Genomic DNA, 144,179 nt, shown 5'->3' on the forward strand with positions numbered 1-144,179 from the left:
GAAAAGGTCCTGAATAAGCAAGAGGATTATTTTAATGAGTATAAAACATAACTTTAAAGTAGCTGAGCTAAGTCAATAAGTATTCTTTAAAAGTTGCTAGAATTCATTCTGTGTGATGGGATCCTTAGGGAAATTTAGCTCACATGCTTGATTAAGCATCCTACATTCTAAATAGGCTTTTGAGTGGGCTCATTTGAAAATCATGAAGTATGGTGAGGTTAGAAGAGACTTGGGGCCATATTTCATGAAATGAGCCTGAAGTTTATGTAAGTGGCCAACTAATCTGAGGGAGCAATTCATCAGGTTTTTCCTTTGCCTCTTTCCTATGTCTCTATGTGAGGGGAAAAAGCTGATGTGATCCAGATGGATTGAGCACGCTAGTCAGATTATCCCTGTGGATGCCCTTCATCTGCTCACACTGCTCAGTCAAAAAAATCATCTGGCACACCATATCACATTCAGAAAATCAGGAAAATGTATACAGGTCAGCTATAATTGAATCTTTTTTCTGAACCAAAAATATGCAGGGAAGGTGACTTTTCAGGTAAACATAATGTTCAAATATTGGCTGTGATATCCAAAGAAGAAAGGTTTGTGATTTCCTGTTATTTTAAAATACCTGATATATTAAAAAATGACATTTAAAAATCATTTATGGGTAGTTTTTTTTATTTATCCTTTTCTCTCTTCATCCCTCCAATCAAAATTGTACACAAGTCTCTGAAGGCAGCTGCCTAAAGAAATTTTTGTTTACAGATTTCATATGGCCCCACATCTCAGATTTTATCTTACTCTTACCTGGAGCTAGGGTTTTTTTCCTATATAACCTCTAAGAAATGCTGATCGATAAGAGAGATGTCAAGGATTTTTCTTAGTATTTTTATACCCTGAAAGGAGAAATTATTTCTTGATCTTGGGGGCAAGAAACCATCTGTTGGCCTTTTATACATTTATACTATTTCAGCTACTAAATTTAATTTTAAAGTGCCAACAGAATAATGTCATAACCTGTACTGAATGAATTGTTTTCTCTTTCAGAAGGGCTGGCTTAGACCATTGGATCCTCAAATGATGTAAAACTAAGCACCTCTATAGCTTAGATCATTGCTATAGTATTTTACACCAGCAAAGAAGGTAGTGCAGTTTATACTATATAAAAGTAAAAATTAAAATGAAACAATTTGTGCTTGTATTTGAATATCTGTCTCACAATGGATGAGACCTTGAGAACTTGAAATTCTCCAAGATTACCTGAATGTGTGCATTTTTTCCCCACTTGATGCCAAGTAACATTGCTGGATCTGAACAGAAAGGTTTGTCTGCTCCTCTGGGAGGGCGGCCTGTCTGGCTCTTCTGGGGCAAAGACCAGTCTGACCCATCCAATCTCCTTTCCTAGAAGATCCCCCTGGAAATGACGGGGGTTGACCTAAGATTGCAGATGTCTGTTCTGCCATTTTTGGCTTGGTATTCATTGAGGACACTCTCAAGAGCAGTTGCTCCAGACTTGATAAGGACCCTTGGTAGACGTGCCTAATTGCTGTGTGTTTCCGGGGGATAGAAGACGTCTAACCAAATGCAACAGCTATTACTGAAGTTAATAGCTTTTTCCTTCTGTGCAGTTATACAGAACACGTCTATACATCAGGTTTAAGAGTTTAATTCCTCCATTAGCACTGCATGGCTTAAAGAAAAAAGGCCGAAGGAGACTTTCTGGTCCAGTGAAACTGCACGAGTGGCTTTTCATTAAAACCTAAGAGGATGTGCCAGCAAAAGGTTGGTTAACTCATGGACACAGTTTTATGATAAGGATTTGCATCCTTATCATGGCCAGTTTTATGATATGGATTTGCTAGAATTCTGTGATCTCTGGGAGAGGGATCACAACAGGTTGTAGGAGAATGAATTCATGTGAGTGCTTGAACACTGGAAAGTGTAGGTTACTCAATATCCTGTCTGAGGCCTCTGGAGACAGGAGGACACTGCAAAGCAGAGACATTTACTCCAAGGAAGTGGCCTGGACAGTAGAGTTGATTGTCATCAGTTTGCAGAGCAATGAACACTTCAGAGATCAAAAGCTGTGCCATCCTGAGCAGCATCCAGACCCTCACAGCGATAAGGTGGGGCTGTCATATCTTAAACACGTGCTTAATTTTAAGAATGTAAGCAATCCCATTGACCATATGGTTAGAGTGTACTCCAGCCCAGCTTGCTGTGTGCTGCCTGCTGAACAGGCAGACCAGAGGGGAACAGTGCATCACCATCACTGCTACTCACGGTACAGTGGCATATCTGGGTATGGCTGGGCTGGCACCGATATTGTGCACCAGTTGTGCCTCCCTGCCTCCTGTAAACAGACAGAAGTTTACAGGAGCGTTGCTGCAACAACACTGTGGTTTAGTTCAAAAAGCAAGTCTGCTGGCAGGCTGAAGAGGTAATCTCCCCTCACTCTCCCATTTGTCTTTCAGCTGGAGGGAACCGTGCCAGCCAGTATGTGAGGATTATTCTGATCCTGGCAGGAACATTCAAAATGAAAAGGCAAGTGAATAGGGGTGGAAGGGGGAGGCTTTGATTCAAACATAGTCTTTATTCTTTTTATTGGGTGCCAAGAGCTCTTGTGATCTGAGTGAAAGCTGCTATTACTCAAACCTTTACTCCAAGTCCTCCAGACCTTTCTCTACACCTGGCAATAGGACGGGTGGCAGTTCTATTACCTCACTTACATACCTAAAATTAGTCATCTAAACCCAGGTCAGTCCCCTCAAATCTCCTGGGGAGAAAATACCTCCTTCAGGTGTAATTCTTCATGCCTTAAGGCACCTGGATACCCATTTTTCTTCACTGGGTGTAGAAGAATGCTTGGGGGTATAGAGGTTTGGGTGTTTAGTGTCTCAGAGGACTGTACTTTTAAATGTCTGAATAATAAGAGATTTTCCTTACTAAAATGTGGTAGAAAAATATCAGTAGACATGCTGGATCAGACCAAATTTCACCTAAACAGATTTTTATGTGCCTATGTCCAATGGCAGTGTCTGGGAAGGACACAGAAGCAGGGTGAGAGTTCAGAATACTTCCATTCCACTGTAATTCCTCAGTACTTTATGTCAGCAGGATCCTCAACCTAATCTTTCACCAAGAAGTTAAAAATCAGTAATCCCGAAACAGAAACTGTTTGCCCCCAATTCTGCTTTCAAGTACCTGTCTAATATTAATTCATGAGTAGCTTTGCATGCACCCTGAAAGCAACTTGCAACTCTAGTGACAGTGCTAAAAGACATATTGCTTTTTGATTCATTTGGCTTTTAAGATTATTTAGGAAATTAAGATAAAAGTTGTACAGTTAAAATGAGAACAAACTGAAAAAATTGGTATTAAAAAAGGGTACAGCCAGAATGTTAAATTTACAAGGCTGCTTAAAAAGATCAGTTCAAGCCATCATGTGCACAGATGCATCCCTACTCAATAATGCTAATTTAAAGGAGACTTGCATTTAATCCTGCATGATCCTGATCCCTGCATTTCCTTTCCACATCACTAAGCAGCTCCATATTCCACTGCTTATACACCGTGAACATTTACCACCTTTGCACTCCATCTTCACTGCAGTAAGGGATTTTAATTCCCCCACTTAGACTTTGTGTTAACACTTTCAGCAGTATGTCTGCTGCTCTCCCTTACTCTCTGTGGGTGAGCCCAAGAGCTGGAGAAGGGAGGCAGCAGAGAAGGGAGGCAGCAGAGAAGGGAGGCAGCCAGCATCTCAGTGATGGTTGATCTCATGCTGCTCTGTCTAAAGGGCAACTTAGCTGCAAATTCTGTTAGTGTGACTTGTCAGCACCCAAATGGTTCAGATATAAGAATGAACATTATCTTCTTTTTATCTCCAGGAGTCCACAGAGGACTGTTTAAGGGTTTTGCTTGCCAGAACTCCCCAAGTTTCAGTACAAAGTCAGATGTGGACTTTAATTTTACTTCATTTATCAAATATACTTGGAGTTTGTCTCTTCATCTACATTTTTTTCTTACCTCTTGCCTCCTTTTTTTCCTCATTAAGGTTCTAAAATCCGCTTTATATGGCAGGCCTAGAACCCACATTTTTTGTTGGATGACATTTCTTCAAGCTAAGTGAAGAAACAGTGTTATACTTGAGAGAATCATCTAAAGGTAGTTTATCCAGTATAGCAGAGCCTGTCAGCTGACACAGGAGTGGTGTGTCAGGTTTGCACACAGAACTGCTGGAGCAACACAAGCCAGCTCTCCTTTTATCTGTTATAGCTTCCCCTTTGTAAGCTGAAGGTGTTTACGTGCAGCATAAGTGTGTATGTGCATTATAAACATTCAGACATCTGCTGGGGAAAGAAATTGTACTCAAAATTACTATAATATGTTTGGGATTCCCAGTTTTCATATTACCTAGAAAACTGGAGTCCTCAAAGCAAGGACCTCAGTGCAAAGGTCTTATCCAGCGTTCAGACTTGAGTGTCTGGAAAACAGAAGTTGGGGACACCATGAACAGATAATTCCTATGTACTAATTCATTAGCCTCTGTTGACTGAAAATCAACAGTCTCTTAATTTCACACAGACTTATTCATCTGGAGTTCTTCTCCTCATCTTGTTTAAGTCTTTTTTGCCAAGAATTATAGGGAAAAGACAGAAAATATAACAAGGTCCAAAAAATTTATCCCGAAACAAAAACAAACTTTTCATTCCCACATTCCTCATCCCCCCAGAAAATTCATCTATCCATTACACAATTAAGTAAACTATCTTCTTGTATTTTGGCTCCTCCAAAAATAAGAAGAGCAGGGTGAGGGGTAGAGGAAGGGTAGAGGGTATCTACACAAAACTGGAGGAGTGGACAAAGAAACTTAGGCTATATGTCTGGAAAGAGTTTTTCACTCTTCCAGTGAGAGATGTGTAAAACAGGCCTTTGCAAGACCAAGAGCAGCAGGGTGTTCTCATCTGTGAAGGATCTTGTCCAGTGTGATGTTAGTGCAGAGCAGGGTTCTCTGTGTGTGGGCTGGACTGCCTTCCCACACCCCAAGTCCCCCAGCAGGATGCGCAGCCAGGCCTCCCAGGCTCTCGGATGGGGCAGGGGATGGTGGCCGTAAGGGCAGTGTGACTTTTGGCACAGGCTCTACAAGTCTGCCTGAACCCCCTGTTCCTTCCTGGGGGGCCCCTCAGGCTCTGCCCCCAAGCTCATTCTGCTCTTGCGTGAGCTGGCCTAAAGTTTCCTGTCTGGGACATAGGGACACTTAGATAAGTGTATGTCCAAAGCCAACAGTCCCAGGCAAGCATGGAGCTTGGTGCTGCTGAAGTGAGGCCCTCAGTGCATTACAGTGAGGGTAGGATCCACCTCACCTAAGAGCTGAACGAGTTGGTCAGGCTGCCTTCACACAGAGAGAAATGGGCACAGCTTAACTCCTCCTAAAACAGAGATGATTTGCCCTGGGAAAATGCACTGTGGACATCTAAGGCAAGGGGAAACAAACCCAGGTCTAGAAACCCAGCTTTTCACATCTGTTTCCTAAAACTGTAGCTGGAGTTTGCACACATTGATCCATGTTACACTGGATTCAGTCCATCCATTTTTGACCAGCACAGACTCAAAGTGGAGGAAATGTGTTACAAAAAATCCAGTCCAACAAACTTTGCTCATTCTTATTCTCAACCACTTCAGATTTTTATGCTATTATTTAAAATTCTAAGTTTGGCGGAGCAGGAAACTGAGTGTCACTTCAAGTACATGAGATCACAAGAGCGACAGCAGAAACCTCTTGAAACCTTACTGGTGGCTGAAACTAGATGCATGTTTCTCTGAAATTACCAGGTTTGTTTATAAACAAGGCACCTCTGTTTACGTACAATCTCTAAAGAAATATTATAAATCTATTCAGGTTATAGTTAATTGACTCTTTGTAGCTAGGATATCTCTGTTCTTCTCAGTTAGAAGCAGTGAGTTCCTCTCTTTGAGCTGCTTATGAACTCATCTCAAAGAATTAAGTCCCCTTCACAAGGCATTTGCCTTTGCTGCACGTGTATGTACCATTTGAACAAAAACAGTAATCAGGAAATTCACTTAGAGATTGAACACTTTTCATAAAAACACACATCGTAAAAATAAACAGTAAATATTTGTAGAAGAAGTTTACATTCTTATTTTTTCAAGTGTAAATAAATTAAATTGAAAGAGGCTATTACATTAACAACGGGAAAGCTGTTCTCTTAATGCCTCATGCTTCCATAACTACAGATCCCAAAGAGCAAGAAGAGACACAGGGCACTAACAGCCTTTCCTCCCTCAGCTGACATCTCACGTGCAAATATACACGTGGGGATATAACCCTTGTGTAAAGAATATTTTATTTACAGAGCTTGCTTAGCCCCCCGAGCCAAGCCAACGTCTGTACTGGGGCATAACCTGCATGCTTTATATCACATCCCTTTTCTCAATGGTCTTGGATGGGATACCCACCCAAGTCAGGAAAAAACCTCTACTGACCTCAGCTCAGACCAAAGCTCTACATTCTGCTGGGAATGGTGATACATAACTGCTTGACCTTTCCCTCTCCAAATTTTTATTGTTTTAATTCATTTTTGCATCTTACAAATGCCATGTATCCAAACACGTTTGTGGCAGCAATGTTTTTATAAGTACTGCCCATAACATGTTAACATGGCAGAGGGCTAAACTGGCCTTTGAAGGACTTGGTCAAAGACCTCCACATTTTGTCTGCATTACATCTTCACTGGTCCATTGCAGATCTTAATTCAGGAAGCGTTTGCTCCACTTGTTCTGTTTTGAAAGATGTGGAACAAACATTCCAGTGAGAATTCAAGCCAAACAGTAGAAATACTTCTCATGGTTTTCATTTTTCAGAGCTTTCACATTCACACCCAAAGGGTGTTCCAGGGTAAACTGAGGACCTTGAGGTTGACAGCCTTCTTTGACTTAGGTCTTAAATCTTATATCTCATTGCATAGTTTAGGCAAGAAATATCTATTTCAAAATCAGACCTATAGTGCTGGTGGAGTCACATACCAGCACTAGTGATTACTTGCTCTGGAAAAGCAAGCCATGCCTAAGTTAGGCAGCTCACTTAAAAACTGTGAGCAGGGGTTTTCATAGGCATTACATGTGTCTTTATTCTCTGAGAAGTTTCCAGCATCCTCAGGCAGAAAGCACTGCAACAGCAATCCCTGAAAAACTGGCAGGAAGGAAACTGGTATTTTTGCCAATTAAAAAGGGTGATAAGTGCATGTTATAATTAACAGAAAAAAATGTTTTGCGGTTTAGTCCCCTCCAAGTCAACACCACACAGCTCTTTTAGCTGATAAGGTATATATAATTAGGCTTTGTCTTCCATCACTGAGTATAATTATCTCATAGATAGTACATGGCCGTCCTATTTTCTAGTGGGATTAGCACCATCCTGCCAGTGAACAGAAATGACCCCTCCAAGTGCTGCTCAGTCCTCACATCCATTAGCAAACACCTCCTACAGAATGCTATTCCAATGGCATTTGTTTTGGAACTGTCTGCACAGAAATACTTTTGCCTATCAAAGGGTATGGGTTTACTGCATTATTGTAGCTCTGAATTTGCACAAAAAATTGATGCTTGGTGACCAGTATTTTCTTATTTTTTAAGGTTTTCACCAACAAAGATACACAATGGGTTTATTTCGATTGTGTATCATTTGATTTTTATATAATAAATAGAAACCACATAGACATCTCCATACATACTCTAAAATTCTTTTTGGTTTGGCTTAAAACAGAGAAGTGAGTAATGTAAAAAGTTCTCAGGTCATATTAGGAGATCTGAACCACTGCCCACATATTACAGGCTGTAAGGATCCTGTGTTGTAGGGGGTTGGGCACCTTCCACCCACCACCTTCCTGCGGACCATCCCATCAGCCAAGCCACCTTGGCTCCCTCTTGGCCTGTGTCAGTGCTGGAGCTGCACACCAAGGCTCCTTCTCTCATGCTTGTCCATCTGCCTGCGTTAGCACACATCTGCAGGGAGCACCAGCTCGTGAATGCGGAAGATGGCACGAGGCTCATGCTGTCCCTCTGTCAGTCTGCCAGTCACTGGCACCCACGGCCACGGCACAACAGGAGCCAGGGTTTGTAAACACAGCCTTGCAGCACCCAAGAGCAGAGAAGGCATGCAGGGTGGAAAGAGCCCTCGCTGTTCTCTCCATCATCCCCAGTACCCTATTCCCATCTGCCAGCAGATGGCACTCATCATGTGTTTGACTCGTCCACAACCCAGGTGCACTTTGCAGACCACAGCGAACAAAGGTGGGACACTCGCTGTCCTCCCGTGTGTCATGGGCCGTTCCTTACCTTTCACTCATTTATCTCATAGTAAGGGCTACGATTTCAGCAGGGTCCATACTCCAAGGAAAACTAGAAAGGTGAGGAACTTATGGACAGGAATGTCCCTTGGTGGCTGTGGCATGGGCTGCAGGGAGGCTGGGACAACCATCTGCCCATGTATTAGGAGCTGCCGGCCATGGCACCCCACCTCCAAGCTCTATGCACCCATCACACGGCTGAAGTAGCCCAGAGAAACTATGAGGTGAGAGGCGGCCAGTGTGGCAGGTATTGGTGAAGGAAGACCACTCCTCCCAAGAAGGGTCTGTACCAGCTAACTGCTGGGCTTGGACCAGCTGCACGCACAGATGGCAAGAGATTTATCCTGAATCAAAGCATATCTTTTAGAAAAATACCCAATCTCTCCTTCAAGAGGCTGGGCAATAAAAAATCTGCACTAAGTTACCTTCCTGCTTCAAAAAGTTGGGACTTACTTATTTCAAGTATGAACTGGCCTGCTTCCAACTTCCAGTCATTGGGTTTTGTTATACCCCACCAGAAAGGCTGAATATGCTGATCTGCCATCACAAGGATCATGTCCAGCCTTCAGACTTCTGTAGCTGTCTACACTGTTCTACTTCCTTCTCTCAGGAATGCAGAGCCCAGGGTGTTGCACTGCCATGAACCACCTGCTGTCTGTCCCCATTTCTGCAGTGCCACCACACAAGCATGGCACAGTGCCCTGGCAGGGTCACCTGGATGCCCTTGTCTCCACTGGCCCTTCAATGTTGTTGTATGGAGAGGACTTCCCACTCACTCTTGGTGTCTGAAGCAGGAAACTTCTTGTTCAGTTTTCACAAGAAACATCTTGAGTGGAGGGACATTGATAAGAACATCTGACCCCCATGAAAAGAAAATTTTAAAACAGAAACCAGAAAGTTTTCTGGACCTCCTTAAGGAAAACTGAAGAAATTGCACTTTTTAAAGACAAAGTACTGAAGACCTGAATCACCTCAACTCCTTTCCTATAGCAATTGCTTTACCAGAAGGTACTTTTTGCTATATGCAGCTGTTGGTTGGCGAAGAAGCAGATCATGCAGCTACTGGGACAGGAAGCCCTGTATGATATGTGCTAATCCTTGCCAATATTTTTAGGAGCTACAGGAATCCTGGCATTTAGAAAGGTGCTGGTTAATTGTAGCTAGACGTGGAGCAACAGGAAACTTGTGTCCATCCCTATAGTTTACATTTTGCTTCCTGAGTTGTTCCCCTTTTCCATCAGTTCACACCTCTGCTCCAAGCTGTCAAGATCATGGTGAACTCTTACCCTGTCTTCCAGTATTTTGGAAAGTTTGCACCAGATTTAAATTTAATAAGGATGCTCTTTCTTTCATCTTTCTGGTCATTGAGGAAGACAGTGAATACTGCTTTCTATAGGAGAGGTCTGTTTGTGTATCCAACTTCCAATGCAGTGTTGCACCGCTGACAGCTACTCCTTGTATATGGCTTCCAAACCAGTTTTGCAACTGCTTGGTTCCTATTTGCCAAGCTGTCTTATAAGAATATCTTGCAAAACACTAGGAGAAAACCTTACAAAGCCATGATGTATTGCATCTATGATTCACCTCCTTCTCAAGACCTGTCATTCTGTCCTTGAAAGGATGAGGAGTGGTTTGAAATTATTTGTCTTTGAGATAGCTGTATTAATTGCTCATGTACCCCATATAGGAGATAGAAAAGTGCTTTCCTTCCATTTTCTTTAGCAGATCCCCTCAAAGTTCAACAAGCAGACCCAAGTCATTGTGTTAATGCTTCAGAATTCTTTTATCTGGACAACCAGCTCTCTTGGTGGTCTGTGGATTTCATGCTGTCTGTTCCCATCTGCTGATTTGTTTGTCTGTTAATCACACCCACTTCCTTGCGTGGGGCTCCCCAGCCTAGGGGCTACCAGCATGCTCCATATACTGTGTGCTGGCAGGGAGCACAAAGGAATTACAATCTTGCAAGAGCTAAAGTGGCTTTTTACTGAAAGGAAAAACTTCCACAGATGCTATGAGCAAGCTAGCACTCAGAGCAAGTACATGCCAGCTGACTTCCTATTTCCCAATAAACCAATCCCATTTTGTCCCATGCTTGGAGACTCCATAGATTCCATGCAAGCTGTTGTGTTCTAGAGTGGGGGAGTTCAGAAACCCAGGTCTGAGTGCCTTCCAGTCTAGGGTGGCCTCATATTGAGGTCCCTTGATTGGAAGCAGCTCATCTGGTATTTGACTCCTTTTCACACCATCCATCTGTGCATGGTTGAGGGAGTTTGTGCATAGGAACCAAGACAGTCCTAATAAATCATACTATTTGCTATGGAAATACTCAGTAGCTTCAGAGTTGTACAGACGGTTATGAAGGGAGGCTGTGAAGCTGACGCCTAAATAAATAGCCCTCTTAAATATTTCACTCAGTCAACTGAGCCTTGGGATGGCTCAGGTTCAGCAGTGAGTAGTTTTACAGCCACTTCATAAGAGAGGAGGGAGGAAAACAGTAATTAAACTATCTCCTTTTGGCAGCACAGCCCCTGTCGCTCAAACTAACAAGGAAGTTTGGTGCCAGACAGGAAAGCACATGGGAGCACAGGGTCTGCAACAGTCCCCTGGCATGCTCTGTCTTCAGATACCTTTAAAGGACAGGCTGTACCTGAACTGAATTCAGCCTCACATCTCTCCTGCCGAGTCTGAGGAGGAGGCAGGTGTTGGGGCTCTGAAGGAGAGAAAAGTCTCTAACATGCATACACACACACTTCCAGGTCTCTGGGAAAAAGCTCTGTGCAGATAGTTTTCGCTGGACTATCCAATCTCACAATTATTTTATATAATTTAGAAGCTTTTGAGGCTCACTAATTTGTGTTCCTCTCACAGAGCTGCTGATATACTGAGAAATCTTCATCAGGTTCCAAGAGCTGATGTTTCACTCATACTCTTCTAGCCCCCTCATAGGCTGCTTCCAAATCAGCCATACCCCTGGCCTGTTCTGGGTTACAGCAGTGTTTTGGTGGCTACACAAACCAGTAGATATGGAGATATTTGAGATGTTGGACCTGGACACCAGTGGAGGCAAACCACTTCATGGACAGCCACTGGGACTCTCTAGGGGCACAGGGCATCACTACTTGGACAGTGTTTGGCTGACGGATGTTTGTGTCTGAGCTGTATGGGGCCCATGCCCGGGACCACAATCACCACCCATCACAGTAATGCTGACAGCACTCCCACAAGAATTTCCTCTTTAACTTTCCTTAGTTTACTAGTTCTGCCTGGAAGGCTTTTGTCTTTTGTCTTCACCCAGAAGTGCACACTGAGCTCAGGTCTGCTCTTTCCACTGGCATAAGTCAACACCATTTACCAGCAGGGGCTCGGAGTGTTGTTTGCTTTCTGTTTGTGTTAGCAGCCAAGCCAGCACTGCTGGAACTTCAGCGAGGGAACTGAACCACCTTCTGCCACCTCCTCTCTTTCTTTCTCTGATATGCAGCCAAGCCCCAAGGCCCAGTAGTCCTAGGGCAGTTCAGTTTAGGAGATGATGGGAATTCAGAAATAATATATGTTTGCTTTTGTTTCCTTGCCTCAAGGCTTTTGAGTCTTCAAGACTGTACTTTTACTAGCCTGCATTGATCTGGATCACCTTTTAATGAAGATCTAGGCCAGAATTCCCTCACTGTCATGGGACAGTGTCCTGAAAAAATTACATTGGATATTGCACTAAATTAGTCACTGCTCTTTCTGCTTCCTCTATTAATTTTTTACAGTGGAGATGAGGGACACATTTGTGGATGGTTAGTCACATTCTTCTAGCCAGCTGAGACCTCTGATATTTGTCATCATTGGCATGAATAAAGTTGGCTAAAAGGAAAATCTTTGTTCTGAGATCTGAACCCAGCAAACCTGCCTAATTTACTGCAACTGGCTTTCCTGCTGAAACAAAAGACAAAGAAGACAAAGAGGTTTCCATCATTTCAGTAACAAGTTTATCCATAAAGCACTAACTACTTTTTGCTTTATGAGACATTAGCTTGTCTGTGACTAGCCCAGCACCCTCTACCATTGCAACAGCCCAGTCAACACCCATGTATCCCAAATGACTCCTGTTTAAATCCACACAGAGTGGGAATATAGGCTATATTTCTTGGCTCCAGTCACAAGCTGTGTGGTTTTAGAGACATTTGAGTACCAATATTGGTTTTGAGTTTCGCTGTTGATGCTTTCCAAAGACTGTATATACAGTTAAACTGCCATTAAATGTAATATTTTTCAAATCTGTCTTGCTCATTACACTGTAAGTTACAAGCTGAAACCATATAATCTATGAGAAGGCTGTGTGTCTTCTGGTATTGGGTAATGGAGCATGCTGAAGATACTTCCATGTTGCCAAAAACAACAGCAAAACTAAGAGACAGTGTGTCACATTTCCCTTATAGTCTGAATCCAGCTCTTCTCAAAAGCCTGGAAAATCACAAGAGTGAACAGCCACAAGAGTTAGTTTCATCAATGCTACTCATTTGACTGCCAGAACCAGCCTAAATGAACCTTTGATAGCTCTGTTTTACAGGCAGGGAACTGAGAAGTGGCCTAAACTGTCTTGAGAGTGCATGGTTTGTCTCTCACCTGACCCAGGCCTCTTGCATGAAAACAAGAGCAGGAAGGAGGGGCACCCATCCATTTGGCTCCACCTGGGGAGTGCTTTTTTCCAGTGAAGAACACTGTGTGGTGGGCTGAGAGTTCTGGTGGTGTTCTCACCTCTAATCCATAGCCCAAATGCCTTTTCTCTTTTGGGGCAGATCTCTCAAAGGCCTTCTCATTTCATGGATTGCCACGAATTTTGGCAGCATCCATGAACCGCAGAGTCTTCTGCCCTCCTACCCTAAGGCTCTTGTTGCCAGCAATGTTTTTTGGTTTACAGGGATTTTTCAGCCAACCAGCATCCTCACATCTACAGTGGATTATTTCTACAACATGACTACATGAGTTCTGTCCTTCACAACACAAAGCATCAAGAGAAATTGGAGAAATGTACCAGGAAATGTACCAGGGCAAGTAGGGTCTCCCTGGCTGGGTAACAGCTACTGCTGGCAGACCAAGTAGTGCAGCCTGCCAAGGAGCCCCAGGCAGGCTCCTATTAGAGAAAAGCTTCCATGGAAAGCACAAGGTAAGGATGTTCCTACTTAAACTGAACACCCACTTTGTGATCAGCTGTGAATTGCCTTGGTTTGGCAAACCTATGCAATATCATTAGTATTATTTGGACATGCTTCAATTTCCTGCTCTTACTTATTTCCTTCTTAAGTTTTGAGAAACTTTCACCAAGAACCTGTCAACCAGCACAGAAGGTCAAGCAGCATGCTTACCACAAAAGCAGCATTCTTACCACACCCTTGAGGAAAGACAAAGTTGAACAAACTCATGCATAGTTACCAATACATGAAGAAGAGGCATATGTGTTGGAGCTTTTTAAAAGAAAAGTGCTGCAACCCAGATTAGCCAGTTCTTCATTTAGTTTCAATTAGAGTTGGAAACCAGTTCAGACTAAACATTTTAATTGATGAATATAGTCCCTTCATGCCAGAAATTGCCCGTAAACAGACTATGACTTCTCCAGAAATACGTACTATTAGCTGAAAGTTTTCCACAAGTAAACATCTGTCTGTGGCTCACAAGTTGTTCACCACAACTATTTGTTCATGTATCTGAGATCCAATATTTTAGCTACCCAATTAGTTAGCCAAAGTCACATGGCGCTGCATGTCTCTTCAGCCACATCTGACTGCCTACAGGAGCAGCTTCAGCACAATGCTTTTTGAAAATACTGTATTTACATGATTAATCAGCACTGGCTTGCAGCAAATGCTGTCAAAAACAAAAGCTCACCCCACCAGTGACTTTGATATTAGGAAACATAATAAAATCATAATAGGTTTAGCGTTGACCAAAATCTTAGAAGGATTCTTCACTCAACTCTGGTTTCACCCTAATTTGCCACACTTTTAGCCTGTGTTCATAAAGAACTAAGGCTTCTGTAGTCAGAGCAGTATCAGTGTATACCTTTGCATAGGTATCCCTAATAACTTTTAAATCCCCTAGCCAGTTTTTTTCTCAGATTTGACAGAGAACAGATGCAGACATCAATTTCATATTTTGGGGAACGACATGACAGTACAGGAGCTACTTAATTTTTTAGTGCCACCAGAAAAGACAAGACTTCAGTATACCACTTCCCTTACTAGAAAGACTCCAGAAACTCCAAGTTTAAGCCTCAGCAATTTGAAGCAAATCAAGTTTCACTGGCACTATTACCCACCAACTCATGGATTATCTTCATTTGCAGCATACAAACTAGGTGCAAACTTGGACTTAATTTAGGAAAGGGAAATATGTTCTGTTTCAGATTTTTTGTTCTTTTTGATCATGCCCCAGCCTTTACATATTGTTTTTCTAGGCAACCTCCTTTGCCAATTTCACATGCATCCTCTATCTAGGGGCTTTCATCAGTGAACCTTGAACAACCTTGTAATAAAAGCCTTTATGAAGAATGGAGACTTGTCTCTCTTGTCCTTTCAAGTGCCACAAGCAGAAGCTGAAGGAGCAGAGGTAGGAAACCCTCGTGGTCTTGCAGTATGGAGGAGATAAAGCTATGTTTCAGAAATTGTGTTAAAGTTTGGTGTAAAATGCTGAGTAATTATCATCTGAGCATCTTTTCCCTGAAGATGTCATCTGCTTTAGTGGTAGAAGTGCAAGTCAGCCTTTATTTTCAGCCAAAATAGGCTTGTTTTCAATCAGCATGATTGAAATAAGTGATTTTACAGTCTGTAGATAAGAAAGTGTATTATTTTCCTACATGGGAGCACCAAAACTGAAGGCTGGAGAAAAGATGAAGGACTTTTCAAAATCCTAGTCTGGCTCTGACTTGTCTTGCATCAAAATGCAACGCAATACAGGAAGGAACTCTGTTAAACCCCGTTCAAGTATTTTTGAAAACCTCACCCACATTTTTATAGTGTTAGTTTATATTACTCCAGTTTGCCTACAAACTTAAAACAACTTTTTAGTAATTACACAAGTCTCAGGACATCATGACCTATGAAATGAACTGTTGAACCTCCTTCTTTGTTAAATACTGCCTTCAAAGATTTTTTAAATTTCATGTTGAAATCTGCTTTCCCAGTCTCCCAGCCGTCTCTAAACATTACCATGCTTATGGTGATAACAAGGCATACACTTATTCAGTCAGGACTCTTGGGTGGTTTGTTTGCACTACTGGAACTGCCAATATGACACAGCTGCATTTTTCTGTTCTTCAGGGTCTATGTTCTGAAAACAAGAGTTTAATTTGTTTTACAGGGGAGTGGAACTGTGCCCATTCCAACCCTTTAAAGTTAATAGGACAGGTAATGACATAAATAGAGAAGAACTTGGCCCAGAAACTGCTTATTCAGGAAACTGTTTCAAGAAGGTAGAATCACAGAATAAAGATTGGAGAAGACCTTTAAGAAGACCTTTAAGTCCAACTGTCAATCTAGCACCACCACCATGCTCACCATTAAACCATGTCCTCAAGTGCCATATTCATTCATTTTTTGAACTTCCAGGGATGGTGACTCCACCACTTCCATGTTCCAACGCTTTACAACCCTTTCTGCAAAAAATATTTTTTTAATATTCACCCCTGATGCAACTTGAGGCCATTTCCTCTTGTCCTGTCACTAGTTGCCTTGGCAAAGAGACTGACACTCACCTTTCAGGTACTTGTAGAGAGCAACAAGGTTTCCCCTGAGCCTCCTTTCCTCCTGGCCAAACAACCTCAGCTCCCTCAGCCACTCCTCCTAAGTCTTGTGCTCCAGACCCCTCCCCAGCTTTGTTGTCCTGCTCTGATCTCACTCTGGTGCCTCAGTGAGGGGCCCAGAAGTGGACACAGGAGTCGAGGTGTGGCCTCAGCAGTTGAATACAGGGGGACAGTCAGTGCCATGGTCCTGCTGGTCACACTATTTCTGTCACAGGCCAGGATACTATTGGCCTTGTGGCCACCTGGGCACAGCTGGCTCATATTTAGCCATCTATCAATCAGCACTTCCAGGTCCTTTTTCCCCAGGCAGGTTTCCAGCCTGTAGTGCTTCATGGGATTGCTGTGACCCAAGTGCAAGACTCAGCTTGCTGTGTTATTGAATCTCACATAATTGGCCCTGGCTCATGGATCCAGCCTTCCTCTGCAGAGGATCCCTCTGCAGAGATTTCCTACCTTCCAGCAGATGGACACCCCCACCAACCTTGGTGTTGTCTGTGAACTCACAGTGCGCTCAATCCCCTCATCTGGGTCCTCGATGAAGATTGTAAACAGGACTGGCCCCAGTACAGAGCCTTGGGGTGCCCCACTAATGGCTGGCCACTAGCTGGATTGAACTCCATTTGCAATCAATCTCTGGGCCCAGCCATCCAGTCAGTTTTTTACCCAGAGAAGAATGCATCCATCCATAACATGGGAAGACAATTTCTCTGGGAGAATGTTGTGGGAAATGGTGTCAAGTGCTTTACTAAAGTCCAGATAGACAACAGCCACAGCCTTTCCCTTATCCACTAGGTGCGTCACTCACCTGGTCATCAAAGGAAATGAGGTCAGTCAAGCAGGATCTCCCTTTCACAAACCCATGCAGGCTGGGCCTGATCTCCTGGTTGTCTTGTACTTGTTGCATGATGGCACTTAAGAGGATTTTACTCCATGACCTTACCTGGCACTGAGGTCAGGCTGACAGGCCTGTAGTTCTCCTTCCAATCCTTCAGATAGATGGGCATCACATTTACCGACTTCCAGTCACCTGGGACCTACCTGGTTGACCAGGACTGCTGACAAATGATTGAAGAGGCTTAGTGACCTCTTCTGCCAGCCCCCTCAGTACTCTTGGGTGAATCCTGTCCAGCCCCATGGGCTTGTGCTGGTCTAAGTTGCATAGCAGTTTACTGACCATTCCCTTCTGGATTGTTGGGCCTTCATTCTGGTCCCTGTCTCTGTCTTCCAGCTCAGGGGGCTGGGTACCTTGACAACAACTGGTCTTATTATTATATTCTGATGTTAGCACCTGAGGCCAAAGGTATTCCAACAGTTTCAGGACAATGGTTTTAAAAATCTCCAAGCATAAATTGGACCCCCAGCTTCTTCATGACCAAGTAATTACAAGTGAACCTTACTAAAATTACTGTTTGAAAGATTAGCAGTTTTATTTTGGAAGTGCTCCTCATTTTAGCATTCATCTCAGGAAGACACTGGATCAGTTGCATTTGCATCGGAGAATGTGTAAGTCAAGAAAATCTTAGAGAACTCTGCAGAGACATATCTCCAGAAGGCCCCAGTGACAGAATTTGACACCTTCCCTAGAGACATCTTTTCTGTTTTGTTTTGTTTTCTCTAGGTCCCCTTCTCATTCTCTCCACACCCTTGAGGGCATTTGCTTCTGAGTAATTTTGAAAAGTCTGTATTTCAGTTATTAAATGTTTCTGGTTTTTATCCTCTTGAGAACTTTGCCAAGGTGCTGGCAGCTTGAAAGCCAGTCATTCAACTCCACTGTTCAGCCTCAGCAAACAGCAAGTGACAGAGTATTTTCCACCTATAAGCCTTTGGGAGTCCAAACCTCTCATGGCAGGGAGCCCACTGAGCTTAAGCAGAGCACAAAAGCAGGGAAATTGTGAGGACCAAGACAGCTTTTTGTTGCATGGCATAAAAAAGGGGTTGCGGATCGCTCATGCCTGGTGCTGAGTTGAATGTGAGAGTTGAATCTGGAGTGTCCCCAAGTGGTCATGCCAACGGGCATCTATAAATATGGTATTTATTCTGCTCCCCTTGGTCTGAGAGAAGGGCACAGGCAGACTCCAGGCAGCAAGACATGCTCTCACAGCCCCATCCACATGCATTCAGTAGTTCCTGTTACAGGAGTCATCCCTGGCACCCCCCTGCCAGCTCCTCCAGGAACCCCAGTGGGATAGGAAGGGAAAGTCACCCAAGGGACAACCTGACTGCTTGGAAAGAGAGGACAGAGGCCAGTGGCCCACCCCCAGCCCTGCTGCTCCTCACATTCCTTCTTAGTGTGGGGGCCTCAAGCATGCTGAGCCTTCCCCACACATCAGGATGTACAGTGCAGTGGATTTTGTGGTGAGCTGGATAAGTGCACTCTACTGGGGTGACTCAGAGCACATGTCATCTGTGGCATGAAAAATTGTGTTTACTGAGAGACACTGCCCAAAACAGCATCCTTCTGGAGACAACTCACCAGTTTGCAAGAACACTCGCAGTAGGCTTGGGATGCCACACAAGAATGTGTTAAGATCCTCTCTGATGTTCATTTAAGTTGTGGCTTTCTGTTGAAGTAATGAACAGTCATGCTCTGGGTTTTATTAATTTTCTGGTGCAGGATACGACCACATGCATCATTCCATCCCCTCCTGCTCTTTTGGCAGGTGCTTCACCACCATCTGTTGTCTTAGGCCCAGAGGACCCAGACCCTTTCATCAAAGGACAGCAGTGGGAAGCAGACAATCATATGCATTTTTAATGACTCAGACATCAGCATGATGTCCCTCACACCATGGTTGTTAACAAAACAATTAATAACTGACACTGATCATGCCATACTCAAACCTCTCTTGATGGGAGAGAGTTTTTAAAGTCCTTGCCAGGAGTTCGAGAGACAAACGGGACTCTCAGTCTTCGCTGCTTCTTGATAGTTGTTTATTCTCTTATCAGAGAAAAAGAGTCACTAGCATGATCCAGACATACAGCACAAAGCAGAGACTACAGGAGAAAGCCCAATTATCAAGATTTACACAGCCTTTTAAAGATAAATTAACCAGTGGTTACTAAAAACGTACATTATTTTTACCTTTCTACCAATTATTCAGTAACACAGCCAGGAACTGCGGAATTCTTTGTCCAATCATTCCACACTACTTTTACTGCAGAATATGGAGTAGTAGAAGAAGAAGAAGAAAGTTTGGAGAACAACAACAATCTTCCATTTTTATGTTTTTTGCTTTTATCTATTTACTACATTAACAAACCCAAAACCTCTAAATTTTTCACCCTGTACATATTAGTCTATCACCTAATTTACACTAGTGTAGTTTCTAGCTCTTTTCTAAGAGTAGGCAGTTTTTTCCACGGACAGAGGTCAAAAGCTGTGTTGTTCAGGGGGGTGAAACCCCTCAAAACAGGCAGAGAAATATTCTCTGCAGTCTGTGTTCCCACAATAATGGTTGGAAGACAATGACGGAATATAAAAGCATCAGCATGACCTTGTCTAGAACCAACTGCGTCAGACCAATCTGGTTTCTTCCTCTGAAGGGATAAGACATCTGGAGAATAAAGGGGAAACAAGCAAAATTTTCTTGCTTTGAGTTTTTTATAACTCTCCACCCTGATTTTTTTTGTGAAAAAAAGTGGAATAGTCTCTGCTGAACCACCATGCACAACCAGTTTTATAACCATGTGCAAGGAGCAGTTGTCTGTGTGTCATGCTGTCCAATGAAATAGATACCTTCAAAAAGGAAATCCTAAGGTCTGATCTGTATCTTCTCCTATTTTCTATTTGGATCTGGGCATAGAGAGAACTCTGTGAAATTTATTCACAAGACAGACAAGACCAGGCACCAAACCTAAAATTATTTTGGTAAAAAAGAGAGACAGTACTGAAATTGCATCAGACTAGTTTTTATTTTTGATTGTGTATAGCTGTTTGACCTTTCTCTGTAACATTCTTGCCTGGCTGAATGCTTTCCCCTTTGTATCTGTGCACTTCTGTCTTGTAACACTTTCTCTTTCACAAGTTCCCTATATAGCTTAAAGCAGAGGACAAGAAGAAATCCACCTAATTTGTGGCAAAGGAGATTTTGGATCAATATGAGAGAAGATTGTAATGGAGAGATGGTTGGACTTATCTACTGGAAGCTCTGAAGAGCAGATGTGATGAACATCTGTCAGGCTTGATCTCCCAGGGCTGGATTGGTCCCACATTCCAATGGTTAACTTTAAGAGAACAGCTGTGGATCCAGCAGTTGCACCAAGGACATGTGTCTCTAGAAGTTGCAGAGCAATTGACAGTATTATAAAATCAACAGCTGGATTTTACTGAAAAAAAGCCAGTATTTCCCATCTCTCCCTGCACAGAAGCAAACAAATCATGCTACATCTGTGCCTTGGTCAAAGAGAAAAGCTTCTGCTATTAAAGTATAATTGTATTAATTTAGAAGTTCTTCACAGGTATGTTCATGTGTATACATGGCTCTAGGTATATTTCTAGTTGACATTTCAAGAGAAATAAATAAAAGCCGACATTTTGCACACCCCACTGGCCTTCTCAGGACAGCTGTAGAGATGGAGCGAAACAGCTTAGACAGCGTTTTCACTGGCTGAACTCTCCATGCCAAAGTTTGTGCTCGGCTTCCTAGCAGTGGAGGAAAATTCAAAGTGGCTGCCACACGAACGAGGGGCAGGTCTGGAGCCATGAGACCTCATCATGCCTGTTACAGGAGAGAAAAAGGGAGGGAGAAGGAATGGCAAGAAATGATCTCCACATCTGTTACATTCCCATCCCTCCTGTCACATCCCTTCAGAGGTGGCAGACCCTGAACTAAAAAAAATGCACAATTGAGCCTTGACCACTTGGCTGCAATCTTCACTTGACTGCTGCTCTCCATTACCTGTGTCCAGAGTCTGACTTGTCCCACTTTGCTTTTTCAGTGAATTATGAATTATGTCAATTAAATCCTCCTGGAACACTTGTATGAGCTGAGCCCAACTGCAGGCTACAATGCCAAGTGCTGGCTCTCTGAAAGCTCCTAATGGGACAACAAAAAAAAAAATGCTGCAAATAGCATGATTCTCTGTGTGTAATGCCTGGCTGAGTAGCTTCCAAGTGCTGTATCACACTCTGAAGGAATGGTGTTTCTGCATTGGGCTGTCAGTGTCTTCAAATAAGAAATTCTGGAACAGCAGGTTTTTGGCAACTTGTGTCCTGGAGGTTGGCAAGAGCTCTGCCAGGCAGGACAGACACCATGGCTTTAACCTCATGGTAGAAACTAAGAATTCCTTTATTTCCTGATGAGGAAAAGTTTGCTTGTCTGAATGCTTGAGGTGGCTATTTCAGAAGAGATTAATACAACTCACTCTCATTTTACTGCTCTTGATTGTAAACCATTCCCATGCTGCTAGGACTGGTGGAATATAAAACCCCACAGAACTGAATCATTACAGCCACACAAGTAAGGCTGTGAAGACCATTTTTCATCTACTTCATTAAGTTTATAGCACAAGAAAGCAGCCTTTAGAAATATAAATCCCAGTGTTCTTACAATTAACAAAAGTTTCATTTATTTTGTGGGCCTTTATGTATCTGGCTATAATACTCCTTTAATTTTAATCTTTGCCTGTTTTCCAGCAAAATATTCAAAAATCTTTTTAAAAATGAGAGCAAACTGGCTGAAGGAAAGCACATCAGGCCAATCACACCTGTTAATAAACAAGGTTTCTTTAGGACTTGAATGTCTCAAATACTATGCAATCCATTTTGGTAGGCTTGCTGAAGATGCTTGCTCATTAATTCAGAGCTAAGTTTTTCAAGTTTATAGACAACTTGGCAGCACCCTAAAATACTCTAATTTGACAGCATTTCTTTCCTGGTCTGCCAGCTTGAAATTTAAAGAGGATGGTGTCTCCATGGCTGTGCCTATGGGTGACTCGGTGTCTCAAGAGACTTGTCAGCAGATGACAGAAAATCCTCATGTCTGGAGCTCATCGCTGAAGTTGGACTCATGAAAGGACCATTCAGTAGCTGTCACTATCTGGAAGAGCACCAGAGATGTTGAAATGATGGTTTGCAGGAAATCATATGGGATTTGACCATCTTCCATTCAGTGTAAGCTAAGCCATGGGGGAGATGCTAATTACTGTTTATGCAGCCTCTTGGCAAACTTGGCAGCCTGCTCTGAACCAGTCCTGCAAGCTGGCGGCTCCTGATAGAGGCCAGATAAGCCCAGCCTCAGTCAGTCAAAGCACTGCATGTGTTCCCTCCCTTTGAGACCACAGTGGTGCCTCTCCTCCTGCCTGGCCAGGTGGTGATTGGTGTGCACTCCTTGTCATCCACTGCTTTAGGTTTTGGAGCCCACATGCTTGTCTCCCTCAGTCTGAGATTTTTCAAGCTGAGACCAGCAGGGACACTTGGAGGAAAAGCTGTACCCTAGGAGCCTTAGATAGGGGAGCAAATTGCAGAGTTTTCTTCTGAAACAACCATCATCTGCCCTTTCCTTTCACTCCATGGTCCTTTGCATGTGGACTGCAGGGGCTTATTGCCAAAAGGAAGGCATTTATCATATCCATCTTCAGCACATCTTTACACTCCACCCCAGCTGCACTCTTCTCCATTATTCTTCTGGTATCAGCAAATGGAAAGGTTTAGAGAGGGATGACTGTGGCTGGCCCAACACACAAGCCAGCTTATTTTAGAGGGCTGCTATTAACTCTGTGGTTCAACACTGGCAGCCAGAAAGGGAGACAAAAAAATGAAGAGGATTATTTCCAAGTGAATTCCCAAGAGTGCATTCAATTAGAGATGTTGTTTTTTGACCTTTCACAGGCTTCGTTAAAGCCCCTATCACTTTTCCAGAAAAAACAATTTTGGAAACAGATGGGAATAAATGAAAAATTTATCCCTGCAATGCCACACAGCCCAAAATGAGCAGTCTTGAGTGATCTCTGCTGAGTACCAGTGTTCAATTAAAAGGATGCTTATGAAGTCTTCATACTGTGAAACACAAATACTTGCCTATAACCTACTGGGAGCTGCCTCATAAGAGAAAAAACATGCACTCTATTAACTCAGCTGCTATAAAGTTTAGCATGTAGGCTATAAAGTGGCTTAGAAAAGGGAGTTTATGGGCACCGGTATTAATCACTATGTGATGACACAAAGTGAGAAAAAACAAGAAAGAATTATTCATTAGAAACAGCGTTAAAACACACAGGAAAATTCCAAGAAAAAGTGGGAAATAAGTTTGGGAAAGACCTGAAAATGTATTTCAAGGGCCTAAAATCTGAGATGTTCTGGGGGAATAAGATGGTTGTCAAGTCAATAGTGCAGGCTGGTACTCAGAAGATCTCCCATTACTTACAAAAACGAAATACTCTTTAATAGGAGCATGGGATCCTGTGTTGTTTTCTAGCCCATGTGTGACTTTGTTTAAATTCCTTTTGGATTTAGCCTCAAGGGCCTTCTGATATCCGGAAGAGTTGTTTTCCAGCTCAGAGAGCTGGAATTATTTGTTGGAAGGACTCTACATCCCACCTGTGTAATGCTGGGTGTTGTGCCTGTCATACACTGACAGCTGGGCAATGCTCCTCAGTGTATGTCACAACAAGCTGTCCCCACTGAAAGTGACTGCAGCTCTTTTCTCCATCTTCATTTTGAGATTAATATAACTAAACACTTCAGACAAGAGAATAAATTTAGATTAGGTTCCTTTAACTAATTTTATCTCTATTCCTATCATATGCTTAATATATTGTTTGTGTAATAAGCTATGGCAGAAATAATTATGGTAATTTGAACCAGCTCTCCTGACAAACCTTCTCTAAGCTATTTGAAACATGAGAGAGTGAAAATGGTTATGGTCTTTTGCATTTCAGCTAACTACTGAAGAGCTTTTGGATATCAGAGCAGGAACAAAATGTAATTCTCCTTGTGGAAATCATTGTAATCAGACTGATATAAACCCAGGCAACCTGCAGTCAGTGCTCACTGAGCAAGCTCAGAAGTTCAGCTCTCTGGAAAACATATGAACCAATTTCCTTGTAATCAGCTGCTTGCTTTATTTCTCTGCAAACATTCTGTTGAAGGCATTAGTGCTCATATGATGGAAGGCACAGCTAACATTATGCCTAAACTGAGCTTCATCTGGAATGAGAATAACTGTGGTTATTTTATTATGCCAGTCGCAGTCTGTTTCTGTTGGGTGCGATGTGTTTACTGGTTCTGCCATGAACATTACTTCACACGGTCCTAAAATTCTTGACATTTTCAGCTCTGTATATTTCTAAATGTCTGTTTTAAATAAATAAATAAGCCCAAGCCATGTCTTCCTATGGAAAAAGATACTTCTTAACACTTGCATTTTTAAGGATCTTCACTTTACTTAATGTGTGAACACTTGAAAATCATTCCCTGACCTATGACTTTGTGTACTTTACAAATATTTCTTAAGTAAATTTTAGGGGGGACAAGAGAAGAGGGTTTAGAGTTGATCCTAGAACCTTCTTTTACTTCTTATATGAGGCCAGGCACACCAGGATACACACTCAGTTCTGTGTAAAAACATTCACTTCTTACTGAAGGGCAATGACAAGAAAGAGGGAAGGAGGAATATTTGTACCTGCTTGTGGAGACTGACACTTTCAAGCAAGGCTTTTAAGCTTATAATAATTTACTGCTGCTTCTAAATATCACCCTGTAATCTATCCTTTGAAAGGAAACAAACAACAATAACAACATAAGTTTATAATTGACACCATCAGTGAAATCTGCTCCTCTGGAGATGCCACAGGCATGCACTCCCTTCCTCAGCTCTGCAAGCACTTAGAGAGTTTCTGACTCTCTTATCTGATCATGTGATGCTGACACAGGGCTGCCCAGGTGTAAGGTGTGCTACAGCTGGAGGTGCTTTGTCTTGCATCCCAAACTAAATTCATAGAATCATAGAATGGTTTGAGTTGGAAGAAACCTTAATGATCATCCAGTTTCAACCCCCGTGCCATGGACAGGGACACCTTCCACTAGACCAGGTTGCTCAGAGCCCCATCCAACTTGACCTTGAACACTTCCAGGGATGGGACATCCACAACCTCTCCGGGCAACCTGCTCCAGTGCATCAACATCCTCACAGTGAAGAATTCCCAAGATCTTCCTCAGCAACTGTGTCTCTGGTTCCATGAGTTTACCCCAAGGAGAAAAATCTGCAGCTGGGTAGAACAGACCTAGAAGAAGACCCTTGTTATCCTCAATGGCTTGACACTTCTGTTCAAAACTTTTTCCACCATGTTCCTCGTTAGGCCTTTGTGTGTCAGAAACCATCCAGCAGACAGGAAATATGAAGAGAATCATTAAAAGATGTACCCAAGGCCTTAGAGGAGAGCCAGGTCAGTACTAAAATTTGCACAGCTAAGTGACTTCCTACTCCATCCCCATTTCTTTTCAGAGCAATATGTGTTGCAGTTTAAGGAGGAACACCAGCCACTACAGAGCTGAGGAAGTTGCTTGTTGGTAGATGAAATTAGCAATTGAAATTGCAAGAAGATGGAAGGAAGCAACATGAATTGTCTCTGGTGGAATCAAATCCCCCTCAGCTGCAGTGGGTTCCCACTGAAGTAGGCAATGTAGCCTTGCCCACAGCTGAAGCTACTTGCAGTGATGTTCATTTCTGCAGGCTTTAGAAACACTAGCCCAGTCTTTTCTCCTGGAGGAAAGCATGTGTAGCCAGCAGAGATGCAAAGCTATTTAAAGAAACACTACATAAAGATGAGGAAAACATTTATTCTGCGCATCTAACCATTCAGCCTCTTCCATTTACATTAACCAAGACTTTGGGGAAGTACCTAAAAATGAGGATTTATAGCTGCATTAAGTCCAACAGTGTATCAGTGAGCAGCATAAAGTCAGTAACACTTCATACCAGTGTTCCTCTCCTTCAGATACTTCTTCCCTGTGATCCAGAAGCTTTGGGACAATCACTGCATTTCAGATTTTCAAAGAAATGACTGGTTACATGGCAATGATATTATACTTTTTATTAGATCTTTGACACTGGTACTGCTTGCTGTTGATTCACTTAGTAACTCTTGTCTTGAACTGAAACAGATGGAATTAGCACAAATATGGTGTTGTTAAGGTTCAGCATTTGGCAAACAAAGGTGCTTTGTTGCTAGGACAGCAATTTCTAACAGCACATTTTTAAAACAAAAATTAATGCTTTACCCTTCGCATGTTGCTATCCTATGTCATGTGTCTCTAGTAATCCACTTCTCTCCTCACAGCAAAATATTCCACTCCTGGACTCCAAACTTTCCTGTCTGTTTGGGAGCCATGAGAATACAGCATAGAGGAAAAAGTGATGCTCTTCCAGAAACCAGCCATTCCTCAATGTTAAGGCTGGATATCAATTGTCTTCATGCTGAAACACCTCTGCAAAAATCAGCATCCTTTTTTAGTGAGGAATCCAAGCCCCATGTCTCTGATCCAGGGGTGTCTTGCTAGTATAACTATTGGCCCATAATTGAATGTGTCCAATAAAAAGTACTTGTGAGGAGAACTGGAAGAAGTCATGTTAGTCCACTGTGGGCCATTTGGAAAACAACCATGAAAAATTAACAGATCAAATCTTATTATTCTCTCCAGAACTGAGAACAGTGGATCTGCTGAAAGGACGTGATGAGGGCAGAAAAGTGCTTAGTATGTACCAGCTAGGCTGAGAAGAAATCAGGTTAAACAGACAGACCCATGCATGGATTTATCTCAGAATCCAGAGATCTGACTCCAGTACTGCCACCGAAGGCCATGTGGTCATGCGGCACTGTGAGAGTGTGAGTTCTGCAACAGGCACCTTAAACAACAGTGCTTCGTGATAAATGACTGACACTAGCAGGCAGAGCTAGTCACTCAGATGCTTTCTGAAACAAGTCCTGCTGACAGGTTACAATATACCTGTCAGCAAATCAAAAACAGAGGGAAAAACCATCTCCCATAACGCCCATGCAATAATGCTGAAGGAGCAGTACAGCCTTCAGAGCTGAGGTGTTCCCTGGCCATGGCAGGTGGGGGTGCAGAGCATCTCACTGAACTGGGCACACCCCACAGCTCAGTCCCCACTGGCAGACTCACCGGGGCTGGCTTTTCTCCCCTGCACACCCCTGCACCAGAGCATCTCAGCTGCTGGCAAATTTAAACTGGAGGCAACCTACTGCTGTCCCTCAAAGTATGTCCCCCATCTCTGTTTTACTGGGAGTAATAACAAGGCAGCTGTTCAGATGGAGAACTGCTAAGAAACCTGCTTGTTGGAGCTGGCGAAACCAGGGCCCAGGGGTTTGCTCCAACTCTGCCTTGCATGGGGCAGCTCCAGCCTGCAGTGCCACTGCTGTACAAGCAAAGAACAAACTTAGTTTTAACACGAGGACAGAGGGTACTTTCACTACCAAAGTGGAACAGGGTAGGCATGGAAAGGGTTTGTAACCAGAAGTGTGTTCTGTTCCTGGTCTGCGGGATGGCTGGCACATTCAAACTGAGGCACCAGCCCAGGGATCCATCCTCAGAAGCCTAAAGAGCAGCAACAGGACACACCAGAAACAGCCACCCAATCAATTGCACAAGTTCTGCATGGGACAGGAGCAGAATCCTGTTTGCCTTGTACTGACAGGCTTGTGCATGATGCTGCCCATAAAATGCCTTGCCAAATGACACAGCTGGCTAAGCCTCTTTCCACACTCCCTCTTCTCCCCAACTCCTAGGTTGTCTCTGTTGAAGTCCTGGGGGCTTGAACAGCATTAACTCTGCACCTGTCAGCTCAGCCAGCACCTTTCATCTCAAAGCCTCCATTGAACCACTTGCTCTGAAACTGTGGGAGCCTATCATGCCAAAATCTTGCCTGGGCCTTGGACTCTACAGGGATATTTTCATTATACTGTTACTATACAAAAGGCCCAGAAGGAAAAATAAAAATTAGGCACCTGCACAAGCCTAATTTAGCCTGGTAGACACGTTGGAGGTCTCTGCAGACCTGTGTCAAGCAGTAACCTCTCAGTGCGTTTGCAATCATTACGCCTGAGTTCAGCATGCCTGAGCAAACTAACCATCAACAGGTCTCAGCACTGAGATTGCCAGGGCCTGATTTAACAAAGAAATTTGCAGAAGCCCTCAAAATGTTGTCTTGCCCAGCAAAATACAGCACTAGGCCATTGGGACAGGAGCAGAAACTAGCACTTCCCAGACTAAAACCAGCAACATGACCAGTAGCCCATCAGCCCACTATGAAAGCTGTGGGTGCTTTGCAGCCTCTGATGGCAGAGCAGACCCCCCTGCTCAGCTCTGCCTACTACGTTATGCCTCATCGCTGCCGCAGCTGTTTTGCACAGGGCTTCTGATGCAAGGCAACCCCAAACTTGATGCAGACCTGCTTCTCATTTTGCCAACCCAGAGTAAAGCACAGCTTGGCAGTTGACCCTGCATGTGAAATTACCTTTTCTGCTCTGATAAACTTCTTCAAGCAGAATAAATTTTTTTCTTTTCTGTGAGGAGTTATCACTTCCAAAAATCATCTCAAGGCAAGCAAACCCCATGAGGGAATGTGCTTGATGTATAAGCACATTGATATCAACAGGCAGTCATATATGCCCTCATAGCTGGCAGCTTCTCTCTGAGACTGTATCCAGCATGTCACAAGTTTTGTGAAAGAAAGTTGGCTCCATTTTGCTGAGACATCTTTCTTTTCTGTCATGAAGTGGCAGTTTGAGGCTCTGACACAGCAGAGCACTTAATCACTTCTCTAACTTGAAGTACCTTAGTAACTGGCTTCACTGAGCTGAAAGTTTTCTGCACTTGGAAAGGCTCCTGGCCTTCTCTGAGTTGTTGCTTGCTTAACAGCACAAGTCTTCTCTGCTGTGGAGCTGTGCCTGTGTTGTTCAGTCAGACTGAAAAATGAAAGCAATTTAAAAATCTACTCAGACTGACATCTCCCATGTGGCTGACCTGGCTCTGCAGACAGGGCCACTGGCCATGGTATGACCAACACCCTGCTACCACTGCATGCCCTGGGCTGGGGCTGTGCTGGGAGGGGAGTGCACCAGGCAGGGAGGGAGATGGCATCTGCTACCACTAGGAAAGGGTGTAGGGGAAATTTGGCATTACAGGGAGGCAGGGGAAGGGAAACCCATGTAGACCTCTGCAGGGGGATGAGGTGGTGCCTGAAGTCAATGAGAAGTAGAAGAAAGTCACAATTGAGATGCTGTGGGAGAGGAGAGAGTGTCTGAGAAAGGAAGGTCAGTTTGACAGGCAATATAAAGACCCCTTCTTTTCCTATCCAACTACTGGCTGCTTCTACAGTCCAAAATTAACTACTGTAGTCCATAACAATTACAGGCCTCATTAAAGCCATGGAAGAATGAGCTGTCAGACTGAAGAGCTGTCAAGCCCTTTCGTCTACGGAAAAGAATCGGAGTCCGAGGCTGGTGCAAGGCACACAGCAGGCAGCCTCAGCCAACAGGCAGGGATTTTCTCTGGCAACAGGCTTGGGGTGTGTATCAGAAAGGCAAAGCCAGAGGGATCTGTGCCCAATGTGGGTGGCAGCTTGAGTCTGACAAGCTGCTGTGCTAGCAGGTTTAGGAACAGCTGAGTTGGAAGGCACCTCTACTACCCCTGCCTCTGGGAAATGGGGCTGCCTTACTTCCCTAGGGATGCATGATGGGGTCATGTCAGATAGTCTCCAGTTGTGTAACTGGTTCTTACCCTAAGGGAAACTGTCCACAAGTGACCTCCCTCAGTGACATCTACTGGACAGTGTTGCTGGCTGGGCCATGCAAGGCAATGCCCTTCAGATGCATTCTTTCATTCATTCATTCATTCATTCATCCATTCATTTGCGTTTCAGCCTACAAGAATATAGATTTTATGTACCTTGGGGTGTGGAGGGGAAGGCAGGACTGACCACATAGGCTAAGCCAATGCTAACTGCCATGTACAAATACATGGCTCTGCATGTTGGCACGAACACTGCTGCTTCAGCCAGTCTCACATCAGCCAGAATTCAGTCCTCTGGCCTGTGCCTGCCAGATAAGAAGTTCAACAGCATGTACTCTACACAATATCACTTATCGCCCATGGTGCAAAGGTGTCCTTGCAACCAGATTGCAAGTCACCAGTTCCAACCCCTCCATATTCACAGCATTTGGCCTGTTTATATTTCCTCTTTTCTGGGAGAGGGAATGAGATTTGAAGACTATTTAATGCTTAAAAAATCCATGCAGCCGTGTTCTACTTAACAGAGAGGTTTTACATGGAAAATGTGTTGTTTTTTCCATTATGTTAACTTCTCACAGCTCTGCCTGCCAGCTGAGCTCCTTGCTTTCAAGCTACTGATGAGCCTCAGCATCTGTTCTTCTGGGCACCCTGACCATTTGCAGATTCTTTAAAAGCAAAAGCCATTACATGCTCTTTATTAAAATGACTGAATGTCTTCCAGGGTTGCAGTCAATTAGCAAAACAGGCCCTCAATATATTGCTGATATGACGTTGCAAGAAGAGTAGGTTGACAGCTTGTCCATTCACTCTAAGGCTACTCTGCCACCTTGTATTCTAACCCCACCAGCAGAATCCCCCTACCACTGGGAAGGGGTTGGAGAAGTCAGTCTTTCTAGTACATATCAAATTGGAAAAACAGTTTTGAATAGGGCCGACAGCCTAGATGCTCTTTAAACCCACATTAGAACAATGTCTTCTGACTTGGAAAACAAATCAAACTTTTAACAAGGCAAAAGGGCAAGCAAAATCTCTGGATAAAACCCTGGTGGCATTTTCCAGCGAGTAAAACTAGAACCTTACATTTTATAGCTGGAAAGGAAAGTATTCAACAGCTGTATGGGAATGGAGCCAAAGTTTTGTGACAAAGATTGTCACTCCTTCACTGTCCAGCCAAGTTTTACCCATGGAGCTTTTTGACAGTATTGTTTTTCGTCTTAAGTGAATCTCACACAGAGCACACCTTATCCATTGCTGTTAATATCCAGGCAGGCAGGAGAGTCCACAGTGAGAGATTATATTTTGCTAATCTTCTCCAAATGAAGGCTCAGAATTTCTTCTGAGCAGCAGAGTTGAAGGTTTTACTAAGCAATGCACAGAGCTTGGCACTTTCATCACTGCTGAGGTGTTTTTGGGCATGTAATTTTTTCATACTACTTCCAAGTCTGGGGAAGGGATGGTAGGATGCCTAAATGTGAGTGAGAAGCAGCTTTCAGTGACTGCAAAGTTTTCACTTCATTCCTTGCTGTAGCAGTTTTGACTGTTCATCCTGGGCTATAGTCACTTTGGGGGTACAAGAAACTGGAAACTAGTGTGACAGGAATGGAGATATAACCCCAAAGTTTATCAGAGTCTGCTTCCCATCCCTGTCCAGATCCCTCTTGAGAAACTCAAAGAAAGAGAGACGGCAATGCAACACGTCTGTGTAAACTTCCTTGTCACTGCTGGTGCAGTGTCAGTGTGCACGTGGCATAAAACTGTCAAGCCCTCCCTCCGTGTGCCTCAAAATGGGAAATGGACAGGAATAAGTCAAAGTGCTTCTCAGTGTATGTATCCCTTGGCCTGGATGCAAGTCCATTAATCAAGCTCCTTTTTGATCTTCTTTTTTTCCATTTTCATCAAGTTGGTCTTCCACAGACATTTTGTCTCTTTCCATTTCCCCCCTTTTAATCATGCAAGTGACAACAGCACTAAGATGGATGTGTTTACAGCCTAGAACTGGGCTGGTATCTCAAATTCCTCTGTGCTGCAAATAATTGCATGACTTCACCCACTGGTCACACAGCAGAAGGCCAAGGGGCTGCCAGCCAGCAATGTCCAGCAGCGTGCCGGACTGGCAGTTCCCAGCTCACTACTGGCACCTGAAGAGATGAAATGCAGCAAGGAATATAGATGCAGCATACCTCTGGCAAGAGGAAAACCATGGGGAGCAGGCTGGGGATGGACTGTGCCTGTGTGTGTCTCCACCTCGCAGTTCATCCATCTGGAGGGACCGAGCAGGCTCAGGTGCATGTGGTGAATTTGCACCATACCTGGCTAGCCACAGTCTGGCACTTGTGTGCACTCACAGTGTGTGTGTCACACCCTGCCCCGGGGCACTTTAATGTGGAGTTAAGTCTTGCTCCTGGTCCCTGCAGGACAGCCCTACCAACTATTCCTGATTTCTGAGGCAAAGAGAGGGAAACAAGCCCCCTTCTGAAGAGACCACTGTGTGGGCAGTTCAGTGAGCGTCATATCACAGCCTTGCATTCTCCAGGTTTGAAATTTAGAAGTGGCAGAAACAACTCCAGTTGTTTTACAGACAATTTTCTTGCAACTCTGGACAAAGATTAAATGCCCATCTTCATTTTAACTTCATAAATTCTCTGCTGTTATGTGGGCTGAGGACATTGACAGTACCTGATCTTGGCTTCTGCTTTCCAGAGGCATATGATAATTTTTTGGCTTCTGGCTTTAGCTGCTGAAGGTCTGAAGTTTGCTGTAAGGTGTTGGACAGTACGCTGTGGCTGCCAGCACTCGGTATTTGGGGTCTGCCACTCCTCCCAGCACACACAGCTCAGCCCTGTTCATCAGCCAGTCACAAGGACAGGACTCAGAAGCCCAGGTTTTTCCTGACCCAATATTGCTTAAGACAACAGCAGAGGTGACAAGAGGTCCAAGACAACAGCAGAGGTAGGTTTCACTGTTTCAGGGTCTTTCAGAGGCTTAGCAAGGCAAATCAAGTTGACCATTGCTATCTCAGTTTGGGAAAAAGAAGATGATTTTATAAAGAGCATTGTTTTTCTCCCACTGCTTTCTTTAGAAATGTCCTCTAAAGCAATTTCACATTTCAAGTAGTTTAGGAATGATCGGACTTCATCTCTGTTTTCAGATACTTCTGCCAGACTGAGGGAGTATGGAGAAGGTTGGTTTGCAATGAGCAAACAGCTGAGGCAGGGATTTTTGCTGCCTCCAATAGATTTCCCCATCCCAAGTTTCCCCATGGGAATTTCCCTATTTCCCCATGCTGTCCTACATATTTCTAAGAAAATCTTCTCTATGAGAGATGATCCTGAGACAACATTTTTGCTTGGCTTTTTCCTGGTGATTTTGTGATTAGATGTGTGGACTGGTTGTGTGTTTCACCACCTTCATTTAGTATGAATTGCCACCTCAGGAGCACACTACTGATAGCTGGTCCCACAACTGACTTCCTGAATCTTTGTCTCTTCCTGGAGCAGAGCTGGAACTCTTTCAGTGCCCATTTCTAGGGCAGTCCCAGGCCAAATGCATGTTTTAATGGATGTCACACAAACGCAGAAGATAAACCACATCATATTATCAAATGGGTTAACGTGTACTCTTTCCAATTTTGGTTCTAGTGCTGAGTGGAGCGTCTGAAAATATGAAATAACCACAGAGAACAGAAACCAAAAGCTCTCTGTATGCTAGTATGTATGCTAGTCAAAAGGACAAATCTGAGATGCATCTTTGAACACCCTTCTCTCTCAATTTCTGTTACAAGAATAATACTTTAAATAATAAGAGAAACACCTGTGGTTTCACCTGATAAACTACATCCTTTGTCCTAGGGATTTAAAGTGGTCACAGCTTGCATGGTAGAGGGATGTTCTAACAGGTATTATGAAAGAGATTTTTTTCCTACTCTGTTGTTTCTCCACAGGAAAGCCATTGCAAATGGGGAACGAAGAAAAACTGAAACTTTGCACAAATAGGTGAAAAAATAAATGTGGGGGAAAGAGCCTAAAGTCAAAGAGCTACAGGGCTGCATGGCTTTTCATAGATCTTTCCTCCACCACCAATGTGCAGAATCATCAGCTCCATCCCTGAGGCAGCTAAAAGTGTTTACAAGCCATTTTGGTACTAGGGAACATAAAACTCCCACACAGAAGAGGTCAAATCCCAGCACGAAAATCCTTGATAGCACACTGTGATTAAAGTAAGCATCTATATTAAAATGTACATAATTCCAAATTGTTGCACGTCAATAAATTACAGACACCCTGCTGATAATGTCTCTCCAGCGCCCCTGTAACAAAATGTAATTTCTAATACAAAAGAACACTGTCATTTCCAATCTGATCTCCTCCAATTTTTCCGTTCATATACAGAGCATAAAATGAGAAGAACTTAGATCTGGGAGAGCTGATGGTCTTTTGTTTTGTGTACTTTCTCGTCTTTGCTTTACATACCCAAATCATAATTACTTTGCAAATGGAGTTTTTGCATCATTAAAATAAGTGGGACCCATAATGTAGTGAGCTAAACAATGCTGTTTCTAGTGAGAATGCCAAAAAAAATGAGAGGTGATGATCAATATTTAAAGGTTCAGATGAGCTAGGCAAAACAACACTCCTAGCAGCAAAGAACTTGATGGCTGTGTCTTTACATCCTGTAATTAGAACCCTTCCCAGGGACCTTTGCACAGAAAGGTGTGGTGTCCACACCCTGGCCTTTGCTTTTGGGGAAGGGACTGATGGGACTGAAGCAGAGTATGTTTGCCTCACAGCTTATGGGGAAGGGGGAGACAGCCACCTTCACCTCAGCTGAGCCAGGCATCTCCAAAGCAATTGATGGCAACCTTCATCCTGCAGTGGCTGCCATACTTCTGGTATTCAGGTTACCTTGTTCAAGGCAAGCTTATGTATCTCTGAACTTACTGTGCTCTGTTATAGAATCATCATTCAATCATAGCATGCCCTGAGTTGGAAGGGACCCACAAGGATCACTTATTGAGTCCAGCTCCTGGCCCTGCATAGGACAACCCCAAGAATCACACCATGTTCCTGAGAGCATTGTCCAAACGCTTCTTGAAAATCTTCTTGAACTCCGTCAGGTTTGGTGTTATAACCATATTGCTGGAGAGCCTGTTCTGGTGCTCAACCACCCTCTGGGTGAAAAAACTTTTCCTAACCTCCCCTGACACAGTTTCATATCATTCTTTCAGCTCTTTCAGGTCTGATAGCCAGAGAGAAAAGATTGGTACTTGCCCCTCCTCTTCCCCTCTTGAGGAAGCTGTAGATTCCTATGAGTTTTCCCCTCAGTCTACTCTTCTCCAGGCTGAACAAACCCCAAGGTCTGTGTAGATGTTCCCATGAAAAACTAATTTCCTGACTTAGGAGAACAAAAATGGAAACCAGACTAAAAATTTTCTGAAATTTACTCCCTGGTTATATTTAGTTCTGCATTAGCTTTGCAAAAACTCAGCTAAATCTGCAATTACACCCCACGACCCCTCCAAGGAAAAGAAACCAAACCAGAATCTTAAACTATCCTTTGAAATTTCTGCCTCCTTCAAGGGTTTGGCAGGGCTAGGTCTTGCTTGTGAAATGTAACAGTCTCCCAGTGTAGGACCACTCATTTGTTACTACCTTCTCCTCTAGGACTGTGGAAGTCTTAAAATGATCAGGGAAGTCCATCAATATATTTTTTTTTCTCCAGCATTAATTTCCTGTTCTCTTTTCATGTGAAAAGTTACCTGGACAAAGCACAGTGAATGATTTGCCTGGTGTGCCTTTCCACATTATTGTAAAATATAATCAGATCAGAAACTATTCAGGGTGGATTAATACCAACCAAAAACTGAGGTTTTCTGTGGAGAGCATCCAATAGAAATTTCCTTTTTCTCACCACAATTTTATATGGGATTAAAGTCGTATTCATCAGCACTTTTGCAAATGCTTTTCACTGACATTGCAACTGATGTTTTCTCTTACTATTTTAAACAGCTTGATCAATTACCAAGCACAGTAAGTTCCCAGTAATTCCATCTGTGTTATAAGAAGCAAGGTGTTTTACTAAGGTTTGGAAATTTCTGTTTACCGCAGACATATGTTCAACACAGCCCTTCCAAGAGTTTTGGAGCCACAGTTGTTAATTTTCTTCTTCCTTGGACGGATGCCTGGTTATAATGGAGGTTCTTTCACTTGTTGCACTGCTGATGCATGTAAGGACTAACACTGCTTGTAGAGATCTGTGAAAAATTAAAGTTTGGGAAGGAATAAAAGGAGAGTGAGGTTTTGTCTAAGGCTGCAGTGTAGTTTGTGCCCGTGCAGCCCTCCTGCCCCAGGCAGGTGACACACAAGAAGGCTTCCCTGTCTGGTTCATCCCAAGCAGTGCTATTCTCTGCAGACCATCCTTTAGCACGGGCATTAGCACATTGCTTGTGACGAACAAGGATTTCAGAACCGATACTGTAATGTGTGCAGAGCTCAGCATGTATCTGCTTTGCAAGGCCTGGAACACAGTAGCTGACTGAATTCTGACTGGTGACTGAGTGCTATAAAATGGAGTGAACAGAAAATATATTCCCACTGTGTAACACTGGCCCTTTTGTTATTTTTCTAGTTGAGGCACCTCTTGTGCCTCAGCTCTGGCTCTCGCACATCCATCCAGCCTCCCTGAGCTCTCCTGGGCATTTGCACTTGCACTCTTATTTCTAACATCCCGTGCAGGATCTAGTCAGCCTGGACTGACAGTTTCTTAGTTTCCAAAATCCACACATGGCTGGTCACCACAGTGACCACACTTGATAGCAAAGGAAACAACTCTCAGATAAAGGGGTTTGCCTAACCCAAGTCACAAGCCACACTGCCCTCAGCATGCTTTGTCTTCTCCCAGGTAAAAAATGATGCCAAAGGGTGAATGATACTACTGGAGCCCAGAATTTCCTTCACTTACTCTGAATCTTTCTCACACAGGTGATTCTTATACCAGTGACATAACTTTAAGGATATGCTGTGTGAGGACAGATGGTGGTATTAAGTGAAGAATCAAGGTAGTCTTGATTGTCTTCTGGAAACTCTGCCAAGAGATCCCTGTCTTACTTCTGGGGCAAATACCCAAAGCTGGACGATATGAACACTCTCTCTCTCCCCTGCCCAAGAAACCCTATGTTCCCCTCCAGCAATGTTCCTATGTAATTCCTTTGCCAGGTGCTTTTGGCTGCAGCTAAGGCCAAGCTCAAATTTGTATTTAAATTAAGCTGTGACTTTAAGTCATGACCCAGTGTTTATGGCCTCACTATATACAATTCCACAGTGCTCTTTCTAGGCATTAAGTTCCCATAAGAGTAAAATCCTGGCATGAAAGGACTTCACAATGTAGAAAAGACAGCATGACCTAATAAAAGGAAGCACTGGTCCTAATGAATAGCAGCTCAAACAGATTCTAGAGTAACTCTGAGACCATATTCTGCGTATACTGAATGTGCAGAAATCCCCTTCAGTTGCCATCACACCACCTCCTACAGCCAGCCACACCCATTGCAATTCCTGTACTGGTTTTGTGCTAATAAGTAATACAGTTCCTGTATCATCTCTTTCAGACCTTGGGAAACCTTGCTCATCTTTCAGGTGTGGAGAGAATAGCAAGGAGAAGAAAATATAATGGTAACTGGGATGGGACCATCAAATCCATGAGCGGTTTATTGTTTTCTGGTTTTACATATGCAAATATGAACTCAAGCCCTTGATCAGTAGTTGTAAGCCAGAAGGAAAATGCTCAGGGATCACAGGATCACAGAATCATTTAGGCTGAAAAAGACCTCTGAGATCATCAAGTCCAACCTTTAATTGACCACCACCTTGTCAACTAGACCATGGCACTAAATGCCACATCCAGTCATTTCTTGAACTCTTCCTGGGATGGTGACTAGCACCTCCCTGGGCAGTCCATTCCAATGCCTGGCCACCCAAGGTGAAGCTTCCCTGGCACAGCTTGAGGTCATGTCCTCTTGCCCTGCCACTGGTTGCCTCAGAGAAGAGGCTGACCCCCACCTAGCTGCGTGCTCCTTCCAGGTAGTTGTGGAGTGATAAGGTCTCCCCACAGTCTCCTTTTCTTCAGGCATGGAAGCAGTCAAAGACCAATGCAAACCAGGCCTGGCTCCTGGTCTGGTCTAGGGAGCCATGCTGGATTCAGCACTTGGATCCAAAGCCTTATGTGTCTTCAAACCATGATACGGGACAGCAGTCTGCAAGCTGAGGTCAGAACAGTCTTGATACAAGCTCCTTCTAAACCACTACACATTATGTTGTGGCCCTGTGTCCCATGCTGACATCCAAAAAAAAAATGGGTTCTCCATAAAATTGAAAGGGAAAGGGATACAAGGAGATGCATCATCATTTGTATCTTTTTCATTCCCATTGCTGTCTTGATCTGAAACTGGTCCAAACTAGGCGATCTGCAGACCACTCTCATTTACCTGCTAGTAGCCCTTCAGACTATTCTGCACACTTGTGTTGGGGCACAGACACCCCACAACTCTGTATTCTCTGCCCCCCACCATGCCCCTCATTGTTTTTAACCTCTGTAGAGTTTACAAGTCTGTAGCTGTAGCTTTGGATCTGGAGTCAGGAGGAACAAGCCCTGTGTGTCTTTAGGACTGTACCACTATTCTCTTGAACCCCTGAAAGTCAGAGGCAAAGCCTGACCCTCCTCCACAGGTGCTTTGCTTTGCGTTCTCCTTTCTGCCCTATAAAGGTGAGGTACAAGATCAAGAGCAGCACAGCACAAAGGAGGATAAAACCAGACTGGAGATGGCCACCTGATTACCAGAGAGTGAGGCAGCAGGATTTATCTTCCCCCTTTGGAGGCAGACCCAGAGCTGAGGGTTTGTCCCCACCATGGGGACAGACATGAAGGCATCTCACTGGCACAGGTTCCCCCCCACCCTGGTCCCCAGCTCCTCACCCCAGGAGCACCCCCCAGGGGGTCCATCAGTTCTGTCCCCAGTGGCAGGCTACTCTGCGGCAAAATCCCAAGCCCTGTGCTTCAGGCACAGTCAGGGGTTGGTTTTTTGATTGCCTTATTTTCTTTTTAATCTAAACACTGCAGGGTTAGCAAAGTATCGGCTTACAGAGCACACAGGGGCTGCTGCTATAAAAATAGCTGGGTGATGCCAAGTCCCTGCAGGGCTGTTGTCAAAATGTTTGACACTGTGAAGCGTCCCAGCACAGCAGCCTGCCCACCTCCCTGCAGAATAAGTGATAGTCCAAAACAACTTGATTGATTAATAAGAAAGACACTTATCAATCAATTCACATACAAAAGTTCATACAGCTGCACCAGCTTCAGCACATCAGGACAGTTTACCATGGGTGAAGAAAATCAGTACCCCTGACCAGTTGATCTGGAGGCCCAAGGTGGGTCTGGCTTTCAGACTCCCCGTAGAGGTAGCATACAGTGCATATAGGGTCAGGTATCCCAGGAATGGATCCCAAACTGCCAGCAAGTCAAGGAAGGTATCCTCCAATGACAGTACTTTAAATGTTCAGTTTCCAGATCTACACAACCTCCTGCCAGTAAGTACTGTAATCACTTCCAGATATCAGATCTTTTGGTCTGTGTCAGAAGGTCTGTGGGACCTTCTGCTTTGAAAGAATGATGCTGAATCTTAAACCAAAAAAAGCCAGAACAAGTGGTTGAGCTCACATATGCATACATGAATGATTTACTGAATAAGATGAAAAGCAAGAAGAGACAGAAGCAAATGGATAAACAAAGAGTATAAAGGTTTAGTGGAATACATGGATGAAATAGGAGATCACAGCCAAATCACAAGATCAGAGAAGAAACTCAGATAATTTGTGCAAAGAGAGATAAGCACAATAAAGAATGCCTGAACAAAAGGTAAATTACAGAAATAACATTTTAAAAATCTGTAAAACATACAGAATATCCCTTGATGCATCTTAGGTCTGTGTATTTAACAACCATAAGTGGTGATCAGGAGCAGGGTATGCACTGAAAGGAAAAGAAGAAAGCGCAGCTACTCTTTTTATGCAAAAATGGGCTGGTCTTTCCCCTGTAGAGCTTGTTTCTAAGCACCTGAAGTAGTCTGTTTGGGGCAGTTGCTTCTCAGTGGTCACATGGATAAAATGTGAAAGTGTGTGACAGTATTTCCACTTACCACCAGCAGCAGCAGGCAAATGCCTGGTTTCACTTCTGCTGTCCAGATGAGCCAGGTTTACCCTCCATCTCTGCATCAGACTACCTGGTTAAGGCAGATGGTTACACTGGGCATCTGGAGGTGTCCAGCTGTCCTCCAGTCTTCTAGCCTGTGTAAGATGATACCCACAGTTGGGTCAGGCTTCAGGACAACTTCAGTGTGAGACAAATTTATGACAGCAGGTTTGAATGCATGCTATGCTTCTGGCTTCCCACCACGTTCTCCTGGACGTTGAAATTTTAGAGGGAAAACAGTCTTATTATCTGAAAGAAAGAGATAATGAGCTACAAAACTGCTGATTGCCATAAGGACTCATCCTCCTCTGGTGGACTTGAGTTTCTCCCACTTAATTGCAGAGATAGGCTTTCTGGAATGAAAATGACTGCAGTCCAGTATTTCACTTGTTTGATGAAATGGGAATAAACACCTCACAGCCAGTAGCTCTTTCCAATATTCATTCTGTCATTACTGTCCTTTCCAGCTCAGAAGGGTGAAGTCTTGTGATAATAGACTGGGTGAGATTTTCCTTAAATCTCCAATCTATACTTGCTTTCCAAGTCACAATACTTTCCAAATTTTACATGTTATCCCCTACTTTTTTCTTTTTCTCTTCTCTTCTTTTCCTTTTCTTTTCCTTTCTTTCTTTCTTTTTCTTCTTTTCACAGTGGCAGTTAAATGTTCCTTTGATTGATAGCAGAACTCAGACTCCATCAAGGTTCAATCCGCAAATTCCCTGTGGCAGCCAAAACCACTGAGTAAGGGAGCCCAGCTTGGAAGGATTTAGGGGAGAGCGGTTCTGGGAACTCAGATTTGGGATGCCTGGAAAATGCTGGGAATGAGGTACAACTCAGTTCAGGGCTTTCAAGATGTCATGTAGTGTACTTCAGAGTAGCAAGCTGGAGAATCATTGATTCTGGTAGGCAGGTGGGTAAAACCAATGAAATTGTTTTACATATCAGTCTGAGATTCAATCCTAAAGCTAAGAAATCCTGTTCTAGTATCAGTTCAGAAATTTTTTCGTATCATTAAAATCCATCAGGTGGCTACTTCTCCCTAAGAACTGAGGATGTTTCCCTGGCATCTCTACATGGTTCTGCTGGCTGCCAGACCATTCCTCACCAATATTCTTTGAAATTATACAGTGTCAGGCAGCATAAGCAGAGAGCAGAGAAGCCCCCATCCCTACACTAATATGTGGGTCATGTCTGAAAGGAACAGGATGCAACACCTGTCTTATAAGAGGAGTTGATGTGGTCAGAAGCAAACTGAAACAAAATGGGGCTGTTGAAGACTGTAAGTACCTCCAGCTGTCGCTGCTGACACAGCTGCTGGAAGGAAGACAAGTCCTTATGGCTTTAGGGCGAAACCTCACTCACACGTACCTTCTGCACGGAGTGGGAGGCCACACGGGTGGTGGGTGAGGGTCCTTTTGAAGCTGGCCTTTGTGGGAGCAGCCAGCACCAGCCTGGCCACCAGAGCCATGCCATGGGCAAACCCTGTCTCTAGCCATCCCCACATCTTGACAGGGAGCTGCCACTGCACAGAGTCCTCACACCCCTGTATGGCCCAGTGCAAAAAGAAAAGTTGGGGAATAGTTGGAACATTTTGATGCTCTGGTATTCCAAGGATTTCCTTTCTAGCATTTGAAATGGCATTCCCTTTTGAAAGATTTGTTATTTGAGAAGAAAAAACATTTGGAAACATTTTTAAAAGGTCAAAATCAAAATAAAGATTTATAAAATAGAGAATCCAGTCACTCAGTGTGAAATGTTCATTTCCTTTGGAATTGTTATGTATAATTTTTCTTTTTTTTCCAGGACTTCAACATTTCCTCTTTTCTGATCAGAAAAGAATGTCAGATCCTGACAGTCCTCATGAGGCTGGAGGATCGTCTCCTGCCCAGCCCTTGTGTGGACACATCATTCATATCAGACATTGGCCCTTGGACCATAAACCAGTTAAGCAATTTGCTTCCAAAAGGAAACCACCACCAGAGCAGAAAAAGATGCTGAGAACAAAAGTTATTGTTTAATGTCTTAAAGAAAACTAGTGTTGAAAACAGCTTCCACTCTATTCCGTTTCCTACAGCTTTGTCATTTGAAAACAAAGATTCTTTTCTCTCTCTCTTCCACAGGCTTGACCTAAAGCTTATCTTTCTCACAGTTATGTGTCACCTGAATTCTACCAATTTTACACTTCCTCTCTGACTCTGCTTGTCGGGGCCACGGAGCAGGGACACAGTTGTTAGTCACTTTCCAAAGCACAGCAGGCTACTGCTCCTTGATGCAGGCACTATACCAGTACAGATAATAAACAAAGGGGAACATGCCAAGCCAAACAAGAGTTAGAACTTTGAAGTTTTCTCTCTCTGTTTTTCTCATTGAAATTTTAATGTAGTTATTTAGAAGTTAATATATTTCACCCTTGCTGCTCACTGAATATCCTCGACTCAGCAGAGATGTAGAGCTGCTGAACACACTTAAAGCAAGGAGAAATTGATTGCCAAACAGATGCAGAACATTATTACTAATTTCTTGGTTTTCATCATTCTTCTCAAGTAAAGAAAAAAACAATCAAATCATTAAAGTCTGAAACGGGTAACAAATCTTATGGCATTTGGATTCTGCAATAAAAGAGAAAGCCTGTGTCTGCAATCAGCCAGCAATTTGTCCTTTAGCCTAAATGTGTTTGTTGTCCTTGGCATTATTTTCAAGACATCTCTATTTCAAAAGTGATCCTCTGACAAGTGGGGATTTCTAAGGTATTGGTGGTGCCCTCTCTCTGACCCTGTGGAAGCAACAGTCTGAGATATCTCATGGTTTCACTGACCAGGCTATTGGTAAACACAGGCTTAATTACCCTGCCTTTATTCTCACTGTGCACCTGATACACCAAACGTGATGAAGCCACAACAAATATTTTTGTCCTACCATAGTGCAAAGAAACCTGAGTATTAGGGGTGCTGCCAGGAAGAATTTTGGCTTTGCCGACCCCATGCATTCACCTTCACTCCCTTGCCTAAATCTAGGTGTTTAAGGATAGGCACCCTGTGGGGCTGGGGGGTAAAAAACCAGACCTACAGGTGACCCACAGCTTCCCATGATCATGTCTAGGGACCACACAAGATACACTATTGCACCTTAGGGAGAGACCTGTGTTTAGGCATCTGAGTCCTACCTCTAGGAAGCAGCAGGCACCAATACTCAGGTGTTTGCCTAGAGCTGCATCCCCTCCCCCACTTCAGGGTGAGATGAGTCTTTCCACAAAACCTATCAATTTCTTTTCTTTGACTTTACAGGAAATCCACCCAGCTGTGCTGCAGGTGCTGGAGACCCCCTGTCTAGGAGAACGCTGTGACCACCACCTCCACGCAGGCAAACATTGAGGGGTTCTTCACGTTTGCATGGCAAAATTCTTTGGAAGTATTGACTTCTTTCCAAGGAAATGTTTTATCCATTTAAGGTGGGGAGAACAGAGGGAAATGATTTTGTTTGTTCTAAAATAAATATCAGGTTGACAAATTTCTTTAACACTGACTAGTATGCATTTCTTTCCCATTTCAGTTTTGAAGTCTGCTAAAAACTTTGTGACTGCATATTCATTCCTCACAGTGATGTTAAAGGCAAGCAGCGCTGCAGGCTGAAACCTCATCCAGCCAAAAACTATGGAAAGTCTCCTATGAACAACAGTAAGGGCAAGATTTTACCCCTAATTTTTATCGTCAAAATATTTCCACAGATTCTAGTTCTCCAGCATATGATTGTTAGCTGGACTAGACCGGGCACCACAGAGGAAATTCAGACAAGTTGCTCTGAGATCCTAAAGTGGGGCAGAAATACCCTCAAATGTCACATGCTTGCACAGGGATGCTACAAGGGGATTTTAAAGCAGTAGAGCAATTAAAAGCTGCAGGAAGCTCTCAGGAGTAGAAGTGGTTCTGGAGGAGGTCGGAGGAGGGCAAGGTGAAGACATTTCTCTGTACTGTGTGAGACTGCAGCTTGAAACTCGGTGAAAGTTCGGGGCTGTGCTGCCTTTATCCAAACCAGATTTCCTACCTTCAGTCTCTGTTGCAGGATTATATTTCAGTTATTATTTCCCAGCTTTCCCATTGCTGTATGTAATCACTCCAAGGAATGCTCAGCTATTTTCAAAACTCTGTGCTTAACAACCAAGGTGGATTTTTGAGGAGGTCACAATTTTGTCTGCACCAACATGCAGTGTAGCACAGTTGGAATAGGTCTGGGAGTGGGTTGGTGCTGAGGACCTACCTCATACCACTCATCTCTCCTCCAGCCTGGTTCAGATGCCCATTAAGATGTGGCACATGCTGCAAGCACTCCCAGGAACCCCTCTCAGCCTGGTTTCACCTGCCAGTCTGAGTTCCCTGAGGCCAGCCTGCAGTACAAATCTTTGCAGGTTGTGCATGGGGAAGGCAGATACTCACTTCAAAAACACACTCCTGCTGCAACTGAATGCTGGTGTTGGTACAGCCCCAGGTGTCTGTAATGCAGGAGCAGAAGAGTAACTTCCCTCTTTTCCCCCATTACAGCAGACAGAACCACAGTGCTCCCACGTACAGCCACGCTGCTCAGAAGTGTCAGTGGCACCAGAAGGGAAATGAGCCTGCAGGGCTGGACATGGCTCCTATCAGGACATTAACTATGTGCAGCTCCAGCTATTTTTTCCATAAGCCACAGCAAACCATGCTGATCCAACCCATTCAGAACACCTGGGAGTACAGAAATTACTGTGTAGGAAGTGGTTAACAATTACTTAAACATGAAGCTGTCATTGTTAAGAAAGGGAGAGGGAGAAAGGTCCTTTCCGGTAACCTCTCCCAAATCAGTGCTAACAAACTGAGCTATAAAAAATGCAATAGTTCAGCTTGCACTCAGGTGCTGAGGGCTACCTGTTGGTGTGTGAGTAACACCTGCCAGGATGCTTGCAGTTCATCCAGTTTGTAAAAACATAAATCACCTAGTCTCTGGACTGAGCTTGAAAGGAGTCAGTAGTTCAGGCTCATTTTAATTGTAATTTATATGACTATTCCTGCCTGGAGGAGCACGCACCAAAGAGGGAACACACTGCATTGCTGTCCTCTCTGTGATCACTGACCCATCTCTAGCCCTACAGCGATGACAGATGCAGTTTGTTCAGTGGAAGATGGAGCTGTCATGCAAGAGCCCAGTGCTGCCCAGATGCAGCACTGTCAGCTCTTAGGGACAAGTTTGCCATCTTTGAGGGCAATTCTTGCAGTGCTTGATATTCTGCTTGCCCTCTAACTTCTGAAATCAAAGTAGCAGAAGTGTATCAGAGGTATTCTATTTCTTGAGCCCAGCTTTTGCAATCTCAATATTGTGAGAGCAAAATGCTCCAATTCAAGAATGCAAATGAAGAGAACTCTAAATATGTTGTTTGAAAAAATGTTTAATTTTATACAACTGTCTTTGGGGTGAGAAGTAGACTAACACTTGGTGATTTTGTGTGAGTTGCAATATTTAAATAGCACACTCTAAGGGCTATCTAAGCTCTTCTCTCTTTCCAATCTCTCTTCTAAATTAAGTCAGCACCTCCTATATGCTTGTGGTCTCCTTCTCCAGGAATGGATTCTCATCCCTGAAAAGAGTTCAGAATATTTATCTTCAATGACCCGAAACCTTTGCCAGGATCCATAATGACATAGTTCCTCCATTTAAGTTGGAAATTTCTTAAATAAAAATGTTTCATGATCAGATCCTGCAAATGCCCATAAGTAAATAAATCATAGAATCACAGGATATGCTGAGTTGGAAGGGACTCAGAAGGATCATCAAAGTTCAACTCCTGGCCCTACACAGGACACCCCAAAAATCACACCATGTGCCTGAGAGCATTGTCCAATGCTTCTTGAACTGTGTCAGGCTGGCCCTGTGACCACTTCCCTGGGGAGCCTGTTCCAGTGCCCAACCACCCTCTGAGTGAAAAACTTTTTCCTAATATCTGTACTAAACTTCCTCGGACTCAGCTTCATGCTGTTTCCTCGAGTCCTGTCACTGGTCACGAGAGTGAAGAGATCGGTACCTGCCCTTCTGCTTCCCCTCGTGAGGATGTTGAAGACCACAATGAGGTCTCCCCTCAGTTTTTTCTTCTCCAGACTGAACAAACCAAGTGACCTCAGACACTCCTCATATGGCTTCCTCCTTCTTGCCCTTCTTGAAAATCAGGACAATATTCACCAGCTTCCAGTCGGCTGGGACCTCTCCAGATTCCCAAGACCACTCAGAAATTGCCTGTGGAAATTGCTCACATGCATAAGTATTTCAGAAATGGGTCACATAAAAGGATCTTTTTAGCAATGGTCAGCAAAATGCTGGTTCTACTTACATAAACCTTGTGGATCAAAAATGCCTGGTTGCAAATACAAGCAGTAAGAAAGTAGAAAGAATTTTAACATTTGTACTATTAGTCAGACCCCTGAAGAGAAAGAGCATCATGAAGAAGAAAAAAACACTGAAATTCAATTGACCAAACTTTGCTGAAACTGCAATCTGTTGTTGCAGATGGAAAGAATATGATTACCAGAAACAGCCGACCTTTCCAGGTCCATTGCAGTCAACCCTTCAGCAGACCTGTAACTTCAATCTTCTTGTTTTCTGAAATGCAGCATGTCACTGCTCCAGGCTTCTGATCACAGTAATGCCACTGTCCTGTTGGCTGGTGGCATCAGTCCCCCCAGGCCTCCAGGATCCTGTAGGCAGCTGACCTCAAGCCCATGAAAGTGTTTCACAAGCAGCACCATGACCATAAGTGCAATGTATGTGAAGAAGGAGTCACAGATCTAAACAGTCAGCTCAGCTTGGTGAAGGAATACAGACATTTTCCTTTGGCTCTCACTAACCTCATAAAGCCAGCATTTCACCACCTCTCTGAATTTCTGCATCAGTTTCGTGTCTTGCAATGCTGGATACAGCTCCACTATAAGCAGGGACTCTGTACAGTCATGCAGCTCGGTACATGACACACTTGCAGGGGAGAATGGGGGCCTCACAAGGCAGAGCTTTCAGGGAAACCTAGGGGTGGTGCAGGTCCCTTAAGTCCCAGAAAACCCATGGCTAGTGTTTTGTGCACCAGTCACACAGATATGTAGGAAAATGGATGAGCAGTTAAAGATTCAGGCTGACAGCACTACGGACTTTGGTCTTGTGCTAGACAGGGAAGAGGTGCCTGCCCAGAAAGGTCTTGGTGTAGGGCTGGGAGGAGGACTTAGCTGTGTGAATCAGATAAACAGCAGTTTTCTCTACATTCATCCCTTGAAGTTTGAGTAATTAGCAGTTTACAGATTCACTGGGTTTTGTGGTTCAAGGCATTTTAGCTATTTTTTGGAATTGGTTTCTGCATCCCCCTGTTGCTCTTCTCTTTAGTTCACGATGGGAGAAAAAGCCCAAGTACTGAGGCTGAAAGCTGTTTACTCTGATCCAAATTCTGCTCACAGGTCTGCCAGGATAAAATTAGTGACTAATTTAAGCATGAGCAAAATCAGGACTGTTCTCTTGTCATTTCTGTCCAAAGGCAGCAGAGAAGGCCAGCAGCTCCCTGGGCTGTGTGAGCAGAAGCACAGCCAGCAGATCAAGGGAAGTGACTGCTTTTTCCACTCAACACTCAATAGACCACATGCAGAATACCGCGTGGAATTTTAAAGTTCCCAATACTAGGAGCACATCAATAAACTGGAGAAATTTCAGCGGAAGGCCACCAGTATGGTCAGGACTAAAGCACTTGCTTTGTGAGTAGAAGCTGAGGGACCTGGGTTTGCTCAGCCTGCAGAAGAGAGTTTCAGTGAGACCTGAGAGCAGCCTCCCATGCCTTCTAGACTAATTTGTGAAGGAAGGTATGGGTGAACAGGTTGGCCAGGGAACAGCTGTGGTCTGTTGCCTGTCTTACAGTCCCCAGCTGTCTGACTTCCCTCCATCCTTGTGCCATTCCATTACTGGACATCATTAAGGGACCCGGCCTGTCATAGGGCTTGGGTCTACTTGGTTCTCAGCAAGGAACATGTTCCTCACCCCTGCTCTGAAGAAAACATCACATTTCAAAAGTGTTCAAATAGCTCAAAAGATGCTTAATTCAGACCAAGTCTTTGTAAACACTGGATTCATAGTGAGACTTAATAGAGTTGGGGGTGCTGGGGCTCTTTTGGTGATTGCTGCACTCCACAAATTTCTAATGGGCTTGTTACAGTACCTCGAAGTGCCAAAGAGGGTATTTAATGTGGGTCTGCATTTCAATCACATTCTGGTTTCAGCATTGTATTTATAAAATGGAAAATGAACTACAGTTGTAGAAATTATTTGCTACAGCAAACTTACCTGTGACTTGCAGGAGGCAAGGGAGGCCTGGACCTGGAATAGGATGTCTCAATCACAGAGGAAAGGGATTTGGCTTGAAAAGCACAGTGTTAGAGCTGCCCCATACCACCACTCTGTACTGGCAGTACAGAGCAGACACGAACTCATCTTGGCCTTGGTCTAGATGTAACAACATGTAGGTACCCACCTCAGAATGTTCTGGCTCTGTTAGGGCTTTGCACTTTCCACTCTTGGCCCTTTCTCCTACTTCATACATTTGGGAGGACTATTTAAAACATGGATGAGGGAGCAGTGCTCTGGCAGTGGCATTAGCAGGAGCTGTGTATTTTGGAATAACTCCTCAGTACAGGCTGAACAGTGAAACCACTGAAACCCCAAACCACGCTGATGACTTCTCATTTCTTGAGGGATTTTTATCCCTGTCCCCAGCATCTTGGAAATGGCAAGGCTTAGGAATGTAAAATTATTTTTCAGTGTAAGATATTAAGGACTTTTGCAATGTTCTTTAGGAAAAAAATATTCTGATACTTCAGTGCTTTGAAAGCTTTATTGGTGGAGGGTGAGGCGGAAAGAGCAAATATCGGCATATGAATAATGTGTGGATTACAAAAAGGGGAAATATAAATTGGGTTAAATATTTTTTCTTATCTCTAGCCCACTGCACTTTTGTGCTCTTTCCAGCTCAGCAGGACTTTTAGCCAGCTCAGATGTTTCCTCAGAGACCCATAAAAGTTCTACAGCCCAGAAAAAGCCCCATAAAATAAGTAAAACCTCCCAGTGTGAAGCTCTTCCTCCCTCCCACTCAGCAATTAACTCTTCTTCCTCCCACTTTCATAGGAGTTGGCTTCCCACACACTGGATGCCAAGTGTTCTGCTACTTCTTTTTCACATCAACCTCAGGAGAAGGACAATGGATTTTTAACCATCCTGTCCTTGGACTGTGCTGTGTTCTTCTCATCTCCAGATCTTTCCTGGGACAGCTGAACTCTGCTATGGGCCTGTCCCAGTTTTACTGGCCACTGAAGGACACTCAAATCTCCTTGCTTTCAACTGCTCCTCCTACCTAACCATACCTAAATATCTTCCTCTCTCTTACTACCATCTGTGCTACCAGCTTTGAGAGAAACACTCTGGCTACTGGAAGCAAAGATCTGGTGAAGGTCTTGGCATTTGGGAGCTCTTTTGCCTCGCGTCAGGCACATAGAGAGGTTACAGTAAAACAAAGTCCACTGGTCTCAGGTAACTCCCACATGTCCCTGTGACACAACCCCAGCACTGCCCTAGCTCACATCTCTCCTTCTTTGTTGGTGGCAGACCTCCAAAAGGTCTCTTTTAACACTCACATTCACTTTCTTACTTTGTTTTTTGCCCCTTTTATTTTCTGGAGGATGCGAAATCACTTCTACCCTTCATTTCCTTTTCCTGCAAATCTAGATTATAGTTCCTTACTGTCTGAGCATGTTTGCTCAGAAACCGTGGAAGCACAGTGCAGTTTGTTTTAAAGACCATTTGCAAGTGGAAAATATAAAATATTGGCAGTGGTGCCAACATTTATTATGTGGAGTTTCCCCTGTAGCTGGTTCATATGAAGTATTCATCGTAGGACATTGCAACATGCGTGTGATTGATTGACTGGCTGTTTTCAGGAACAGTAGAGTCTGTTCTGTAGCTGGCTCCCAGCTCCTCGACAGCTGACTAGTTTCTGCTAGCTTCATAGGGACAAACTGGATAAGCAAATTCATGTGTCTGGATGTGGATACTTAAGCTCCATACAAAAAGTTGACAGCTCCGGAATACAAGTCTAAGCGAGCAGGACACATTCAGTTGTGGATGCACCATTCCTGGAGTACTTCCTGGAATTCAAGAGCAGGTTAAGCTGTCCGTGTCAACACAGCCATCAGCTAGACCATCCGCACATCAAGGGAGCCAAATCTAAACCTGGCACTGATCTGTTGGCTTCTCTGTGGCTTCTCTGTGGGTCTATTTCCTATCTAAGTGCAAGAACTGCAATTCATCTGAGGGTTGACTGTTTCTGTCAAACCATGCCTGCATATTCTGGTGTGCATTACTTCCCATTAGATCTATTCAGATCCTGAAGGAGAACCACTTCCCAGTTCAACATCTTAAACCACAAAGCAACATAACAGTAGCCAAATCAACATTTCTCATAAAACAGGGAAACACAGCAATAATGTGCTTGTAGAGAAAGCCACATTAGCTGTGTGACTAGAACAGATGCCTAGAATTGGTCAGGAAGGGGGGAAATGACAAACAGACCCTTACGTGGCACTGTTCATTCTTTCTAAAATATTAATTTCTCTATAGTCACTTCTGGCCTCAAAGTAATGACCCTGTTCGGTGAAGCTCAGTAGAGGCATCTCTGCTGACCCATGGTGTGAGTTTGTGGTCACATCTGCTCTGCTCTCATGCCAGCACATGGGGGCAGAAACTACATCGTGAGCCTGAACAAAAGCATCCAGTTTACTGCATCTGTAAACAGTTAGTTGTCCAATTTTATGTACCAATTTAAATTCAAGACCTCTAAATGTTCTTCTGTGGAGGCTGAAAACTGAAGTGTAACTATAACTTGTCACCAGTCCAGTACTGAGGCAACTAACTACTAAATAATGTCCCTTTTTTAATAAGAAACCTCAGCTTCTCAGAAGGCAGATTTTGCACTTTCAAGAAGTGAAAAGGTCTTCTACTACAATATAAGGAAGAAGGTGGGGATTAATCATCTGGTCTGAAGCCTTCAGCTCCAGATAGTCTCCTTGCAGTTGTTGGCAGCTAGCTAACCCACACCCTGATGACCCAAATGAAGGAGGAAGTTGCAAATCCAGCTGTTAGTTGAGACCCTGAAAAGGACTACGGACCCATGTGTGTGAAATGTGTGGAGTCTGTACCAAAGTGCCTTTTTACAAAGTTTTTTCAGGCTCCGTTACAACAACAGAAACAAAAGCTGGTGGAAAAGATGCAAGACTGAAAATAAGATCCCATACTGAGGGTCTTTTCCTATAACTTCCTAAACAAAGCACAAGTCTCTACAGAGCAGTGAAACTTGGAGAAACCCATGACCAGATTTACTCCCATGCTGAGAGATCCCCAAGATATCTGATTCCAGTCCTGTGAAGCACCAGGAGTCAGTGGGGATTCCAAAGAGTCCCTTTTTATACTTCTGTAATTGCATGAAGCAACATTAAGACAAGGATAATATTTATCAGGGGGTTTTCTTGCAGAGGAAAACCCTCAGAGATTTTTCCATTGACATTCTTGCAATCTCCTTTCCTGTTTTTCTTTGGCAGAGTGAGAAACAAGAAGACCAAATCAGCATTGCCTTGCTGTACTTCTATTGAATGAAATGTGAGGTGTTTAACATAAGGAGACCTCAGGTTTAGCCACATGCAAGGGATGAACAAGGGACACTTGGCAAAGTCAGCAAAACCCCAGAGGGCACTGGGCTATCATATCAATTCTTGCCTCTTTGTCTGTTTGGAAAACAAATGTGTTGGTTTTGATGTGGCTGGTGGAAGATCACACCTACAGAAAAGTGAATGCACACCATGGAGAAGCATGCTCCCCTCCACAATAACAGAACCAACAAAAAAAGCCTTGAAGGGAGAGAGGCAAATTAGGCAATCTCACTGGTTTTACCCAACAGCTATAAAAATCTCAACATTCTACACGCTGCAGATATTAACCCACACCACAACATTTTTACCTCCCAAGCGATACATTACAGAATTATTTCAAGAAAATGTTTTTCACAAGCCTGAAGCTCTTCTTTGGAGCTGCGACCTCTGAGGTGAACAGAATGTTTGTAAAAATGAAAATTTGGATCACAAGAATGGAAAGCTGCAGTTACACACCAAGATGACCGGAACACCACTCAGCACAGAGAAACTAGACACCTGTCTTCAGCAGCTTGCTTTTGCTGACGGAGAAAAGATCCCTGAACCAAGAATGTTTCCATTGGCAGACTGTGGTCTGGCTATTTTTGCAAAGGAAGCCAAGGCCTGGGAATCTCAGAAGTTTGAGGGATCACAAAAAGTGCATCACATTTTCATCACTCAGCTTAATTGACCCCAAGCTGTTTGGAGTAACTGGCAGTACCAAGGGACATTCAGCCTCTCGAGAGTGCTGTAGAAGGTGAACAGTGAAAGATTTCCAAATGTTTTCAGAATTTTCCAAGTTGCAAGCATCATAATTCTTCTAATACCCACTTAATCCACTTGTTAGAAACATCAGCATATCACGAAAACTCACTAAGAATTTGCTATGTACCATGTGTTGTTCATGTTATATCCTTCAGTGCCATATATTTTTCTCCTCAGATGCAACTCAAACAACTCTTATAAAACATTTTGTCCCTATATCTTATATGATGTCTCTTTGAAGCAATTCTGTTTTCAGTAGAGGTTACTCAAGTATCTTGTGATATATTGATGTATACAGTATTAAAATATACTACATAATAAACATAAGAATTCACTAACTGTATGAATAAGTGGTATGTCAGTTTCTCTGAGCACCATGGTTTTTTTCAGGTTTCTGAACCTTTAAGCTTCTAAGGAAAAACAGTTCAAGCAGATTTCTCAGCACACAAGATTTCAGAATAATTTTCAGAAAAAAAATTTGAAAGGAAGAAACCAAAGTATTGTTTCCTTTGTAATAGAAGATCTTAAAGCATATTTCAAGTAGGGAAACTGAGAATACAGAAAAATAATATAACCTTAAAATATAAAATAAGAGTTGCACCAGCAGTAAAGTTAATTGGGAAATGGTTGGTCAGCCCTGACCTAACCTAGACCATTTCTGTGCAAAAAGCAAGCAGTAAAGCTAGGAATCACCAGCCTTCCCTTCAGAGGAAGATTCCCCATCATCTTGAAAGTCAAGCCATGTTTGTTGGCAAGATAAATTCTGAGCCTTTGCAGACTGAGGACTAGCAGAGTACCTGGTAGGAGAGCAAAGGGGCTGCAGCATCACCATGGACACTCTGTGCAGGAGCCAGGCTGATGCAGTACAGCGGACAAGACCATCAATGTGCAGTTTTGCAAGGTAAAGTTTCAGAGCAGGAGAGTACCAAAAAATGAAGAGTAGATGTAATAGTAACACATAGCACTACTTGAAAAGAAGGGACAAGTCCTTGTTCTGGTTGGTTACTTCTCTGTTCTGTTTAGGTTGCACTGCCTAAAGCTGGTGTTGACAATAGTATTCATTTTGTAGGTTTTGTTTTTTCTCACATTCAGGGAGAGGAAATTGTAACATACCCAGAGCCTGGAACAGTTTTCTCTCGTTTATTCACTGCTGATTAGCAGCATAAACGAAACAGATGTCAGCTGACTTGTATCTACATACTCTGCTGTTTCAGTACAGAACACAAAAATACAGTGTTATCTGCTCTGGGCAGCCTCTCCTGTGTATGCCCTTGCCTTTAGGCAGTTCTGTCTGTATGGGTCACCATGGCACAGGTTTGGGCTCTCACCCTGCCCTACCGTGGGGAAAGGGACTCCCAGTGTCTGCCCATGGATGTCTGTCGGGATGAGGGGTGCAGCTCTGCAGATGTCTTCTGCCTTTCTCAAGGCTGTCCCAACCAAGAGCAGGGCAGCTGGAACACTCTGAGGAGCCATTTCGAGCAGCTCCTCCCCTCCAAAGCTGATCTATGAATACTGACCTTCCAAGGCCACCCAAAATGACCCTCATCACCCAGTGCAACGGCATGTGTAGTCTGGGAGAAGGTGACTCACTGGTGACTGACTCCAGCTCATGAGCTTGCCTCAAGCAAGACCTGCAATGCAAGCACTCCTACTCAGTAGGGACACCCATGGGCAGCACAAGAAGGGCTCACACAGGAGAGGTTTTGCAGCCTGGACCAGGCAAGACAGGGGCCAGCATGAAGAGAGAGATGCTGGGTGAGGTGGAGGAGCAGAGAGGATCCGACCCCAAGTCCTCTCCTGTGTTTTATTGCCTCCGTTTTATTCCCTCATGATGCTACTGACCAGAGGGAAGGGGGAAATGCTGCTACAGCGTGTTTTGGAGTTTGTGGCATTAACATCTGCTATGTTTATGTGGGAGAGAAATGTGTGGGCAAGGCAGGTTAAACATCTGCTAGAAGACATTGAGTGGGACAATACAGATCATGCCCACGGGTGCCAGGGAGGAACACCAACCTCCGAGTGATCCATTGTGAAATATTTTTGGATGTATCTTAGATCATACTTGCAAGACATAGTGATTCAAGAAAGACACTCAGCTCCAAGAAAGTATCTCCAATTACCAATGGAAGAAAGTAAGTGAAAGAGAAAAATAGAGGTTAATTGTTGCAGTGGTTTAGTTTCCTGCGTTGGTTTAGCAAGCTGCAACCTTCCCAGAGAGCACAGCAGGGCTCTCCCGTAGCTTTTCGGGCAACACGGTGACAGTAAAGGAGGCAGAAGGGTCCCTGCATAGCGATCTCAGAGGAACTTTTATTTTACACGATGACAAGCTGATTCCCAGAGGCAGACAGAAACCACATGCTCAGGAAGCCTGGGATTTTTCTCAGGGCGCAGGGGGGGTACATGGGCGGAGTTGGGGTACTGGAACCAATAGAGAGAACCCGAGGGTGTGGCCAGGGCTAGGGGCAGGGAAGGGGGCACAATGTGGAAGGGGCAGACATTTAGTAAGAAAAAGAGTTGGGGAAATACAGCACTGCAGTTAATGATGGAGAATCAACAAAAGCTTCTGGGATCTTATCAGCAGTTTAAACAAACGCAGCCCATATTTTTAATGATGAAGAAGACTTTCACATAGCAAAGACCTTTGGAAGGATGGAAGTGTGGAATGCACTTAGGTGGGCAGAAACACTTGCTATTACATTCAAGAAGAGTTTGAAAGCCTCCTGGAAGAGTCAGTAATGCTTTTATTCCTACTGCAAGATAAACTGGTTCTTGTTGCCCAGAGTACTTCTGAGAAAATCACACTGCCTGCAACCTTAGGAAAAGTATCACCTGTGAAAGCCCAGCAGAATCACACTGTGTTTTTGTATCTGTTTCAACTTAGAACCTTCCAAAGCTTCAGAGCAGACTGCAAATTTTGTCTTATAAGGGATGGACTTCTTCCTTAAGATTCTCTCTAAGACCTGAGAATGGACTTTACTGCTCCTGAACCGAAACTGTGCCTTCATTAAAAGAATTTTCTCACAATGTGTATGAAATAATGAATGCACACAGAATAGAATCACAGGATATGCTGAGTTGGAAGGGACCCATCAGGATCACTAAGTCCAACTCCTGGGCCTGCACAGGACACCCCAAGAATCACACCATGTGCCCGAGAGCATTGTCCAAACACTTCTTGAACTCAGACAGGCTTGGTGCTGTGACCACTTCCCTGGGGAGCCTGTTCCAGTGCCCAACCACGCCCTGGGTGAAAAATATTTTTCCTGATATCCAGCCTAAACCTCCACTCTTGCCACTCATCCCCTGCAGCATGGACCTGCTGTAAGGCCCAGCCAAACAGTATCTCCTGCCATCTAGAGGCTTCCTGCAAAACCAGGAGGGTACTGCCCATGCTCACGCGTGGCCTGATCCTCAGGCTTGGTTGAGAGCATTCACAAGTCACATCTGGAAAGCATGTACAAGAACTACTCTCAATAAGAAACCAAGGTCAGAAATTCTTCATGGGAGTCTAGCAGGCTACACTCCTTCCCTGCTTTTGCCCTCAGAGCCTCCCTCACTTCCTCACAAATAATAATGTATTATCTGGGAGCCAGCTTGCAACTTCCATTTAGGAAAAAAAAAAGGCCTTTTTTTGTTTGTTTGTTTTTATTGAAGATGTTTCTTTCCTCTTTATTCAGTGTTCCACACTTGGAGTCCTCTGTGCTCAGTTACAGGTTCTCCAGTACAAGATATGGATATAATGGAGAAAATCCAATGAAGGGCCATGAAGGGGATGAGGCAACAGGAGCACTTCTGATATCAAACGAAAGGCTGGTAGACCTGTGACTTTTCAGTCTGGAGAAGAGAAAGCTCAGTGGAATCATATCTGATGTGGAGAGTAATAAAGATGGATCCAGGTTCTTCTCAGTGGTATCCAGTGACAGACAGAAATCAATGGGCACAAACTCAAATACAGGAAAATCCATTTAAACAAAAGAGAAATATTTTTTTATTGTGGGATGGTGGTTAAACACTGACACACGTTGCAGAGAAACTGTGAAGTTTCCATCACTAGAGATCTTTAAAATGCAAGAGGACATGGTCTTGCTATAGCTGACCTGGCTTTCAGCAGGATTGGACTAGATGTTTCTCAGTGGTCCCCTCCCATCTCAGCCATTCTGTGAATTTATGATGATTTTTGTCCAATAAATAAATCCACTGTGGAAAATGTCTGGAGATTTAACTTTGTTTTTTGTGAAATTTTGGTTCTGGTTTTATCTGGCTGCATAATATAGTGGCTGGTATCATTCATAGACTTGTACATTTCTCCAGGTTGGAGGAACCTTTGAAAATCAGATCCAACACGCTTGGACCTCAAAGCAAGGCCAAAATCGAAGTTAGATCAGGTTACTCATGGCCCTCTCCAGGCCAGTTACGAGCACCTTCAGGGACGGAGTTTTCCCTGCCTCTCTGGGCTGCTGTCCCTGTATTTGGTAAGTTTGATGATACACACATTTTCGTAATACTTCTAGGAAGTTCTTGTGCTGCAGTCTGTGTCCATTGCCCTTCAGCCTTTCAGTGTGTGTATTGCTCACAAAAGTGTGGGTCCATCTTCTTTATGATCCCATTAGGCCATGTGAAATATCAAATCACTGCCAGCAAAACCTTCCCTTCCCAAGTCTGAACAAACCCAGTGCTCAGCCTTTCCCTGTATGCCGTATGCACCAGTCTCCTAACCATCGTGGTCACCCTCTCATTGATGTCCACCAGCTGGCTTTGTACAGGAGGGCAGAAGATACTCCATGTGCAGGCTCTCCTCTGCTGTAGAATGTGAATATGTGCTTCCTTGGCATGTGCCATGTGGAGGTTCTCCAGCTCTTTTTCTGCTGGTCAGGCCATGTTTGGAGCTGGGTGACACTGGCACTGGTGACACAATTGGCCCCAAGGTATTATGGCAACTGTTGGTACCTGAGGACCTGGCCCACAAGCTGTCACCCTTGACACTTGACTTGCCAGTGTTGACACCAGGATCTTTGCACTCAGATACAATTCTGGTGTTTTTTCTCCAAGTGCTCATTCTCATCAGGGTTGTACGTTTCACTGACTGTTGTGGTGCAGTTGGCAGAGCGATGTGGCACAAGTCCTGTGGGAGTGCTTCCTGCTTTATGGGACACACAAGCAGGATGAGAAAGGGAGCAGCAGTACAAGGCATGTCTTTGTTTTTAAATGTTACCAGCGAAGGGCCCTTAGGCAGGCTGGCAGGACTCTGTGGGTGGGACTTTTATACATCCATGGATGCCAGTTTTGCCTTAGGAAGCAGAGCTGTGCTACTGCCACATTGACCTCATTCCCTTCTGCATTTACCTCTTTCTCTTCTGCCAGAAGACGACAGTTCTTCACTTGAATAATATCTATCTGCCTGGTGAGAAAAGAGGGCATGAGTTCTGAGGACAGAAAACTGTATAGTTCCTTGTAGAGAGGAACTGCAAGGATCTTTTCACATTGTTCAGAGGGCTGGGTTACCTCCCATGAAGGCCTTCTATTATCTTTCCAAGTGACACTCAATGCTTCCTTCATCACCAAAGAGTTCCTCTGTTCACATGCTGGGTCCACATGCATGGCTTTGGCTGCCCCTGAGAACCGTTGGCATTTGTCACACGTTGGCAATTGTTCCTGCTGCCTTTGAGGCAGAAATCCCAATTCTCACAAAAATATGGTACAGTGATCAGAGATTAACATCTGGAACTGACCAGGCCAGACAATGCCTTGAGCAGCTTGCTTGTCTTTTCGTCCCCACCCCTTCCTCCGTTGTGTTTTCATCCCTTTCTTTTTCAACTCTGTACAATTCCCCACCAGGCAGGGCCCTGGCATCCCTCCACCCCTGAGAGACTTGGACTGGAGGCGATGCAGGCCCAAGCTGTGTGAATTTTCTCTCTGTGGGGATCCTTCTTCTCCTCCATCCTGTTCCCTCAAGGTCACTTAGACAAGAAAGCAGGGGTGGTGCAACACCCCTCAGAGCCTCTGAAGGGACATGGCATTCTCTGAGCTGGCGCCAAGAGCTTGAAAACCAGATGCAGATGTGGTGTTGCCAGTAAGAGGGGCATGGGAGGAGAGCTGAGAGAGGAAAAGACCCGTTCCTCTCCCATTAGCACTATCCAAAGTCGTATGACACTCCCTGATACGCAGGGCAGCCACAAAGCTGAACAGCTGCTTCAGCTGAGAGGAAGTTTAGCTCCCAAGCGGGTGTGCTGCTTCTCCTATGGTGGCATGGCAGGAGCAGTGTGTCATGGGGGCAGCAAGGACATAGGGAAGGAAAGGGGAGGGCAGCCCATTGTTCAGGACACTGACAGGGCCTTGAAGAGAGGATCTGGATGGGACATGGCTTTCCTGGCCCACATGGTTTTTAGTCACCTCTGTAATCGCACCACAAGATCAGCATCATCTCATCAAGAAACTACCTGGTATCACAGTAACATGTTTACCCTACGCACAGGGCAAAGGATGCAAATGTGTCAATCAGATCACCTCATACAGCACAGAGGACTTACCCAGACCTCAAAGTGAAGGCAACAGGCTGCACACCACTGTACTTCACATGTTTCCCTGCTGTGCCCCACTGCTGACTGCCCTGGCTAGTTTAGCCTCAGAGAAGATTCACACTGGAGGGGAAGAGTGCACAACAGCCTCCACCCCTGCCCCAGCACCCCCACTTCCTCCTCAGCTGAGGCTGCAGAAAAAAGTACTGTATCAGATCTTCACCCATAATGATTATCTCTGAATGGGACTGTCCCACCCCAAAGGTATTTCCATCAGAGAATGAAGAAACTATGTCTCTGCAGATGAACAAATCAGAATTTACCTGTGATCTCTGAAGGTAAAATGCAGCTCTTCTGCAAAGCTGCTCTCTGGACAGTCATCCCAGCCTGGATTGCCACAAGGACCAACATGGGGGACTTTTCACTTCCCTTTGCTGAACTGCATGAGTTTCTTGACATTTCGTTTCTCCAGCCTGTAAAAGTCCCTCTGTTGAGCAGCTCTGCCCTCAGCACATAAACTGCTCCACAGCCCCAGTTTAGTGTCAGTGGCAAACTTGCTGATGGTGCACTCCATCCGTGCATTCCACTTTAAAGACCAAGTCTCCAAGCCATGTTCCACCAGTTTCAATACAAGCAGACATTGGGAGACCATGCCAAATGCTTTACAGAAGCCAATGACATTCCCTTTTCTCCCCTGTGCACAGAGGCAGTAATTTCAACATAGAACATGATCAGGGTGGTCAGGCATGATTTGCTCTTGGTAACTCCACACTAGCTGCTAACCATCTTCGAAAGGGAACAACACATTCACATGCTTCCAGTCCCTTACAAAAAGCTGACACTTACTCCTGTCTCAAGGAGGACTTTTTGAAAACTAACAATTTGTCACTTAGATTAGTTGACATAGATGACCAGAAAGGATGAAATAGAAATGGAACCATGTATCATAGGTTTATTAGGGAAAAAAGTTATACTTCAAGACCATATATTTGGCACTGTACTGAAGCCAAAGAAAAATTAAAATGTTAAAACCCGAATCACCATGAAAAAGAGAATGCTCTTTTAATCACTTTAGCTCCCTTTTTTGCCCCCATGCAATTTAAAATAACTACAGGAAACACCTCAAGAGGTGTTAGACCTACACTACATGTAAGCTGGAAAAAGAGTGAGAGATGGACCAGAGATTGGATCTGTCCCCTAGGTTACTGCTACTCTCCCAGGCTGCCAGAACAGCTGAGTCTTACTAACATGAGCAAAGGTTGTTGAGATGTTACCGTAAAACGTTAAGACAATGAATGGTACTGAAGAAACCATTAATGCTACATTGCCCAGAAGGACTACAAAAATTCTACATTATTGCAAGCTTCCAAATGCCTTCTGAAAAATCATTATTATACCTCTCATTCATGTCAGTTTCTGCTATCTGGTCTGTTTGGAAGAGATGTCAGTAGTATTTAAAAAGAAGTGTATCCCAATTTGTCCCCATGGTCAAATGAGCCCCTGCTAGTTGACTCCTGTATTGGTGGCTTGGGCTTCTTTTCAGAGAGCAAATAAGTTAAAAGCAGTTTCTAATTTCCAAATTACTCACGCTATGCCTCTGCACAGTAATGTGAAAGATACCGACAAGGAATAAATAACATACAAAATAAGATGAGAATGGATTGACGGAAAGTTGCATTAAAACTTTTAAATAGTAAAGGACAGAAAGCTTAATTGATGCTGATGAACTGCTGTGTATGTGTTTTCGCTGGATGATACAGTGCTACTCTAACATGGATAGAGGGGGAGAATCCCACTGAATGTCCAGTCCAAAGGCTGCCAAGGAAGTGGGACACAGGTCTTTTATCAATAATTCAGATGTTACATCAACAGTACTCACAAGAAGAATACAGCTCTTTCCTTGGTTAATATATTGTGCATAGCAATATTTCAAAGAATTAACAGCACCTTTTACATAAAAATTCCAAACATATTTATCTAGTGAACAAGAACATCTCAGCATCTCTAAGAAGTATTTCTGCAGATGTACAGTACTGTATTTATATAGATACAGATACAGATATATCTCAAAGTGAATTTACACTGTGACCTGGTGATTAGTCCAGCAGTGGGTGAACCCACAGGGTAAGTCTTCAGGAGAATATACTGCCTTTGGTGGGTGGCCAGTTACATGGCATGATTGCATAGGGGAGCCCCATCGGGCAGCAAAAGACAGTTTAGCATCCCATTAAGCAAGCACAGCATGCTTAGGTTGTTCCTGTAAGATATAATAAACTTCCAAATTTTCATGGCTAATGCAGTTCTAATTTTCACAGGTTGCACACATTGCAACCTTCTCTCTGTGCCTTAAAGACACAGAGGAGGAAGGTAGGACACCAAACTTATATCTTATCCCTGCTTCCAAGCAGAAATCAAGTAGCACCACAGATTTAGGCTGGTAAAGGGTGTCCATGTTTGTCTTCACGAGGGTTTCTTGAGCAGCTGGTCTTCACTGGTTTGCCCCATTTATCTTTTTTTTTTTTTCCTTTTCCAAATCAGTTGCTCACAGTCCTCTGGTAGAAATAATTCGAAAAGCATGGTCTACTTAAGACAGGAAAGCAGACTGCTACCATTTCCCTGGGATGGGCACACCACACTCATACCAGCCCACATAGTAGTAAGGTGTTGTGTATCCAATGCGTCCAAATGATACAGGCTCCTGGCGGTACTGGCGGTAATACCCTGTCAGGAGAAAAACAACCATTTGTATCCCAGAACAAAGACACATCAATTTAACAAAAGTAGCAGATGCAGTGAGAATCAATCCCACAGCACAAATGAAAATTTATAAACTGTCTGGCAGGGAGCTGTATCAAAAGGGTATTGGCTTGCCCTGGTATTTGGCTGAGATCTTTCTTGAATGATCTAACTCTGGTCCTTCATATTTCTTGTAGTTTTGATTGGTTTTACTGCTCAAAATCTCTTTAGCTATTGTGTAATGCTGTGGTCTGCCAAAGAGCTTCTGCATTTCACTCAAAAAAGTAGGCATATTTCAGCTGTGTTTATGAAGTTTCTAAGTCAGTTTAAATATATGAAGGACTCTGGGGCAAAAAATACCATCAAATCATATTATCTCACAGGGCTTAATAGACTAAAAGTCAGCTTTTCACAAAACAAAAAGGTATCATTTCATGCAGTAAATACTGAGCTAAGCCCTCCCTTCCCCTTTTAATTCATCTGCAGAAAGAATGTGACTGCTTAAAGCATTAGAAGAGGTGCAGCATTCTTGTCCGCATAGCTCGTGCATTGGAACATCTGAAACACTCATGGCTTGTGCCAATAATAAAACTTTTGTGTGCTCTCTATCTCTGTCTCCCAGACCTAGTATATACACATCTGGATTAATCATCTGTCTTCTGAGCTAAGAAGTGCAGTACTTCACAGTGATACACAAATATCAATCACTATTTCAGTTTCTTCCTGGTAACGCCACCATGCAAAGAATATCAACACATAATTTAACCTGAAACCACTAAAGCTAACCGAGTAATTTAAACCAAGAGACTTACTGAAAAGATTGCCTGACTTCCATGATTGGTTTCATTTTGTGAAGCAAGCTGTCACCCTCTTGGTTATGTGAGGTGAGCAATTTGCTCAGAGAACTCCTTCAAGGTAAGAATTTTCCCTCTGAGAGAGGTATCTACCAGGCCAGAATGAAAGTACTTACCTTAAGTCACTAGACATATTCCTTTGTGTTTTGCATTGAATGAACTAATAGAAATCGTTCACAAAAGCTGTATTTGCAAAGATGTTGCTGGCTCCTTTAGGCACATGGAAGAGGTTTTGCACCTCAATTCAATGAGGCAGGTCTTATCAATAAGAGAAAGGTTTCATAGACCTATACCATTTTTTTGTTTGCTTGATTTTGCATTTTGTTCCTGCATAGTATCTGCATGATATGCCCCTTTCTTTCTGTCTCTGTCTCTCTCTCTCTGCACCCACAAATCCTGTGGGTCTTGCATAATGTTCTCAGCTACTGCATCAGCTGGACTCCTTGGAGAGCTGCCAGCAGCTGTGGACAGAGCTCCACTCTGTGCTCTGCTCCTTACCCCTTAATCCCACAGATGGGATAACAGGCTCCTGGCCAGCATCCCACTCCCCCATTGCTGTACCTCGGATGGTGGGCAGGGCTTCAATGTATGACTGAGGTCCCGTTCTTCCATCCAGGTGTGAATCCACAAATTGGCAGTGGTCCTCACCCCTTCCCCAGCTATCCCCAATGCTGTAGAAGGTATCTGAAGAGGGATACAGACAGATTACTAAACTCAGCAATACTTATGTTTGGGATACTCTTTACCGCCAGGAAAGCAGTTGTGGAAGAAAACGGGAAGAATGTTACAGTGACACAGACAGTATTACCAATGAACAAACAGTGACTGGAAAGAGGGAGAATGCTACCTTCACAGTATGGAAGCAGAAATTATGGAAAATAAATGGGTTACAGCTCAGTAAGGAGTAGTCCCCATTTTGCAAGTCCATGGGCAGTGTACTACAGGTGACAGGTGGAGAGAATTTCAACTGGATTAGTTGAAATATATCATGTGAAAGTAAAAAATGCTCAATATGTCAATGCTGTTAGCTTGACTTCAGTCTCAAATGAAAATTAAAAACTGTGGAGCTCTCTTTCTCTAACAGACATTCAAACACTCTATTGAAACTATACCAAGGCACTACAATAGTTATTAGCATAGCCTGAAAGGACATTGAGATAATCCCATAATCCCAGATCAACAATATGGAAAGTTTTCTTCATTATCTCTCAGCCAATGCACCCGTGTAAGAGCTACTGCTAATTCTTCTTGAGAGAAGGACTCCCACATAGTGGTCACACAATTCTGCCATGCATGAAATGAAGAAAGCCAGAAAACAGGAGATGACAAGTAATCATGCAGCAGGAAATTAATCTTGGTGCCTACCTTTCAGGTCATCACTGAGGTAAATTTTGTACCTTAGGGAGTTGCAAAGAACCACTCCTACAAACTTGCGGTACCAAGTTCGTTTCACGTACTGCTTGCCAGTGCAGTCTGAGTAGGTGGGGTCATATTTAAAAGTGAAAGGGATCCAGATAGGCTCACCGCCTTGGAGAAAAAAATAAATCCCACAATAGAGACAGACTTTAACATTTCAGTCCAAGCTTTGCAGAAGTTAATATCTAGTATGTTTTACAAGACATGCTGCAGCAGATTAATGCATGACTTTTTTATATTCAGAAATAGTACTTCAAGAAAAAATACTATTTAAAAAATCTTAGAGACTTCATTAAATCCCTCTTAGGCAGTAGACAATAATAACTGTTTAAATGATTAAAATACTATTTCATGTACTGAACCACAGCTTTAAGTACAGTCTTAATTGTTTTAGTAAGACTTCTTCTCTACCTAGTATTACACAGTTTCTTTTCTTAACACAGCTTGATCTTAGGTCTGACAGTGACTTGCATTTTAAGACTAAGTATAAAACATAACCCTTTTACAGAAGAACAGACGTTAAGAACTCCATGGTGAACAACAGCCTGCGAAGTCTGTTCTTGCTATTTGGTTAAAAAGATCGTATCACAAACGTACTTTTCTGTTTTGTTTCCCCAGATTACATCAAAACAGATGAGTTTCCAATAACAGACAAGTGAAATCTTTCCTGGGGAACTCTGTTCAGGGCAGTGCTGCAGAGAAGACTGCCTAATTGCATTGCAAAAGACTAAATATTGCTACTGGCTTACCTAAATGTTTGCTTTGTACTAGCCAAGACATTATAATTTATTTTGAAAATGCTGTTGTGTTAATGAATACAGAATGATACAAAAAGCTTCCAATGTGATAATTGGTATTTTTCTCTCTAGCTACAGCCCAAAGCCCTGTTTTTACTCTGCTATTTCCAGGTGGTTTACAAATGAGATTGAAAGTTTTTTCTGTTAGTCATTCTTCCTCTCACTAGGCACATGCACCAAATCCTGCAAACACTTCCACCAGCAATCACTGCTCAGAGACTTCAGAGGACACAAAGAAACCAGACTAGCAAGCACAACAAAACAGAGAAGGAAAGGCTATACTGGACACTGTTTTCATGAACAATGTAGCAAAAAATCCAGAACCAACCATTTTAACTCCTTAGGAAAGCTGACAGAGCGTAATAACCATGAGGTCTTTTTTCCTGCATCTCTTCTGAGAGCATGTCCTGCCTGGGGTTACCCTACCAGTGTTCATGTCAGCAAGGTTAGTCCCAGCACCAGGAAATCAGATTTTCTGATTAGGGGCTGAACTAGCTTATTGCAAATTTGGAAATACAAAGCAAGCTAAACAGCTTTGTGGCATGTCATTCAGGTCAGTAATATATTCTTGACTTTTTAAGCATTTATAAGGGCATGATGATTTTTACAGATAAGCACCAGAACTAGGGAGAGAGAGAGAAACCTGATCGTGCCATTCAAGCTATGCTAAGGCAACTGAAAGACACAGATACAGAAGTAACATAGTTTACTGCTTATTACCAAGCAATTAAAGCTGTTGTACCAGGGAAAAAGATGGGCCAAAATCAAGTGCTTATTGGAACATATCTTTACAAGGTTTCTTTCCAGGAAACAGAATAAGGGGTCTTAAGACAAAAAATGTTTTGTGAATTAGTCCCATGAATTACTACCTGTTCCTGTTTAAAACTGTACCTAAAACTGCATGTTTAAAAATGTTTCTCATTCCTGTATTCTAAGTGTTTTGCACAGGCTTTATGCACTTCATGAATGAAACAACAGAGAAAGACGTACCAGGTGGCCTGACAATGAGGAGAGGATTGTCTAGAAGAAAAAGACAAATAGAAAATTTAGTATTTTGTTCCAAACCTTATTTTATAACATAAAACATACAGTCACTGATTGAACATTTTCAATAAGGTGCTTCATCCTATGATGGCATTCTTTATTGAATATTCCCATCAGCTCAAGCCTTACACTTGCATTAGAAGAGTACTCTGAATTAGCAATTTTTTTCTCTTATGATCTATTCCATCACTGTAATTATACCACTGGGCCTTGCATTTAGCAACCTGTTTTTGTACTTGTGCCAGCTGCAAAGCCACTTTTAAGTGGCTTAAAAGATCAGTGCTGCAAACAAAACTTTAAATTTGGTGTATATAGCATGTTAAATAAAGCTCACAAAGAAGCTGATTTTAGATGGGAAAACTAGGCATTCAGGCCCATATACTGGCAGCAGGAAAACAATCTGCAAGATACAGCACAGAATCATGTAATTGTTTAGGTTGGAAAAAGGTCTTTAAGATCACTGAGTCCACTGTCAACCCAGCACTGCCAAGTCCTCCACTAAATCATGTGCCTCAGTGCCACATCTACATGTCTTTTAAATACCTCCAGGGATGGAGACTCCACCACTTCCCTGGGCAGCCTGTTCCAAAGCTTGACAGCCCTTCTCTAGAAATGTTCCAGCACCTCAAAGTCTCCCTTGTAGTGAGGGGCCCAAAACTGAACACAGGACATGAGGTGCGACCTCAGGAGTGCCGAGTACAGGGGCACAATCACTGCCCTGGTCCTGCTGGCCACACTATTGCTGAGACAGACCAGGATGCCATCGGCCTTCTTGGCCACCTGGGCAATGTCAAATATTATGCCTGAATTAATACTTGAGCCTCTTATTCATTTAAGGAAAATCTGAATACATTATCCAGGACCACTGACTTATCTTGCATTTTTGCCTCCCTTCTGTGATGATTTACTTCCACAGTTCTTAGTGGAGCTTCTGAACTGAGCACTACAGAGTGAAGGCAAATGAGCAAAGGCAGACACTGCGAAAACCCCATGTCATTAAAAGGGCAAAATTTGCAAGAAACAACAAGACCTTTCACTCAAGTAAAGACTGAAAAATTTGTCCTTTATTATTCAGTGGAGTCGGTGGCCTCTGGCTTGATGGAAGTAGAAGAAACAGGAGAAAAATAGCTCATTTAACCTACTATTTTTAGAAGGGGGTGTTGCTCTTGATTGTACTTTCAGCCTTGTGAAAGAGCAGCATGCCTTGTCAAAAAAAAAAAAGAACAGAGAACTTTGTGCCTGTCTGATGGAACTATTGCTTTCTGTATTTCTTCCAGAGACAACTGCTTCCAACTGTTTAGCTGTTCACAATTAGGAAACTAATTTACTAAATTTTTGGCCAATCTATCAAAGACATTTAACCTTCCCATTGCTTCTGTATTGTTGAACATTAGTAGTCCTTTGTATTTGAAATTCAACTTCCTGTTCCCCCGGAACTGACTTTAACATTACTTACATTTTCATAGTGGCATTAGGAATGCTTATTATTTTCCTATCTTAACTGAAAACAAATAATTAAAGTAAAAGTACCCATAATCTGAAAGCAGCAAGTCCAGAATAATCACTGTTATTGGCATGCTGGTTTCAGTCTTTGCCCTGCCACATCTGTTATTATGAGTTTTGAGATGAAAATAAAAAGCAAACCATACCAGATTCTGTGATAAATGATACGGAAGAGCTAACAGGTCCATAACCAAAGGGATTCTTTGCTTGGACTTTAAAATAATACCTGAAACAAGAAGAGAAGGGAAATAATATTAAAACAGGTTCCAGTGCAATGGCTAAATTATAAATAATGCTAAAGCAGGGTAAGAATCAAAGCAGAATTCCACTGAGTGTCCTTTGCATTAAATGGAGTTGGATACTGAGCCAGAGTATGAGCTGGCTGTTACAGACAAACATCTCCTTTTTGCAATTGCTCCCATGCATATTTTTGGAACACTTATTTATGTATCATCCCCCTTCCAAAAACCACATACAACGACATCCATTCTCTATGAAACAACTAATAGCAAAAGACTAAAAGAAAAAGTTGCAAGGAAATCGAATTTAGATCTCAGGAACAGTTTTAAACCTGATTAACTCCTAGGAAAGCAGTGGTGTAAACTGCAAACTGAAATTGGATCAGATTTATATGAGATTAGAAGCTAAGCTTTTAACCTTTCTGTAAAAACTCCAGCAGCATTAAGATCACAATACTTGAGTAATAGAAGAAAGCATCACATGATGTCTTATTGATTTCCCCAAAGTATTTAAATCACATGCTTAACTCAAAGCACATGACTCACCCCTAGAACTCCATTCTTTGCTCAACAGAAGCAAACTTATCCTTACCCTTAGAGAAGAACACATTTAAGAACATTTTTAGTTCATTTCCAAATACAGTGGTTTTTAGCTGATGCCTACCCTGACAATTTTCCCCGGATTAATGTTTTCTTCTTTTCCTTTTAAATTTGTAGCAGCCCAACAGAAACCAACTAGAACGAAAGATTACTTAAAAATTTCCAGCACAGAATTTTTAAAATTCCCTAGTTTAGGTTTTCCTTTCTTGCCTGCTTGCTCAACTTCATTCTTGTAAAGAAATTAATCAAAAAATTAAAAATTACTGTACCTCTGTAATATCCACATAGCATGTGGATCTTGGTTTAGCCTCTCATCCAAAAGCAGACATCTCCAAAACTCTACGCACATAACATGGCAAGCGACTACTTGCATGGATGGTTGCCACCAAGCACTGGATTACCTCACATGACAGTGCCCCACCTGAATGGCAGGCCTGATGTATCACAGCTGATGAAAGGGAGTCTGCCCCATCAAAAACATCAGGCTGCTCTTCCTGGTGAAGCTCTCCCCATCCTGCACAGAAGCCTGCCAGTGCTGCTTCATTTGCATGGGCCATGCTGGGCTGAGACTTGATGCTCATGCTTTACCAGGCAGCAGGTAAATTCAACAGAAGCCTGTTGCAAGAACTTCGCTGTTTTTAGTCTGCCACTCAATATTTACCATGTGCACTTTCCTGTACCGTCAGCTGTATCTGTGCCTCTCAGACTTAACCACATAGCAGGGCATGGAAGGCCTCTCTACCCTAAGCATAGCTAAGCACATATGAAAATACTGACAAGAATAAACCACAGGGGACATGGTTGACCCAGCCCTTTGGCAAAGGTGATTTTTTTTTTTCTTTCATTAAAAGGAGTATCTTTTGTCAATTAAGGTGAACTGCTTTGCCTTAAAATCAAACTGATCTTTATGAAAAGGCTGGAAAGATGTGCAAATAGTATTCTTCTTTGCCCGAAGGGTGGTAGTCACATGAACACTGGGTTTTGCCAAGAAGCAAGGTGGTTATCTCCAGGGTATGGGCCAGGGCATCTTGTTTACTCCTTAAAAATTACAGATAGGTTGTCTAGGTGAACTCAATGTGCAAGCTACCAGAATTGAAATAGTCTGGACTTCATCCATGGCAACAGATTTACCTTGTAGGTGTGTCGGACGTGGAGCACATGCATGGTCAGACCCTCTGTGGAACATGTTCCCATGTCTGCACAAGGGGCATGTCCCCTGTCCCTGCTGTGTCCTGCAGCTGACACCAGAAACCTACTTCACTCCTGCTTTCTGCAGCTAGTTCTGCCTTTAATTAAGGAGTATATGATGCTCATGAACAACTCACAGCTTGTTTTAAAAGACACATACGCTGTGGCAGAAAGAAAACACACTAAATGGCAGAATTTAGCAAGACTGTGCTTTTTGCTCATGTCCAGAGTAATCCTTTTGTTGGCAGAAAAATTTGCCTGTTTTTAACTATTGACCTGGATTTTTTCTATAAAAGAGTGTTTAGCATGTCTGGGGAAAGTGGAGAGGGAAGGGAAAAAGCCTCCCATGTGCTCCTCCACTTCTGGCCAATGGTGTGATGGGGCACCTGCATCCATCCACACCTCCCTCACTAGCACTTTTGTCACCTGGATCAAGACAGGGGCGAGCAGCACGAGCCTGTCCATAGGGATGGGACACAAGGCAGCAATTCCTCACTCTGGTTACCAAAAGAGCTGCAACACAGCACCAAGCTTAACTGACTCAGCTCAGTGTTTGCTGTAACCGCTTCAGAAGAGCAGGAGAAAAATGTTTTCCAGCCCACACCTTTTTCATAATGCTTCAAAGCACAGTGGAAAGTGTGGATACCTGACTTCCCACTGCCTCCGAAGAAGTATAATCAGATACCACCTTTCAACACAGTGGCACTGAGTAACCCTTTCAATACACATGTATTCATGGTAGCCTCAAAGCATTCCCATCAGACATATGAGCGAGATGACCCCCCTCAAAACAGCAGAGAGAACAGCCCAAGAATCTTGTGCAGCTAGTTAAGTGGGGAAAAACATGCAGTTTTGTACCCAATGCATAATGCAGGAACTGATTACCTATGCAATCAGGACAACTGAGCATTCAGCTGTCCTGTTACATACATAGAAGCCCATCTAGGACATATGATGGTTCATGTTGCCTGCCTGTCTAAAAAAACAAACCAGTGATGAAGTCATGAGTACATTTTTCTTTGCTAAATTGGAAAATTGATTCCTAAGCCTTTATATACACAAGAAGCCTCTCATTGTACCAGAAAGAGAGCCAGATCTCATGACTTGCTGACCTGTGATTTAAACATAGACAATGCTATGACTACTGTATTAAGAATGTCAATAAAATAATGTAGTCGGGATATACTTCTTTCTCAGACATGACAAATAAAAAAAGAAATTGCCAAAGCCATTCTAGATCCAGGAATCTGACATTTTCATTACTCAGAATCCTTCAGCTGATGAATTTGCCAGGAAATCTCAAATCAGTATAACTCAACTGGTTTTCATCACATAAATACATGAACGAAATTTGTAATATGTACATTTGATTTACACTTTGCTTAGGCAGAACCATATGAATTGTTACCATTAGGCACAGAAGAATCACAACAGATGCAGTATCATTTGTTGTTCATTTTCAATACAGACAACAAAAAGGCTTTTCCTCCTAAGAATAAACTTCCTTCGAGATTTTATATACCAATTCTAGTGAACTGTAACAGAGCACTGAATATATAATACATTTTTTCATTAAGGCTACATGACTAATCATTCAACATGCCTGTCATTAGGAGCAAAATTGTTCTTTGATTTAATTCAAGGTGTCTCCCTTCTGTTGGAATTAAATAGCTGGCACTCACAGCGCAAAGTGAGATAATCACTCAGCGTAATAATTAGGGAAGCAACTTTTTAAAAAAAATTAGTTAGATGCAAATTCCTTTTTCCAGAATTTCCAAAGGCATGCCTGCATGGATCCTCAGCCCTGCACTCCGTCTGGTGGCAGGCTGAGATGGCAGGATGCACCTCCATGGCAAGGGCTAAAATCCTCCTCCTACAACTACACCATCCCTCCATATGAAAAATGTGTAAATCAGTGCTTGCAGGTTCACAGGTTAATGCAAAGTGTCTTCCTCCATCTAAAACGGCCCAGCACTACATCCCTGTTCAATATTTACAACAAATTTTATAATAAGACATTGGAGCCAAGCTTGAAGAGGACCTTCCTACGGAGCTGGCATGAGGTAGGTATGTGCCACACAGGTCTACCACTTGCACAGGACAACGGTTTCATGGACATTTTAGCTCTTTTGTGTGGCCCTCGTGGCACACAGAAGCCAGCTGTGGTTGATGCTGCTTGTTGGACAGACCGTGGCTTTGTTTTAATGGAGATGTAGAAAGGAAACAAATTTTTGGTGCATCTGGCTCCCTGAAACAGAAGATCCAGGCTCTGTTTGCAATTTTAAGTCCTGAGTAAATGTTTGAGAACCTCCTATGAAATACTCTGTACAACACTGGAATTGGTAGCAGGCACTGTGGGATCAAAATATCCCCAGATGGAACAAAACCCAAGTGGACAGAGAGAAAGATTTCAGGAGACCTGGAGATATGATTGTGAAGGACAGTGTTTTAAATCATGAGACTATCTAGTTACTCCCATCAGGCACTGAGACAGATTTCCTAAAAAAGGCAGGAAAAAGCCTAACCATACCTAGGAAGGGGACTGAAATATTTATGGCAAGGATTATAATGTTTCTGAGTGCAGAAGACTGGATGTAGTGGTTGAGCAGATGCTGTTCAGCCCTTTGCATCATCTTCTGTGACAGCTGGGAATTAAGGTTAGGGAAGGGACCTTGTCAAAACTACTGGTTTAAAGATTTAACATGGTTTAAAGTAGTTTAGTGTTTACAATCACGTGGCACAAGGAAGCAGCTCCTGTGCCCACTGAATCTGATCAGAGTTTCACTAATGGAAAAACTTCCACTTCTCAAATAGAGGTCAGACCAGGCCTCAGAAGAAAACTTATGACACGGATTAAACATAGATTTCCGTTTTGTTTGTAAAACCTAAACACCAGGCAGATGTTTTCCAGGAGAGCTTGAAATCTTCTCTGGTGCTGACTTCAGCCAAGATGCCAACCTGTTTCTCATACACTGCCCATGCTGCAAGATTGCACCACCTATAACCCCTCATGGGACACCCAGCAGCCAATAGCATCTGCTTAGAGTAAATCCGACTTATCAGACGGAGTAATTTTAATGCAGTCCCTCTGTAGCTGTTTACTTTCCCCCCAGTCGCCACAAATTATTCCAGTATCATGTGAAGCATGCATTCTCGTTCTGCCATTTCAGTCAGATTTTTTGCAAGATAAAGACCTAAAGCTCCTGCCAAACTGACTTCTGAGCAATTGCCACAGCCTCACTTTACACCACCAAGCCTTCTCTTCCAGCACTACATATGTGAACAGAAAGCGAAAACAGACTAGTGGGCAGCATTTCCACAGCAGCCCTCAGGCACCAAATCTTGGCCACACGTATGTTGGAATGACCCACATCACATCAAGTCACATCACGGGTATATTTTAGCATATTTTAGTATATTTTCCCCCCTAACATTTGATTCAGTTATGCAAAAGACTAGAAAATGCATTTTAAAACAAGATTTTCTTTGTTACTGATATGTGTTCTTATACATACAAACATATATACCATGTACACACTGCCATTGGCTCCAGGGTTAATTTGGTAAAGATATCATGTTGTTGTGCAGTTTGTAGAACAGTTTGCTGTCCAACAGAATGAGTAAAATTTAAATCAGATGTAAGCATTTATACTAAGACCAAGAAAAACAACTGACAATTCTCAAAATTTGTTTTACTTCCTTAACAGAGCTGAAAAGGAGTGGATCAAATCCTTACCGTGTGTTGGGCTTCAGGTTCTCAATTGGCAAGTGAGTAGACCCTGCAGTCCTGGTTGACCACTTATTCTTTAAAAAGTCATCATAGGATGCACTGTAAACCAGATAGCCTGTAAACAGGAAAGACAAACAGTTGGGAGGATTCTAATTCTATTTTAAATAAATTATATCCCTAGGTGTCACAGTAAATTTTATGGATTAAAAGGAGTGGAAACATCTTTGAAATATTAAAGTGATTCCATGCCTAACCCTCCTGGAAAATCCCAGCCTATAACAATTTCCTATCATTAGCTAATAATGATGGAGCATTACATCAGAGGATGGCATCCAGTTGTGAATTCTGATTTAAAACACAATGAAGGCAAAAAGATGACAGAGGCAACCCATTCACTGTTTTAAGTGACACAATGATTGTGCAGACACTAACACAGTCAGAAATATCAGAGTTTTCTTGGGAAAAAAAATTAAAATTATACAAAATTCTCAGAACCTTGCTTGCCAGACTGTTATTTGATCAAAATTTCAGTAAAACAAGCTAAGCATTGCCTTGGCCCCAGATTCCAAGATAACTGACTGTGAGAATTTACATTATTTTCCTACAAAAAAAGAAAACAAAAGCAGACTAGAAGACCACCAAGCCAGAAGCCCCTCCACAGGCAGTCCACTCCTGTAGCCACACCCACAGCCAGGCAGGACCCAGACCAGGTCCAGCCACGCAGTCACGTCTGCTTGTAACAGACTGCAGCCAAGTGTGAAAGATGTTCCAAAGCAGGCCCTGGAGGTGGCTGCAGTGAAGCTGAGGGCACTACCTGGGGGCAGAAGTGCTCAGTCAAGCAAAGTACTATTACAGCTACCACACAGGCAGGATGTGATGCCTTCAGAACCACTGTCACAAAATCAGTGCCAAAATCTCAAGATCTGGACCAACATGGGCTGCTCACTCACTCTGGCACTGAGGGATGACTGATGGACCTTTCTCATTCCTCAGAAAGTAACTCACCTCCCTCAGAAAACTGCAGAGGAGTGAGAACTTCATGAGCCATCAGCTCAGTTTAAAGTAAAATGGTCATTTAAGAAAACCTTCCCCTTCTCCACTCTCCCATCAGGAGAGAAACCCTCAAGAGAGTACCTGTTACCATGTCTCCTTGAGCAGGTTTGGCCCAGTCCACAATGACAAAGGAGTGACAGCCCTCAACTGCCACAACCGTGATGTTGTGAGGGGCTTTCAGGGGACGCTGATCTTTCTCTCTGAAGTCATTAGGGATGATTTCATCAAGGCTCTCCACTTGGAAATGCTCCAGGGCCTCTGTCAAGGAGCAGGGGGCTGCTGGATCCTTATTGAGATAGGTCACATAAGGAGCTAGAAAAGACAGGGAAGGGTGGCACTTAGTTAGCAGTTTGAGGCATGCCAGAGTAGCACACAGGCTGGCAATTTCCTAAAGAGAGTCAAGTTTCGTGGTGCATTTTAAAATTCCTCACCTTCCATCCCAGAAACTGCTGTCAACAAAGCATGGCTCACAGCCAACTTGATTGATGAGCAGCAGGAATGGGATGCCAACATTCAGGTTTACTCCACACTCACAACTGCACCAAATTATGCAAAGACGAAGGACTGTCTTTGCTAGAAGAGGCAGAAGAGAGCAGCCTGACTGCAGCACTCTCCGCACGCTACCTCCCGCTGCTCTGGACGGTGTGATGAAAATGTTACCCAAATTCTGCCTTTCCACACATGGGAACACATCCCTGCCAGGGCCTTCAATCATCTAAGACTTTACAGGTCTAAGTAGTTGATTCTTACACAAATATCCTGAAGCCGGAGCAAAACAACAAAAGAAACGTAAAGAGTAATTCCAAGGTGAAGTCCAACCAGTTTAAAGGGATTGTTGTGGTCCCCTGGGTACTAAGGGACCAGGAGTCAGGAGTCCCTGCCTTCCAGGCATGTGCTACCAACCGGTAACTTCTATTTTTAAAAGCTTTATACTTCCTGGAATTGCACTTCAGTTCAGAAAAAGATTAAACCATCTTTTTATTGCCTTAAAAGTCACCGTAACATTCAAAGTAACGACTATAAAACTTGCTTTGGAAATGTTTATTCAGTTGCAATAATACAATTCATTGAAATGGTAATATTATTTCCCTAGTGCCTTGAAATGTTCATAAACCAACGTTTCTTGGTTTATCTTATTGGATTTCATGCCCTAAAGGAATTTTTTCCAGATCTCGCAATGAAGTTAATTTTAGCCTCTCCAGCTAAATGAATCAAGAAGCACTGTCAGTGAGAGAGCTGAATAGAAACATCATGAAATTGTTTGGACAGAGAAACTCAAGATGCACTGGAAAAAGTTTTGGCATATATAAAAACAAATCTTTTACTCCAGCAGCAGAGTTCCACTCTAAGCCACATGAAGCTTGTGGATATTGGAAGGGAAGCCAAGACATGTCAAAGATGATTCTGCATCCCCTGAACTCTTTTCTGAAATGCTAGGTGAGTCAGCAGCTGACCTGATCTCAGTTCAGGTGCCAGAAATATGTAAAGGGCTTCAGGGGGTGTCACCAGCCTGGGGTGGAAGCTGGAATGCAGTGCCCTACAATCTCCAAATCCCTCTGTTCTGGGCCCCAGCTGCTTCTCTGTCAAAGAAGCAGAGCAGCTCTGAAGTCAGTGCTGCAACACCAACCTACACACTTGAATGGCTTGTGTACACAGGAGACATGGCTCATGTAATGGGGGCTCCTTCATCAAATTCCTTCTACTAAGAAAACATTCAAATAGCAAAATCATATTTATCTCTACTGGATTTACTTTTTGGAAAGTTCATATCCAAAATACAATTCATTCCTTGACTTTGAAGCATGCTTTTGACACACATGCTTGTGCAAGGTGGATGAAATCATGTGGGTTGGATAGATCAGTGTAAAAGAATCAGGTCCCCCAGAGGAAGACTCACACCTACATGGAAACTTGCACTGCTGGAACTACTGGTGTGAAGTTAGATGCAGTCAAGCTGTACCAAGCACTGGTGTAGACACTCTTGCTCTCTTACTAACTTCAACTAGACCAAATACAATGCAGAACACAGAGCAGAGCACTCACAATGAAAGAGGTTTGTACTGGTCCAATGAAATAACTGTGGGCCCACACACAGACACACAAACATCAAGGAAAAAAGTACTGCTGTTCGGCTTCCCAAGGTGGCAATCCTTAGAAGAACCACACACAAGTCTACTGGATGTGTTTGTGCAACGGTCTCAGCTTAAGGGCTGGCCTTGCTGGAATAAGAACTCTTTGCAGCACAAGTAGTAAGCTACATAAACCAAAGGACATCCTTACCAGTGAAGCGTTTCTTCCCAGCAATATCATATTCTGACACAGGGCCAGTGCCAACAACACTGGTCTCTGGATAGACAACCTCCAATTCTGTCGTTGTAGAAGCAGTGGTGGTGATGACAGTGGTGGTGGTGGTTGGTGGCGAAGTGCTCTCAAAAAACTCATAGTCTTCAGAGGAAACACAAGATGAAAATGTTAGCATGCTTATCTAATTTTGGCTGAACTGAGAAGGGAAACATTTCTGTTGCAATCCCAAAGGAGTGCCACACACCCTGCCCTGGCTGCTGCACACTCTTTACAGGCCTCTATGTCGAGGCTGGTCACACCTCAGCCTTGCAATGGTTTCTACCAAACTGATGGACAGTGAGCACAAAGTCTTCGCCTCAGAACACTCATGTGATTGCTGATTTAGACCTCAGTCACACGATTAAACAGGATGACAATTAACAAATGTATTTGTACAGCAATATCCTGAATGTGCATCTGCCACCTCCTCTCACAACCCCCAAGAGACAATGGCACTGTAATTGAATCCCTGGCCAAAGCCCTCAGATGCCAAAGGAAGGAGATAAGGGAGAGGAAAAAAATGGGTTTTTAAGAAAACTGTGTTGCAATTCTAAAGCCCCAGAGGTGGTTCATACCACTCTCAAACCCTCCTGCGACTGGAGACGTGGAGTCCAGTACTTGCCCTTTGTGGTCCCTCCAGGGCCACGAAGGAAGGCAAATTTCCCTACGTGACTCTCATGATGTTCAGTCCTATTAAATTCAGTGCTCTGTGAAAAGCTAGTGTGCTACCTGATTGGCAGACAAAATGAAGGGAAACTAGCATTTGGCATCCCTGCCATGACCTCACGCAGGCTGGGGAACTCAGCTCAATGTCTTTGATTGTTTTGTGCTTAAACTGCTAAAGCATCTGTTTTCTGCAGGTGACCTGTACCTAAAGGGAGGCCTGGCAAAATACCTGTGCACTGAGGATATTCTGCATCCATGGAGATATAGGGAACATGGGATATGTATCTTGTGCAGTTTCTAGTTCATCCCCTCCTCCTCACATTCTAAATGTCAGTCTCAGTATGAAGTGGTCAGAATTAAAAGTACAAATGTCTATGTTATCTTCCACTCAGCTGCTGCACTCTCTTTTTAAATGTTTTCCTATTGTTGGTTAGACTTAAGATCCCAGCACTACAACCACAAATAAAAAAACTTTCATTGCTCTAGAGCCATAAATTCTACTAAAAAGCTTTTTGTTTAACTGAGGTCTGTACTTACCCACTTTCATATGCGGGGGTAGGAGCACAAATTTGAGGATTAAAAGGGATAGAACATCAGATGTCACTGATGGCAGAAAGTGAATGCTGTTCCAATAATTGAGAATTTGCATTCCCTATGCAAACTTACAATTAAATGCTGTGACTTGATGCTTCCTCTTCAGCTAAGTTTTGTATATCCTTGATTATAATATCAAGATGGCATGAATATAACTCTGAAAAAATATTTCCCTCTTTTTCTTTCATCTGATTTTAAACCTCTTTGATTTAAATTCCACATGAATTGAGCTGATTAGTTATTTTATATGTAGGTGATCTCATTCAGTATGAGCACGCTTAATTGTCTAAATACAGGCTACCCATTAAAAAAAAACAACTCACTAAGGTATTTCAAGCTTCCAGGGCTCAAATGTTATTTGGATTTTGTATTTTAGAGAAGGTAATTGACTTAGACTGGACTGGAGTTAGAAGTTGTACCAGAGAGAGCGAATCCAGAAGTGATGCAGTGTCTATATGACACAGCTCTGAAAAGTAATTTTTTCCTCAATAGGCTCCTGTTAGATTGCAGGACTGATAGAAAGGGACGTCTATGTCCAGAAACAGGTGGATTTGCACCCTTTCTCTTCACATGAGATGCAGAACTGTTTTCCAGCTCACCACCACTCACTTAAGCTCCTATCTACCAATCTGCCTCCTAGAACCTAGTTCCAAAGAAAGAAGACAGAGAAAAAAGCAACATGACACTTGCAATAGACTTCTACAGTTAAACAGTACCATCATCATATATCACATATGCCTCTGGAGTTGCTGTCACATCTGCATCCAGTCCTGAGAATGTATCTATTGAAGGAGAAAGAAAAAAATGCCATAAGAATTCAATAAAATAATTCTGGAGTAAAGTTTAAAATAAAAATATTTAGCCAGTTGAATTGTAAAGAAATAAGCTTACTGCCTAGTTTCCAAATAACACAGTGACAGTCCACTCTGCATATTTTGAATAACAGATGAGAAGCTAAGTGCAGTAGTCAGGAGCTTTGCTGGGGGAAAATGGGTTCAGGGCTGCTACACAAAATAAAGAGTCCAGAAGCTCTGCCCCAGGCCTCAGCTGCTCTGAAGCAAAGGTAGGCTGCCAGCAACTGCATAGTGCTCACATCTGGATTTGACAATATTTTATAGTCTCAGAAGCAGCAAATGTGAAAATATTATATGCCAAAAATACCAACCAAGCAATTAAATATTTCTACCCAAATATTTTTGTGGAGGTATAAAAACAAACAGCCCACACAGCCATGACATTTATAGACCCTCATGTCAATGGTCTTGCAAGTAATGCAGCCCAAAAGGAATGGATTTGTAGAATGAAGTAATTAGTGCTGGATTTTCTGGAGTTTTACTCTGCATTTGCTCTACTCTGATCCTATGGAATGGCTGCCAGTTACATATTTGGCCACATAGGTGTAATCCTGAAGCACTGGTTCTGCTTTAGTTTCATCCAACATGAATTCAGTTCAGGAAATCAGAGCGAGATTGCTCCAGGATGCAAATGAAAGCATAGCAAGGACAGATATTATGAGGTGCACATCAAAAACATTCTCTTGATCCACCCCAAAACCCAATACAAATGCACCAACAGACTTCCCAGATGACTATTCCTTTATATTATCTCAGTATCTCCACAGGACATTAATCCAGCACCAGATACATCAACCATCAACCATCTGTTGAATCCTGAAGGCTTTCCTCCACACTCTGAGGAAAGCATTTCTCCACATGTTATTCAGGGAAGCCAAAGATTACACAAAGCTCAGAACAGTCATAAAAAGCCATGCAAACAAAGCAAAAGCACTATGCTGTGACCCGCTGCAGGTACCATCAGAAGTCTCCAGTGAAATGCTGGGGCTGGGGAGTGGCCAGCGTGTGAACAAAGACAAGAGAAAGACAGCTTTGATCTCAGGACACTTCACATACACTGGTAATGTTCTGGTAACACTCAATAGAGAAGCAATTGTGTTATTTTTACTAAACCAGTACTGCAAACAGTGCAAAATTTCAACTTCCAATGTTAATTAGTTCACAAATATAATCTGATATATTTTCATTTTGCTGATTCTTTTTAGAACCAACAATTACAGTATGACTACTTTTTTCCTCCTAAAATAATTTTATTTTAAATACACTGTGTGATTTTAATAACAAAATAAACTTTAAAACACAGGAAATGGGTTTTTTCTTGTTGGACTTCCACATATTAGAATCTGAGACTTCCTCATGATAGACTTCTACCGCCACTCTTCAGATGATCCCCTTGGAAGTCACTTGATTTCTCTGAGAGTAGTCAGTCACAAAGTAGGTTCTTTGCTGAATTTTGCAGATCTACCCACAACTGTCCAGCATCAACCAACATCTATAATGCATGCATTTACCTTTGACCACCTAAATCCAAGTAAACAAGAGGATCAGATATGCAGAAATTTGAAATCTTTCATGGGCAGATTTCAACTCATCCATGTTTATTAGCTATTAAGTCTTTGGCCTACCTACAATCCAGCAAAGCCAAATTTAATTTTCTATTTTTGTACTCAATTTCAGTGTCTGTGCTTGTTTAGCATTAGCTATTTCATGGTGATGATAGGGGTACTTCCCCACAGACCTCTCATTTTAATATTTTCTGCACATACTCCAGCTGCAGTTCTTCTTGCTCCATCACCCTTCGCTGAAGCTCTTGAGTAAACCCTGCCTGTAACAAATAAGGCCAAGTCTTCCTATGACCACTTGCTGCTGACTTTTGGCATCTGTAAAGACAGTCTTGTTGTCTTACTTGTCTTACAAAATCCATCACTTGATTTTATTACATGCAACGCGTGGTTACGTCTCCACCTGTTCTTTTCTTTGTGAGTTATGAATAAAGTTTAGTCAATTTCACTGACAAATCATCCTTGTGTGGCCAAACTCCTCCTTGAAAGTTAAAGACTGCTGAATCTAGTGAAAAGCTGACAATAAATTCTGCTGGGTTGAGAAGAAATCCTGCCAGAGATAAAAGAATTTGCCAAAGTTTAAGTAGAATATTTGGCGGTGGGTTTTGGCACTTGCAGCCCTGTCTGTTTGTGAGTAAAGCACTAAGCAACAAATATCAACCTTTGGCAGAAAAAGTATTTCACTAAATAATGAGGAGTGTTTTCTAGACTCAGATTAAAGGGAAAGACAAGATAAAAATATATTTCAATATGATTTGGAAACGGTCAAGTGAAAACTGCATTAATTGTTTAGATAATTCAAGTAGTAGTTGTTTACCCTCTTGAAATATACACTTCACTTGTTAAACAATAACAACCATCATTAAACAAATACCACAAAGATCTTTTCTTTTATAGCAAGTTCCTTTGTGGAACAGGCAGGCTGTTTTGCTCTGTTTATCTAATCCTGAGGCAGGTTGCTAGGATTTAAAAAAAACTAAAAAAAAAAAGACTCTTCAGAGAAGCTTTTAAAATTTCCAGGTAGGGACTAATATTGCTCAAGCTATATACCACCTAAGAAGCAGAAATTCAGCACCATCTTGTCCTTTCACTCTTCCACTGTGAGGCATTTGCAGACATACTGTCAAAATGCCAGGCAGTTTATGAGTTACTTAAAGGCCATTCTCATTGAACACACAGCCTGAATAAAAACTTAGTTTTGATTCGTGCCTCTGTGAAGTTCAAGGATTCAGCAAGCCCATCTGGTAGAAGGCAAAAAACGCATGCAGAACTTTTTAAATGTTCAGAAAATCACATGAAAATTCCCCAGCCTAGAACTCTGCTACATGTAACACCACAAACTATTTTGTTGCTCAGCTTCTGGAGCCTACTTTCAGTTTAACCCCAGACATACTTAATGAACTTCTACTGTTCTTACAATGTGTATTCTCAGATGACATCCTCCAGGTACCAAACAGCACAGGCCAAAAAAGAGGAAACATTATGGGACATAATCAACATTTAAGGTAAGAAAAGGAGCTGGGGGGTGTGGGAGGGATTCTAACTACCAAAAATCACGGTTTCCTTTAGGCAACTTTGAAAGTATGAGAGTGACCAAATATAACAATATTTGTAACACTTTTGTAAGTACAATTAAGAATGAGGAACTTCCCATAGGGAAAAGCAAAAATCTTCACAGAAATATTTAATGATGAAGTAATTTTTATATATATATATATTTGTGTGTGTACGCATCTGTGCATATATACATCTGCAAGCACACTTCTATAAATGCACACTGTCAAACATGGCTAATTGTTAATAAATACTAACACTATAACTCATTGTAATTCCACCTGCAGAAGGAACTGACATTCTGACTCATTAGTTACCTAGGACAGCTGGGAAAGGAATTTTTGTTTTCTGCTTCTGAGATCTTCTCCCAAGATGCCATCCTTAGATTCACTGTGAGCTGCTGAAGCCATACCCCCCCCCAGATTACTGCCCTTTTCAAAGTGATAGTTCAGCTTCCTAGGCCATGGTTACGTGACCTGCTTGTAAATCTACTTTGACTTAAGAGATACAGGTGTATGGGAGAAAGGTGAGAGGGTTTCATTACCCATTAAAACAGGCCGCTGCAGTTGTCAGATGTCTGACTGCCAACATGCTGGTAAAGTTATGGCTGTCCTGCTATTGCCCATTAGCACACTGGGTTGAGGATTACAGATGGGAAGAATAAGGGCTACCATGGGGCTCCCTGATCTGGTTTGGCAAAATAAGCAGCTAACTCACTAGCAGTGCAACATCCAGGTGCTGAAAGCACAAAACATGATAGGGAACAGGCTCAACACCCAAAGATTCTAGTGCATATATACATGTTTACTTTGGATTTCAGTTTGGCACCAAAACCTAAGCTTGTGTAACTGCATCAAGGAAAAATGACATGCACTGACACTGGTTTGTATTTTCAGATAATAAAGATATCAGTGTACAACTTTCTGCCTTATCTGTGCAGAACCAAGGTTGCCTGTCACCAGCTTCATCTGTGCTGTGCTGCATTCCTGCTAGACAATCTATCTCCAAGGGCTGGCAAGAGAACAAGAATATCACTTTGCAAATGCTGTTGCCACCATGGCTCAAAAGAGACACTTTTCAGCATTCATTGTGATAAATGAACACAAAATAGACAAAATGTATAGTTCCCCCACGTCCTTCCCTGACCTGAAACTGAATGAGAAAACCTTTTATCTAAGTGCTTTGACCACAAAGCTACTGCCTAAACTTGTGCCCCTGTGAGTGAACACATGTGGTAAAAGTGGGTCCAACACAAGGGAAGAAATTTGCTGAAAACAACACAATTCCACAAAAAACTTCAGCTATGATGAAAGTTGGCATTTTCCAATGAAAAACCATTTAACACCCAAACTCTTCTTCATATGCTCTAATCTCAGCTCCTACCTTATCAAAGGGACCAAAATCTTCAAGGCGGATTCGTTCCCATTCTACATCCATGTAACTGTGCCGTACAAATAGCACAGCCATGGAAATTCAAACAGCACAAAAGGGAATTACCTTCTGCATTGCACTCTGGCAGGCCATCAAACCCCAGGAGCAAGTTGCCTTCATCATCATACTCTCCATAGGTGCCTGGAGGACAGGTTGGTGTGGGTTTCTCGGTGGGTGGGTCAGTGGTGGTTGGCTCAGGAGTGGTGGTGGTGGTGGTTGTAGCAACAGTTGTTGTAGTGGTTGTGGTAGTTGTTGTGGTTGTTGTTGTAGGTACTGTTGTAGTAGTAGTTGAGGGAGTGGTTGTTTTCTTAATCATTTCGAGACCAATCAGAGGCTTTCCTCCAAGGCTTATTATGGGTTTATCTTGTGCACTCGCTACAGGTTTACTAAATCTGCTATGTCCAAACAAAGGTAATCCATCAGGACTCACCACTGGAGCACCCTTTTCATCTAGGAGAGAAGAACAAAACCAAAAAATCTCACCATTAATCCACTTCAGGCTTATAGCATTAAGCATTACTGTGTTTTTTATCCCAGTAGATGCCACAAAAGTCTTGACAATGTGAATACAGCCTCCTGTAACTAAACTGACAGAAGACAGAGGGTGTTACTTAGGAAAGAGCCGTGGCTAAGGAAGCTGGAAAATGGTTCAGAAGAATCTCAGATAAACCACAGTGGTGTTCACATTTTTCAGTTGTTTGATAAACACTCCAGGGAGGTTTCACTTCAGAATCACAATGTGCAGACAATGACTGCATTTCATCTAAGTCACTCTCATAACTGTTGATGAAATGCATGATGAATCCATATTCTGCTCCTTAATGTCAAACATGTGCAAGGAAAAACTGGGATGAGCTGGCAAGATGCTGTCACTGCAGATAAAGTTTTGTGTGCCAAATTCTGGATACTGTAAATATTCATGGTAGCCAGTTTAACAAGAGGCACTGAATTTGTATTTGAGAGATCTGTACAGATGGACTGACATGCAAACAGCAGTGTCATCAGGGAACACACACAGGGTTTCTTACTATTTGTGGTTGGTTTTAGAAGGAAAAATGAAATAAACACACACACATGGCTGGTACAGTGCTAGCAATGGGGAGTAATTATTTCTGTGTATATAAAGATATAAACAATCATCAGTCTTTATTCTAATCATCAATCCTTATTCTGGCTCAGTTCTGCAGTCCTTTCTAATGCTGATACAAGTGAGATGGACTTGAGTGACTCTTGCTGCCTCATACTCAGGAGTCCCACAGGATGTCTCAAAGCCTCCCCAGGTCCTGCAATGTGCTGACTGTCTGGTGGAGACTTGAGGTACAAGCCACTCCAAATGGCTTGCATGGGACCTGGGGATGCCTGAAGCATTCAACAGCTCAAAGACTTGTACTATGTGTACAAAAACTGTAGAGCGTCTTCTGTAAGAAGGAAGTTGTAACTTACCAACAACTGTACGTCCATCCCCTCCTAATTTCACTCGGAGAGGGTTGCCTTGGGAATCTTGGAGATATTTTCCTTCAGCATTTAACACTAGCCCTCGGTCAAGATCTACAATCTAAAAGCAACAGATGGACTCAAGTTTAGCTAGCATGAGAGGGGGTGAAATGAAATTTCACAGCAACAGAAATCCTGGGGAAATTCAGACACTAAATGTGATGTTCAGGAATAGCTACAACACACCTGAACTTTTAAAACTAACCACGTATATAGTAATCACTGAGATATCACTGCTGAAGAAAGCAGATTTCCAGAAACTGGGCCCCAGAGATGCACAGCCATATTCCTATCACCTACTGTAGCTCTCATGTGCCAAGGAGCAAAACCCTTTATTTTCTTGGGCTGCACAACTCCTAAGGTGAATTCCTGTAATACTGATTTCATTATGACCCTGAGTAATTTTGAAGATGGGATTTAGAATTATGTCTAACCAAACAAAACTTAAAAATTAGACTAGTTACTTTATACTGAAACGGCAGTGAAAACAAAGTAGCTAAGATTTTAATTGGGATAGGAGACTGAAGAAAAGCCTCTGTCTCATAAAACAAATATGTCTGAGAGCTTGGACTGAATTCCAGAGCTAACTGCAGTTAAAATCCAGTCCTCGTTGCTATTTCAACCCAAAACAGCTGAACCATATGCTGTTTTAACCTAAGGTAACAGACACTGAGCCACAGAACACAAAAATGCAAAAGGTGTTAAGTGCTGGGAGAAAACTGGGAAGGGGACAGAAGCAGCAATTCCAGGTTGGCAAGACAGACTTACATCTGATGCTGAGGAAAAAGACTGCAGCAGGAAGGACAGCAGATGATGAGATCAGTCTCTGAAGCCCTCCAGGCCCCAGATTTGGCATAGATCCTCTTGCTGTACAAGGTGTTCATCCTGCTTGCAGCAAAGCCTTCCCCTTGTGAGGCAGAGAAATGCCCCATGGCCTTCCAAGGACCTTTCTAGCCCCCTTTCTGGAGTCTATTTGAAGTACTTTGGGCATGCTTTTCAAAATGCCTCCCTTGAATATGACACACCTGATGCACTTTTTTATGTTCCTCTAATGAAAATGGTAAGATTGAAGTGGCCATAAAATAAATGTCGTTATGTGTCATGCCATGTGCGAGCAGCTCTGCTGACGCCAGGGAAGCCGATCACAGACTCCTACTGCTCAGCACTTGGGCAAACATGCAGGAAGCACCAGTTCCTTCCCTGCTTTCCTTGGTTAAAAACTCATTGTAAAGGATTTTAAAAGACAAGGTGTGGGCATGTAGGCAGCTTGTGTGGCTTTCCTATCAATGGCATCTGAGCTCTTCTGCAAATACCTCTGGAAACACGTCTGTAAGAATGGCAAAACCTACATAAGTGCATTTAAAGCATCATGACAGTTATGGAGTCACTTTTTACTTCAAAACTCTTGCTCAGGAGCTTCTACCTGGAGTGCGAGTCTGGGAGAAGCATTGCTGAACATGTCTTTCACAGCAGCTATCCCAGGCAGTATCCACTCACAGTGCACAGCAGACAAGAGCTTGTTGTGTCAAGCCTGTCATGTCAAGTCAGCACAAATCTCACTGACTCTGGAGAACAAATGTTTCTTTAAATTTTATAGGAGTAATGTTATAGTTTAAAATTCAACCCATCAGGCCTTAAATTTAAAATGTTACAATAACAAAACCCAGAATTTGTCATTAGATTTCAGCGGAACAGTAGAAACCAAACCACTAAGTATAGCTTCACTTTACAACAGCTGCATTGACTGAGGCCACTGCTTGCCTGTCTTGTTTTAATGAAAATACAAGTACAATAAAAGGCCAAAACATCTTGAATTTGGAGAGAAGGTCACCCTACCCACTTTGTTCCTTGAGGGCCATTGATTACTTTCTGTCCACTTGGTTTTCCATTATTACCAGGGATTACTTTTCCATTTCCATTTCCATTTTTCGTTGTAAGATTTGGTCTGCCATTATAACCTGAACAGGGAAGAAAACACACTATTCTGAAGAAAGCTGTGCAACCTAAAAGCCATATTTTCAATTGCAAGTAAATGTATTTTCTGGCTGATCTGAATATAAACGAGAGCAGAAAGAGCCCTCACTGCACTTCACAAACCAGGCGCTCCATTTCTTCTTGAAGCTGTCAGATTTCTGTAGCTGACACAAGAATCTGAAATTGTTTTTCTGAAGAGGTTAAACACTCATGGTCTGTTTCCATCATGTTTATTTGGTCTCTTTATTCCCTCTTTTTTTTTTTTTTTTAAGCAAGCAGGGCAACATTTCTTGATGACACTACAATCATTAAAATGTTTGTGATCTTTGTAAGCATTTCAGAAATAGGATGAGGGAAGAAACAATTATTAAACACAACTACCTTATACAAAGCTTTAGTGACAAACTGAAAGGAGAGGGGATGGGAATTATCTCTACACCTATGTTTTTTAACCTGGAAAAGGAAGGAGTCTTCTTCTCTAGCTGAAAAAACACTGCTAAACAGAAGCACACTCAGATCACAAGGGGAGAAGCAGTAGCACTGAGCTGCAGGCCCCCCAGCTCCAAAAGGGCAGCAATTTTCATACCTTATCTCAGAAACTTGCCTCCAGAAAAATATAAGGAGAAAAAATACATAGACTGGAAAAAAAATTAACTGAACACTTGTTGGCTATAACTTCACAATTGCATTGCTAGTAGTAAGATTATATAATCTCCATATAGAAATCGTTTTTTTTTCATGCCATACATCTCATCCTCCATGGTATTATTCAAGGTCTACTCCCATCTTAAAGCTCTACCTAGCAAAGTCACTGAGACTGTCAGGGATTTTCCATCAATACCTTGATGTGTAGTGCACCTTCTATTCTACTACCCAGGTCAGCAGATACTCTGTCAGAAAGCAAGTCTCTAACTCTTGGGGTAAATCACAGCCATAAACATATTAGATGGCCTGGCTGTGATGGGCACAGTCCTCAACAGGTATGGACAACCCTGAGCTGTCACTTAGGAAAAAGAGGAAATTTGCTTAAAAACTCATTAAAGAAAACATGAATGCCAGGGCATCATGAAGAAACACCTCACTGCCTAGGCATTGGCAAGGTAGTACTATGGAACCTACAAAGGCCTTTTAGCAATCCACGATGAAGAGCTACGTACCTGAAAGGTTGTCATATTCTGAGTACAAATGGGCTTTCAATAAGCATTTGGTGAAGTCATTGCTCAATAAGGAACATAGCCCTTTTCCAACTTAGCACCTAACTCTGTCACTCTCTCTGTGGATCACAGGGTCCTGTGCAGATCAGACGACAAGAGAAAAGGTCTGGGGCACCATATTACACCAAATAGGCAATGTCCTCAAGAACTGGGCTTCCCAGGAACCACCAAAATAAAGAGCAACACATTATACTTAATAACTGAACCTGCATTCTGCTGGAGGACTTTTCATCTAACTGCTGATCTTAGGAAAAACACAGTTAGTGAGATTGGTACAACAAAGGCAGGATACCTGGTCTATAAGGAGGTCGAACAAATTGCCGCTGAGAAGGGCTCCCTAGCCTGGAGTTCAATAGTCGCTGACGAGGAGATGAAGTGGAAGAAACTGCTGGAGAAACGGTGTGTGTGGTGGTAGATGCAGAAGAACGTGGCCAGACAAAGCTTGGTTTAGATGGGGTATGCTTGTTAGAGGACTGAGTAATCCGTGATGCTATGGCAGAGCTTCTTGATGATTCAGGAGAAGACACTTTTAATATTGGAGGTTTTTCCATCTCTTCCTCTTCAGAACTTACTTTGTGAGGTAGAAGAGTGTCCGCAGATTTTCTTTTATTGCTAGTAGTGTCTTCATATACGTTTTTGTTACCTCTAGAAACAGAAGGGGACCGTTTTGCTGCCAAAGATGTGGGTTTCTCTTCCACTTCTTTCTGATCATATTCACTGTAATAATTGTCCTCTTCATTAGAAACTGACTGATGAGATTTAGATGTTTGAGGAAGTTCAGTGTTAGACATTTTTGAGGGCAACAGGCCATATTTCTTCTCTATTTGGGATGCTGTTCTTGTAGCAACTCCTGAGCGAGTAGGTAATGAAGGATGAGCTTGTCTTGAAGTGGATGACAGCCTTTGATTATACTGGCTGTCTTTTGCTGTATCACTGGCAGAACTGGAGTCTGGCTGAGTATGTTTTGGTTTGTAGGAAGGTACCTGAGAACCTGGCTGCTGTTGCTTTGATCGAGACGAACTTGAGCTTCCCTGAGAGAAAGATGCAGGTAATCCCCTAGAAGAGGACACCTCTTTAAGAAACACAGAGTGCCTGCTTGCTCTGTCACTGCCCTCTGTTCCATCCTCATCATCATCTTCCTGCAACTCTTCATTACTTTGGGATGAGATGTGAGATGGGAGGCGTCGGCCCCTTGAATGCAGTATGGAAGGACTGGTTTGTGCCTTCTGTGGAGCCTCCGAGTGGGAGGTCTTCTCCACTGAAAGACGAGAAGAGAATGACTTTCTAGGCAAGGACTTGCTTGGTTTTGATTGAGCAAGTGTTTCTTTTACCTCTCGACTGCCCTGCTCTTCAGGTTTGTGTTTGGAAAGAGAAGACTGCAAAACAGAATGCTTTTCTGGAGCAGCTGTTTGACTTTGTTGTTCTTCTGAGTCAGAGCGGGCTGATTTTTCACCATGTGTCTCTCTGGGGTGAGAATCAGAATCAACCTGAGGATTTCTTCTCTTGGAATAGATTGCTGAAGAAGGCTGCCTGGAAGAGGGCAAAGAAGGAAATAAGGGGTTTTCATCTTGTGAGTCCTCCCTATAATTCTTATCAACATTCTTTCCCTTGGATTTGGTGCTGGTGGAGGAGCGAGAGTGAGGTGAAGTGTAACCAGAAACAGCAGACCTTGATGAGACTGCCACTGCAGCTAATTTCGAATCCTTCCATGTGCGGGAACTGGAGCCTGAGGATAGCCTTGTTTGCTGGGACTTAGTGCTGGGCTCTCCTGCTCTGTCCTCTGCTTCTTCATTGTCAAACTCATTATGGCTATCACGAGCATGGGAATCTGCTGATTTGGAAGCAGGTTGATGTGAATGACCTAGAGAGCCAGACCTACTGCGATGGCCTAAGACACCCTCATGAGAGACAGCAGACTGCCGATTTGATGGCAAGGCCTGGTGACCAGGCTCTGAAGTCTTAGATGACACTTTCCTCAGCATGGGGTCTGGCTTCCCTTCCACATTACTCACAAGACCATTACTTTTGGCAGGCAGAGGATGGGAATAGGTCTTAGAAGGCACATTATTGTTGCTTTGCCTCAATTGCTTTGTTTCATTATCTGTGTATCTGGGAATGGACGAAGCAGAAGAATGTTGTGCTGATGACGGTAAGAGTTCTGGTGGCTCACGCTTCTCTGTGCTCATCTGGCTTGACACCTCAGATGTGTGGGTTCGAACAGAGGTCCTCCCTGAGGCAAGGACAGGGTGGACTGGCCGACTAGGGGACAAGGGTTTAACATTCCTCCTCTGGTCCTGGGCTTTTGGTGGTGATGTTGTAGCTTCCTGGGAGGAATCGCCATCATCTGTCACCTCAGTGGACTGCAGGTCAGGTTCCAGCTCTCCTGTCTTTCTAGAAGGTAACTGAGATTTACTTAGGACCCCTCGAGTCAAGATTTTATTCTTATATTCAGAAAGAAGACTCTTTTTATCACTAACACTAGGTGAATGAACAGACAGTTGCTTAGAAGAAGGTGACGGCTGGGCTTTTGAAGAAACAGAAGAACTTTGAGAAAGAGATGATCCAGCATTCCCAGTCTTTTTAGCCTCTGAATTATCTTGAATATTTGTCTTTTGCTGAGCAACTGAATCCTCATGAGCAGCTAGGGGCAAAAAAAAAAAGTGTTTATTCACAGCAATAGAAGATGCACAGAAACTGACCAAGAGAGGAAACCACCCAGGTAGCAAGAACAAAACAACTTATGAGACTATGAGACAGTAATTATTTCTGTATTAATCAGGCTGTGGAGTCCAGCCAAGCTAAGTTTTGGGTTGTATGAAGGTACCTATGTGGAATTACTCTAGCGTGGGTAAAACTTAGACCAACTAAAATCAAATACCTAAAATCAGGGACTGCAACACCCTTTCAGTGGAACCAAATCTTCAGCAGGATTTTGTCATGTTGATGGCATGGTGCTGCATTATCCCATGTAAGGCTGTGGCCCATCTTTTTAGCTAACCCAGCAAATGTTCTGCCCCTACAACAGCAACTTTTTGGCAAGAGTCAAACACAAGGAGTAGTATCCAAGTAAGACACTAAGTGACTTTCAAGAGTGGGAGCTCTCAGGAAGAGAGCAGCCTAAGACCCAGAGCATTGCTTTCTTTGCCCTTTGGATAACAAGAGCACATAATACTGTCACGCAGCATGACATGCATTTATGTAAGAGGCTAAAATGTCCACAAATACGTCCTTTTACATGCTGCAGAGTGACAAACATTTATTTGGACAATACACTCATGAAAAGAGCAAGCAGAAACAATATTAAGGAAGTAAAATCCCGCAGGTTAGATAGAGTGCAGAGAAGTTAAGTCAGCAAGAATTAACGCAATTGGGACCAAGGCAAAAGTGGGTGAACTACACCATTGGTTCATGGCTTGATGCTCACCTGCTGGGATGGCGACACTGAAGGCTTTTGACTGAGGACCCGGTCCCCTCCTGTTTGCTGCACGAATTTTGAAAATATAGCGCTCTCCAGCCTGCAGACCATCTATAATGGCTGATGTTGTAGCTCCAGAGTAGGTGATGGACTTTGCTCCAAATGGCTTGAGAGCCGGGGCGTATGAAAGAATGTATTCTGAAATGATTTGGCAGACGGTTGGAAGGAGGAAACTGAAAACAGTCCTGTTTCCAGCGGACAGACTGTATGGGTAGGATGAATTAGAACGTGCATTACTAAAATTAATACACTAGCAATGCACGCCGAGTCAACAGCTGGAGTATAAAGACATGAGAGAGAGATATACGTATGTATGTAGGTTAAGTTGAATATTTGTTCCTATTCAGAAGAGATTCTTCTACCAGAAAATATCAGCACTGCAGATTTGCCAAATGGTAGCAACACCATGTCTGTCCAACAAAATCAAAATCTGACACGCTGTTCTTAACCAGAGCCAGGGCCAAACACCACAGCAGAGAGCAAAGCAAGGTCTGGTTGCCACTTTGAAACTCACCCTGCTCTCACCTTTGAGTTTTGAATTACTGTGATGCCTGTGCTCTGTCTTAGTTTTCTGCATTGAGAGAAATTTTACCCCTATAGGAACAATTCTGGGCATGAAGAGGAATCCTCCCATTATACTCCCAAGGAGTGCAGGTGAGATTTCAGACATGTGCAAGCTCTGTTTTCTTTTCAAATCTTCTGTAAGAGGCACAGGTATCAGACAAAACCAGGGGTTTGATAATGAATTTCATGGGCTGCCAGCTTTCTCTCTCTACACGAAAACCCACAGTAATACCTGAGGAGTCACAGTGCCACAACAGGAGAACTCTAGAACATAATGTCATCTTTAAAAATAGGAAATGTAATTTTTTTTCTTCTGATGGTGAGCCCATATTCATTGTGTTAAGAAATAAGCCACACACAGTTCATCAAAATCAAGGAAAAAGACATCATCAATATTTTATATGCACATACATTTAATGCTCCACTGAAAACTAAATCAATGTATCAGAAGGCATGGTAACCTTTGAATTTTTTTTCTTTTCCTATTTTTACACAGGAGTTGCTTTCATTGCAGAGACATTGCTGTAGCTTCTGATAACTCTGAAATGGCTACTGGAGAACATTTTTTCCCATTATTTTAATATGTGGTATAAATATATAAAAGGACAGGGTTGAAAAACAAAAGGATCAAAAGACAAAAGTTCCTGATTACCACATGCTATCAAAATGACCATGAAATGCTAATTCAGTGATTTTATTTTGCCAGTAAAAATATCTTGTCATTTATTTAGTTTAAAAATAAGACCTCTCATGTAACACTTCATACGCAAACAATGATAAATTAGATGAGTATAAGCATTCAGCCCTTGAATATTAGGTATCGTTAAAATGATTGCCTTGGATGAATCATCTAATAACAACGCAGACAAAACTGAAAAAAGGGCTACAGATTGGTCAAAATCAGGAGCAGACTCGAAGATCAGATAATGTCCCTGCATGACCCTACTTACAGAAATAATGATTCTTGGATACAATTGCAGCTCCATTGAAGCAATTGGCAAGACTTCTACTGACTTCTTCAAAAAAGGAAGGAATTCCACTACTGCCCTGAAGAACACATAAAGTAGGTCTTGCAGACACGGTGTACCTCTCTCCAGGCCAATGGGTTTTTAAATCCTGAAATGCTGCAGTGCTGATAAGGGACCTCCAAAAACTTGTGTAATTTGAGAACACAATTCTGTCAACCACTGGAGAACAGGAGGCTAAAAAATCAGCCTCATTTTCAGAGGGAAACAGAAACAAAAATCCCAGAAAGACCTCTTTCTTTAATTCTATGCAAAAACATAGCCAACTGGCAAACTATCTTTATGACTACGTACAATAACACTATAGTACACCAGATTTATGCATGATATCTGCTGAAATCAGATTTGTGCTTGCTTCTTAAGGTGAGGATTTCCTTGCACAACAAACTAGAAATAAAACACAACATAAACCCACTCACTTTCTTGGCAACTACCCAACATTTTCTTATTCAACTAATTCTTAAAAATCTTTCTGGAAACTTCTTTCTTGAGCCTCATTTTGACCTGCTTATTAACGGGAGAAGAGGTAAAATGTGCATGCATGATACCCCAGGAAGCTCTGTGACATCCCAGGCAGACAGTGACGGTGGCTTCTCAGCGGTGCTGTGGAGACACTGGGCTGGAAACATGAAAATCTTGCTTGGGTTTAATCAAGTGAAAAAGTCCTGGCACAGCCAAGGTTCCAGCTTACTGCAGGGCAGCAGTCTGACTTTGAGAAGACCACCTCCTTGAGGGAGTTAGAAACCAACAGCGAAGACTCACCTTTGACTTTTCCTTCGCTCTCTGGAAGAGCATCCCAGGATGCTGCTACAGAGGTTGGTTTCCCCTTTAGTGGCCAAACATCCAAATTTTCAGGTGCACTGGCAGGAGCTGGGAAACAGCCATACACAGAAGAGGCAAGTAAGGATCAACACAGTACACACCTTTTGCTCCATCTTCTCATAGCAGAGATTCCTATACAGCTATTTCAAAGATAAACGTGAAGAGTACACATGGCTCAGGTCCATGCTTGCCTCTGCCACATCTACCTCTCAGATGACCATAGTGAAATTTTATTCCATATTTTTAGGAACATGAGGTCTGCACAAGACTGCTATTGTGGCTTAGCTGGAATGACACGGTGATTTGGTTTTTATGGACCACTTCCCTGTACCAAAGGGGCCTGACAGCTTCTCCATGGCGGAGGGAGGATTTAAATTTGCTGGGAGAGTAATGGAAGCCAGGTTGCTCTTCTCAAAGGAAGGGGCACATCTAGCTGCAGGGGTTAAAGGTGCTGACCTGTCCCACAGAAATACCCAAGTCATCTCCCCCTGTTCTCCTTGCACCACAAGAGCAGCTTGGTGTGCTCTCCTGGTGTGCTTCACTACTGCAGGGATGCAGGCAGCAGCACTGAGGCCTTTCCCATATTCTCAACCCTCTGCTGCCCCAGGCAGTCACTTGGCTCGTTCTGGCTTTCCCTCAAGTCAGCCTTATTCCACAGCTCAAACCCTAAGACCTGTGTTACCCCAAGGACTCTTTGAATACATACCTGCCTCCGGGGTCCGCTGGTAAACAGACACGCTCCATTTGCCTTCCTTTTCTCCCTCTGAGATTTGGATGGCAAACTCGTACATAGTGTCTGGCACCAGGTTCTCCACCAGTGCCCGCCGGTTGGACACCTGCTTGTAATCCCACCTTGCCGATTCCCCCTTTTCCCGATAGCGAACATTATATTGCCTAGCATCAGAAACACAGGAAAATAAAAAGTTTGCATGTGGAAGCCTAGCACTAGCAGAACCAGAGAGGGACAAGGATGCTTTGCCCTCAGGTAGCCTGCTGGGGCTTAGGGAGGAACCTACCGAAGTGCAAACAACAAAGTACCAACAACAACAAAACTCAGCATATTTTAAACAAACATTTTTGCCTTCCTCTAATGGAGTATGATTGCTTTCATCCCCAAGGATGGACCGCTCTTTCCAGACTCTTACTCAAAACACCCTCTTCCCTGGGGAAAGCTGCAAGATCTTCTGAGCTGAGCCAGGCATCCTGGGGGGCTCCACACCACCATCTCAGTGCCCCATGGCCATGAGCACGGCCAGGTTGCTGGCAGGCCCTTGCTCCCAGAATAGCACCAGTGGCTCAGTTCCCATGTATCTGCCTAGATAACTGCTTCCACAAAGAAACAGAGAACATCTACAGTTACTAGTTTTCCTGCTGTGACTCTCAGGGTATTTCAGCACCAGTTTGCACAGCTCTTCAGTGTTCCCAGGCTGAGCAACACAGTCCAGTGCTTTCAGAGCTTTAGCAGTTTCCAGCCCATTTCCTTGTTTGTTTTGGTCTCCAACTGCTGCAGCATGCTGCTACAAGCCAAGCTCTCACTCACAGGAGCCCCAGCCTGCTCAGCCTCAGCTACACGGGGCTTCTGCAGGATCAGAGGATGCAGGGTGCAATGATGGGTGTCTTTCCCACTGCAGTGATGCTTCCTTCACCCACAGCATGGTCATCTCGAAGCTGTAGTCTGTTTTGACAATCCACCTCAACACCTCACCTATGTGGGCTGCACCCTGTCCCCCACTCCCTCTCTCCCCATGCACACTTGGGGATTTGCTGACTGTGGTGATATACCACCACTGGAATAGCCAAATACCCCAGCTGGTGCCAGCAGCATTTCATAAGAGATGTAAACCCCTGTAGAACAACACTTACACAGATCTCTAAATGCTAATGAGCAGGGTCCTGGGAGGCAAGCTAAATTATTCTCATAACCAACAGCAATTAAATAAGTGCAAAAGCATTCAGTAGATATCTGGCAGCAGTTCCCCTTCAGTACCCGTTTAAAAAACCCAGGGCTAAGTACCTATTTGCTGCAACCTTCCGCTTTTCATACAGTGGGTCTGTCCAAGTAACAAGCACAGACTGAGAGGACATAACTCGAACAGTTATGTCTTGTGCCACCTCCACCTCTTCCTCCTCTGAAATGGCAAAACAAAACAGCATATCAATAACAACATTGGCGTTCTCATAAAAAACAGCAAATGTCTTCAACTGACACTGTAACATTCACACAGTACAGCTGAATTAGAAATACAGGTGGAAGTGGAAAATCAAGTACATTGATTAATGATGGTATTCCACAGAAAGATCATTTCTTTTGTTAGCTGTGTGCCTGCAAGACCAGAGTTCTAATACATTCTACAGTCCTTCAATATTCTATTGGTCCCCAAACTGTTACCCACAGCAAATGTTTTATTAGCATACTGATATTCACCATCTCTGGCAAATGCACTGCTAGAGGTACCAGGAGAGCAGAAATTTTGTCTTAGAGAAAATCTTGAGATTTTAAAATTTGGGTTAATTTTGAAGGGCAATAAAACCATTCTTCACAAGGGAGAATTACTGCATATTTTATGGTTTTAAGTGCTTCAAACACATTGTTTAAATTCAGCTTTTAAATTTTTTATGGTATACAAGGAAAGAAATGGAAAAAATCATTGAAGCGGGCTGTTTTGACATATCAGAACACCTTTTGCAAATATTTTACAGAATTTTACCATTAAGTGAAACTAATTTGATATTTTGAGGTTTTGAATTTTGATGAGGTTCCCTTTTCAGTCTGTCCATCAGAGTTGTTTTATTCTAGTCTATCTACTGGCCAATGAAAGATTTATTACTTTTCCTTACAACTGTAACAGCAACTATTTCCAAGTGTCCCAAAGGCACAGAATGTACAAGGAACAAGCTTTCAGCCAGAGTTTTATAGACAAGTAACACTGGAAAAAATATCAATGTCTCAGGAAAGGAAAGGAGCCAGTAAATGCTGGAGGATGACCTCATTCTCTAGGGATCTTATGTATGACTGAAATTCAGGGAGAGATTGCCCTTCTCTTCAGCAAGTGGCACATTAGCCTGAAATCCAGCACTGCCTGCAGAGATGGCAGGCAGCAGGGAGGCACATTTCCCCTCTTCCAATCAGGTTTTTAGTGGGGAGGGTTCTCAGCCAGTTCCACGTTTTCCAAGCCAAAGAGCAACTAAACAAAAATGGCCAAGAGGACCCATCTCCTACTCACAAGTGGCTTAGGGGGCCTATTTACAAAGTTTTGCAATGGGAGCACCTGAAGAAAGAAACTGAGCATGAGAAATGGGTGGGCATCACCTCTCCAGAAAAGGTGTGAGATGGGATTTCAGTACAGTTCAACCACAACTCTCAGCTCTGGCATAGGTGTTCATCACCATCAAAATATCCTAAATACTTTGCCATTCCTATGCTATTCACATCACAGTGTGAGGGGGTGAAAAAGCACACTGGCATGGAGATGACTCAGAATCTCACTCATCCTTTTTAACCATGGCAGCAGCACGTAATGCCTTCTTTCCAAAAGAAAGTGAAAACTTTTGCTGACCAGGTTGACACTTCTGGTAATCAACCCTTCAGAAAAGGGGTTATGGATCTGAGAAGAAAGAAGGCATATGATTTTGGGAGTCCTAGCTTTGATTTAATCAAGTCTTGTCATGCAGTTACTGCAATGCACAACATTTGTCACTAGATAGAGAGGAGGAGATTAAAAAAAAAAACAAACCAAACAATACCTCAGAAACTCAACCAACTATGTTACAGAGTTGTATTATTTCATTAATCCTGCTTGAATTAGAGAATTGGAGACATCAGTCAAGCTCTTTAACACACAGACAAAAACCTAGTAGCTCCAGCACCAAAAGAGTAAATATCACAAAGCTATCTCTGCATCCAATTGTCTCCACTCATTGACAGTAGATGTGAAAGAAACATACCTGTAACTTTTCTTTTAGTTAAAGATGACCTATAGACAGGTTGGCTCCGTCCCTGTGAGCTCCTTGATGGAAACGAAACCACATGAACTGACTCAGAGGCTGTGCATGCAGGGAAAAAACAGAAGGTTTCCTGTAACCTTTTTCATTTAAAAGAAAGAGTGGATTTCAGAGCAGTCCCACCACATGCAAACAGAATTGGAGCTATGGCTCTTCTCTCCACCCTTTCCCTCTGCTGTTAATATGACAAACTTGTAAATGGTGTCTCATTTAACATAGCATCAAGTTCTCCTGCAACTTCTACCCTATTCTCTAGGCAACACCCTACCTCTGCTAAGATACAGAAGACAATTGTAACAAGTATTTTTATTTATAGGAAGAAGGGTTTTCAATGGCTAGGACAACACGCGATCTGTGCTCACCTAGCAGCCACAGGGGATTAGAGAAGTGTGCTAGCTAAGCCAGGTGCTCTCAGGGAAACCTGACTCACCTAGTTTTCTCGCTTCCTGGTTTTGTCGCTCTTGTGGCATCGGAGCATAGCTCATCCTTCGGCTGCTCTCTCCATACCCACGGGGGTAACCTTGGGATCTGCTGCGTGGACCTCTGAAGCCTGCTCCATAAGGTGGCTTCCACCGAAAAGGTAGTGTGCCATCTGGAGACTGGGCTCGCACTCTCAGAGGTCTGCTTGGCACGTCTTTCTCTTCAAAAAGTAAGCAAACAGTCACAAAAACCCCCTGACAGTCATTATGAAGCACATTATTATGGACACATACAGCAGTCCACATATGTCTGTTACAAGCACATCTATTAACATCAGAATAAAGGGCATAATTTTATAGCTTTTTAATTTTTTCTATAACACCAAACTGCAGTAACAATAAGCTTTCCAAGCGGGAAGTACAATACTCAACAGTGTCTCTTCCCAGGCCCTTCAGACAGACTGGTGCAAGATCCTGAAAGTGAATACATACTGTGATACAAGGACTCCTGCCAGAAACTGGGGATGTCTTGTATCTTTCCTGTTTAAATCTATTCCTTTTCCTTTTTTAAAATCCCCTTTCCCTAGTTCAGGGACACCAGTACATTATTTTTTGGCAAGTGCTGAAGTTCAATATAAAATGAAGCACAGAACAGTTTTACTATTAAAAGCAGGTTCTTTTCTCCTAAACCCATCTCTTATGGTTCTGCTCCCCAACAGACTCATATCTAAAATGTCTGTTCCACACACGACTCAACTCCTGACTTCCCAAACTTCCATTACATGATCCCTTGAGCATCCAGCACTGTAAAATGTACCTCATGCAAGTTGGGTATTTTTTAACATTTGCTGACACATTGACACCGTTCTTTTAAGAAGTGGCAGTGATGCAAGGATTCCTCAAGCAACCAGCCTGGTTCTCTGAACAGCATCTCCAGTTACTGTGCAGGCTGCAAGCAGGAAAAAGGGGCTGGTATCACCAGCCAGCACTGAGATCTCATACTTGTACAGATTTTTCCCTCTTATCTTTTACAGTTCACACTCACAACAGGTTTTTCTGTCTTTTCTAGTAATGCCATTCCACCAAGTACAGTATTCAATCTTAAACAAATGTGGTTTTAGGAAACGAGAATTGTATTGACCCTAAGGCTGAATGCAGGGAATCAGATCAGATTTTAAAACCAGAGCTTTCCAAGGCTTCAGTTACTTTCCTCATGGTAGCACCACACTCCATGGTAGTAGAGTTCCCATTTCACTAGTTAGTTCCAGTTTCTGTTTATCGTTCCTCATCACAGTTTGACCGGCCGGAGTCTGAAGGCACCCAAGATGGAGTTATCAGCAATGGTTAAAATGGCATTGCTAATAACTGCTGATCCATCAAAAACAGCTTTTTTGTGTGAAGTCTGTGCCAGGCTTTACTAGAAAGGGATTTTTCATAAAAAATGAAGAGCACCAGCAGGAGCTCACCATAACCCGGGAGCCATCAGTCTGGTCTGGAATAAGAAGATGAATCTGGGTTCACACCTCCTCATACAAGTACCTACCAAGTTGCTGTCCCACCACGTTTAGACATGCCAAAGGGTCAGCACTTCCCAGTCAAAAGGACATTTCACACTCCTTAAGTCCCCAACAGAGCCACTGTCTCCTGCAGTCACAGCCCCTGCACCTCACCATTCTCTTGTCCTGGTCTCCTGCTCTCATCTTGGCTCTGGGAAAAAAATGTGGATTTCCATGAGGACGGTAACCCTAGGACTGCAGAGACTGAGCCACAAAAAAACTCATTGTGTCCTAAAGACCAGAGTTTTGTCCTCCTGGCAAGGCTCATTCATGTTAAAAAAAATCCCTCAAAACCACCACTGCCACCACCACCACCAAAAATCTCAACAAAAAATAAAACTGAACTAAACAAGCTACACTCACCAGAGAAGGGATAGGAGAAGGAAGAAATAAATCCCATGCATCATTTAAGTCATTCAACTCCTAATGTAGTCCCTTCCTGTGGGGATACTGAACTTCCCAGGAACAATAGTCTTAAACAGTCCTAATAGAATTAGCTACCAAGTACTTGACTGAACTTAATGTTGAATCTTCCTAATCTGCCCATTATTTACCCCTGTAAATATCCCTTAAGTATTTTTTCTCTTTTGTTCCAAAACTGATTTAACAGCTTTCTGGACCTCCACTCTAGTCAAACTAAATCAACTGGTAATCATCTTCAGAACTCATCTAAAGAGCTACCTGCAAGTACATTAAAATAAAATGCTTTTCTATATTCTGGAAAATGAGAGTCACTCCCTTGTACTCTCTTCAGTACAGAAATCCAATATTACTTAGAACTGCAGGAATCTGTGTATAGTACCTTGACCCCAAAAAATTCAGGGCTGATTAAAGCCTTGGTATTGACTTTTCACAGATTAACTGTCTACAAGTATTGCCAAAATTTCTCTGTGTGTCAGTACTGTAGGAAAGCATTTTCTCAATTATGTAAGCCCAAAGCACAAGGTCTAAGCTGAGGGTAAAACATCCTCTGAACAACCACACAAGGAGGCAGCTTGCACTTGCCAAATCATACAGATTCTTCAGAGGGTCTCATCAATTATCTAGCAAAGGAAAACACAAAATAGCTCCAGAAGAAAAAGGAAGTACTGACCCCTAGCAATCAATCTATAACTGCAGGGGAAAACATACCAAGTGACTCAAACCTATTAAGATACAAGAACAAAACGTAGTTGAAATTTGAGGTCACAAAAAATCAGGCACTTCAATTTACCAGCACAAGTCTAGATACAAATTTTTCCTTTTGTCTTCCATAGTCAACAAAAACTTTTCTACACTTTGCTTCTATGTGCCGTAACTTCATGAGTGGAAAACTGGACCTATAAAATGTGTTCTGCTGCAGAGATAAGACATAACTTGGCACAGTAAGTAGACAATATCCATATAGTTTATAAAAAACTATCAATCTCTCTTTTCCCTTCAGACAGAAGTCTGGGAGACTGAGTGACCCAGCCAGGGGCAAAGTAACAGCTGGCAGGCAGAAATTGTAGCTGCTGAGAGATAACAAAGTCATCAGAAAAGGCCAAAAATGGTAGCTGGCAAATGAAATCCTGCAACGGGCAACTTGACCAAAAATCATCATAGGCTGCACTGCCGCAGCAAACTGGTGGAACTTGGGAGTTTTTTTAGGGGCAAGGTGGTGTTTTGTGTTATTTTAAATTAAGTTCTAAGCATCAAATGAGACTTACTGATTCTGAACCCTGTGCTTGAGACTACTGCTGCTTTACCAGACATAACAGTATGAAAGAGTAAAGAAAAAGTGCCGAACTGCTCAGTTCATTCATCCTCCTCAAAGAGTAGATCCCTGTCTTAAGAAGTCCTTAATTATTCCCTAAGCTCAACCAATTGTCCTCTGAGGTAAGAACCTTGCACGACTGACCATCTGCAATCCTATTTCACAGCTGAGCAACTCAGTTTATGGACACCCTGCAGTTTTCCTCTCAAAACCCACCACCAGGACTAGAAATGTACCTCAGCCAGATTCCTCAGCCAGTGGTTCCTAGATTTCTGAGCTATTTCTTTGGAAAACAACACTCTATATGCTATGCATTCCATAAGCGTCCAAGCCCTACCACCATGAAGGTGTCACCTGTACTTGCAGCAAAAAATGATAGGTAATTCATGAACAGAAAAAAAAAGAGGCATTATATTTTGACTCTTCAGCTGGTAACTCTAAATTTAACTCCATTTGTGAGGTGAGACTCTTCGTAAAACATTCACACTCATATTGGCCACTCCTAGATGTAACCGCTTGAGCGGTGACACTCAAGTTCAGGACACACACGCCAAACACATCCTAAGGCAACTCTACAGGTGCCCTGTTTTTGGCAACTTGTGAAACCAAGCCAGGATTCTGCCCAGGGGTGCTGAAAGACTGAGGGATGCCACCCCCACAGAAAGGACCAGGGCAGCCTGCGAGTAAAGCCCCACACTTACGTGTCAGTGTTCATGTATTGGGTGTATCATGGCCAGACCTTACCAGAAAAAAGTTTATTGTTTTCAAAAATACTTTGCAACATGATCACTTCTGTCTTCTTCACGACCCCGACAGGTGCTATTTTCCACATGGTGCTCTACCATCTTCCAGTAGGTAAATCACTTTGTAGATTGGCTTTAAGGGTTGGGGCAATTCTGATACACCATCTTATTTTCTCACCCTATTTGAAATAGGTTATGAAACAGTGTATTTGAAAAGGTGAAAGCAGAGCTTTACTAGCAAAGCCAGACATCTAAGCTCTTCAGTCCTTGGTGCAACTTAAGGTTTTCAAACTTTGTTGATTAGTCATGAACAGGAAAAGAAAAATGTCATTTTACTGTAACTGAAGAGCACAGGGGAAAGAAAACATCACACGTTTCTCATCCAGCAAGCCACACAGGGGTGGCTGCTCTCCTCCTCATCTTCACATACTCTGACTGTTACCTGTCACCATACAGCTAACCCCAAGCCACATGAGCAGAAAAGGAAAGAAGAAAGAGGACAGACACAATATCACAGGAAGATACTAATTTTCCACCCAAAAATTAATGCCCCATGTCACTTTGGCAAAGTGTTACTGGAATTTTTTTAAGTTGATGGTTTGATGCAAATTTGGTTGAGAAAATGTGAGCAATTCCACCAGCTTCAATGAGGGCTGGACTGGGGCCATCCCAAGAAGAGTTCACTCTGCAAAGATATTTCCTGCAGTGGGTGAGCCAGCTCAAACAGTGCTGATGTGGCCCTCCGAACTGCGATGTGCTGACTGCTCTAAAGCTCAATGATTTCCTTCAGATCTGCCCTGGCACAGAGCAGAACACGAGCTCCAGTAGGGATCTTCAGAGCACTGCAGCAGTTAACACGTGTAAAAGCCTAAGTATGTGACCAGATGAAGTAGGACTGAAATGGGAGAACAAATCTACCCTGAGGCTTACTGGGTCGGCAGGTCCCCTAACGTTTTAAAATGCACTGTTAACCTTTTCCCAGTGTGGGCTAAACAACTCTTGCTGCTAATTTATACACTCAACATCAGATCTCCTCCTGGAAATAAGCTAATCAGTTAAAGCAGTAGAGTCAAGTGACATAAAAATCCTTTGTTTCTTGCAGAAAAAATAAAAAATCGTTTAGCACATTTCCACACGCTTCTGCTTGGCACAGAAAGCAGGGACTGGAACGCTTTCGTTCCTGCAAAGCACAATGGAATCTGTGCCATAATTCACTGGGCTCCAGTCAGGAGTTTTGGGCAGAGGACCAGTATCCAACGGTAATGTCTGATTTAAGGAAAGCGATTCATTATACATCTGTAGAGGAGTTACCTGGCATCTGGAGGACATTCTTTAAATTGACAGCATCAACAGAAGTTTCCAGTGCTCCCTTTGAAGAGCCCTCTGAATGCTAAGCACAGTGGACCAGGGCGTTTTCCAAACTCAAGAATGTAATTCTACACGATTAACACGTGTATTACGACTTAGGAAAAACCAACAGTGAGTTATTGAAGGCTTCACGTTCTCCCACTGACATCAATGCACAGGCTTCCTTCTGCATCAGTGACCTTTGAAGGGAGCCCACTGAGGCTGGGCTGTGTGTCTCTCACACCCACTGACTTTGGATGCCTCACATCTCGGCTTCTCCAATGATCAAACCACTGTGGTGGCAAAGGCCCCCAGGAACCCCACAAAGGCTGTCAGAGCACACTGCACTCATGGACCTGGTCTGCAAGTGCCTGTCCAGGGTGTTGTCCAACACCTGCCTGTTCAGTGAGTTGGAGAAAAGACGCTATTGGAGTGACAACAGCTTTGGGGACTCCTTGCAGGGACAGAGCAGGTGAAACCAGCTGGCAAAGGTACAGGGCTGCCCTCACCATTGCTGACTTCACCCAGAGGCTGAGCTGGGGGACTCCTTTTCATTAATTTATTGGGCTATAATTGTCTGTCTGTTCTCCCTGAAGACTGTGCCCTTGGTATCTTGCCCTAATCATCATCTTGCTCATCTACATCTGCTAGTGCATGTATACAGCCAAAACCTTTAAACTGCAAAAAATCATCGGTGACCATGTTGCTCATCAGGTAGGTATGGGCACAACAAAGAACTCCAGTATCAAAGCAAATGAAGCACACAGTCACTGCAACCACCTGTGAGGTACAGACAACAGGTATATGGTTGTGCACATTCCTTGCACGACATCTTCCTCTTGTCAGTCACCCTGAGGACAGAGCTGCCTTCTAACCCTGCTGCCTTGTAGGTGTGACTGGTTGGCTTGAACAGGCATGGTTTTAAAACTTGCATTTTCCATCTTTCCACATTCTTCTCAAGAGATGCTGTGGACAGTTACGCCTTAAAAACAGCCCCTTTGCTTTATTCTACATAGTCGTGTCACTACAGCATACATTTTTCACTTATAATCATCACTTGAAGACTGACATTAGTCTCACAAGCACTTAAAAATATCCCTCACCACATGCATTTGAGTTCTTTGATTCAAGAATTCATTCAAAAGTCTTCAGTGCTCTCCCAGCTTAAACCTTGGTAGTTCCCAGCTGAAGCCTTGGTAGCACACTTTGTCTCCAACTCATTTTGAAACCTACTCCTGCTCTGGAGGGATCAAGTCATTGCTCCTTTAGGTCCAATTGGAGAACAAAAACCCCTGAGAGTCCAGAAGAATTGAGCAGGTGTTTTGCACGCTCTCCTGGATGCACAGCTCTGGCCCTGAGGCTCCTTGTTGCCACTCTCACTAATGTGCATGGCCTGGTCTCCAAAACACATGGTTTACATCAGGCCACTGTTTCAGTTCCTGGAGAAATACAGCCCACTGCTCAACTCAGCAGCCACTTCTGGGAGAGTAAAACATGAAACCTATTCCAGCAGCAGGCCTCCTGAAAGCTTCCAAACATAAGGCAGTGAGATGGATATGGATGGATATAGCATACTCTGTAAATTCAGGCACAGTATGTAGGGGTGTCACCCTTCTAAAATAAAATCCTCAATCGCTAAGAGAAAAGGGAGCAGCATTTATGAAGAATGTACTTTGTATGTCATAAAAACTTTAATTATTCCCAATTCCCTAATAAGTACAAAACAGAAAAAGCTGATCATTTGGCAGACCCATTTCGGAAGTGTTTTTAAAACCAGCTACTCCAAAACCAGCACTGGAAGGTGGCTTTTAAACCTGCCACTCAAACTATCCTTGTGTCTAGATACATTTCCTCCACCTGGCCGTCTAATACTGACTTGCATTGATATTAGTCCATTTTTCTTTGGGCTCCTCATCAATGCATCTTTCAAGGTCCTGATAATATTATCTTGCATACATTTGAAGTATTTGAAGTTCTTCATCTGGTGAAAATAATTTTTTTTCTGGTGGATTGCTCTCTTTTACATGGCTTAACCATATCAACCAGAAATACTGCCAAAATGACTGACAACATAAGGATTTTTCTTCCTGTGCAGGACAGAGCCATAATTCCAACTCCAGCTGTTCCCTGAGAGTCCAGAAAACAGATGATTAGATGGTATCTTCAGCAGAATTAGGCTTACAGCCTTTAAGTTTCTGATAAAAAATAAAAATCAGATCTATAATATCTGAGTTTCAAATGTTAATGCAGGTATCCTTTCAATTTTTGTTTACTGACTTCAAGTCTAACCTTTTCTAAACTTAAAAATGGAAGACTGTAAGGAGGGACCGAATGCCTGTGGTACTCCACTTTGACCTGAAGCTCCCTGGCTTCACTGGAAACCTGTACTTTATCATGCCTGTCACTGAAAATTTAATTTGCAAGAAGGGGGACTCACTGATTTTACGGAAAAACAAGTTTATAGCAAAGCTCACCTATTTCTTTTACATCAACAAAGAGGAACAGCTTGAGGTGTCAATGGATCTGATAAAGCCATTGATCCCAAATGATTCCATACACACCCCTTCGACGCCTCACCTGCAGGATAAAGCAAGTATTAGTGCTTCTCTGCTGAAATGCACCTGAGGTTTCCCAGTGCTGACACAGCACTGCCTCACAGGACTCCTGGCTGTCTCAACTGGCAGCCCCTGTGACACTCAGATTCTTCCTAGTGGGCAAGAAACTCACATTCCTTGGCTTCATTGGATATTCAATTGTAGAAATAGCACAAATATCAACTTACAACATCTTAAGCCCTGTTTCTGAGCTAAATCAGAGCCTGAGGCTCCTTTAAATGGTGCAGTCTGAATTTAATCTGACTGCAATCACAAACATGACAAAAGCAGAGGATGAAGTTAAAACTGAGCTTGTTTTCTTCCAGATAATCCTTGTACCAGCTGTTCTTTATCCCTAGTCCAAAGTTCAGTGACAGGAAGGAAACCTGCCTGAGAAAATTAGAACATGAACCCACACCAAGCAACTCATGACATGGCAAGACACTGTCAGGAATAAAACACCCCTCTTCAAAGTCTGTGTCTTTCCACGCTGTGTTCGTGACTGTAGACACCACATTGTTTTACCTCCAATTTGTTCTTGTTTTCATATTCATGTTCTTTATTTACTATAAATTGTGGTAACTTCTGTGTGTAACAGTCTAAGATGAAGCACACACTACATCAAAATCATCTCAGGAAAGCTAAGAGCAAAAATAACATCACCACAAAGCTAACATACCTACAATTTTGGTTAGTTTCCTCTCGAAAATTAGGGACACCTGACTCATACTACTTTTTAATGCATATTTTTATTGTTAAAGAAGGTCTTGAAAATACACTGTCTATTGAAGAGAAGTGGACAGCACAGAAGATAAACCCACACACAACACATTCCTGAATACTTGGAAGCCACACCTTCCCTTGGCATCCCTGACTTCCAGCTGCGTGCATGCACCATCCTCACACTCTCCTCACAGCCACCTCTACAAAGGCTGGGGCCTTTAACAGCATTGGCCCTGGAAACACAGCTTAAACCATGTCAAAGAAGCCCGTTGGTACCACAAGTGGTAACACTCTCCATAATGGAGAGAACTGGGCTTTAAACACAGCTCACATTGCTCTCTCTGACTGCAGGAGAAGGTGGGAGAAGAAATCCCTGAGAGATTCCAAAGGCAGCAGGATCCCCCTGAGCAACTCCATGGCTCCTGAGGGCAGACCCAAGGGCACTCACACATCCATCTATCACTGGTGCCTGGGGCAAACTCATGGGTTTCAACAGGCTCTTCCATGCAAGCTCCTGGAGAGGAGAGGGCTTCCCTTTGCTCTCCACTACCCCAGTCTACTGCTTGTCCCTCAAACATTTCAAAGGCTGTTGGAGGAATGGGGATACTCTAAGTGCCACTTGGAACCCAGGCAGGATTTTGGCTGCACAATCCGTGATGAGCAGCAACACTCTTTCCTCTAACAACCTGGCAATTTCCATGACAACAGCAGAAGAAGGCATGAAGACAACACAAAGCTTGCACCAGGATGGATAATATCCCTCTTGTAAAGTACACTGACTCCCACACTGAGAGCTGTCACCTCTAAGACACAATCTCTACATGTGTTTCTATGAGAAAGAATTGACTGCTGGTACAAATGCACATGGTAAAATCCACCATGGCAGTAAGAAGAAACATCAGCTGCTAGCACTGCTCCATTTAACTGAAGTTTCTGGTACTTTCATGAAAACCTGGAATAAAACAGAGTATTTGCTCAGACTGACTTAGTCTCGGTGGCTTTCTCACATTCTGTGAAGCTGCCACTGAGGAAGTGTTTTCTTTAGAGATTTCCACATGAAAGAATATATGCAGAGCTTTCTTTAAGTTGAAGGTGAAACTGATGCTTCTCCACCCACAGCTGATGCCCACACAGGTATGGCTGGATGGGAAGGATGACAGGATTAGAAGCCCACAAATGCTCTTCTCTCCAGCACTGACACCAGCATGGAGCTTGTATGGTGCTGCCCTGCCCAGACTGGATGTGGGTCCTGGATGTGTGAGTTACGTTACTGCACTGCACTGCACTGCAGCTTGCCCACATTTATTCTCACCCCCACGCATGAGACAACTTATTTCCCTTTAGCTGGACCTCAATGGATACCCACAGGCGAGGTAGTAACAAAACGAGAGATTATTGTTTCTAGGCTGTCAGGCATCCCCTCCACCACTGCTCCCTCCCACCATGCCCGCAGCCTGAGGTAGCTTTGATGTGGCTTGGCAGGGGACACAAGTCAGAGCCAGAGCATGTGCTTCTGTGAGCCAACCTCTGTCCTGCTCCCCACAGCTATGGCCATAGATCTCCAGTAAGGAAAACACACCTATTAAAACTGCACTACTCATTAGGAGGCTAACTAAACCGTGGCATCTTTATGCTGTGCACCTGGATCATTTCTTATGAACCTAAATCTTCACTCCATTGCTCTCCTTTCATATCAGTGCAATCTTGTTAAAATCAGTGACATGCTACGGAAGCAGTCAAGTGAAGAATGATGCCCTGCTTGTTCAAAGGCTGAAGAAAACATTGTACGTAATTATCCTGATGGAAGATATGGGCTAGGCTTATGAGAAGTCACAGCAGGCAGCACAGTTCTCTTTCTGCACCAGCTTTCACTCCAACCTCATCAAGCAGTGGTCACCAACATCAATAAAGCGCAAAGCTTTGCATGTTTCGTTCATATTATTCACTTTATATGAGAATTTTATTTTTCATTAAATACTTCTATCCAAACACCCGATTTCCTTCCAAATTTCTCTCAGCTGTTGGTTGCTGGGATGTTTCATGGCCCTTCCTCAAACCAGGAGACAAATGGTAGCCTACAGCCTACTCTGTATTGGTTTGTGACAGGCTCTGGGAGGAAAGTGACAACTCTCAGTCACCTTCACCTTCACATCCCCTGAAAAACCTGTTCATCTTGGGCACTTGAACACCAGAAAGATATTTCTGAAATGAAGATTGGATTTGAATCCAAAGTGTTGGCAACCTGGATGCTGTGGCTCTGCTTTTAGTTCATTCCTTTATGCATACCACAGACTTCACCAAATCATGCTCAAGCATCCTACTTGCGGTTGGGGGGGTGGTTTACACCTCCCTCTGAAACCACCTCAATATAGATAGATACATTTGCTCCCGTACCCTATGAAATAGCACAGATTTTTTAATCTACTGGAGATTCATATGTTTATGTAAAGTCTTTCCATTCCATCTCTAGCTGAAGTGCATGTTCAATTTTCCATTCAAACCGCCAAAAATGCTTCAGACTCACAAGGTCAGAGAGTAGGAATTCAGGCTTCATCACTCATTGAAGGAAAAAAAAAAAATTAGAACACTCCATTTTTATTTCATATTTCAAAGCCTTTCATAAATCAGAAAAGTTGCTTTCCCAAGGTGCAGGTTTGCTAAGACCAAAACGCAGGCTCAATGTTAGTCTCTGCTCTTTCATTAGCAGCTCTCAGAGATTAAGTTTCTTCACAGAGACTGGAAAACATACATCTTAAAATAACATAGCCTTTGCTGCTTCCTCTTAATGGAAAATGCAAATAAAAACCACTAAAATATTATTTATCTGCCTCTAATATAAAACTGTTCACAATTCATGTCTTGAAATAACACCCGCTCTGATTCTTCTAAGTAACTTTTTTCCACATTATTTATTGCAAAAGCTCTTTCAGAAAGTACACACGTAGCTTTGTACCCTAAAAGGGAAGCTGGTGGCACACACTCCAAGGCTCCCAAAGTGCAAAACTCATAGATCCTAGATAAAGTGCATGCCAGGGAAATGGACACAATACTATTATTGCTATTCTTAGGAGCTCATATTAGGTTGGGCTCGTATAGACACAGATCTTCATTACTGATAAATTACTTTCTTATTTAATTTCATTTCCAAAGAGCAACTTTCTGCAGTCATGTTCAAAGCAATGTCTCCATGCAAAGCCCTGGGCTGTTTCACACATTATAAGCAGTTCTATCATAGCTGAGCAGACACAACTGTGACACACAGCAGCAGCCACCCGGATTCACCTCATCACGGTTTGTCACGCACTAGCTGGGACAGTTGGCAGAGATTTTACCCAATTAATACCCTTGAAAAGCATCTGAACATATCAAAAAGATGCAGTCACAGCTCTGCAGGTTTGCAAAAGAGAATCTATGCCATCTTCCTTGGGTTAGCCCAGGGATATCTAAAACTGAAAATACATGTATCTACATTGGTTTGGTCTCCAATGCTGAGGTGCAAGACTTGCAGCTTCTCCCCACAGAGCACAGAATATCCCTGACCAGTGGGATATACAGCAAGAGGAGCCTCTGGGAAAGAAAGTCAATCCTTCATGTTAACAAAGCCTCTGCAAAAATCAGGAGAGCAAGTCTCAGGAAGGGCTTCCAGAGTCTTTAACATGCCATAGCTAGCAGCCTGCTAGACCTGTACATTACTGATGTCCATGGACTCCTATTTTATGCTATTTATGTTTGGTGTTTGAACACCCAAAGTAGGAGATTTGGAAGGATGGATGCAGTGGAAGGATGTATTGATGCAGCCCACTCTCCGACTGCTGCTGGGTGACCTGTGACACTGAGCTGACACTGGTGCAGTTCAGAGGAATGAAGCTTTCTAATACCAAAACACCCACCCAGCATTGCCTGCTCTGCTTGTGAGCTCTGAACCACCCATCACCAATGCTGGTGACCTATAATGAGGTAGTGAGGAACAATAATTCCCCTTCTCTTCAAACCTGAGCTTCTGAGGAAAACCAACCCTTACTTCTGTGGCAGTGGTATCCTCTCCTGTCGCAGGGCTTTGCCTACATCTATATGGCATGCAAGGACATGTTACTCAGTTATGGCAGCCTGAATCTGGGTGTTCTGTGTGGCCAGTGGGAAGCAGGCCTGCAACAACAGCAGAGACAAAGTCCTACCCTGGATCCCTCAAAACAAGGCTGGCTGCTAAGGGCAAGGCAAAGAAATTTGCACTATTTTACAAGTAGCTTAAGCAACTTGCTACCGTTTTGTGGGTTGGCCATCTGCTACCATTCAGTAGCACAAACATTTTGCTAAAGCTGCAAAGCTTCCTGAAACACAGTGATTTCCTTCCATACAAAGGGGCCCCAAATTACTCAAAAGCTCCTACAGACATTTTTAAGTTTCAGTATTTGCCTTCTCAGTTTTTATAGGGACTGCTTGCAACCATAACAAAAGTTTGGAGGCTTTAAAAATGTATTTATATAGCACAAGTAGAGAAAAAATATATTTGCAGAAGGTCTAACTGCTGAAAAAGCCAAATGGCTCATTTCACATTGCCAAAAATCTTGCAAACTCTGTGTCTAATTTTATGAGGTTCTTATGTTTGGATTCATAGGGTCTGTTTCTGCCACCCTTACTGAAATTACTAGCAGCTTGTTCTGTAAGGGTCTTTTTAGATTTTTAGAAAAATCTTGCTTCTCCCAAAGGAAAGCAACAAGTAGAAAGGTAGGCATGTGCTAAAAATAATTCCCCCTGTCTTCAGGCACACCACCTTCCTTCAGAAACATCCATACTAACTCATCAGATATTCTGATGCTTACTCCCACCAGACCAAGAGGTCCATCAGTTACCTGAGCTCTCACTTCAGCTTTCTCAACTGAGCTGAATCCTTCCTCTCTCTCTGCTGGTGGTCCAAAAAAAAAAAAAAAAAAAAAAAAAAAAATCTTGCTTTCTCTTGTATTTCCTTCTCCCTTCCCTCTGTTGACACGTGCATGAACATTTCCTTCCCTCCACTCCTAAAGGCAGTATGGACACCATCCTCTCCCAGACACACTCCCCCTGTGCTGCTGTTCAGGCAGAGCTGTTCAGGCAGAGCTGTGCCCACACCACGCTGCCTGTGACTGCTCTGTGCTAGCATAACACAGGACAGCTGGCTTGTCACCACCACAAGGAAAGACTTAAGCCAATGCAAGGCCATTTCTCTTTTAACTTCACTTAAGTTGTGGTTTGAAATCTGTTTCCATCCCTCCAAGGTTTCACACTTATTCCCATTCCCACATCACACCATCAGCTGCAGGTTTCCAGCCTGACCTGCACAATGAGATACCAAACACAACCAGAATCCCACAATGTCTCATAGCACTCACCATCCCTCCCTGAGAGTAATTTAAACAGTTGTTTTGCAGAGGAAAGTAAGTGTGTGTGCAGAGGTGTCTGGCCCTCGGCAATCAGCACTTCCAAGGGCCATGGCACATCCTGCACTGGGGGCTGACATGCAGGGAGGGCAGATGAGGTGCACATATGTTCTGAGACATCTTGTGCCAACAAACTTGCACTCAGCAACTGAACTCCAGCAGCTCTGACCTGACTGGGAAGGGCTTTCATGAAGACATGTACACTGCCCACTGAGCATTCAGTCCCCTGACTCCCATGTACTCTGCATGTACTCAGGCTCTTGGAGGACTGGCTTGATCTACAGTAGCTATTAAGAGTGAAGAAAAGGAACTCAGTGCCCTGGCACAGCAATCATCACATGGCAAACACAATAATACATTACTGCACACATGTAACATGAAAATTCATCTTGCTAATATTGCTGTTTAAGGTTTAGACTTTCTAGGTTTTCAATACTGCTGCTGCTCCATCACAGAAGATCTTTTCTGTTTAATTTCATTTTCTCTTGACTTTGTTTCTTTGTAAAGACAGCAATTTTGCTTTGGCATACATTCAGCTTTGGGCAATTGGGCAACTCACAAGATATCAGTCATTACTTCTTGTTTGGAAAATTTGAAGTAGAAGAGAGTAGGGTATTAGGTTGGGCAGTTCTTCAGCACTGCAGCATGGGAAAAAGCATTCAACTCATTTTTAAACCAGGGCCAGTGGAGCTCGGGAAAGATGAGATGTCACTTTGAAAGTTTGTCTTAGACCTTTGAATGAAACCAGGCCTTGTGATCCCCAACCCACATCCCCAGTAACACCACCTTAGACACGTGTCAAATACACATATTAAAAATACATGTGATCTGAAATCATCCTGAAGTCTCAGACCAGCAAAGCCAAATGGACGAGTTCCACGGCTGCCATTTGGTTTTAAATTTTTTATAGCACCTCTTCTTTGGGAGACCAGAAACATCAAACCAACGGCACAGCTGGTGTCATACGTGAAATCCCTATTTGTGCTTGGTCTTTGCATATTAAGTGCTTTAATTAATTAATTTTGAGTTAAATATTTTTAGAGTAAATCTTCAAATTAACCCATCAGCCCAGGTACAAAAATCCAGTTCCATTATCAGTGTTTTCAATTGTTCAAAATAGTTTATTAAGAGAGTTGCACCCTTCCCAGTTAAAAATTCCCCAGTTAAAAATCACCAACTTGCCCCTTTCAAACTTCAAACCACCGGTACACCATAAGAGTTACCTTTCCTGTGTTTACTGTATACTTTTACAAGTGTTTTAAGATGTGTTGGATGTATTTTAATACCTTTTTTAGGTGTTTTCACTTGCATTCTGATTCCAAGGCCAAAAACCCCAGTTCTAACAGCCAGCAGCTATTTTTAGCCATAGAGCCATTACTCTGCAGGCAAGCTCCAAGGCAACCTGAATACCTGAATTTTAATGAAGGCATTGTAGCTCCCTTATCTCAACTAATATCACCCCTCTGACAACGATGAGCCATTGGTGGATAGAGATATCTATCAAAGGGAAAGAACCAATCACTTACAACCGAAGGGGCGGGTTGTGGGCAGAGTGGGGAGGAGCAAAGACACTATAAAAAGAACGAGGCAGAGAGGCGGGGTCTCTTTCCCCTCTCGCTCTCTGCAGGCTAGCTGTGGGGGACGCCAGTGCTGGGTGTTAAAAGCCTACTCCTATTAAGGAGCCGTTAGTCATTTTTTCCTGACTTTGGACCAGCTAAAAGTCAGCCCAGCACTGCAAGTTCTTTTTCTCTACCTGAGGTCTAGTGCTGTCTCAGCCAGAAGATCTCAAATCCCTGCGCTCCTGGGGCATACCATCTACCGAGCCGTAGGATCCCAAATTTTTGTATTTTTCTAATTTCTGTAATTTTTCAATTTTTCTGTTTTCAATAAATTAATCTTTTTAAGAGTTGTGTCATTTCTCACAGCTGGGACAAAGGCTGACACGAAGCTCAGCTGATGCAGACAGCAAGGCTGCAAACACGTAACCCAGAGCATCCACTCCTGCAAAGTGCAGCGAGCCCTTGGCCGAGGCACCGGATCGCTGTCGGCTTCACACTGCTGCAGCCTCTTGGCTCCTGAGCTGAGGGCCATCTGCAATGCATCCCATGCTAAAGACCACACAAGTACGTCACCAAACTCGGCATGGCTTCAAAAGGTGATGAAAAGGAAAGACATGCAGACTATGTGAAAGTGCAGCTTAATTGGTCACGCAGAGTCAGATTCTGAAGCCCTTAGGTACTTCCATGGGGCTGCCACATGAAGCAAGACACTACCCAGCAGGAGTTACAGCATCTAAATCCAGCTCTCCATCTATCTGGCTACAGCCTGTGTCCTGCAGTGCTCTCAGAGCTGCCCGAAGATCTCAGCAGCAAAGGCAAAATTAAACACTGTCTTCCTGAGGCTGAAAACATGAAGCCTGGCTACTTCTCAGGCTGCAGGGTGGGTGCTAGGGGTGGGCACTGGGTGCTGCTCCCACACTCCCCTCCCTCAGCAGCAGGAGCATCCAGGGGCTCTGAGAGGGCTGGCCAGGCAGATGGCAGGGCTTGGGGCTGGACTCTGGGTATCACAAGCTTCCAGCCATGGCAGCATGTTTTGCCAGTTACATCTGCTTCTTTCCATTGCGGGAATTTTAAGGTAAACTCAGTAGTTTTTCCTTGGTACCTAAACCCTTCTGTACAGCCTTTCAAGGATGCCACTCTGAAAGAAGGGATTAAGGTCTTCATAATAGAACACTAAAACAAATTATATTGACTATTCAATTTCTCTTATTTCTGTCTTCTTTTTAGAGACAAGGAAACACTAACATTCCAGCTCCAGCCATCCTGCACTTTTTCCCAAAAAGAAGTTTCAGTCAAAATATTGCATCCAACTATACAGTAAACATGACTAATAACCATTTGAAGAGTGGCCTCTTATTTTACAGCAAATGTACAACCAACTCCTGCAATGGAAAAATAATCAGTTTAGCGCAGGAAGAATACAACAGTTGGAAAGATTTGCTGGAACCAGGACCACTGCGAGATGCCCAAAAGGACTTAAAAACTATGTAATAGTGAAATAGCTGCACTGGAACTGTGAAACATGAACACACTCCACAGCCCTCAAAGAGTACTTTACTCTGTTTAATGAAGAGCTGATTTGATGACTGAGTTACTCAATGAAGAGGGCTGATTTAAAATGCACACTTCTCCAGACCACTTTTTAATACGTACATAGTTAAATTTGGATCTACGTTTTATGTGTTCTTCCAGGATGAGGAGAAGCTTGGACTGCCTTTCTTACCACAGGATTTCAGCATTACATTTGATGTAACTAACAATTTCTCTTTGTTTAGGAAAAGCTCTCTGTTTAGAGCACACAATTTCTATATGTCTTGGGTCTTTCTTCCACTTTTCCTTGCTTCACCACTCCTTGAAACTATTTGCGTTAAATACAGGCCTGCCAAATGCAAGCACCTATACTTGGTGGAGTACACCATGGAGACACATGCAGGCTGATTTCAGAGGCACTGACAAGTGCTCAGCTCTCAGCACAGCACAGCAATGTGACACAGCCAGGGCACACAACCCAGCCTGGCACGTGGGACAAGCTGCTGTCTCCCACTGCGCAGACGTCATTTATGAAAAGCTAATTAATGGTGGGCCACAGCTTACAAGTTCAATGAGAGTGAGGTACAGGGACTGCTGCTTGAGAAAGGTACAATTTAACCCAGAGAGATTTTAACTATCCTGAAAGTGCTGTGAACAGAACAAAACATGCTGAAGTTTAAACACACATTTGCAGAAAACCTGAGTAGGAGAGAAGACCTTACACGACATCCCAGACAGCAGTTCCAGGGAACTGGGGAGGAGGAATTGCCATTTCCAGAGCTACGTGACCCAGAAGCCACATGCCTTAGGAGGGCAGGACACAGGACAAGAGGTGTGGAGAGAGGTGGGTACCAGGTCCCATCCAGCAGAGAGGAGGCAGAGGGAGCTCAGCAGCCTGCACAGGTCTTGCTGGGGACCAGAAGCACATGAGCTGTCAGCACAACCTCTCATCTCCCCACCCAAATCAAGACCATGCAATGAAGGAGACACTGCAAACACTGTTTGATGTCGCTCTTGTTAACTCTGCTACGGGTACAGTAGTTAAGCACTCAACCATGTGGTACACTGTGGAAAAAGTTATTTTTCATTACAAGCTTGTCTAAAGAGGAACCAGGGAAAGCAGACACTTTCCAGGTGCTTGTACATCCCCCATAGGAAATTACTCCAACTACAGAGGTGCTGCAGGCAAAAGCTCAAGTAAGAATAAATGTGAGAGCTGGGATCAGAGTGTGCATTATCAATCTAGCCAGGTACAACGGCAGCACAGAATCCCGCTGGTCTAAATGCCTCTTTGGTAAGAGCAAGCAGTGGAGATGCAGGACTAAACCACACCACCCCTTTAAATCCCTAGGCATCCACAGCATGGAGGAAAGTTAAGGAACGTGTGTCCTGAGACTCAGAGAACAGACAGCAAAGCAGATCTCAGCAGTTCTTGTTGGTTTTTTTTTTTAATCTTGTGCTATTTAAGCCACTGTCTTGATCTTGGCAGTGCTTATTTTGGCACTTCAGTTTGTGAACATTCAACACAGACTGTAGGTTTTGCAGCCAACAGTGAAACAGAATAAACAGCAGTATAGCAAACACATATAAGAAAATGTAAACATGATTTCAAAGGCTTTCTATTGGGTCATGCACAGCAAAGGATTTTTCAGACAACCTCACATTTCTTCTAGACACCCATCACTCCTCTACTGACCTGAAAATGTAAGCCGTACCACTCCTCAGGGGCTATGGTGTTAGTTCAAACATAGCCAAAACGCAAGTTCTCAACCCACGTGGAAGCAAAATACTTGGGCTTCTCATGAGACAGAGGGAAAGGATCTGCTCAGGTTCAGTATCTGCTGCTCCCCTCTGGATTTCACTGCCTCACAGCCCAGCAGTTCATTGCTCTCTCTCGTGCTGGGCAGGGGCACTGGCTGGAGAAGTGAAGCCATCTTTCTCATCTTGGGGAATAATGAAAACACTCATAGATCCAAGTGAATTAAATTTCAACTGCATTCAAAGGAATAAAAACAATCCCGCAGTGCAGCACACCAGTGAAACTGTTGCTGCTTTAGGGAGCTGTAAAAGAGAAATGACACGTGGCAGAAAAAGAAAGGTAGGGGTAGAAAAAGACAACAGGGAGTGCTTGCACCTCCCTGAGGGATCAGTGCAGAGTCTGCAGGGCTGGGAGAACCCTCTCAGGGCTGCACAAAAGTGTGGTACACCTGCAGCTTGGGGGAGAAAATAGCAGCATGGAGCTTCCCACAAGGAAGGCACATCAATGTCCACACCATTCACTCTGGAGAAGTGACCACTTCTCCAGCTTAGTGCATTAGCACTCTGCAGGAGACATACCTAGCATCTGTGCTCCCTTCCTCTTTCCTCGCAGAAAGCACAACCAAAGGTAAACGTTCCCATGATACATGCATGCCCCTAGCTACGGTTCACTTGGGCAGGCAAAGAGGGAAGTAAAGGAACACTAATTTATGAAGACAGGTAACTCAAGTTAAGCAAGATAAGCAGATCCTGACACTTCAAAACTAAGGGGGAAAAAAAAAGTGTTGATTTGGCTGCATTTTTTTGCATATTTGGGATCACACCGAGGCTACTGAACACGGGTTCACTCTAGAGGTCTTTGGTTACGAAAAGGTTCCAGTCCTGATTATACCTGAGCTGCAACAGCATAAATTTAAGAGACCTAATGCCTGGTGCCAGCACATCCCAATGCCAACTTAGCCACACTCCTGAGCACTTCCTCAGTGACAGAGGGAGATATGTGACATAACTCCTAGCTAGAGAAACCATGGATCCTAGACATGCACCAGAAACTGAGCCTGAAGGAAATACTGCTGTTCTTCGTTGATGTGAAGACAACAGCCCACATGCAGACAACTGCATAAAATTTGAAGCAGATCTAAAGTCCAACCCAAGTTATCTTGAGAACTTTAGAAGTCACATTTAAGTGTCCTACATGGGAAATATGAGCACTGAATGTGTCTGAGGTATATTTTGGGGCAATTGAATGCTCACTCAACACAGCGGATCATAGAGACAAGATCCTATTCCCCCTGCTGGCATGTCTTTGTCTTGCTGCATTATCTACTCAGCCCCCCTCTAACTTCTTTCTGTATAGATCAGCTTCTGAAAGCATCTTCTTAACCATATGTCCAGCCAAAATCAGTCTGCGTGCTGTCTGAAGAGCTGGAATCACAGACTTGGACAGCACAGGAGCTTTCATACATCTGACACACCCAGAGACTGGTACAGAGCTATACAGTTAAGACCATTACAGCACTGTCCTAAATAACTGAGAAGATACATTCCTTAGAGCTAAATGAAGTGGAAAGTTTCCTTGGAGACCTTTCTGCTTTCTCTGCTTATGTCAGACAGTCTAGACACGGAAGGAAAATGAGAGTTAGTATTGCTGTCAGAAAGGCTCGTGCTCTGAGCATAGCCTCTTCTTAATGTTTCTCCCAAGTGTCTCTCACTGGCCACAGGTGGGGCTTGTTTGTCTAAGCTAATAAGGTGGGTTTATATAGCAGGACTGTTTTCCATAGTCAGTATCCATTCTTCCCCACATGGGATCTGGCAGCAAGGAACAAATCTCTCTTGGCAGTACACAAAGCGGATCTGCCCCCTAAGCTGGCTCCAGCACAACACCCTTCTCTTACGCTTTCTTGGCTCGAGGATTGCCACAACAATCCTGGGCACAGGCCCCACACTGACTTTCCATTTTGATAAACAGAGCACAGTCAATGACAGCACCAGCCCAATGCCAGACCCTCACTGGGGAAAACTCTTTCCTTTCTTTCCACAGACGAAACTTGAAGGGCTCTTTCACTTCGCTGGAGCCCATCCACTGAGCCAAGGCAGCCTCCCTGTCTCCCAGACACGGCACTTGGACAAAGGCTCCAAAGTGCAGAGTCAGTTTGGGACAGGTCCCCTAGACAGAGCACATGCAGTGAAGGTGGTCGGCAGGGACCATTTCAAACACAGCTAGAAGGTGAGAAAGCAGGACCAAGGGCAGCAAAAATGCTCAGCAATGGCTTTTACCCCAAGAAAGAGCTCCAGGATCCACCAGCCCTCCTACCTGAGGCTGCACTTGTTCAGGACACAGTCTGTGTTTAGTAGCTTATAAACCACTCTCTAGACTGGAGAAGGAAAGTGGTGCCCATTCAATGTGGCCAGCACACCCCCAAGGACAGGGAGCACACATGCAGCCCACATCCAGTCCTGTACAGCCACTCTGGGGTTAACAACAGTATTCCCACTCCAGCAGGTTTTGGTGTGCTCCAGAGTTCCATAGCTGGGAACCACACAGAGCTCTGTGCAACACTATGCCAACACATTTGGGTTTGTTCAGAAATTGGCCTAATTTCTACAGCACATTGGTGTGGGACTGCAAACAAGGAAAGACTATATGGATATTACATGCAAAATTTTTAGTGAAGGATCAGAATCTCCAAGAATCACTTTACACAGTCAGGGAAGCAATAGCCTGCAAGCACTCAACAGTTAAAACTTTTCCTCAGAAACTATGACACTTCCCATGGATATTTCCCTCAACAGCAGAACACAAACTCCTCTGCTCCCTTCCCTCCTCCTCTCACTTGCCAGTAGGCAGCCCCGAGATCCAATTCCCCCTCCATTTACCACTGCCACAAGGGAGCAGTATTATAAATCCGCTTCCGGGGGTGTGATCCCAAGCTTAACCTGGATGGGCATAGCAAATTACAGAAAGAAAGATTGCGGTTCCAGGTTAAACAGATCATTCCTTTCCGGTTGTTTAGCTGCACACTAAAACTCACCAGGAGCCACGGGTGACATGAAGTCCCGGGCTCTGCTGCACAGCCCAGAGCTGCAGGGAGGGTTGGGGAGGATGCTGTCGTCCTTGGCTGGCTCCTCTGCAACTACAGCACGGGGCTGGAGATGGGACAGCCGCCACATCCGGAGCCTGGGGACAAGTGTCCCTGTGCCGCTATGGCCACTGTAGCCCCAACAGATAGAACCTGGCGCTGAAATGCCTCCGTATGTGTGTCTGTACCTGTCTTCAGCCGTGCTCTAGTGCAGACCTCGCGGGTACAAGCTGAGGAGATTCGGTTCGGCATTGCCTGCGGTGCAAAAAGTGCCGCGGGGGCTGCAGTGAACGTACACTGCTTCCACAAGGGAAAGGACGGGGCAGATCTGCCACTGCCTCCCACAACCCCACCTCCAGAGCAGCTTAAACCGGAGGCTGAGAGCCCGGAGAACTCTGACAGCAGCGCCAGCCTCGCCCAGGCTGATACAGGGTTCGATCCACAGGACTCCGGCGGCGGTAACGAAGAGAAGAGGGATCTCTCCTGCCTTCCCAGGGAGATGCAGCGCTGGGCTGCCCGGTGTCAGTGCCGCTAACCGCGCGAGCGCCGCTCCTCAGCAGAGCCCAGACGGGACGATGGAACCAGCACGCGGTTCCAGCGGTAAAAAGGCATCCACGGGCTGAAGGCAAGCGGGAGGCTGTCACCCTCCGGTGCCCTCTGCTCACGTCTGGCCGCGAGCGTCCTTGTGGGCTGCAGCCCTGCGCTCCGGAGCAGCGGGCTAACCCCCGGAAGGTCCTGGCCGCTCTCCGAGAGCCGGGTGACCCTCGGTGCCGAGGCGAACCCGGCTTTGCAGCTCCCCTGCCCGCTCGGGTCTCCCTCCGCGCCCGCGGGGGGCACCGGCCGAGGGGCCCGCACAAACGGGGCAGAGGCAGGTGCCTCCGCCGGGGCAGGGAGGCGGCCGGCTCGGCCAGGGTGTCCCCCGCGATGCCGCCGCGGTCCCTGTCCCCGTGCCGGGCGAGGGCAGAGAGCGGCGCCGCTGGGCATCTCCAAGCACCGTGTCACCCGTGAGCCCCCCGGCCCGCGGCACCTCCCGCCCCACGCCGCCGGGCAGCGACACGCGTGGGACGGCAGGCGCTCACCCCCGCGCGGGGTGGCTCCCGCGTACCTGGCAGGGCGGCGGGCAGCAGGGCGGCCAGGAGCAGCAGGGCGGCCCAGGGGCCGGCGGGCCCCGCCATGAGGCCGGGGGCGCGGGGCGCGGGCGGCGGGAGCGGCGGGGCGCGGAGCTGCCGCCCGCCCGGCGAACGTCTCGGCGGGGCTGCCCCGCTGCTGCCTGCGCGCCCCGCCGTCTCCTCCTCCCGGGCTGCCGGGACACTGCAGCGGGGCGGCCCCGCGGAGGCGGGAGCTGGCCCTCCGCCCCCCGCGGCGCCCCGGCCCCGGCCCGCCCGGCGCCCCGGCCCGCCCCGGCGGCCGGTCCCCGCAGCATCCCCTGCCTTGGCGTGCGCGCACCTGGCTCCTTCGGGAAACATCTCCCCAAGGAGACGACGACCTCCGAGCCTGCCCCGAGCCTGCCCCTCGGCACCCAGGGGAATTCCACCTGTCCCCCGCGTGTTACACGCACCCTCCGTGCTGCCTTCTGTCTTGGCCCCTGTGGCACTGCACCTTCCCAGCTGGGGTGGATATTCAGTCCTGCGTGGATACAGGGTCCACTGTACAGAACTTTCTATACCGGGTTGTCTTTCCTTCTTCACATCATCTTTGGTTCTTTCTGAACCCTGGCCAGGGTTTTTACTTCAGTAGCCTTGCACTGGAGAGATGCACTGTTAGATCTATAAGGCGCTTTGCAGTCCAACTTGTCTGGCTCTTCCCACAACACTCCAACCCATATCCCCCATCTACTTTTTGCTGCATTGCTGAAGGATATTTCTGCAACAATTATGGGTCCTCTGCTGCAGAAACTAAGCAAAAACCAAACCAAACCAAAACTAAATGGGGCATAAAAATTCTTGCCTGCTATGAAAGGAGAGGAAAGATATGGGGAAAAATAAACACCATATTTTCTGGGAAAAACAAACAAACAGACCAAACAAAAGAACAAATAATAGGAAGGCAAATAGCAGGGGCAGGCTTTGCACAGGAATCTGGCTCCACACCTGCTTCTGCCCAGACACAGGCTTTGGCCTGCTGCCACACAGCTCCATGGCTGAGTGCATGGAGGACTGGCACAGAGTGGCTCCAAAGTCTCGGGCTACATCTCTGCTGAGGGATGTACCTGCTTCTGGGGCTCTGGCCCTACTCCCCACTCTGGGCCTCCTGGCCAAGCTGCTCAGACTCCCCCGCCCAGAGGAGCACACTGGCTGTGTCCCCACTTGTATCAGTGGACGCACAGTATTCTTCGTGCCCTGCGTGTTACATATGTGCATTTTCATTGTGTTCAGCATCCAAACTGAGGTGCAGACAGTGTTAACTGATGAGCTGAATGTGTGTTCATAGCAGAACACTGTAGGCTGCATACCCTGGTGATGTTACAGTGGGATGGTGTTGGAGAGCTCTGTGGGATGTAGGGAGCCAAACCTGGCAGCTGCTCATCCATACTGGGTATGGGGCAGCCTCCTGCAAAACTACGCCTGGGTTTTGTTTTGCTGCAAGGTGATTACTGCACTCTGTGAGGAAGCCTGGGAACAAGCTGAGACTGGAGCAGCCATTCACAAGGTAGGGTCTGTAGTCCAGAACTAAAGCAGGAAGCCACACTGGGACAACCAAAGGCAGTCCTGAGTTGTGGGCATCTCCAGAAGGCTGTCTTTCACCACCCCTGGAATATTTCCTTCTAGAACTTGACTGCTACAGCCTGGGAGAGGCTTTTAAAAACAAAGCAGCATACCAAACAGAAGGAGTCTCTAGATGACGGGGTTTCAGAGAGCTCGAGTTAAGGCACATCTGTAGTACCACGTGTTCAGTATATCGCTGTCTGTTGCAGCCTCCTGGCTTTGCATCACACTGAGCAACACTGGTCACTGTACCCCTCATTGCTCTGAATGGTGCCCCTGCTGAATGGTGCCCCTGCTGCTTGAGCATCACTATGCTTCATTATCCTCTTTCAGCTTTGGTTCTCCCTTTCCTAAGTGACATTCTCAAGGATGTGGTTTGCAGTGCAGTAGCATCAGTCATATAGTGAGGAATGGAATGCCGAAGTGCAACTTTGAAAGGCCTTTTCTGGATTATGAATCAAGGACTGAATTGAACACTGACTGGTTAAACACATGCAATTCTCACATGGGACACCAGCTGTTTCTGACAGAAGACAGCTACAGAAAAAAACCCAGAAACAACCACACTGATCTGGGTATTTGGGTCAAAAGTTTTAGCCAATAAACCTGGGTAAAGAGCATCTGTTAGAGTCAGGGATCTTAGCATCACAGAAATACAAATCCTGCCTGTTATCTGCAGCAAGAGCTGTTCTGTGTAAGGAAGGTGTTGTTGTACATGGTGGGCATTTGGGAATGACAGTGGATGTAGTTAGTGGCACAATGTGACTGTGCCATTACTCCCTGGCAGGGATGTGTGAACTTGCCCTAAGAGAAAATGGTAACTGGCAAGGCAGGAGGAACAGCCTCAGCATGCCCCTCCAGCACTCATACAGCCCCCCACACCCACCAGCTGGTCATGGGTGGCAGAGGCGACACAGGGGACCCCCCATGGGAGCTGACATTGCTCAGCAGGCTCAAGCGCACTTGCTGCTTTTTAAAGCACAGCTCTGAAAAGGGAAAAACCACGGCACTTACCAACTGGAGCCAAAATGCTCTATAGGTGTATTGGAAAAGGTGAATCTTTGCAGAGTACACAAATCTGGAAGGGGTTTTATTTTCCTCAGTTGTTTCTTCATTGTTTGCTCTATGCAAATGCATCCAGGGAAGACAGAAGGTTGAACATGTAGGAGTGCAGCCATCTCTCTGGATGAAACTATCCACCACGCTCGCCTGCATGGGTTGTGCAGTCTTGGATGTTTTTCATTTAAAAGACAGAATTCCATTGAGAATGTGGATAACTCAGGAAACAACCAAGATGCCATGCTGCAATGAGTATGGACTTGTTCCCATGGCACTGTGAAATTTGTTTCTTTGCAGGAAAGGAATTTTCTGTAATTAGCCCAGTTGATATTAGTGTAATATATAAGATTAAATTACAGCTTAAATCAAGACAAAGGGTATTTGGGATTGCTGATTCTTTCTCTCTTGTTTATGCAAATGCTTCTCTTGAAGCCATATGAGGCCAGACAAATAATCACTATATGCCGGAGAATCCTGAGCAGATGCAAAGCACCAGCAGTTTGTTTTCAGGATTTCTAGAAAACTCATTGAAGCAGGTCATCAGCTGGCACAATCTAGCAGAGCTTCTTGCCTCATGTTTTTTCATCCTCTTTGGAGCTTTTTTATTTATACAGCTAATGGAGCAGCTTTCTGCATTTGGCAAACAAACTTACCAACTTTTGACTTCTAGAATGTTTGTCATCGATGCAAAGGAAAGATAGGTGCAGGCTGGGAGATAGAAATGGTACTCCCAACAGTTTGTAGGGGGAGGTTTACAAATGGAAGAGACAGGCAGACAGAAACATAAAGGAAGAATTTTAGTGAGCCAAATTGTCCAGATACTTATAAGCAATTTCAAGGGCTCTGTACAGAGAGTTTCTCTCCTCTGTAATTCTCTACAGCAGTGGCTGCAGCTCACTTGGATACAAGCAAGCAGGATTCAGCCCCAGCATCAGCCCAGGTATGGATGTGGCAGCATGGGCTATGATACAGGCATGGTTCAGCACCCAACAGCTAAACCCACATCTGCTGTGGAGTGTCTTCTACACAAGCTGCAATCACCGCTTCAGATCCAAGTGAAAACACTGCAGCCTTTCACTAAATTCCGGTGACATTTGCTTTATTTATGCACAAGAAAGGAGGAGGCACATTAAACACTGCCAAGAATGTTTCTGACCACTTACTCTAATGGCACGCATCGTTCCACACAATTTTGTTTAAACTACCTAAGACCCTTGTCTTGTAAATGTTTTGCATCTGTTTAACACTAAACCTGCAAAAACTGCAAGGAATATTTATCTGCATAAGCCTAAGTGCCTATTTTACTCCAAAATGAACAGAAATGGTTTTAAGCATGTTAACCATGTAATTCTTTTGAGTTGAAGTGTACAATTCTGTTGAAGGCCACTAACAGAGAGAAAAGAGGCTGAAAGAGAGCCAGGAAATATCTTCCAGCGATGTAAAACTACATGCACCTTGTAACCACTCTTTTTCCTTGCAGGTTGCCCTATTTCAGTGTGAGCTACAGGTTGGTAGAAGCACAAATAGCTCCATCATGTAAAATAAATGCTCATTTTTAAAAAAGAAGACAGCACAGAAGATATACTTGTTATGGGCAAATCACAAGTAGCCAATAATTTATCTGCTGAATTATGCCTTTTCTTCTGGTTTACTTGCCTGGAAAAAATTTTTTAAATGTATTTGTTAATTATTTACATTTATATGCTTTGGTAATCCTCCCACTTAAACTAAAAGAAAGATTTCTGTTGTTTAATAACAAAATGATTCAGGCATGTGTTCTTGAAGATATCTGGGGTATTTACCCAATTCATCTTCTAGGTAGAGATTAAAAAAAAAAACCTGCCAGAAAAAAATGAAAACCTGCTTAAGTTAAATGAAATTCCCAGATGAATGTCAGTGGAATCTGAATTCTTGTATGCCGATCTGGTAGACTCATTTAAACAAAAACTAAAGAAGAGAAGATTATGTCATTAAAGAATGACTGCAAACAAACAAGGAGTAACTGAAGTTTTTTAGGCAGCTGTAGAGCTGGCATGCCTTGTTTCTTGTGTCATGTCTGAAGACATGTATTTTTTATGCCATTCTTCTATAGCAATGTCAGTGTTTTGGCTTTGGTTGAACTCAATGATCTTAAGGGTCTTTTCTAAACTAAATGATTCTATGATTCTATGACTTTTATGGACAAAGTGCCCAGCATTATTTCTGTTCCATTTTAGTGGCTCCTCCTGGATGCCAGGTGCCCACCAGAGCCACTCTATCACTCCCCTCCTCAGCTGGACAGGGGAGAGAAAATATTGCAAAAGGTTCATGGGTTGAAATGAGAGTAGGAAGAGATCACTCAACAATTACAGTCACAGGCAGACAGGCTTGACTTGGGAAAATTAGTTTATTTTATTACAAATCAAATCAGAGTAGGGTAATGAGAAATAAAACTGAAACACCTTCCCCCTACCCCTCTCTTCTTCACCAGCTTATTTTACTCAGATTTTCTCTACCTTCTCCCCCACTGCAGCACAGGGGCACGGAAATGGGGCTGTGGTCAGTTCAGCACGTTATCTCTGCTGCTCCTTCCTCTTTGAGAGGACTCCTCACACTCTTCCTCTGCTCCAGTGTGGAGTCTCTTCCCCCGGAGACAGTCTTCCATGAACTTCTCCAGTGTGAGTTCTTCCCACAGGCTGCATGAACTGCTCCAGCGTGGGTCCCTTCCACAGGATACAGTCCTGCAGGAACAGACTGCTCCAGTGTTCTGGCACTGCATCACAAGTCCTGCCAGCAGACCTGTTTCAGTGTGAGCTTCTCTCTCTCCCCATGGGTCCACAGTTTCTTCCAGGAGCCTGCTCCAGTGCGGGCCTCCCAAGGGGTCACAGCCTCCTTCAGAGCATTCTGCTCTGGCATGGGGTCCTTCATGGTCTGCAACTGGATCTCTGCTCCACCATGGACCTCCATGGACTGCAGGGGGACAGCAGCCTCACCATGGTCTTCACCAGGGGCTTCAGGAGAATCTCTGCTTGGGTACCTGGAGCATCTTCTCCTTCTGCTCCTTCATTGACCCGGGTGTCTGCAGAGCCGTTTCTCTCATATATTCTCATTTCTGCAGCTGAAGTTGCTGTTGTGCAATTTTTTCCCTGTTCTTAAACACGCTATCCCAGAGGTGCTGCCACTGTCACTCGTAGGTTCAACCTTGGCCACTGGCAGATCTGTTCTGGAGCTGGCTGGCACTGGCTCTATCAGACATGGGGAAGCTTCTGGCAGCTTCTCACAGGAGCCATGCCTGTAATTCTCCCACTCCTTGTCATGTACCACAATACAGAGTGGAGGTAATGCTGCTCCTCTCCATTAAACTGCTTCAGCTTCTGGAGAAAATTAGTATTTTCCTTTGAGTGTTTATGCATACGGAGATAGCTGTGTAATTCTACCATGCAGTTTTGTCAGAACAGTGAATGTAATAATGCCATATCATGATCCCCTGTTCCTCATCTCTTGGTGACACTGAGTTGATACAACTCAGCCACTGCTGCCTTGCCAAACACCTTTCAACACTGCAACCAGTCAGCATTAAAATAGCAGAATGTAAGTGCTACTTATGAAAGTCTTTGCTAAATTTATATTTAAAGCCTCAAGAACAAGTTCCCTGTGTTCCCGCCTGGTGTCACAAAACCCAAATCTAGCTTTGGAAATGACAGCCTAATAAGAAGCAAGGTGGGTAAATCAAGAAAGCCCTGAAGCATGTCAAACCTGGGTGCTGTTGGGTGCCTGCAGCACACAATCTCCAGCGGTATGGGATCTCTGCCAGTGTGATGCCTGGACATCAATGTTCACGCCCTCAGAATTGTCAGGAGAGAGACTGATTGGCACAAGCTTTGATGATAGGCGCCATCAGAGATGCAACACTGTCTGTCCAGGTTCAAGACCATTTCAGCTGCTAAAGCTCAGTCAGCACAATAAAGTGTCAAGTCCTGAAAGCTTCATCATGGCGAGCAGCAGTCTAATAAAAGGTGTGTCAGCTTGGCCACTCTTACCATGGGTTCTTCCAAGTTAAACATGATTGTGGCTGCTTCTAAAATAGGAAAAAATGCCTCATTCTTCTGTACTGAGCCCTCCACAGGAAGAGCAGTGAACTGGAAAGGCACATGGAGTGATTCTAAGCTGCCGTTCCTGCATGGTGCTTGTGCCTCCACATTGCAGATGGTGGTAACTTTGAGACACGGGGTGGGGGGGAAAGCTTCCAGTAGAGACTTGGTGAGTTTGAGGCTCTACACAAACCCCTGCCCTTTGCCATTTTGCTAAAATAAACAGATTCATGACAACTCAAGAGGGTAGAGGCCATCTGAGTTGCATGGACAGGCCTGGCAGCACAGCCTGTCTTTGTGATGAAGAGCTTAGGACTTCATTTTCACCCTCCTCTCCTTAATTCCTACAGCAGTCAGCTACTCTGACAAAAACTAGGAGCATTAAGGACATAGCCCAGGAGGGGCTACCCTTCCTCACTGCTTCTCTTTGCCTGATGAGACCATGGCCAGTAGCTCATAGCAGTGATTGCAGGGACACTCACGAGCTGCTGGCCCAGGGAGAGTGACTGGGATGGGGATGGGGATGGGGATGGGGAGCTCTGGTCCTGTGAGGAAAGAGCTCTCACCAAGCTCAGCAGTCACAGAATTGTGAGAGGATGTGCTCTGTAAATTTGAGAGCCTCAAAAGATTCATCTCCCAACTAATAAATGTCTGCTGGACACATATAAACTCCACTGATTTACAAAGTTGTCCAAGCTTGTTTGCCCCAGCGCTCCCCCTGCCCCACTAGGAGCAAGTGACAGCCATTCCCAATAGGCACCTCCATGAAACTCATGTTCCTGGCATCTTAGGAGTGAGAAGACAACTCTAATTTTACAGCAGTAGAGGGTATTTGTTCTCTGAGATCCTTCTGTTAAAAGAGAAGGTTATGTTATGGCTCTATTTGGCAAGAGGAGAACTAGGACTGATCAATGGCTTGGGCTTACTGTTTCCTTAATGACTAGAACGGCTTTGCTCTCACAGTGTTTTTTTAGGGATATTGTTTACTCCAGCCTCAGCCCTACTCAGGATCCTTGGAATTCAAATAAACTGCATTGCACTGCATTTTCTGGCAGGGACCCAGTGCAATGAATTTCAAACTAGTGTTTGATTTTGACAGCTACAAGGCGGAGAGGCATCTCACTAGTCAAGACTAATTTTTCCAGTTGCTACACAGCATGACCCTATGAATTTACTGTCAGTCACATCACTGAGGTCACATTATTCCTCAGTAACAGTACCCTGAAAACATGGTGAAGTACAGATGGTGATCTGCAGAGTTAGGTGACTTTGAATCTGTGGTATTTAAGACCTGAAATTAACTGTGGGTGTATCTACTGATACTTGGAAGAAAGATAAAGGATTTTCAACCTTTAGGGTGACTCATATAGATTTAAAATATTTGGAGTTATCTGTCATTGAAGACCTTAAACAGATAATTGAAAAAAGTGTGGGACAGACATGACTTTTCATTAATTAAATAGAAAAGAAGAATAAATGAACTTTGCTTGAGGTCAAGAAATCTTCCCCAAAATATTATCCACCATTCCACCCCCTCCCCCCCCCCCCCCCCGATGTTATGTACATTTTCAAGTCAGGGTTTCTCAAAGAGCTTTACAAAATGCTGCTTGATGAGCATAAAGTATCACTTAGACTTGTTAAATACTCTGGCCCACACTATTTTTAAAGGGGAATCCTGGCCAAGGCATCCTCCCTCCCGCTCGTTTTGCATATAGGAATTAGCCAGAGCCCCACAGGTTACTCACATGCTCCAAGCAAGTCTCCAGCAGCACTGAGATGTTTGTGCTTCCTCTTCTTCTTCAGAAAGGGCCCTCATGCTGAGCAGCTTCATTGCCTAAATCTTCATGTCAGCCTGGTGACTGGAAACAATGCTGCCATTGCACAAGCCAATCCTCAAAATATTGAAGCGTTGTCCCTAATTTCTTCATGAATGGTCTTCCTGTCACCAGGACCATGAGGAAGGCCAGATCCATGTGCAGCCCTAGCTGCCGCCCTACAAGAGCTGGCTGCTCCTGCTCCTGAGCTCAGCAGCAGGCACTGTTGATACGGCTCTTAGGACTTGTCGCTTGAAGGTTTCCCTGAGATGGATGCCCCCAGAGTGGCCCGGTGTTGCCTGGCTGACCTCACGGGGACAGCTTGGCAGGCAGCATTGGCCCTGGGCACAGCTGGGGCTGCCCAATGGGGCTGGAAGACGCTACCAACACAGGCCAGCTGTGCCCGTGACCGAGGCACAAGGAGGGTGCTGCACTGAACATGACACTGCCATGCTGTGAGGGGCACAGCTCTCTTCCTGTTGCCTCAAAAGAAAGTTTTTTCAATGCATGGTGGCTCTGCATACTTGAAGCACTGGTTTGGAAACACAGCACAGGGTAAAGCTCTTCTGTGGTATTTGTGCCATTCAGGGTGTTCTATCATTAAGCTTTGCATTGATGAAGTTCTTTCTCTGCTTCAGGGACAAGGTACTTTTATTTGAGACACCTGGCATGGGACTGTGGATTATGGGCTGCTGGGATTCAGGTGCCACAAAGGGAGAGGGAACTCAGCCTGTCAGAGAAGAACCAGTAGTGGTTTGAGCACACTGCAACTACCGGAGTCACCTCTGAGTCACAGGGATGTGCATTTTCCTCCCCTTCTGTTCAGAATTGCAAGAACCCTAGAGGTCTTTTCCACCTGCACCTGCCTCCCTATCCTCTCCAGCACTATTGTTTTGTCTTCCTTCGTTTTTTTTTGCCTAATCATATTTCCTCCCTTTTTATTAACTTTTCACTCCCCATCCTCAAATAAATAGCATCTCACCATTTCTTCATTCTTGTGGTCATCTTACTCCTTCCTTTTCTTTCCCACATATTTCTTAGCAATTAATTATTCCAGAAATAAAAAGTGGAGAGAGGTTGCTGGGCTTTTCTTCTCATTATTAATAATTCCAGCACCTCCCCTGCTCTTTCTCCCCCTCTTCCCAACATCACCACTTCATCCAACTTCTCTACATGTCCCATCTTGACACTGCTGTGCCATGATAACTCTTGGATGACCTCCCTTGGAGTTCACCTTCCCCTCACATCATTACCTTTCAACAACACCCTCACTAACTCTCACCTCCACTCTGGTGCCCATCTCATTACCTGGCATCCTTCCTTTCTTCCATTGATTTGCCTCTCAGCTGTAGACTATATTTCTACATTTCATTTCCACTGAAATGGATCTCACCTTTGCTATGGACTACTCCCTCGCTGGTCTGCTTGGCTGTGATGTTGATATCTGCTTTAGCACTGCCCTCTGTGTTTGGTCAATACCAGATTCCTCTAAGCCCCTTCCGCCCTTTTCCTGGATATCATCTTTCACTTATTCCCTCCTCTGGATATGACTGTTTCTATGTCTCAGCTTGCTTATCTTCCTCAGTCTCTCTAAAATCTGTCATTTCTTCTCACATCATTTCACAGCCCTTCTTTCCAGTTTTGTCCTCTCTTGCACCCACTCCCTTCAGAGCATTACTCCCAATCATTTTCTTAACTCTCTATTTTTGTCCTCTTGTTTCCTAGCACTCACTGGCTCCACCTCATCAAAGGCTTCTCTTTACCTTTCAGACCTTCCTTAGATTACCATTCTCAGCCTCTGTTGTCCTTCGGCCTTTGATGTTGCCTTGCTTTCTCCCGTGTAGATTTTCTGCAACTGACAAATTGCTCTGAAGGGCTGATCTCTGCTCAAGCCTTATCTCTTTAACAAGGTACTCAATTCTCTCATTTCTGACCCTAAGAAGAATGGTTCCTCTTCCTTCTGTCCTTCCTTCCTCCAGCCCCAGCTTGGAAAAGAGAATGATGATCTCTTTGGATTCTCTTGGAAAAGAGAATGATGATCAAGAGAGATGATCTGTCTACCATGGAAAACAAAAAAAAAAAAATCCACTGGAACCCATAAAAATTGTGAAGTGAAACTGGTTTAATAGCATCAACCAGGTCATCTTTACTTTGAATGAGAACACCCATGCAGACAGATAGAGATGAAACTTAACTAATTCCTTTTGCATCTATACTTCCAGGTACTCTAGATTACCTCCACAGGCACTCACCTTTGAAAAACCCTCACCACATCGTGGTCATTTCTCAGCAGTCTCTGGTGCCTTGCTCTTGTATGTCTTTCCTTTTTCTGCCTGTAGGCACTTCTTGGCAGGGTTAATCTCTTTTCTTCTGCTGTATGAAACTCAGAAGAACCAGACCCCCTGTTGGACTCTGGCAGCACCAGAATGAACAAGGTCTATGGCTGGTGTGCCTCAGAATCAGGGCTAACATGGGTGGCAGCACCCCATCCAAACCACACTGCAAGGGGAACAGCCATCCATTTTCTGGGAGATGAGGCTGTCTGGAGCAAATCTGCTGCTGCAGGTCAGATGCAGAATTCAGTATTTCCTCATACTTGGAATACTTGGCACAGTGATTATGAAAATAAATGACAATCAACTGTTTTTCTAAAGAAGTGGGTATGAAGATAATTTTGATGCAAATTCTTTTCAGAAACCAATCTTCCCCATGAGAATGCTGGCATTTAAATGCATTTTAAGAGCTAAGAAAAACACTTAATTTATTCTTTGCTGCCAGAGAGGAACACTGTGTTTCAGATTTGTCTCAAAAACTTCCTGAGCAAGTGGGTTTGCCTTGTTAACCTCACTCTTAGTTGTGGTTAGCTTCTGCTAGGTGCCAACAGTGCTTTGAACCTATTGATTGTTTTTCAAGATATAAAGAGATGAATGTTTTGAATACACATCAGAACTTACCTACACTGTTCAAAAAGGACACGTAATTGAAATAGAGATAAGGCTATTGTTTTGACATAAAATAGGCAGAAAATTATTTTTCATTTCTTTTTCATGAGGACACAGAACCACTCATTCTGATTCAATAGGTCAAAATTTTTGCTACCCCTCTTGGGTTTTGCTATCTTGAGCAAATGATTTTGCACCATTCATTGGAATGGTGTAAAACTGAAAGAACTGGATCTTCACTGATCAGTGCTGTCAGCACCTAGATGGTTAATCTAGGGAATCTGTTACATTCAACACTGAAGTGATTTCCAATGGGTCCATTACAGCTTCTCCGTTGAGGTGGTAGGAATTTAGCCTTAGGACAAACAGGGCCTGGGAAAACTGCCCATTAGAATTGTTCCAAGTCTCTAAAAGGGCAGTTGAACATAAAGGCATCATCTCTAGTTCAGTGAATCCCTCTGCTGGAAATCACTGCTGATCAGAGGAGTACTGTGGGGAACAATTGCTATACATTTGCTCTATTCTTATCCTCTTCCCTAGGCATCAGCCTTTGGCCATTCCCAAAGACAGGACACTGACAAAGATGGGATCTAGGTGAAACTTTGGTTTCACTCAAAAAAAGATGTTCCTGGCACTGTGACCTGAGTTGCCACTACAGAGAGCAGCTACTCTGGTCAAACAGTTTCAGTAGAAAGCTCACATAAGGGCAAGGGGTCAAAATCTCATCCCATCCACATCCTCCAGGAAAAGGATCTACACAGACTTCCACCAAAGATAACTGGACCCCAGCTGCATCTTTCTGACCCATAAAAGAGCATGAACCAGGGCTGCTCTGAGTCAAACACTCCCTGCATCATGCAGAGAAGGCAGCTATTCTTCATCCCAAACTAGAGCTGAGGAAAACTGAGGGAGATGCTGTGTTTTTAGTCAAGTACTGTTCAGTATGAAGTCTTAATCCTGAGTATATCCATAAAGCAGATAGACAAATCTATACAGCTTCTAGTTATCTACTTAAACATGACCTAGCATGATCCAGACTGGACTTAAGCAACTTGTGTATATAAGCGGAAAGCCATGAGAATGCTCCTTTCCATGCAGCCCATTAGTGTGCCGCATCCCAGAAACACAGGTCACTGCAGACACCCTTATGCACCCCTGCTGCTCTGTCACAGCCTCACAGAGAATTGATTCAGGTTCAACATCTGAGACACTCATCCCCGAGTCACTGTGGGGTTTGGGTCCCTGCTATCCAAAAGGCTTCCTGCTACTGCAGTGTAATGATTGCAGCTGACAACTTAACTCCATGTCAGGGCAGCAGTGATTTGGGTGCCAGAGTCTGCCTTGAGAATTCTCATGAGCCTAAGATTGCCAAGAGGTGCGGGGAGCCTAGCACTGCAACCCTCCCCCCACAGCAATCAAGCTGACCAGTTTCTGGCCCATGGGGACACAAGTCAAGGCCAGGTTGGATGGGGCATTGAGCAGCCTGGTCTAGTGGAAGGTGTCCCTGCCTATGGCATGGGGACTGGAACTGGGTGATCTTTAAGGACCCTTCCAACCCAAACTGTTCTATCATTCTGTGACAGTGGTGCCTGTTGGGACTGGGCCAGAAGCATGAGGCAAACGCTCCTCTCTCTCCCATTCATTAGTTTCCCAGTAATTCCGAAGAACATCACTAGCATCTCCAGGGGCACAATAATTCTCACTTTTGGTACAATGATTCTGTTCTTTGATGTGTCTTAGGTGATGATATTTTGGCTTAGTTAGATTCTGCTGGTACCAGACAGTCTGGGACCACTAAGATTCTCGAGTGTGAGGTGCTATGGCCTGGGGAGCTGTCATGCTGATCCAGGATTTCCTCTGCAAAACAGGGAGGAGAGAATACACTTTTCAAACTCTCCAATCCAAAGGACTTTGTGAAATTCCTTCAGTTCTAGTTCACTGACAATGCCTTAAGCCCCACCTTCTGGTGAATGGCTAAAGTGCAGGGAGAGACAATGCTCCGAGTAAAGTTAAAACAAGAGTTTTCAAGACAATACTATTAAAATAGAAAATGCCTGATTCTTCAGGAGAATGCACTGATCTTCAACAAAGCATCGACAAAATAGCTTTTAAAAGCATCATAGTGTTTTTTAAAAGGCATCAAGTAGTTTTATCACGCTGGATTCCATTTTCTTCACTTGATATAAACTGTCATGCTATAAACTTCATGTTTTAAGCAGTTTTCTCTCTCTTCTCAGTAGTGGCAGTGAGCACACACAAATCAAAACTAGTCCCATCGTAACCACAGGCTGTCATTGGATGACTCTAGGAAGATGTGAAAGAGCATGAACAATCAGGGAGAGGGCCCAAGAGGATGCTTGAAAAGCACCCTCTGCAAAGAGATTTCTCACTAACTCGTGCTAACCAAGAGGACAAAGCATCCATTTCTGAAATCTCTTAAAGTTACTGAGGAACCTCAGGCACAGATTTTAAAACCTGATCTACAGATACCACATCAAGCCAAAATCACATCAATATCTTCTTTCCCATCTAAACTACAGCAACTACTGTTACCACAGGGAAAAATCTCTCTGAAGTAAGGCAAGCTACAGAAACACAATCTGTAATTTATGTATGGCCATTAATAAAGATGGAAGAGAGTTCCAGCTCCTTTTGGCACAATTTTTCGAAGTCTTTAATACCAAGCAGCTCAAACTTTACAAGATACTGTTCTAGTCCTAATAGAACTAGAGATGAGGCATGTTCCCAAATAACCCCAGTAAAGAGGTTGCACAGGAAGAGCCAGCTGGAAAGACAGCAAGATCCTGTTCTCTTATTGTAAAGCCATCTAACAATGTTGTTTCAGAAATTTTAAAGTCACTCACCACTATCGATAAGGATTATAAGAATATGGTAACGCTTTCATCTATTAGTCCTATTGGAGAGCAACTGAAAATTCCTCTCTTTAAGGGAAATGCTCTAATGATCTACAATGATCAAGTCTACCTTCCATGTGGAATGAGGCATAGCTGGCCACCATATCTTGCTTAGGAAGACCATGGTTTGGATCATTACATGTTACTTCTATCTCTAGTCTGACTTTCAAAGTTCCACATCCACTGCTGTCAAGAGAGGATGCTGTGAAACAGAACATAAAATGTCTTACAACCTGTGCTACCCTCACACACCAAAAGAAAACATCAAATGAAACAGATTTCTCTTCACACAGGATGACTACCATCTCTCAGCCCAAGAACTGCTCCCCTTTTACTGGGAGAAGGCAGCAGGTAGTGATGAGCAGGTGAGTGTCCGTGTATAGACAGTAAATTACTTTTCTCTTAGACACAGCTGAACACAAAGTGCACTATTTAGAATATTTGTAACAGGGCAAGGGCTGTGAAAGATGAGCGACCTGGTTTTGTTTACACTTTTGTGGGGAAGCTAAACACAAATTCAGTGGATACAATCACTGCAGAGGAAATCAAATTAAGGCTTGCAGGTCTGTAAGACTTTACTCTTTAAAAAGAAAATGTAATTAAATAATGACACATCCTCCTTCACTCACGCTTCCCCAGTCTGTCACCTCACCTCTACTCAAAAGAACTTAAGCTAGACCCAGCTACACAAGCAAACACCTGGGCTTATCTGCCCTGATGCAGAGGTCTACTCATGAGGATGAGCTGTATCCAAATCATTCCCGGATAGGCTCAAGTACTTTCTCAAAGTTCACAGCTCTTGCTCATGATCCCTCAAAGCAAAGTGTGTTCTCTGCACAATAAAATTTGTGGTGCCACAGGGGGGAGCTTGTGCTGTGGCTAAAGCTCATCACTTTCAGATCAAGAGAAAAGGGCAGCTCAGCAGCATTAACGACTGCAGCCACTGGAAACTGATCTGGAAAGGCTGGTTGAAAATCGTGACACATTACATACTGTGCATACATAGTGCACAATCACTTTAATAAAGATGTTCCTTTTCAACACGATCTTAGGTGATTGACTTTGCCTTGAAAAAGCAGCTAACCCCATAACTTATAGCAGAACAGAAGTCTTATACAGTCTTTATTCACTACAGTTTGGGAGAAGATTATGAATGCAAAAAAGGACCACATTTTTCCCCAAATGCACCCGTGAAAGTATCTGTTGATTTTCTTTGAACACCTGCAAGAGAGGGAAGCCATTACATTACTAACACCTTTATCCTCCTCCCCAGCAAAGGAAGCAAGATGTCCCAGCACAGCGCTAGGAAATACCTACCATTTTTTACAAATTATTTTCTAAATGGTGCTAAGTTTTACTGTTTATTCATTTTTCGTGTTGGTACAAAGTGTGAAGGAAGGAAGACACACGATTTTAATAACTTGCACAGCAGCTACTCAAATCCACTCTAAAAATATATTCTTATGTAAAGACTTTTAATTGGGCAAGAAATGTGTTTCCTTTGGACAATGGGCTTGGTTCACAGCAATACCTGTGTAATTAATGTTTATTTATTTAAAAAGCATCCCTGAATCAGTAAATGGGGCTATTGACTCTGCTGCAAACCACTCTGTCAATCTGCTTTGGTACCTTTGAAAATGTAAATCATCTGCATTTACTAGGAAAACAGATGACCTGTCCTGATTCAAGCTGAAAAACAGAGCTGTAATTGAAAAAGCCCAATCCTGAGCAGCCGTTGTGTTTGGTGCTGCAGGACGACAGTGTAGCAATCTTTTTTTTTCTTTAAACAATACTTCCTCATGACCTTAATACAATGAGTTCATGCTACTTGATTGTGAACTGGCCTGCTGTCTACAGTATTACTATACATAGCCAAAAGTCAGTGTAATTAACAAAATGGATCAAATTCATTCTTTTGGGGGAAAAAAAAAAAAGAGACTGATTGATTTTGCTGAGGTTTTGGAGAGCTGGCTTGGTACAGAGCATTACTTCTGTACCAATGCATTTTAAACATAAAGAAATCACTGGCTAAAAGACCGATGGCTAAGACAGCATTTTCAGTGGTAGTATCTATACTGCTGGAAACTAAGTTACCAGTGATATAACATAAATCAAGCTAGCAGTGCATTAATTTAAAGATATGTAAATATTTATTTGAATGCTGCAGCATAATAGCAATTATATTTCACTACTTTGATATCCAAGGATTCCTAGTAATACACAAATGCATTTTATCTGCTTCATTTTTTAGTTTCAGTACTTACATTCAAAGCAAAGTAACCCCCATTTCTTTGTACTGCACTGAAATAAAGAAACTTGTTCAGCACATAATGCTTTGCTTATTCTTTCTGGTCTGTCTCTGTCAGTGTTTGTTTCTATGAGCACCAAATACCAGATACTAGCCCCTAGTGTCCAGCTCCCAGTACCCTGGCTCCCAGTCCTCTGGACATACACACCACAAGAGCACACCAGGCAACACTGTCAGACCACCTGGTGCCTCCTCCCAGGGCTCTGCAGAACCTGAGCAGCACTGGCACTGGTGCCAGACCACCGGGACTTCTGCAACATGATCCTCTTTTCTAGTAGTCTCACATTAAGATTCTAGTTGGAATCTGGGAAAGCAGGCCCTACACTGCATTTCCCATTTCTTAGGAGACTGCCAGAGTCATTGTGATTTTCTGTTGCTGGAACTGCTGTCACATTCTGCTAAGACTACAGGAGTCTAAACAAATGAACACAAATCCCGCCCGATTTCCATCTAAAAAGCTTCTAACCAGGTCTATTGCAAAGTATTTTGCTCTGTGGAGACTCATGTTCCCAGCAGTTTGGAAATGAGAACACTCAGGAGCAGATAATATTCATACAAAAAGGTAAAGACTGACAGGAGGTGGGAGAAAGTGGAATTTCCCAACATAAGCACTGGCCTCAGTAGCATGTGCTTCTGTACGAGCTGTTTTCTATTGCACCAGCCAGGCAGCTTCTGACTGCACAGGTCACAGTGAGGTGAGCCAGAACTGGCTGCACTGTGACCCTGAACAGATTTCAGGTGCAGCAGGAGTGACGAGGTCAGAACAAGGAGGAACAATCAATTCCCACGCAGAGAAGCTTTACCTTAATTCCCAAACTACTGATGTCCCCCATTTTTTTGTAACAGCATCAGAGCACCTCATTTTCACATTTCATATGCTTTTTGCAAGACAATTATTCTACTTGTTTATTTAGTGCTGATATTCACAGAAAATTAAGTATACACAATGAAAATCTGCATTTAGGAACTCAATATTCTTTTCACATATGCAGCTTCACAACAATCATATGAAGTTGGAAATAAAATATTAGTCCTGTTTACACACAATGAGCTTTAATTGCTTACTGTACTCTGTATCACAACAGTTCGTTTGCAAAATACAAAAAAATTAAATTTAGCTGCTGACATCTATTTTCATGTTAAATTTCCTTTCCAAATATGCATTTTCTCTAGATAGATATGCATGGAAATGTTCAGGTGCATTCCATGAGAATATAAAAAAAATTTCAATCCCACTAGCTGAAAAGAAATCAGCTGCAGTGTCACAGCTGCAGTGCAGGCCATTGCCACTGGACTGATTCACAGAGAAGGAAAGGATTTTATCCCATTCCCTGCCTTTGATCACATCCAAGAGGATTTGCACTCCTGTGGAATGAGATTATGGTGATGGTGATATGGATGCGTCCCCTCTCCATTCAGAATCATATACACTAGAATACAATGAATAACTTCTTTTTATGAGACTGCCTAGTCCTAAACTGGCCACCTTTCAAAGAAAACAGACAATGCTTCCTTACAATACTATAATGTTTTTAATAGGATACACCCTTTTTGGCGTTGATCTCCACCTCCAAGGCAGGACATAACCTTTTATCAATTGAAGTAGGGCACCTCTTTTGAGTATGTAATTATTGACTCGCTGCACATCAGGTAATGAATCTGATTTTGTGGACAATGCTGTGAGTAGGCTTCCAGGGAGCCCGTCCTGGAGGGGGTGTGGAAAGCAAAAGACACACACCCACACTGCCCCAGAAGCAACCCCCTATGGCAGAGTACTCGTTTTGATGTGGAGCACTCAGCTTTTGAGTGTGGTGCGAACTGAAGGGCTGTGTGCTTATTTTACCCAGTCTACCTCACAGATATTAATTAGAGGGTTTCAAAACTATTAACAGTGCCAATATTTACTGTGAGTACATGGTTACAACATGACCTGCAGTACAGTGGACACCCCTGAAAGGACAGACAAGCAAACAGAATTTATTCCCTTCCTGTAGTGCAGATGCTGTAGTATGTTCTTGGGCTTATGTGTTACAGCTGAACTCATCTAAATAGGCTTGTTGCCTTCAAAACAAGGGATCCACAGCTCCCCAGTGCTTCAGGACACTGTCTTCACCTCTTTCCGGATCACGCTCTGGTACTCATCACATAATGAGCTGGTCCAAGTCGCTAATCTGCTGTAAAACTATTTCTTTTTTTTTATTGCTGAATTTGTTTTCTGCCAGATTAGTGACCTGAATTGACTCACTGTACAGTAAAATGGAACCAGCGAAGGGGAAAGGGGGGTAGCAGGAGCTGGGAGTGCAGAGGTATGTGTAGGCTGGTAAGAGCAGGATCTCCTCTTGCAGTAGCAGTAAAAGTAATAGCAGCACCTTTATAAACAGCCAAGCAGAGAGTTCACTTTTCAACACTATACCGCTGCATGATGCTCCTGGAGACAGTGGGCTGGTCCTGGGACCAAGATCTGCACTGCAGGACATTGTATTCTGCCTCCATATTGTGCTAGTTCTCAAAGCTGTTTGTGCTGTCATCGAGTGGTTGGCAGTGTTGTATTGTTTTTGTGAGCTTATTCCCAGCCTGTATGTCAATCCAGAATTGATTCAAGGTTGCTTTTAAGCCATCCATACGGCAGTTATCGACAGAAGAAAGCACTATAGCATACATTACATTTATTATTCTGAAACTTTAGGAGGGATGTAAATGGTACATCAGTTTCATGCAAACCTGTGCTGCTTAAAATTTAACTATTTACTTGCTATTTTAAGTACTCTTACTTTGCACTTCAGTCAGAAAGCATACTAACTGAGGGCACTCTTTTTAGTCATAAACGAAACTAAATCCTAATTTTTATCCTTTTTCTTTACACTAGCTTCTGCCTCCTAATAACCTGAGCCTGTAATGAAGGTTCAAAGAGAAAATGGCTTTTCACAATTAATTAAAAAAGTCAAAGACATCACTTCTAACTTAAATAAAAACCTAATGAAATACAGCACTTCTGGCACACAGCAGCTCAAGCAGTAGTCAGTCTCAATACCACATACTTAAAAATGTTACATGTTCTAATAATAGTTAAAAATGTCAGGACATGTCCACTGGCAGACCGGAGGAGCCTAAGAGCCTTGCAGCTGAGCCCAAAGGGAAGCCCTGTTATGCTCCCAGCTTTTCCTAGCACTGAGTAGCTCCTCTTTCACTCAAGGACAGTTCACCTGTGAAACTGATCATGAGTTATTTAGTCATCACAAGGAATTTTACCATTTACATTAATTAAAACTGTTATGACATCTGTTATGCTATGAGACTAATGAAAGCTTTGAAATTTGAAGAAAACAGAAGTACTTGAAAGCACTTTTAGTCCATAATTTTTGAAGTTTTAACTAAGTTCGAGGAGAATAAAAAGAAAGTAAGAAAGAGGATTGAAGAAAATGGGGTGCAAAGGACTGAAGAAAAAGGAAAGAACAATGGAAACAGAAAGAGAAGGAAAGCATTACTTGATAGGTAAGTTTACCAGGCAACTTGCAAACGGAGAGAGTCAAAAAAGAATAGGCACTCATCTACTGTTCCATTTCAGTGAGATGCTAAATTCCTCAAGGTCAGCTCAGAACCCAGCCTGAATTTTGCTGAATCTATAAATTCTGCAGATCAGGGATCTTTGCTTCCCTACATTTTTACATACCCTGATAACATTAATTATTATGCCTCTGGTACATTTTGTAAACATTTGAGGTAATGAATCTATTACACAAAACACTGTACTACTCTCCTGCTGGGAGGCAACACCCACTCTGAATTATAGAGAATGCAACTCAGAGTTAGGAATTTCGGTAATTTAAACTTCCTCCCACCAGCACATGCAAATGACTGCAAGTACTGACAAGAGCTGCATTCTGACAGCCCTCATATCCCTGAACGTGCTCCTGCAGCCGTCACGAGAGGCAGCAAAACACCGTGTTGGGGAGCTCACTTACTTCGTAGTTCTCTGCCTCATGAGACTGCACAGTGAACAGATCCTTTACCCATTGCTTTCAGTTTACCAAACACAACAGATTAAAAAAAAAAAAATCTTAGGGACAGGCATGAGAGAAATTAGGTAAACTAGGTGATGGTAAAGAGATGCGGTGGAAATTAAGATGTCAGTTTTTGTCCCTTCTTCTGTTCCTGACTTCTGTGGATATTGCAAAGGCAATTAGTCAGCTTTGTTTTTTCCGATCTCTAAAACAGTAGGAACTGCTGATGATAAATGTGTTCAGGGATTAAATATTTGAGGGTTTCATGGAAGTGTGTGAAACACACTTCACAATCTATGACTCTCTTAGGCGTCATTTTCCAATGCCTTTCACCTTGTCCCAGATATATGTATCAATGTCTCATGAATACAAACTGCATATAAAATACGGGTTTTGTGGGTTTTATGATTTATCTTCATTATCAACCAATCGGGAGTCATAGAGCAATATAAAATCAAGCTAAAGATTGCTTCAATAGGACAGCTAATTTACGGCAGTATTAAAACCTCCCTAGACAAGGTGTTAATGTATTTGCCACGCTTACCATTGGGAGGTTTTTTGCTAATAGGTAATGGCAATCTTTCTTGTTGCAAATAAAACACTCGTTATCTTCAAATCCACTGAGGACTTGGAGGTTCAGCCTGTTCTCTTTGTCTTTGCCTGAGATTTCCATGGTTTTGACTGCCACTACTAACTTTCCCTCTGCTTTCTCTTCTTTAGGATGATGACCTCTAGCTCTTGAAAACTTTATCTTGTATTTTCTTCCTTTCCGATGACTCTTCCTGCTCCCTCCTGGAGTACTCTGCTTTTGCTTTCCAGAACCCTTTCCTGCAGTGTGGTGCTGAGAGCTCATCGCGGTATTGCTCCGGCCCTACGACCTTCTCCACGCAGAGCAGGTGACAACAGCAGGCGCCTTACGGGAGCCTCAAGACATACGCAGGCCATTATACAGACAGCTGCAATTACTAACACTATCTATCCGGGTACTTCTCTTAGTGCTTTCAAAGGCTGCAGTCGCCTATTAAGCATGACGGGCTCCTGTAGGCGCAGCTCCGTGCCCGCGCCTTATTCCGCAACGCCGAACTCGGCACCTCCCGGCGACGGCGGCAACGCGCGGCCAGGGACAGGGACAGGAACAGGGACAGGGGCAGGCCCGGGCCAGGGCCGGCCCCCTCCCGCCGCCTTCCCCGCTTCCTCCCGGCCCCGCCTGTTGATGTTTCACTTGGTTTTAATTCCCGGGTCGCAAGATGGAGGCGGTGCTGGGACGTCGGGAGCTGCTGCCGCTGTCGCTGCTGCTGCCGCCTCTGGCCGCCGCGCTGCTGGGCCCGGCCGCTCCGCTGGGACAGGTATCGCCGGGGCCAGCCCACCCCCTGCCTGCCACTGCCACTTTCCCTGCCCTTCTCCTTGCCCCTGCCACTGTCCCCGTTCCTGTCCCTCTCCCTGTTCTTGCCCCTGCCCCGCTCCCTCACGGGGGTGAGCCGGACCCTGCCGCGGGGCGACAAGGTTTCTCCTCTCCCTTTGCTGGTTCGTCTGTGTAGGATTGGATGTGCCGTGTCTGACAGGTCTGAGGGGGGGAGATGGTTACTTTTATGCAATGTAGATGTGTTCCTATTGTATTTTCAGGCTTGTCCGCCTACATCTCGATAGTTCAGTGCCGTAGAAGTATGCACTGCATTAGGTCCACATTTGCGCCTAGCCTATTCTTGAATCGAACCAAGAAAAGGGTTTTGATGTATTCGTGTGTATCTATAAATACACAAGGCATTGTGTTGTCTGTTTTTCTGTTCCAATATCTATGCTGTAGCTTGGTGAAATCTTTTTAAAAGAGTGGAAGGAATGTTTTGGGTACTATGTAGGAGATCTTTCCAGTGGGAATGAAAAGGTTTGCCAGAGAAGCAGGTGAGCTTTGACCTCTAGAATTACAGAAGAGCTGGGTACTTCTGCCTGCACTTGAATCATGACCAGATACATCCTCTAAAATGGTTGTAATTGTGAACCCAAAGTGTAAGATCACAGAGGGAAGAGTTGTGAGGGGTTTGTAGTC

The 144,179-nt window shown here is 43.6% G+C and overlaps 2 protein-coding genes across 2 annotated transcripts in view; one reads left to right on the plus strand and one right to left on the minus strand.

Annotated features, from left to right (window-relative positions):
- Positions 1-60,945: 60,945 nt before the first annotated feature.
- On the minus strand, positions 60,946-121,496 carry FNDC1 (fibronectin type III domain containing 1). The gene is made up of 20 exons (XM_032103880.1): positions 121,427-121,496; positions 98,294-98,503; positions 97,807-97,905; positions 95,876-95,990; positions 94,568-94,755; positions 93,802-93,909; positions 91,400-91,588; positions 88,268-90,616; positions 86,624-86,745; positions 84,737-84,848; positions 83,360-83,743; positions 78,609-78,674; positions 76,570-76,734; positions 74,371-74,601; positions 73,243-73,351; positions 67,626-67,705; positions 65,923-65,952; positions 64,085-64,246; positions 63,281-63,403; positions 60,946-61,850 (listed from the first exon to the last, which is right to left on the minus strand). Exons 1-20 carry the CDS (start codon positions 121,494-121,496, stop codon positions 61,735-61,737), a joined length of 5,028 nt encoding a protein of 1,675 aa, XP_031959771.1. The 3' UTR covers positions 60,946-61,734.
- A 21,845-nt stretch (positions 121,497-143,341) lies between these two features.
- The window catches only part of GINM1 (glycoprotein integral membrane 1), an 18,634-nt gene continuing 17,796 nt past the window's right edge, over positions 143,342-144,179 (plus strand). The window contains exon 1 of the mRNA XM_032101831.1: positions 143,342-143,481. Within this exon, the coding sequence (XP_031957722.1) occupies positions 143,383-143,481 (99 nt within the window). The 5' untranslated portion in view covers positions 143,342-143,382. The remainder of the gene's footprint in view (positions 143,482-144,179) is intronic.

The sequence above is a fragment of the Corvus moneduloides genome, chromosome 3, assembly GCF_009650955.1.
Source record: "Corvus moneduloides isolate bCorMon1 chromosome 3, bCorMon1.pri, whole genome shotgun sequence".
Classification (NCBI taxonomy): Eukaryota; Metazoa; Chordata; class Aves; order Passeriformes; family Corvidae; genus Corvus; species Corvus moneduloides.

Coding starts and splice junctions, on each gene's coding strand:
- FNDC1 (XM_032103880.1), bottom strand. CDS start 121,496: ATGGCGGGGCCCGCCGGCCCCTGGGCCGCCCTGCTGCTCCTGGCCGCC. Junction 90,617..91,399: donor CAGTGTCGCCATCCCAGCAG/GTGAGCATCAAG, acceptor TTTTGCCCCTAG/CTGCTCATGAGGATTCAGTT. Junction 64,247..65,922: donor CCTCATTGTCAGGCCACCTG/GTACGTCTTTCT, acceptor TTTTTCTCCAAG/GCGGTGAGCCTATCTGGATC.